At 49.4% G+C, this 141,190-nt stretch overlaps 6 protein-coding genes across 9 annotated transcripts; 4 read left to right on the plus strand and 2 right to left on the minus strand.

Annotated features, from left to right (window-relative positions):
* The first annotated feature begins 7,252 nt into the window (after nt 1-7,252).
* Nucleotides 7,253-27,349, plus strand: LZTS3 (leucine zipper tumor suppressor family member 3). The gene is made up of 4 exons (XM_082482715.1): nt 7,253-8,038; nt 20,542-21,030; nt 22,677-23,507; nt 26,459-27,349. The coding sequence occupies exons 2-4, from the start codon at nt 20,581-20,583 to the stop codon at nt 27,167-27,169; spliced, it is 1,992 nt and encodes a 663-aa protein (XP_082338841.1). The 5' UTR covers nt 7,253-8,038; nt 20,542-20,580; the 3' UTR covers nt 27,170-27,349.
* A 10,956-nt stretch (nt 27,350-38,305) lies between these two features.
* On the plus strand, nt 38,306-58,834 carry LOC309671159 (RING finger protein 37-like). 4 transcript variants are annotated; one of them, XM_082482348.1, is made up of 5 exons: nt 38,338-38,369; nt 50,089-50,185; nt 52,079-53,261; nt 56,266-56,427; nt 57,911-58,834. In XM_082482348.1, the coding sequence occupies exons 2-5, from the start codon at nt 50,132-50,134 to the stop codon at nt 58,120-58,122; spliced, it is 1,611 nt and encodes a 536-aa protein (XP_082338474.1). In that variant the 5' UTR covers nt 38,338-38,369; nt 50,089-50,131; the 3' UTR covers nt 58,123-58,834. The 4 variants fall into 4 exon arrangements, with proteins under 4 accessions (XP_082338473.1, XP_082338472.1, XP_082338474.1 ...); XM_082482349.1 differs by lacking the exon at nt 38,338-38,369 and adding an exon at nt 45,153-45,249; XM_082482347.1 differs by lacking the exons at nt 52,079-53,261; nt 56,266-56,427; nt 57,911-58,834 and adding an exon at nt 42,861-45,249 and having other exon boundaries at nt 38,306-38,369; nt 50,089-50,144.
* A 5,649-nt stretch (nt 58,835-64,483) lies between these two features.
* Nucleotides 64,484-66,192, plus strand: LOC309671539 (vasotocin-neurophysin VT; the record flags this gene model as incomplete). Its single annotated transcript, XM_082482798.1, has 3 exons — nt 64,484-64,603; nt 65,148-65,349; nt 66,020-66,192. The coding sequence occupies 3 exons, from the start codon at nt 64,484-64,486 to the stop codon at nt 66,190-66,192; spliced, it is 495 nt and encodes a 164-aa protein (XP_082338924.1).
* A 2,593-nt stretch (nt 66,193-68,785) lies between these two features.
* Nucleotides 68,786-69,853, plus strand: LOC309671540 (neurophysin 1; the record flags this gene model as incomplete). The annotated part of the gene is made up of 3 exons (XM_082482799.1): nt 68,786-68,905; nt 69,094-69,298; nt 69,804-69,853. 3 exons carry the CDS (start codon nt 68,786-68,788, stop codon nt 69,851-69,853), a joined length of 375 nt encoding a protein of 124 aa, XP_082338925.1.
* Nucleotides 69,854-70,948: 1,095 nt separating this feature from the next.
* Nucleotides 70,949-73,547, minus strand: MRPS26 (mitochondrial ribosomal protein S26). Its single transcript, XM_082481997.1, has 4 exons — nt 73,233-73,547; nt 72,512-72,649; nt 71,595-71,718; nt 70,949-71,191 (listed from the first exon to the last, which is right to left on the minus strand). Exons 1-4 carry the CDS (start codon nt 73,523-73,525, stop codon nt 71,060-71,062), a joined length of 687 nt encoding a protein of 228 aa, XP_082338123.1. The 5' UTR covers nt 73,526-73,547; the 3' UTR covers nt 70,949-71,059.
* Nucleotides 73,548-79,449: 5,902 nt separating this feature from the next.
* Nucleotides 79,450-108,776, minus strand: PTPRA (protein tyrosine phosphatase receptor type A; the record flags this gene model as incomplete). Its single annotated transcript, XM_082482534.1, has 21 exons — nt 79,450-80,432; nt 81,135-81,270; nt 81,588-81,739; nt 82,232-82,357; nt 82,742-82,876; nt 84,441-84,517; nt 85,920-86,013; nt 86,136-86,285; nt 87,061-87,196; nt 88,183-88,349; nt 89,275-89,394; nt 89,532-89,629; nt 90,916-90,952; nt 92,118-92,194; nt 92,688-92,778; nt 94,710-94,846; nt 97,359-97,432; nt 98,765-98,849; nt 105,616-105,633; nt 107,911-108,273; nt 108,704-108,776. 21 exons carry the CDS (start codon nt 108,774-108,776, stop codon nt 80,358-80,360), a joined length of 2,421 nt encoding a protein of 806 aa, XP_082338660.1. The 3' UTR covers nt 79,450-80,357.
* Between the last annotated feature and the right edge of the window lie 32,414 nt (nt 108,777-141,190).

The following is a 141,190-nucleotide window of genomic DNA, read 5'->3' on the forward strand; positions in this document are numbered from 1 at the left end:
GGTGCCTCCAGGACCTAGACTTCCTCAACCAGCTGTGCTAGTCAGAGGGGACACACTCCCCTGACATGACCAGTAAACCCCACCTTGACTGGAAATATTCAGGAGAAAAGGCCAATAAACATCCTGGAGGCATCACCCTGTACCTGCAGCACATATTATGGATGTGCACCCTTCTGCTCCTACCCTCTTCCATCCCACTTGCCTGGTCAAACCTGGGTCCTTTCTTCTGTGTTTTAGGACTAATACACGATTGGGAGAAGTGAATTCTAGCTCTTGGCCATCCTGCCACCAGTTGAGGTTGCAAAACTAGGTCATGAAGACCCTCATTTCCTCCTCATTTTCTCTGCACAGCATCCAACAACAAGCCTGGAGATGAAGCAAGCCTGAATCCTTTGGTAGCTGGGAAGCAGACCCCAGGCAGAGTTTAGAGAGCTGAGAAAGGGGAAATTGGCTATGTAAAGCCTAAAGAAAAGGAAGCAAGAGAGCTGGGAGCAGAGACAAAAGCACTGGTTCACCCACCAGAGAAACCTGTTTCCAGACACGGTCCAGTGCCAGCGACTGTAGAGGAATTTGTCTTCGGGGCAGGGAATATCCGTCTTTCTCTGAGGACAAGGAAGACATGGTGAAGGCAATATCTGGGGGATGTGTTTGTTGTACTCCTGGCATTTATTAACTACAAACTGTAAGCTCCCAGTGGAGCCCAGGGCCATTAGCTGGTCATGGATTTAAATTGCATGACAGCCCACACCCACCTTCAATCAGCCAAATCCCTCCCTGTGGTCTGTGGACTGTGTCGGCTAGAGCCCTGTGGATTGGAAAGGGAGAGTAGACCTTGGGTCCTATAGAGAGAGGCTTGGTAGGCACCACAGAAGTGTTCCGGGCTTCCTGCTTGGTCCTCCACCGCCCCTCCAGAAGCTCCTTTTTCCCAGGGCTAGAGCACTCTCTTGCTTCTGCTTTTGCTGAAGCCATTCAGCCATCTCATCTTGCCCAGAGAGGTTGGCCAGGATGGAGATGGAGCAGGTGGACAGGGACAGAATGGGTCGACTGAGCTTCATGCATACACACAACTGAGGGTCTAGCCCCAGTGTTTCTCCCTTGTAACGCTGAAAAAAACCTTCCACCCCAAGCCATGGGGGCTGTGCCAAATCCCTGAATCCTGGTGTGGACAGAAACAGCACTTTCAAACAGGATACATGCTGATCTGGTGATTTCAGTGGAAATTTAGCCCTCCCGGTGGCAATTTATTGTGCTCCAATTTATTTTTACCAGATCTGGCCTGCTGCTTTGGGACTGTGATTGGGACGTTTGCTTCCTTCATTCCGGTTAACCACCCAAGGATGTTTAAGCAAGATTTTCCAGTCTAGAACTAGTTGGGAAACCTGGTAGCGCCTGGCTTTCTTAAAGACTATTGGCCACGGCCTGTTGGAGACCAGGTCAGCATTGCCGCCATCTCTACATCTCCTGGGGTCATTCAGCCAAGGTGTGAAGGAAGAGCAGGGAAAAAGGACAACATTGCTCACTCGCCTACTTTTTTTTGCAGCTCATAAGTTTTAGATGAAGGTCTTGGCCAGCATTAATGGGGTTCAAGCTCCTGTGAGAGAAACAGACTTCCTTGTCCCCTGCAGAGGCTGTGTGGTTTGAAGGGTTGGTGAACAAAACCCTGCTCCGCTTGTTCCTCTCATTAGCGGCAGGAAGGAAGGTGGTCATTTAATATGCATTTCTTCAGTTACCATGAGCAGGCACAGGACAAGAGTGCCATATGGTTGAGACTAGCTTTTACAGAGCGTCACATGTTCCCCCCACGCAGCTCAGACGTGACCTACATAGCATGGCCAAGCCACCATGCTGGAGCATCCCAGCACACAAGCCGGGCTTTCAGCACCCGCAGCTGGAGATGCAGGAGCCTCCCCTGATTTATGGGAAGACCTGGGCGATGCACCAGGTTGTGGCTTGCCAGCGCTGCAGAGGCTTTGTCTGCTCTGTGTCAATACAGGAGGAGACAGCTTATACCAGCAGGGATGTTTTTGCCAAAATAGGAAACCACCTCTCTGGATGACATAAACCAGAGCCTTTTGGCTTGTTCGTGTCGCCTCAAACTGAGCAGGCAGATGTTGTCATGGATTGGAGATAGAACATGTCCCCTGTCATAGCAGATGGCATCAACCCAACTTTGCAGTGCCAACCCAGCTTCAGGACCCCCTGCCAGTCCCCTGTGGCAGTTTGGAGAAGGTCCTCTCCCATCCACAGCTCTGTGTGGGTATGAAGAGGCCTCACATGAGCTCAAATTATTCCACTTAATGAGCAGGAACCACCTCTCTCAGCATTTTAACTTCCAGACCAGTGCAATCATGGGATCGCATTGTGCAAGTACTGGTCCAGTACAGTGAACGTTTTTACATCACGTAAGCAGTCAACAGTTTCTTCTAGTGTAAGTGGGTGGTTTTAGTGGGTGTACACATGGCTCAGCCACAGATCTTACCCAGGTTGTTCAGACTGGTGGTGATTTTATCAGCTTATGTACCAGTAAGGCTGAATTTTCTGGCATGGCATAGTCATACCCCCCTTCCAGTAGCACACTGCCCATTTGGCTATGGTCTCTGTGATCCCTGCAAGACACTCACAACAACCAGGTAAAGCAGCATCTCTCCAGAAACACAGGGAAGCCCTTGGATGCTTGACACCCATTGACTGTCATAGAAAGCAGGTTCAGGTCCTTCCTCCCAAGATCAGATTGGAAATCTCTGCTCTAATAACAGATTCTGGGGAAAAGCTTCAAACAAAGGCTGATTTGGAGGTACCACACGAGATCTGCTTTCAGCGTGCAACCTGCTGGATGTCAAGCACTTATTACAAGTGCAATCACTTCACAGCTGAGGTCTGAAGTTGTTGTGATGCTGATTGGAAAGCTCTGGAAGTCTACAGCCCAACTCCACAGTCCGTGTGAGACCACCATCATCACTAGACCAGGCTGGCCTTGGCATTGCCCCACCAAGGCATGAAGACATCCCAGGATGGAGACACCTTCACCTCACTCATGACCTGAAAGTATGCGCAATAGCCAGAAGACCCTCATTTAGGAGGTTCTTCTGCTCCTCAAGGCTTTGAAAATTATCTTCCCTGTAAATAAAGGAGTCTGGGTGAAGGGAGGAGGAAGGCTCTTGCTCACATCAGGGTGTTTTGCACTAAGTATTTGCTCCCCAGAGCTTTTAAGGAAGAAATCCCAATGTACGGAACCAGGCACCTCTGCTCCCATTTCCATCTCTACCTCCTCCTCACCACATGCCTGAGCCCTTCGATGCTTTCTGCTGCCGTTCCCCAGGGAAAGTCCCGTTCCTTCAGCCCTCACTGCAGCTGACATTTTGCTTCTTCTCTGATCAATGCAGAAAACACTTAACCTGTTCTGCAGCTGCAGTCAAGGGACCTCAAAGAGCTTTGAGATCTTGAAATGAAATGGCTCCAACAGGAGTGAAATCACCCTGCCAGGGGAGCTGCTCAGAGGATGACACTTTTGTGAGAAAAAGGAAAAAGAAAACAAAGGATCTGGGGAACACAGTTTGCTTTTCGGTAGGGTTAATTTTTCCTTTCCTTGAGAGGAAGAAGGTTTTGGGGAAAAAACAAGGAAAAAAGCAGTATTTTTCTTTCTGGAAACTGAATTTTATTTTATTGAAGGGAAGGAGAGGATATTGAAAAAAAACAATTTCACTGAAAAAAAAAAAAAAAAACACCTCCAAAAAACCCCGCCCCAAAATCCCAGAACATGTCCACAGAAATAATTCTCAAACAGGAGAATTTCTCTGCAGAAGAGAAAAACTCATCAGGAGTCCCCAGGGTCCCATTTGACAGCAGCCAGTCTGAGGGATCCATTGAGTAGAGAAAGAGGATCTGCTTCTTTCCTTTTTTCTTTTCTTTTAGGTTTTCTTTTGGTTGTTTTTTTGTTGTTGTTGGTGGTTTTTTTAAGCTAGAGGTGGTTATTTTGTTATGGCTCCCACCTGAAGCTGCAAACCCCCATAACTTTAACCAGCTCTGCACTGCTAAACACTTTGCAGCCTCAGGACTTGTGCTGGAGATCCATCACCTTCTTGGCATACGTATTGTGGCCATGAAGAGCTTTGGCCTGGTGGGGAAAGGGAGGCTTGGAGAGGGGCTGCTGCCCTGCTGTGAGGTGCTGGAGCTGGGAAAGTCAGGGTAGACCTTCCTCCCAGCGAGGGAAGGGATGTGTACGAAGTGGGTGAGCCAGCCCCCTCCTCAGGATGGGGGAGCCTCTAATGCCTGGGGGCGAGGGCTGACTGGGGGCTGCTGTGTTTCTCTTGGTGGTTTGGGGCAAAGAGCTGCGTTGCTGCTATGGCCTCATGGGTGAAACCGGAGGGGGATGCATTGCATTTTGCTGGATACAGGGCTGACCCCAAACCATCTACCAGGGATGAACAGGGAAAACACAGCCATAATTTCTTATCTGAAAGGATTAAACTGGGAGTCGGGAGTGATGTTATGCTGTGCATGCTCCCAACATGAACCATGTGCAACAGCAGCCTTTACTGCTGAGCTGAGGGAGAAACAGGAAAGGACGTAACCAGCTTTGAGGGTCCTTTGAGGGATGTAGTTTTGAGTCCAGGTGGATGTTCAGAGCCTCTTTTCCCAGGCAGAAGGAGGCCAGTCTGTCGTGGCTGGGTAGGGAAGGCTTTTTAGGTGGCTAACCCCAAACCCTGTAATACAAGGCTGGAGGTTATCCTGTTTGAGTGTCTCTGTAGAGCGCTAGCTGTCCTTGAGTCTGAGTTCAGCCTCCACGTCCCGACTGGTTTCTGCTTCCCATCCATGGCTCCACGCAGCCTGAGGCTCCAGACTTCCCCCAAATGGGTGAGCCGGATGCTTTCAGCCAAACTTGCAGGTCCCCTCCATCTGGACAGCCTCTTTCATGAGGCTCAAAGACCAGCTGTCAGAGATGCTCTGATGGATACACCACTCCCCGTTAGCTACCCCGTGAGTAGGGTCCCCACGAGATAAGCCATGCAGCCAAATGTATCTTGGAAAGAAAATCTCTTGCGAGTTTTGTTGATAATGATGATCTTGTCTAATTTAAATGTCAATTAAGAACCCATCATTACACCTGTGGTTCTCTAGCCAGAGTTTGCTACGGTGAGGAATGGGGACTGCTACCTGGAGACACCACAGGTGATCGGGTCTGTGTACACAGGCCATGACTGCCCAAAAAGGGCAGGGCAGATATGGATCAAACCCCCAAAAGAGTCGAGACCAAGTCTTGGTGGTTCTGAGCCATGGGGAAAGAGAAACATAATGGCCTGGATGCAGCTGGCTGTGCAGGAGCCCTTGTATGACGGGGTGCTGGCTGCAAACCAGGGGGTCTCTGTTGGCTCTCAGGGGTGGTGGAGGGGCTTTGGTGGAGGTGAGCTTGGTGGGTAGGGAGGTTTATGTCTCAGCAACTGGAGACCTGGCTTAGAAATGGGAGTTCAGGGTTCAAAAGTTTATGACTTGTCTGAGAGCGCTAGGAACATGGGTTATCCCGGAGTTTCCAGCATTCTCCAAAGCCTCTTCCATCATGATTTATTCATCTGTGGGAAGCGCTAAGACATAACACAACTCCCAAAGAGAGAACTAGCACAGCCTTAACCGGCTGTAACGTCAGGAAACCGTCTGCCTTCTGCAAGATCTGCTGAGCCTGAGGGATGCTGCACCTCCATGCCATGTAGCCAAGGGTTCCTTTGCTTGGGCAGCTTCACCAAGGATGAAGGTCCGTGCCCTGATGAAGCTCCTGGATCAGCTCTAGTTATTGCAAGAGCCATCCCTGGAGTGGAAAGGCCTTTCTATGTATGTGGCTATTTCCAAGGTGTGTGCCATGCATCCTGCTGCTGGAAATCTCTTCTAGCAATGTATAAGCCACCCCGTTTCTTGGAATTCTTTGCTTCTGAAGTCAAAGGGCAAAATTAAGAGCTTGAGTTTCTGCAGGAATCCATTTTGGTATAATTTACACCTTCCCCATGCACCCCAGTGGTGCATTTAGCTGTAGTTTAAATGCATGCGTAACCCATATTTGATTATTGTTAGCATTATTGCTATTTTACTGTTCTTGCTGCTATTAGCCCGCTGATGACGATGCTATGTTTGCGAGGCTGCAACCGGCAACTCCTTTGATACGCAGACATCCTGCCAATAGAAAATTCACTTGAGCAAATAAGTCTAAATTAGTGGCAGCTTTGTGTAGCTTCATTTCCCTCGTTGCACTCCCTTCACGACTGCAAATAATCCAATATAAGTGCTGAGGCCGGCCAGCCCCTGATGGGAAGCCTGATTGCTCTCCTGCTGCAGCGCTGGCAGCCAGGGAGGGAGGAGAAGGAGCTCTGGACCATTCTGTATCACCAGGGCTCTACTCTGAAAGATGGGAGGGGTTGGATGGCAAATAATAATGGCAATGGAGGGAGGGCAGGATCCCAGTCCAGCTTCTGTGGGGTGATGGGCATCATCCCATTTGTCCAAACAGGCTGAAACCATCTGGAAAATGCCACAGTTAGGGAAGGACAGATGGATGGTTGGACTTGATGATCTTAAAGGTCTTTTCTAACCTAAATGATTCTATGACAGATGGACAATTTGATGCTTGCTTCCTCATCTGCAATAACCAGGGGAAAAAAATGACTGCCCCTTTCCATTTCCTCTGTGCTGAAACGTGCCGATGGGCTACAGAAGGATCAAATCCCTCCATAACTTTATTTTTTTTGTTGTTGTTTAATATGTGCACAGCTTTATTGGGGAGTTTGGGGTTGAGATGGGTCACTGGTGGCAGATAAAGAAAAATGTGATCTTTCTGGGTGTCGGACTCTTGTGTGCTTTGTGAGATTTAGGATCTCAACTAACCCAAATCACCTCGAAAAGAAAAGCTGAGGTTATTTCAAAGTTACCAGGCTGGAGTTGTGTTCTCTGCCCCTCTCTCAGCAGGGAATGGGCTCTCAGTTCAGCCATGCAGCTTGGAAGCATCCCAATTGGGATAGGAAAGTTGAGGAGCAGGGTCCTGTGCTGGCAAGAACCCAAAATAACCATTTGAGCAAAATGAAGCAGTTATACCCCCAAACCCCCATTTGAAAAAAGCAAGCAGTCAGACCCCCAAATCCCAATTTGAGCAAAACCTGGCTGTTGGATCCCCAGATCCTCATCTGAGCAAAAACAAGTCATCAGACTCAAAATCCCCATTTGAGCAAAAATAAACTGACAGACCCCAAAGTCTCGACTGGAAAAAAAAAAACAAACAAGTCATTGGACCCCAAAATCCCCATTTGAGAAAAACAAGCCAATGGACCCCCAAATCTCTATTTGAGCAAGACCAATCTATTGGGCTCCAAAATCCCTATTTGAGCAAAACCAAGCTGTCAGACCCCAAAATTCCCCTTTTGAAAAAAAAAAAAAAAAAAAACCAAAACCCAAAAGTAGTCAGACCCCAAATCCCCATTTAAAAAAAATAAGCTGTCAGACCTCAAAACCCCCATTTGAGCAAAACCAAGCCATCAGATCCCAAAGTCCCTATTTGAGCAAAAACATGCAGTCAGACCCCAAAATACCTATTTGAAAAAAACCCAGCTGTTGGACTCCAAAAGCCCTATTTGAGAAAAACAAAGCTGTTGGACCTGAAAATTCCCATTTGAAAAAAACAAACAAACAAAAAACAAAACAAAAAAAACCCCAAGCCTCAGACCCCAAAATCCCTATTTGAGCAAAAAGAAGTCATCAGACTCCAAAGTCCCTTATTTAAGCAAAACCAAGCCGTCGTACCCCAAAATCCCTGTTTGAGGACACAGGGCTCATCTCCGCCCCGACGGGAAGAAAGAGTTAAGATCCCGCGGGCGCGGGCCGGCAGTGGCCAATCACACCGAGCAAAGTGCGGCCCTTGGCCCCAACCCAGCAGCAGGTTGCTCTCTGCAGGTATTATTTTAGGGTTTTTCCTGGGGTATCAAGCAGGGAGATGATGAACTTCGAGACCTGCGGAGGAAGGGGAGCCGGAGGATGCACCCCTGGGCTGCCCAGGTAAATCCCGGTGGGTGCCAGCTTTTGGGGGGGGGGGGGGGGCTTTCCTTTCCTCTCCTTCCTCCTCTCGCTGGATGTCTTTGTTTGAGCCCAGAAAGGGGCCGGGCAGGGGAACGAAGGGTTTTCGGTGGATTAGTGTGGGGTTGTGCTTGCGGTACCCACTGGAGGTGTTTTTTTGGGGTGGGACGTAGCTGCTGAGCTGTGTTTGCACCGGGGGGTCGGAGCAAAGATGGGGTGCACAGATGTGGGTTCCTCAGGGTAGGGAGAGCTACTATTCCTCCCTCCTCCCCCTCTCCCCCCCCCAAACTCACCCTGGATCCAGCTGGCATCCACCAGCACCAGGACCTTGCACCCCAGTAGGTTTTGGAGCACCACTCTGATTAGTGGCGCTAACCCTGGCAGTGGGGACAAGCGACTGTGGGGAAAAGCCACCATGGGGGGTTGCTCCAAGCGCGGTGTCCGGGGAGGAGCGAGCACTTCCCGGGCTGGCTCCATGCCCTTGAAATTCCTCAGGGCGAGTTAATGATAAATCACGGCTGGGTCAGTGGCGTGGGCGGTGGGTGGGAGCCGTTGGTGGGTCTCCTCGTTGTCCTTCCTGCTGGGACGGAGTTTTGGGCAAGGTCTGGGGATGGCAGAGCCAGGCAAGGGCCATGGGGCCGGCTGCTTGGCACCTCTCCAGGGGTGATGGCTCACTCCAAAGGGCAGGATCAGGCCTCCCCCTGGCAACACAGACCAGGACAGGAGTCTAAATCATGCAGGGGGGGCAGATCTGGTGACAAAGGGGTTCCTCCTGCTCCCACCACGAGGCATTCGGGGACAAGGAGCAGGTCTGTAGCAGGGGGTCACATCGGGATCCCCAAGGTTTGGGAGGTGGGGACAGATGAGGATGCTCAGGCAGATGCTGGGGTGCCAAGCAAGGGATGTAGTTCCACGCTGACGGACTTCCAGGGGACAGCAGCACAGTGCCCAAATGCTGCAATGGGCCAGGAGCTCCCCTGTGCCCCCTACTGCAATAATTTGCATCAGGGAGCACCATGGGCTCAACCGGCAGCAGCTCATGTCCAGCCACCTTGCCTTTCCCCCTTAATAAGGGGAAACTGAGGCACGCAGGGATGAGATGACTTCAAGTGGTCCAGGCTGCAGCATGGAGCATCCCAGACCCTCAGCCCCACAACCAGTGCTGAGGCTGCTCCATCAAACTGCCCTTTCCCTACACCAAGTGAATTCAGGGAGTTTTTCCTGTGCCACCAAAGCTGGTGTTTTCCGAGCAGCAGTTGTCATCGGGACTTCACTGGGCATGATGACCAGCCCACAGCCAGCCCTGAGCATCTTCTAGGAACAGCCATGGGCATGGATGTGACCATGTCCAAACCCTTCCTGATGGACATAGAGGATTTGGGTTGGCAGTTTGGCCCGAGCTTGAAACCATCCTGTCCCACTGGCACTCTGCTCATTGGGATGATGGGGACAGACATGCCATGTAATGGAAAATCCCTCCTATCTGCCCTCGGGTGCATCCTGGAGGATGACAGCCTGGATCCAAACCCAGAGCTCTGATAGCAGCCTGGGAAGGGAGGGAAATGCCCCTGAGGATAAATGTGCCAGCAACGCAGCCCCATTGCCCTAGCTGGCCAGGGCAATGCTGACAGACAGCCCTGGGACGGCTTGCCAAAACCTCCACCCTCCATGGCAGGATAATTCACGGTGGAAAGGACCTTGGGGGTCTCCAGGCTACCTTGTCGCCTGAGGGAGGACCAGCTACGACACCAGACCCTCCTTGATCCATTCAGGGCTTGAAAACCTCCAAGGATGGAGACTGCAAACCTCCCTGGGGACCTCGTACAAATCACAGAACACCACATTACATCTCCATGTCACCCACCGAGGCTTCTCTGGAGCTTTACCAACCTTGCTGCAGCCTCCAAAGTAATTTTTATTTCTTACCTTATTGGAGCAGCTCAAGACTGGTGCAGCCTGCCAGGTGCTTGATCTTTTATTCCACACCTTTGTCTGCTCTTTTGCATCCAGAAAATACTGCGGATTATAATTGGGAATGCCCTGAGATGAGGAGCAGTGGTGAGATTGGGCTTGGGACAAGCAAAGCAGCTCTTCTGGATAAGCAATAGTAATGCTCAGACTGATTTCTTGATTTTTTTGCTGTCGATAAGGGGTTTTCAAGTAGCTGCCATGCTTGCAGAGGGATGCTCTGGGGCAGTGACATGGTCCACAAGCATGGACCCAGCACAAGCCTCTGGTGCTCTTCGTCATCCTCACCATCATCACTCCTGGGGAAGAGCACAGGTGCTGCAGCAAAGTGCAGTGAATTCAGATAGGGACTCTTGTGTCACTGCGTGTGTCAGAGGCACAGATCAGGTGTAGCATGTACGTGGGGAGGCTGTCCATGCCAGGAGCACCCCGCAGGAGCCGAGAGGGAAGGAGGACAGGCAGGAGGGCACGGAGCCAAGGTCACACGCTCCACGGTGCAGTGAAGGTTTCAGCTGTGCTTTGCCGTGATTCCTGCCCCGCCACTTCCTGGGGGACAGGCACAGGGAGGGGTGGCGGTGGAGCATGTCCCTTAAACACAGCGGCCAACCAAGGAGGAAAACTGATAGCAAACCGGGAGGATTATCTGGGGGAAGGTGGAGCAGGCTGCACTATTCAGGCTTTGTCGGGGGAGAACAATGAGGCCTTTATTGAGGAAGGGAGGTGTCGGGTTGGCAGGCTGGCGGGGACAATTTGGTACACAGAGTGTCCTTTGGCCAGCTGGGGGGAGTGGGCACTGGGATGTGGAATGGGACAGTTTGGTACCCCGTGTCTCCAAGCCAGCTGTGGGGGAAGGGAACTGGGACGTGGGATGGGACAGGTTGGTACCCACTGTGTCCCCTGGCCAGCTGGGAGGACAGGGAAATGGGACATGGGATGGGACAGGTTGGTACCCACCATGTCCCTTGGCCAGCTGGAGGGACAGGGAAACGGGACACAGGATGTGGGATGGGACAGGTTGGTACTCACTGTGTCCCTTGGCCAGCTCAGGGAAAGGGAACTGGGATGTGAGACATAGGATGGGATAGTCTGGTACCCAGTGTCCCCTGGCCAGCTGGGGGGATATGGGACATGGGATGGGACAGGTTGGTACTTGGCATGTCCCTTAGCCACATCTGGGGGCATGGGGAAACTGGGACGTGGGAGATGGGACATGGGATGGGCCAGTTTGTTACCCAACTGATCCTCAGGTGATGGACTCATCCCAAGGTGTCACTGCGAGCCCCATATATGCTGACCACATCAGGGCAGAGCTGACACAGCTCTCCCCACTGCCCGCACACAGGGTCCCTCCCGATCCAAGGCCACCCTTCCCAAATCCTTCGGCAATAGGAATCATGGCGGGTGGTTTATGAGAGCACGTTGTGCTGGTTCTGGGGACCCAGGGACCCTCGCAGCTGAGAGCAAGGAACATCCCATGCTGGGGACATCCCAGACCAAGTGCTGCTACCCAGTTCAGACCTTGGCAGAAGAACCTCAGGGATGGAGAAAGCCATCATCCCACGGGTTCAGCACAACAAGGGCTCTTCCCAAAGAGCCGCCTGGGTCTTTTCATCTTCTCTCTTTTGTTTCAGGCTTATTATGTAAATAGCTGATGCGGCCCTGTAATGAGAAAGTAGTTTCCCAGAATACAAAAGGCTGTAATTATCTCATTAGCAGGCGGAAAGGAAAAGGAAATGTTTCTAAGCTGCTTGCTTTTATTTCCCACAGAAGCCTAAGAAAGTGCAGCCCCTGAAATGGGGACCTCCCTGCCCCGAATCCTGTCACCCCCACCCAATACTGCTTCATTTGCAGGAGAAAAAAGCAAAGCATGGTCCTCACATCTCAGAAATATACTATGTACTGGGGGGGCTGATAGCATCCTCAGGATGACTGATGGGCCCAGTTATCCTGAGGATGCTGCAGGTCCCTGTACAGATTCCCAGTGCTGGGACAGGAGGTGTTGTTGGAAAGCAGGGGGTCACAGAGGGACAGGATGGTCTCTGTCTTCCTGAATTGGATGTCCCTCAGCAGGACTCACAAGCTGGGATCATAGCACAGAGCTTCAGAATGGATTTCTGCTGTTGCACGCCTGCAGCAGAATGTGATAGGAAATAGCCTTAGGACACATGGAGGTTGCTCCCAGTAGAAGGCATCTGGGATGGCTTTGGTGTTGCTTTGCTTTCTGAATTCATGCCTTTCTTGCTTCTAGCTAAACACCCAGTCCTTGGGGGGCAAAGCTACAAAGGTCTCTGCAAAGCACCCCGGGCTGCAGTCAGGAGCTGATCCTTGCTGAGGTCTCCAAAACCCCTTTCTGGTGGGGTTTGCTCCTGCCTACACTCTCTATTCCTCTATCTGGATCACGGCCCTTTGGTCCTGGCTGAGTCCTCAGTGAAGCTGCTGACACAGCAGTAAACTGCTTGCTGGTTTGGGTTGACTTTCTGCTACATTTGTGAGCTGGATCAGGCCACAGAGAGAGCCAACGAGCAGCAGATCCAGGCGGGATCCCTCCTACAGCAGGGACTACATGGAAAGCTGGTTACGGGCCACGATTCCTGCAGTGCTCCAGGGGATTCGCCTGGCTCGAAGGGAAAAACTGCAGGGCTTTCTCAAACCACAGGGTCTTGGGGAGAGAAAACAACTTTCCACTCATTTTTGTGTGCAAAGTCAGCGAGAGCTGAAGTATCATGTAGCTCTTAATCAACACCTCCCCACAAGCCCTGGGCAGAGATGCAGGACAGCTGAGCAGCATTGATGTATCCCGCTGGAGAGTGGCCCTAGCAAATCAGCCCTTCTTAACATTAACGTTAGCATTAACAAAAGCAAATATCTAATACCCCGAGCAGGACTGGTGCATTCACCACACGCCATCGCCCTGCTCATCACAGCCAGGAGCCTCTTTCAAAACCTCCTTAAAACATGATGATGGGACTTCTCCAACTGGGGTGTGTCTTACAGCAGATTTGCAGTGACTTGGTCCGACAGCCCTAGACCCCTCATGGTGTAAAAGGGGCCAAAGCTCAAAGCACAGCTCAGCTGTGCCCTAGGAGATGCTGGGCAATGTCCTGCTGGAGTTTGGAGCCCACCCTCGCACTTAGGGCTCAGGTGATGCTGGAGAGCTTGTCCCTCTCTTTGTAGCCTAGCAGTAATCATAAAGCCTTCGCACAGATGGATGCAAGGTGCGCAAACACACAGCAACCTCATGGCCAGAGGTGTCTGACGGCAGCTACAAGCATTTGGCACCTCTTGACCCTCCAACCTGCCTTCCCAAGTTTGCTTTTTGGCCCCAAATGGGGGGAAGGGCTTCTCATCGCAAAGCTCCTGTTTCCTTCAGCAGGGGAGGCAGTGGGAGTTGCTTGTCTGACATCGTCTGGATTTTGGTTGTGGAAAAAGCTTGTGGCTGAATAGCCTGAGATTTGCATGTTTGCGCAGACAGGTTCAAGTGCTTTCGTGCCGTATTTCAGTGGTGGAGGAAAACCTGGCAGCCACCAAGCCAGGATGTTGGGGGGGAAAGAGTTGGAGGAGGTGCAGAAAAGAGCCACAAGAATTACTTGAGGGCTGGAAAAAATGTCTGTGAGAGACAGGAAAAGCTCCTTCTGTTCCCCTCTTCAAACCGCAACTTGAGAAGGGTGTAGAAGAAAAGTAGGTGCTGACACACTGGGGCCAGGGCGGAGGGGAGCGGTGGTGTCACTGCCTCTTGAATCGAACCTTGTGGAGGTGGTCTCGGCCAGGTTTGGGTCATAAGGAGGTAACTCATGATGGCCCATGACACGGAGGAGGCAGAGAAGTAGCTGAATGGTCTTTTTGGAGGATGTGATGTGCACAGAGAGGCTGAGGGCTGTTTGCTCAGCCTGGAGAAGAAGAGGGATGTGACTGAAAATTGTGTCTGCAACTACCTGGTAGGAAGAGAAAAAAACTTTTTGAAGGTGTATGGTAGCACAACTAAGGCAAGCAACACATTTTGCAGGGCAAGATGGGAGCAATGAGAAGTGAGGCAGGTCCATCTGATCCCCACCAGCACAGCAGTAGTCCTCCCCTGGGCAGGTTGGCCCTCCCCAGCCCAGGCAGGGAACAGGAGGTGGGCTCCCATCTCACCATTGCTGCTAGAACTGCCTCATGGGAACACAGGATGTCCACACCAACCCAAGCAACAACCTCTGAGGTGCTGGTAGCATTGCTGAGACCCAGACTCAACCACCTCCCACGGATATATTGGCCCAGTCTGACTGCAGGTCTTGAATTTCAGTGGTGTTTTTTCTCCAGGGCTTGTTAATGCTTCACCTGACACAGGTGGTTTTGCTCCCTACAGGGTCTGCTGTCTTCTCACTGTTAACCCATTACTGGTCTTCCTTTCCCTCTCCATATATCTTTCTGGAAGAAGCTGGAAGAACCACAGCAAATTTTTTTACGCCCCTTTTTAACGCCATTTCTAACCTGCTCCACCACTCAGGATGCAACGACTTCTTTCCTCCGGCCATACCAGCTCTCTGGCAGCATTGCTAACAAACTGGAGAGCCACCAGGGCCCTAAACACAGTGCAGGTGTAGGTCCTACCCCCACAAACAAACAAAAAAAAAGGCATATTTTCATTGTATCAGTAATTGCTTGCTCATTAAAACAGACGCAAACAAACCCGACTATTGAAGGTCACGGGCACACCTGTTACCGTAATTGGTGGGGGGTGGAATTTTTGACCTTCAGATGCCTTTGCTGCCCGTCCTGCTGGGACCACATGCCTGGGATGGTGCGTGTGCCAAGGCACTGCCTTGCTCTCGGGCTGTTTGCTGGAGCTCTCTCTGCCCCAGACCAGTGATTGATTTCCTTCTCACATGGCACCGTGCCTAGGTATGTCTCCCAAAGGCCTTTGTTACTAGAGTGTTAACAATTAACCTACTCAGGCAGAAACAGAGCCAGGCCTTCATAATCTAGGCTTAGTTAACCATTCAGCTGCTTATCTGAAAGCAATTTTTCTTCTGTCTAATTGGAAGGCATTTGCTAACTCATTTGGGTAAAGCAAATGTGAAGATGCAGGAGTTGTTTTACAGATTATTATATTTACAATAGCATCTAGGGGTCCCCCAGAGCTGCAGGCATGGTAGGAAACCTTGGTAAGAGGTGGCTGTGAAGAGTTTACCCACCACAGCTCGGGAAATGGAAATCTCATCCCAGATTTTCTGCATCAGGCATAAAAATATTGCTGTCTCCAAGGCAGAGGTGCTGGGGGAAAGGCCAAGGGGCCGCCGCGGTTGGATGGGATGGGGAGGTCATGCAACAGGGAGAAGGTGGGGAGCTACACCATTGCATGAAGTCCTGGTATCCCCAGCCAGAGAGAAAGCTGGCTGTACTGATAAGACAGGACACCCTTCCCAGGTAAGGTGCTGGTGTGGAGATGCCTACCAGGAAGGGTGCATTGAATCAATCCAGGCAGACAAAGAAATCCTTTCCAGCTTTCATTAACACAGTAATGCTGGGAAATGGGAAATTGGCTCAGCATTTGTTCTGGGAGGGTTTCCTTCTCCTCCTTTGTGTCTGTAGAAAGTCCCTTCACTTGGGTTCCCACTGTAACCACATGGCTCTGGGGAACTGGAGCTCGGCAAAGGCTGAGTGTTGGCACTCAGAAGCGGTGCCTGCTGTGATAGATGGACAGATGGATGTCACTTGGGAGTGATTTGAGTAGAGCTGGTCCTTCCTGGGAGGTGAGGTGGACCTGATGTCTTTTTGAGAGCCTGCTGTGGCTCACCACTGCAGATGGGATGTAGCATCTAGGAAGCTAAAACATCTGGAAAGGGCAGTGGCTGGCAGGTTGCTTAAAATTCCTGCTTTGGTTTTCTGCCTGTCTGGAGCCTTTTTGCACCACCACAGTGCAGGGGAAGCTGCTTTCACCCCTCTGCTGTGGCTCGGGGGTCTCTTCCAAGTCCAGCCATGCTCAGAGGTGACTTCTCTTTCCTTCTAAAGGACAGACTTGAGAGTGAAATGCCGGTAAAGGCAAGCCAATTCAGCTTCCCTCAGCCCCCCTGTGTTCATGGACTGCCAGGCTCAGCATCCTTGTTCCTCTCATTGGGAATCACCTGTAAACCCAATTTTAGTTCATGTTCCCATGGGAGGGAGGTGGTTATGAGATTTAAGGAGGAGAAATGTCCCAGGAAAATTTTTAATCATGCATTCCTCCAAACCTGGAAGGAGAAAAAAAGATCCTCCAGCTCTGCGCTGGAGCCTGGCAGCGTTATTCCTTACCTCACTCTGCTCAAAACTTAATTTCACAGTTCACCTGAGGAATGACTCGGGTAAAACCTGACTGGGAACTGGAGCTAGCCAAAAGACACGGAAGCGAGAGCCGTTGTTCTCAAAAAAAATGGCCCTTTTTGGCAAACAAAGCTGTACTGTCAGGGATCTGTTGGCACTTCTGGAATCTCCTTAATAACATATGTGTAATGCTTGTCCGTATGCTCTGTTTATCAGATTCTGGGTTTACAGTAAACATACACTAATAACCATTTTTTTTCTAGAATATTTTCTTGGCTGATTCCCAGTTAGGAGGAAAATAAAAAAACCTCACAAAAAAGGTCCATTTTCAGAGTCTGGCCCTGTGGTGTAGCTTTGATCTCACATCCCAAGAAGACAGCTGAAGCCCCCCCTGCTTTTGGGTTGCTGGCACAGAGCGGAAACACCAGCTCAACATCCCAGTGGGCTTGGGACATGGCCTTGAGCAGAAGCCTGCCTGATGTGAAAACCACTGCCTGGGAGCCAGGAGGTCCTCAAGGGCAGAGAAAGGCTGCAATACTCTGCCGGTGAAGACCAATGACGGAGATGCCACAGCGCTGAGCAGCTCTCAGAGGTGTCCTGTCCCTGCCATGTCTCTGCCCAGGCTGTGGCTCTCACTGAGCTAAGGACACTTGCTTTCCCTGCTTCTTGTTGTGTTGGCTTTTTTTTTTTTTTTTGGAAGGATCAAACTTTCCAGTGACCTCATCCTGCCCTCACAAAGTCAACGTAAATGTGCAAATGTCACTGTGGAATTTACCCAGTGAGGAAAAGCTAACGTGGATTTCTCCTCGGCTGGCTGAATGGGGCCAGGGCAGACTGCATCGAGGCAATGCAGCCACTGCCCTTCCCTTATCTGGAGCTGAGACCTTCCAGCACATCCCTTTTGTGGTGGCTGGTGTCCCATAAAAAAAGACACATCATATCCCAAAGTCACTGAAACACAGGTTATTCCTAAATTAGCAGAATAAAAAAATCTTCCCTTGACTAATAAAATCCAAAGGCACTGTGGGTTGAGTGTGGCTTCAGACGGGCAGTTTCCATTCCTCCTCATTGCTCTGCAGCTCAATCGAGTCTCCAGGTGCCCAGCACACACCTAGATTAATCCCTGGGCATCGTGCACTTGTGAACTGTCTATCGTGTTGTTCTTTGAAAAGTGCCTTTAGGGTGCAATGGGGTTGGGAGCCTTTGAGTCCTCCTCAGTGCATTGAAGAGAGACATGTCCAAATGATGCATGCCAGTTGCGTTACCAGACCTGGACACTTCTGTCTGCTGGTGGAGGTTTTGTTACTTACGACTGATAAACATTTACATGTTTTGATTATCGTGGGTCCCCATGCCACACCGTGCGATGCTTGTGTGATATTCATTTGCTGCTTGGCCTTCAGACCTCAACCAGTGTGTGACATGAAGACATCTCTGTTGGGGGACAAAGGTGCAAGCTGCAGGAAGGTCATTACAAAGGACACTACATTTGAGACTACAAAATGTTCACCCAACACTCATCACTTCATATTGCTGGTGTTTCAGCAGGGCAAGTCCCCTGAGGACCCTCCTTAGGTGGGGTGATGTGCAAGGGCATGGGGAAGGTTACACCACCAGACATGTTCTCCTCTGCCTCACAGCTGCCTTATCCCCTGTCCGTGACGGGGCACACATGGTGTGTCTCAGACCAAAAAGGCTCCTTAACGCCTCAACAGGAGTTCAGCTGGGATGGTAGCTTTCACCAGAGCACCTCCTTAAACTACTTTTTCCCTCTGTGACCACCTCTATATCTTGCTCTGCCCCAGAGGAGCTCTGCCAGCTCTCTGTAGGCATCAGCTCTGTGTCCTCTCCCTCCGGCAGAGCAGTTTGCCACATCTGTCCACCAGCCCCATGACACTCAGGCCATATTTTGAACACGGCAGCTTTCTATGAGATCAAGACACCAAAAAAAGGGAGGAGGCTATGGGCAGTGCGCCTGGCAGAAGCCTCCAGAAGCGCAATTTAATAAAAGCCAAGTCGAGCAGCATAGACCCTGCTTTAACCTTTTTAATTTTTCTTTTCCATTCCATTATTAGTGCAAATAGCAAGACCTCGTGAGACACCACATCAGAGCCAAGCTCTAGACCTAAGCAAACTCTCCAGGGAAATAAACCCAATTCTCCTGCTTTACTTGGGAAGGGCTGATTTAACATCCCTACTCCAAGAACTGGAAAAATCCCACTGAAGTGGGGATTTTCTCCATCTCCCCTACCCGCTGGCCCTGCCCGAGCCCCCTCATCACTGAACCTCTCTCCAAAGGGCATCACTTTGGTTATCCCTCTCTTATCCAGGGGGAAACCTGCACCTCCCACTGCCCCTGAATTCTGCTTTAGTCCCCACACTGCCAGGATGGTTTATCTTGGGAAACCTGGAACTGAGGACTCCTGGGACAAAAGAAAAAACAAGCAGCCTTCCTGGCCCATGGGGACTGAGCTACTGAGCTCAGTAGGGTTGGGTGGACACTGCAGCTGTCCACATGCCTGCTCCTCCAGGCTTGGTTCAGCTATGTCCAGTCTAAAGGTATCAGACACATCTGCACAGGCTGGCAGATATGAGGCAGGACTCCAGGAAGACCCCAGCCTTTCCGGAGTGGCACTGGGAGGATATACAGGACTCCCTAGAGGCCTGGACGCTCATGCACCAGTGGCTAAATTGAGCTGTGAGAGTCTTTCCCCAAATACAGAGACCCCAGGATTCACTGCAATCACCCAAACTTTGCAACGCATCTTCTCCCTTCCCTCAGGTAATGAGATCCTTAGCTGGTATGGGTTCAAATTCACTGTTATTCAATGAAGCAACCAAAAAGAAATTTGTCGTGGGGCATTTTATTTCCTTAAATAAGATTTTACACTTTTGTGGGGCTGATTGCATTACAGAAGATCAAGTTAACACCTAAGCAGAGGGAACGGGAATCACGGGGAATGCAGTCACTTTCTGTAAGATCTCCATCTTCTGCTCCAGCTCAGTTCAACACAGAGCAGTTTCCCCAAAGCTCATATTTTATGGGCACACCCATCAGGGAAAACCCATGGGTTTCTGTAACTAAAGAAATTCTGTTGAGAGAAATAAATCCACGTTTTGCTTTTTTTTCCCTAGTCCTGGGGCATGACTGCAGAGGCTTTGCGACCCTCGGGGGGGTAGTGGGGCAGTGCAGACCAGATCCATTACTGCTGGGTCCAAGAGTGTAGAAACAGCTTGATTTTCAGCTGGGACTTTCAAACAGGACTTTCAAAAGGCCTTTTCGAAAGTTATAAATTGTCCCCATGTGAAACCTGTCTTAGCACCAGTAGATCTGGACCTTGACTGCCTCAGTTGATAATAAATTCAGCACCAATGCAACCACCAGCATTTGTAGAATTTCCCCCAAATATGGACATGAATAGGCCTGGGTGCCTATGAAGCCAGAGTAGAAATTGCAGGACTAGGGTTTGTGATGGTGATGGAGCTCAGGAAGAGCATCCAGACATGTGAGGACTGGTCCCAAGTCTTTGACCTGGTCAAAGACAACTTTTAAAATAATTGTCTGCATGTTATCCACTTCCCATGGCCTAGTTTTGGCCAATCCAATGTACAGCCTAGATAAGAATAAAATGGAGTAGGAATAAAGGTTTAAAAGAAAATTTAGGATGACACCTGGACAAAAGCAGCTTTTTAAAAGCTCAAGTCCGTGGCACAACAATCCCAAGGAAAGCGTGTTGCTTAAGCCCTGTTGAATTATCACTAAGGGATGTGCTTGAGGGACCAATAGTATGAGCCTACAGTCCCCACCAGGGCTGGAAACCTTCCATCCTCATGGACACACAAACTTGTCCAAACCTGGGAAAAGTGACAGAAATAATTCAAGCTTGGGAACTACAAATGTTTGTGTACAACCAATGCTGCAGAGCTACGCCCACTAAAACCATGCAACCCCATCCCTTGGGACCACCCAAACTTTGGACTGAGAGGCTTAAGAGCAGCTCTTTTGCATAGCAGTGAGTGGGATTTGGGGGACCAGTGCACACTGATCCTCCGAGGGGGGCTAGGGGTCCTGGAGAGGAGTACAGCCCGATCGTCTGCTACATACCATATACTGAGACATGACAGCTTCTGTCCTTGCATCACCCAGCCGAGAGATTTGCTCATCTCTGCACAATTGCTGATCTGCAAAGGGTATGGTACATAAAAGGCATCTCTTTAACGGTCCTTTCCTTTTCCTCCTTCTCCCAGTGCCACTGACCTGTGCCTCCACCTCACCTCTGTGCTGCCATGGCCACGCTAGAGACGCTGCCCGTTCTTAGTGACTCGACCTACCCTAGCCCGGAGAACTTCCACAATTTTGCTCCCCAGCCATCCCAACCCATCTCCCAGAGCACCATGGGGAGCGTGGGCAGCGGAGTCGCCAATGACCAAGAGTTCGCCATGAAGAGCGTGGGGACCCGGACGCAGAGCAGTGGACGGCAGACAGAGGGGTCTCGCAATGGGTACTCCACGCGGGAGATCTCCAACCGCTACTCGGGCGAGGAGAAGACATACAAGTCGGAGAAGGTCTCCAATTCTCTCTACATCAACGGTGACCTGCGCAAGAATGAGAAGGTGAAGATGGACATCTGTGGGAATGTGACCACCAACAACGAGAAGAACATGCCACCTCCCCCTCAATACCGAGAACCCAGTAACCCACCAAAGATATTGCCTATCTCCGGCAAACTAGACCAGGTGAGAATCCCCACCTCCTGGAACAGCGTGATGGCCATGGCACATCTCCAAAAACACAGATCAGGAAGCCTTGGGCAATGGTGCAATCCTGACAGATAGTCTAATTCTTACTTTGTAGATGGCACCATTTTTATGTACAGATAATACAATTCTTATTACTTTCTGGGTGTTGAGCAAAGGGGAATGTTAGTTCTTGAGGAACCCAACAGCATGATAACAAGTCTTCCACAGCGAAGTTTCCAGCTCATTTAAGCCTGTATTTAAGTCACTATCTGTTCCAACCTACCCAAGATGCTGTGCCTACCTCCCCAATTGATGGGAAGGGAGCTGGAGTTGGCTCTCATTTCAGTAGGTCCAGCATCTGAGTCCTGCTCTTATATTTTGTGCCATTTATAGGCAATCTCTAACATGCCACTTCCACCAAAAAGCGTTGCTTGAAAGATGCTATGAGCATCTGTTCAAAATCCCAGTGCCTCTTGTGAGGGACAAGTTGACCAGGCTTGAAAACTGCTCCTGTAAGTATTATTCCCCATCCAAGCCCAGTCCTAGTGGCTCATATTGGCTTAAGGGAGCAAACATCTCCCAGGCCTCCTCACAGCCAAGTGTTTTATATAGCCTGCTGCTCTGCTCCAGCGACTTCCATAATTTGTGTCCTGGGGACGCTGCCTTGTGCAGTATTATTTCTGCAGCGTTTGGTGGCCTTGTCTCCTGGATTGTTAATCCACCAGCCCCTGTAGTCCATCACAGTCCCGCATGCCAGGTGTCAGGTTTTTGGTCTCCAACCTTGTCTGCTCACCAGGGCTCATTCTCTTTCTCCTGGAAGGCATTTTAAAAATATCTTTGCTAATACAAGGTGGCTTTCTCTGGGTTAATTTTCACCTGAAGCCCAACCTGCAGAAGGGGAGACTCAATCCCATTTTTAGGATAGTTTTGTTTCTGTAGGTGCATTCATGGGCAAGGAATGTGCAAGGTTTTTAAATCCTTTCTAAATCCTTTACAGCTGTCGTTCATTCTCCCCGCTGCTTATAGCCGCAGGAAACACAAACATTCAAATGAAGAGCAGCTTCAGCATGTTCTTTGCCCAGTGTCACTGCTGGGGTCACAGTTCCCACCTATTTCTGTCTGAGCATGACCAGGACATGGTGTCCACACAGGCAAGTGATCACTGCCGGCAGGAGGGCAATGTGATGCTCTTGGGGCAGAACAGCTGCTAGTCCAAGGGCTCAATTCAGTTTTCAGCAAAAAGAAAATGCCCCCTCAACCCTAGAAGTCCTTCAAAATATAATCTGCCAAAATCAACGAGTTGTTTTGATCTGATCCGGTAGGCAGGTGGCAGCCCTCCTTCTTGCAAAGAACATCAAGAGGAACCAAGGAGTATTCTAGGGAAAAATCACAGATTTGGGGTGAGTCAAGGTTTGGGGTTTTTTTCAGCTGGGATGATGAAAGACAAAGCCTTGCCCTATGAGTGACCACAGGTCCCTCATGTTAAATGCCAGATGGCCCAGGGTGTAATAAGGCTGAGAAATATGGAGCTAGCCCAAGACATCTTAGCTCCATCAGCCCCAGCCTGTGCTGATGTGTCTCTTTTGTGTGTTGTTACAAAGCTTCCTGCTATGTTTGATGCGTGGTCCTTTTTCCTTTTGCAGAGCAATGAGCCCTTAGTTAGACCCTCAGCCTTTAAACCAGTAGTTCCTAAAAACTTCCATTCCATGCAGAACCTCTGCCCACCGCAGAGCAACGGGGTGACAGAGAACAGAAAGAGCTTGAACCATGCCAACAGCAATAGCCCGTCCGCACCCAAAAGTGGACTTGACAAGAGCAGCCTTAACAGGACTACAAACCAAGTGGGGGGTCTTTCGGATTCAGGCCGTAACTCGTTAACAAGCCTGCCCACATACGGGACAGGCTATAGCCAGCACGTGGGTCCGATGAGTGCCTCCACGAGCCACATCAACCGCATCGGTACAACCTATGTGGACAAGAACATTGTGGGATACAACGGGATATCTACCTCAGACAGCGGACGGTCTTCAAGCAAGAGCACCTCTTCGTTCAACAGACTGAACCATCTCAACGAAACGATGCCTTTCCACTCACCTTCAACAGACGACATCATCCAAGACCTGGAAGACCGGCTGTGGGAGAAGGAACAGGAGGTCCTCCAGATGCGAAGGAACTTGGACAAAAGTGAGGCAGCCATCTTCCAAGTGTTTGAGGAGAAGCAAAAGATCTGGGAGAGGGAAATGGAGGACCTGAGGCAAAACTACGCCAACAAATTGCAACAGGTCTCCAAAAAGGCACAGCGGGCTCAGCAGGCCTTGCAGCTCCAAATCTTCAAGCTCCAGCAAGAGAAAAAAAAACTCCAAGATGATATGGGACAACTCCTCCAGCAACGAGAGGAGCTGGAGAAGAAATTTGTGGCTTTCAAGAAGGAACAGGCTGAGTTTCTCCCAAAGATTGAAGAGACCAAATGGGAGGTAAGAGCCTTGTTGTAACAGACCCTGAGTGAGGTTTTCGTTGAGAGCTCTGATAGACCAAAATTCATCCCATTTGCCCTAAGTGGACCCCATAGACAATGACAATGGGTGGGTGGCCTCCAGGTAACAGAAGACACTTCAGTCACCTCTTCGTTTGTCTGAGTCCCAAGCCTGTAGTTTTGAATTAAACTAAAACAAGCACAAATGTCTATGCACACCTCCTGTGCTGGTTAATAATTTGGCTTCCCCGTCAGTTCACTCCAACATGTAACATTTTAATTCAGTTTCAGTGAATACAGGTCTTTCTGTACAGGTATTTATGCCTACCAAAAATGGGTTTAAGTCTATTTTAATTAAATTCTTCTAACATATGCATTTGGGCAAACCTTGAAACTGGTTTTCAAATATTTGATTTTCTTTTTTATTTAAGAAATAAAGCAAGTGAGCTAAGAATTATACCGATAGCCAAGTCTACCTCATGCTTTCCATTGTGACACACTGTTTTCAGTTGCTAATAAGTTTATCTCTCATAAAAGGCTGAAAGGCAAATTCCTCTTTCTAGTTCTCCTTTTGAGTCTTACATATTTTTTTCTACTGTTTCTATTTTTAGAACATTTTATCAAAGTCTGTTTGCATAGCCAGTACTAACATTTTTTTTTCAGCTTGATCATGTGAAGAATTTTAATCCTTCCACGGACTGGCTAGAAACTTTGAATTTGTTAAGAGTGCAGAGGCAACATGTAGCTCTAGAATCGAGAAGACCCTATTCTGCTAATCCTGATGGAAAGTCAATGAAGCTGGGATTAATTAGGCTCTGAAATGTGCTATTTGCAGATGTTCAGCAGAGCTTATTAAAGACTTGCTGTAAAATCTCTGCAAGTTGCATCCCAGAACAAGCAGCCTGCATTGTCCCACATGATGCCTCCTTTGGCCAGATGCTCTGCCCAGGTCTTTTGTTTCTTCCAACAAGTTAGGTCTGGAAAGTTCCCTGATTTTGCACCAGTAAAACCGCATATGGGCTTTTGGTTATTTGAGTCCCTGATATAGTTCTGTCTGCAACAGCCAACCCAGTGATATCGATGTAAAGATAGGGATTCAGCTTGTGGATCAACATACCTAAAATTTGTAGACACCTACACTTGTTGAGTTGCTGACTTGCTCTCCAGGCTCCACGGACTGTATTTCCTAGATCTCCACAGCACCCAAGTAGATGTCTAAATTTAACAATTTTAATTTGTAAGTTGATTCCTATCCAAATTGTTCATCATGTATTTCTCTGCCTTTTGGGAAGAGCTAGCCCACAGAGAGCACTTTCAGTAAATTGTGCAGTTTTTTAGCTAGGCAGTAACTACACCACTCTAACTACAGCTAAACCAGTGTGACACAGTTCTGCATCTGCTGGTGTGGATGTGAGTACTCACAGAGTTAGGTTTGCATGGGGAACCACCACAGCTGTCAGCTCCAGGGAAAGCTACTATCAGTAGGAAGTGACTCGGTACGTGTCCTAGCTCTTCAGCCATTGGTCGTGAGCACTGGATTATCCCAATAGCTGAGCTTCAAGGTCTTCCTCAACATTATGCATCAGACAAGTCCTCTAGAGCAGAGAAAAGTGGAAGTTGCAATGAAGGCACTGGAGAGGAGAGTTTGTGTGAGGAGCACTGACCCAGCTGGAGCAGAGCAGCAAGGGACTGTGCGGGCAAAGCAGGAGGGAGGAAAGGCCAAGCATTTTATGTGTGACAAGAGACAGGGGCTAATGAGGACAGGACACCCCAGTCTGGAGGTGACTACCAAGTCTATTTTTAATTACGCCTATCCTCTCTGATCACTAATGCTTCCTTGGTGCCGCTCCCCAGCCCAGACTCCTGCCAGCATAGGTAGCAACTGTGGTCTCTGCAATAATCCACAGTAGACAGATCAGATCGGTCAGTGCAGAACCCTGAGTTCTGCAGAACCATGGAGTTCACGGGAAAATGAGGCTCTGGTCATTTTTATGGTTCACTTCCAATACCCACAATTCAGTTATTCATACAACTATCACCTTTGGTGGACAACGCAGGTGCAGAGGAGTGTCATACTGAATTGTGACACTTACGTAATGCAAATACACACCAAAGCAAGGGTATTTCCACTGGGCTTGTGTACCCTACCACATGGGTGAGACTTGAGCCACTCAGTATGAAACCTGAAACTCCAGCACCCAAGGACAGTGCATGGTAGCCACATTTCAACAAGGGTGGTTTGCAGTTCTCTCCTTGATCTTTGGCAGAGGGGCTTTCACTCTTCACGCCTTGCCCCAAAAGAATTAAATAGCTACCAGTCCCTGGACTGTCCCCAGTGAAGTGAACCCTAAAATTTAATCAACTGGGTTCTTCAAGAGTCTTTGGGAAAGGAAAGTGTCATAGGACAACTCAGTAATATCTACAGCTGCATCCTGACCTACACTCCCAGTGCTCAGGGAGAACCTGGGTGGTCTCTGGGTCTGAGATATTTCTGTCTCAGCCTTGTTAAAGGTCCAGATCCCATTGAGGTCAGTGGAAAAACTCCTCCTGAGAGCAGAGGGTTTGGGGTCAAGCACCGCAGGCTTGTGGTTAGGTGAGTAAGTTGAATGCAGGGAGGGAAGCAGTGTCTGCTCACCACTGGTGAGGACCACAGCACTTAGCTTAGCTGTTTGGTCAACTCCAGTTGGCAACAGCATCAAGTCCCTCAGAGCCAGGAATAAACAACAAATGTCCCCCCCAAATTTGGCGACAACCTCTAGGTCTTTGGCATGGTCTGGGTCCTGGTGAAGGCTGGAGCTCAGTCCTTGAGCACTGTCTCTGGCTGTCCCCTCCATTACCTGAGCCTCCTGCCAACACGAGGCCATGAAGACGTTTCATGGGCAGTGTGGGGGACAAGCAGCTGTAGCAGCTCCTTGCTGCCTTCCTCCTGCCTCATGCATGCTCTCCTTGCAGGTGTGCCAGAAGGCAGGTGAGATCTCCCTGCTCAAGCAGCAGCTGAAGGACTCCCAAGCAGATGTATCCCAGAAGCTGAACGAGATCGTGGGACTGCGGACACAGCTCAAGGAAGGTAAGAACTTCCTACGGGAGAAGGAGGAGCAGATCCTCACCCTGAAGGACTCCTACAGCTCCAAGAGTGTCAACCTGGAGATCTGCGAGAGTGAGCTACAGCGGAAAATGAGTGAGGTCCAGGTGCTGAGGGAAAAACTGAACCACTGTGAGCTGGAGGTCTCTGGCCTGAAGCGGACACTTGCCACCATGGGACCTCCAGGGCCTTTTGCTGGGGACCTTGGTGAGAAGCTGCGGGACCCGCTGGCCTGTGAGAGCGATGAAGCCAAGATGCAACGGCAGAGCGAGGACAGTGTCAACACGCTGCGGAAGGAGGTAGAGCGGCTCCAAACGGAGCTGAAGCTGGAAAGGCAGCAGCGGGAGCAGCAGGTGATGGACTTTGAGGAGGAGCGGCGCACATGGCAAGAAGAGAAGGAGAAAGTCATCAAGTACCAGAAGCAGCTGCAACTAAACTACGTGGAGATGTACCAGAAGAACCAGCTCCTGGAGCACAAGGTGAATGAGATGAACACAAAGGCCACCAGCCCCCCGCACACTGAGGAGAAAAAAACATGGACTCCCTCCAGACTTGAGCGAATAGAGTCCACCGAGATCTGAGGTGGGACCAAGACAATACAACATAAGTTTTTTATTGCTGTGCATGTACTACCTACTCAAGCCAGTGATCTTCCGAAGGATAATACTCTACCACAGGAGCAGTGTGAGTCTGCTCGCACCAAGCTCCATCACCCTTACTCTATACTTCTGTGCTCTGTAGGTAAAATAACTGTGGATGTGCGTTGTTTTTCTATCAATAATGCGACATCTCTTTTGGGTTTTTTCCTAGTCAAGCTGGTGAGGGTCAATTGGCTCTTTTGTAATCTGCCGTGACTGTTACTTTGCTAGAGGCTGCCATCCCCTCTCCTACAATTCACCCCTCTTCGGTTGGTTGTTTTGGAGGGCTGTATTTGTTTTTTTTGGTTTTCCAAGCGTTTATGTGCAGCAGAACAGTTCAAAGTGGCAGGTTTTTTTCAGAGCATTTTTAGCCACATTGGCTAATGGAACAAAGCTCTCGGGATCATGAGTAAACTCACTGTTCTGCATTAAGTATCCTGTCTAGACGGTGGTCTTAGTGAACTCAGTGGAAGGTTGGCCACTGATTTCAGTGAAACCAAACATATCTCTACCAGGTGACTCCCTCTTGCCAGCCCATATCTACCATGGTTGCAAGAGGTTAGAACATCCTTGAGGAGCAGGATGAGCCTGTCCTGGTAACATAAGCCAACAAGGAATGACTGCCCAGCAGGAGCCTCTTTGGAGGCTCAGCAGAGCTGTGTCTTCATTTTGTTTTCATTTCCTTCTGCAGTTCCAATTCTCTCCTGGGTTGTGACCAACCCTAGGAGCAGAAATTCCCTCCCACCTCTGCCTTGATCCCCCTATTCTTACCATATACTCAAGCCAGCTACAGCAAGAAAAAAAACTTGGAAATCCAAGCTAGATTCCCTTCCCAAGAGCCCTCTTACTTCCCAAAGTCAATGGAATCAAGGTTTGGGGAAGCCTCCCAAACCTGTGGGATGTTTATGCAAACTGAAGCTTTAGCAATTTGCCCCAACAATGGGCACTTGTGCTACCCCATTCCCAAATGAATGATGCTTCGGTGCACTCTCTCAGTCCAGGGTCTGCTTAAAAAATGGCACCTGAGCCTCACTCAGGAGTTGCAGTGAGCACATATCAGTGTTACCGCTAGATTGCGAGGGGGCACACATTAGCCTTCAGTACAGCCATTTCAAACAGCACCCATATCGATCCCACGTGGCATCACGTATTCCAGGGACAACGATAATGCAGGCCTAGCTTAAGAAAATATTCAGCAACTAACTCAGAGCATGAAAGCAGTCATAAGAGGGGAAAATGCTTAAGATCACACAAGTGCTTACACCCTGGCAGAATAATAACCACATCCTACATGCACAGTCACTGAGAATGGTGCAGGCATCAAAAACCAGCATTCAGCTTTAGAAGGTGGACAAAGTGGGTCTGGCTCTCCCTTTCATGGACAATTTTTCACCATGATCCATAGCAAAGAGTAAAAAATGTTGCAAAGTGGAGTTTGCACTGACTGGGCAGTGGCCAAAGGGTCAACACAAGTGGGAATTTCAGCTCTTTGTCCTAGGGAGCAGCTAGAAGAACAAAGCTAGAATAAGCACTGGGATGTCTTGGAATGTCTGTGAGGTGACTTCAGGGAGAGTTTGGTCAGATCACATTTCACCTGCATACCAACGAAGAACCTCAGGGTGTTAAGGAGCTGAAGACCTTCCAAACAAAAGCCCTGAAACTATTCACTTTCCATGCTCGCTTCCCCAAAAGCTCCCTGCTTTCCATCACCAGGTCTGACCTTCAAGTTGGGGTCAAACATTGTTGTGGTGAGCTCCAGACTGAGTAAAGAGGCTCAGCAGGAGAGAGGAGACTCCAGTTAGTCCCACCAACCTCCAGCCAAGGTCAATAGACAGTATTACTGGGCAGGAACTGTTTGTTGGTGGCTGGCAACAATCCCTGGAGCCATAGGAAATAAAGATGTGTGATGAGACCAGAGCATTTCAAGACCCTAAGTGAGAGCATATAGCTTTTCCTACCGCTTCTGTTTGTGCCTTTGGAGCTGAAGGAAGACACAAGCCATCAGCCTGGAAAACACCAGGGCAGCTCAGGCTAAGCCCCTCTCCGAGGACCAGCCACAGAAGGGGGGACTAGGTCAGGTCTGACCCCTGAAGGGTGTGGACATGAGTCCCACTATGTATCCTGCAAATGCTCCAGTGCTCCAGTGCTCTTGGACATCTGCCCATGCAACCCACCGAGGAAGGAGTACAGCTGCCTGCAGTGTCACCCAGCAGCAGACTTTGCCATGCCAAGGGAAATACCCACATGTGCTGCGTAAACATACACTTGGCCAGGCAAATCCTAGAGCTTCCTCCATTTCATACACTGGGCCTTCAAGATGGAGTCAAACATCCCACAATGTCAGGGTTGGAGATTTGGTGTCTCATGTCATCATGTCTTTCTGTGCCTCTCTTTCCATATCAGATAAACCCACACTGTCTTCCTTCCCAAAGCAGTTGTGAGGCATCTGTGCTTGTGAAGGGCTTTGCAGTCCTTGAGCAAAACAGCAAAGCATAGAAAATTGCGAGAGACTTAATTTCAGATGGTTGTATGGTGTTTTTGAGGCCACAGCATGAAAAGCACGCCCAACAGGAAGTGCCCTCACCACAAGATGAGTCCAACAACCTGGAGAGTCATTTCTACCTTTGCTCCTCCTGGCCCCACTGACGTTCAGGTTGATTTCCCACTAACCATCACAGAAACCAGTGTTTCAGTCAGTGGCTCAAGAACACACAGACTGACTGAGTTTCAAGGATCTGCTGTTGAGGAGGTGTACACTGCAGTTCCCCGCTGCGTTAGCGCACAAGATGAATGGACACTGGCATCACCCTGTGGGACACCTTCTCACCGGAGCTCCTTGCTAATCCACAGCCAGGAGAAGCAAGGGCTTGTCTGGCCTCCCCACATACCTGGATCTAGTCAGAAGCAATCAGCCAAGCCCTTCAGCATGCCAGGTTTGCTCCGTCATCTTTTTCCTACATCTTGTTTGCAGTGGTGCCAGGAATGAGTGTGTCTTGACGGACCCAGTGAAACCTGGAGGCACACGGGTTTGTCTGACCGCTGGAGGGTGCTGGACTACCCAAGAACTCAATGGTCTCCCAGTGCATCCATCAAGTACTGCAGAGCTCCTCGGGATGGAGCAGGAGTGGCAAGGAGAGATTTTTCACCTTGGAGGAAGAAAGGTACACTCCCTTCACCACCTTGTTCACTGCATCACTTTGATCTAGAGTTTCAATCCAGATTTGAGCAACCTCGATTGTGGCCATTCCCTGGATGACAGAGAGCCTTGCAGACACCCATTAAGAGGTGGTGCTGATAATGGTGGTTTTCCCTCTCTTGGGATTCACCCAGCAACCCCCAAGCACTCAGCTGTCCTGCAGAAACCACCCCCCTATGCTACAGTGACATAAAAATACAGATGATTTTGGCAAGTGCCCCAGCCAAACTGCCATGAAGGATTCCTGTTCTTCAGGAATCCTCCCCACAACTGGATGCACTGCTTCCCATCATGTCTTCTGCCATGTGCTAACACTGTGGGGCCACACGCTCTTAACCAGTCTGTCTCGGAGGTGACTATCCTTTGCTCAGCACAGTTGGAGCAAAATGATGGTGGGACACCTGGGTTCCTGTTGTTTGTGCTCAGATCTGGCCCAGATGGGAGCTCACCTAGCTCTTTCCAGACCTGAACACTTTTACCCGCTGACTGGATGAAGTCTCCCATCACAAGCTTGATGTGTGTTGAGGCACCGGAGTCTTAGCCTTGGAGCGAGATAGCCAAGGGGTGCCAGACTGGCGTTTTGATTACATATCCTGGGAATGGCCAAGGAGGTTGACATCCTGTCTCTTGGAGGCTCAGGCAGGGCCAATAAAACATTTCTGTCCCATGAAACTCACCTCAGAGTTTGGGCTTGACCACAACCCAGCTGTCTCTTCCACCTTTGCTCAGCCAGCTGTTGAGCTGATGGGATTCCATGTGACGTACTGGCTCCAAGTACTGCCCTCAAAATCTTGCATGTGATTAGTCCCTCCACTGAAACAACAAGTCATCTCTAACTTGCCATTGGCCAACAGCAAAAGCTGTGGTGACAAGTGTCTCAGATCGGTTGCCCACATGTGAGGTCCAGGGACATTAGAGATGCTCTGGGATACCTGATACACAGGGCTGGCCAATATGATCCAAAACCTATGGGACAGCCAGGCCAGTGGAGGGAAGACCTGGAGCATCTCTAGTGGCACATCACCCACATACAGGCAACCGAGTCATGCTCCAGGGATGTCCATATGGTCATTATATGAGCAAACAGAGGACACTGACCTGCTCCAGCAATTTCCATCTTTGAAGATTCGGGCTAAGCAGGCTATCCTAGTGCCAGGGAAGGTCTAAGCAGCCCTTCTCACCACTTGCTGCGAGTGGGATTGCTTTGCTCTACCATCATTTCGAGGTTGGTAGCTGTTGCTGTAAGATGCTGACCCAGCTGGGCTAGTTCCCCTCATGCTGCCAGCACTCCTGTCTCGCCCCGGGTGTGAACACCGCAACCGTCGTGTGTTGTTGTGCTTCACACAGTCCCACTTAGCTTCTGCCACTGTCTCGTGGCAGCCGGCTGCACTGTTCTTGCTGTCACTGGCATCACGCCGGAGGGAGATCACCTCCAGGTTTCCGCACTCAAAATAGGAATCTAATTGTTGGTCTTATGCTGCTACGTTATATGGAGACAAGTGTACTTGGATGTAAATAACAGCCCAGTTCTGTATATACAATGATTAAATGAAGAGACAAGAAAGCTCTGTGGCTTCTATATTGGTAAGCGGGATCGATAGTAGCAGCCAATGCTGCGTTCCAGCGCTGAGCACTATGTGGAGAATGCTCAGCACCCCCTGAGCTTTTGCTGGCTGCAGTGGAAATGTCGGGGGGGATCAGTACCTCCAAGGAAGGCAATCTGCTTGGGACTGGCTCTGACAGAGCAGCATGGTGTCACTCTGTCCTGCTTCAATGCTTGCTGTCACCCTGAGCCAGGATTTGCAATTATTCCCTGCTTAAGGCTGAAGTCCCCTCTGCCCATCTTTGTGTCCCCCCAAACCCCTTACAGACAGCGGCTCCCAGTGGTGTACCCCTTCAGCTCTGCTGCCCATGGGTTCTCCCCATGGAAAGGACCAACCCACCCCACTCCTGCCCCTCGTAGTGGCACTTTATAGCTTGCTCAAGACAGTGAGCTCACAAGCAACATGACCAAAGATCTCCAGAGGGCTGAATGCTTGGAGCTGCCTTGCGGCTCTCCGGGGGAAGGATGAAGCCAGTGTGAGCTGGGAAGGGGGAATGAGAGCTGGAAGGGGACAGGAGAGGGCTTGGATTTCCCTGTGTCCCACCTGGGAATGTTTGCAAGGCCATGAGGGGCCTTTCCTGTGCTAGAGAGGACAGGGTAGAAAGGAGTTCCTAGGTGAGCTGTTTGTCCCCAGTTGGTTACACCAGTATCCTCCACAGCTGTGCCACCCAGCTCCATGCACTGGCAGAGTGTGGACCAGGAGCTGTTCCCAGGAGGCAGAATGGATGGATGCAACTCCTCTTTTTTTCTTGGGGAGAAGAGAGGATGCATGCCAAGCCATTCCACTTGTCTTCAGGGCTACAGGTCTCCTCTACTTTAGTAGCAGACATTGCTACAGGGTCTAGTCAAGGGCTTGTTCTGGCTCAGTGTGAACTGGCCAGAAAAAATGTGTATACTGAGAGCTGGTGGTCTTGCTGGCTGCCCCTTTGGTATTCTCTCCCCAGCTCACCACAGGGCATCCTCAGCACCCTCCTTACCAGGGAACCATCTTCCAAGGTGAAGGCACCGTGGTTTTTGCTTCTCCTGCCTGGGGTGCTGAAGGCATCTCTTCCCACCTTAGCTCCATGAAGGCTCCTGATCCTGGTCCCAGCCTTGGCAAGTGGAGCATGGGCCACTGGGAGATCTGTGCTCCCCTCCTCAAAGTGCTCCTGTGGACGGGTGCTCAGGTGGGTCTGGGCCTCAAGCACATAATGCCCCTTCACCATGCCTCTGCTTCCCAGCTGTGCTAAGCCTTCTCTGCTCCATTCCTACCATGACCATGAAATCCTGCTGATGTGCAGTGACAGCCCTCACCTCTGCCCTGAATGGGAGCAGGTCCAACTTGCCGGTATTCTAACTCAACCCTTCAGCCTAAGCCTTGAAAGCCACTTTCTAGAGTTACTTTTTATCAAGACCCCTTGCTAAAGATCTGCTCGTCACGTTGCCTGTGTCCTGCTACTCCTCTTCCCCAGATCTCCAGACATCCCTGCCTTCTTTTAGATCATCACCATCCCTGTTGTCCCAGGAGCAGTCAGTGCCTCTCCCAGTACTCTCACAGATACATCTGAACAAGTCAGAGCTGAAGCCCAAAGCCCCCACTGAGAGTGGCGTGTCCTGACTTTGCCCTCAGAGGAGCTTTCTAGACTACCGATTCTCACCTCTTCTCTCTGTCATTCCCATGGCAGCTAGATCAGCCCTGCTTCACCTCCAAGAGCAATCTTGCTTTTTGCTGAAGGACAACCCCATGGCATGCAATCAATTGAGATGACTGTATGGGGCTTCACACCATTGCAACACCACACCCAACCAGCTCTGGGGCTTCCTTGGTCCTTCCACCCTCTGGAAAGACAGGGATGTGAAGGGTGTATGAGTATCCCTGGTCTGTAGGGGCATGTAGCACCCACGCCACTTGGTTTCCAGTGTATCAATGGGTTGGGATCACACCCAGCTGTTTGCAGATATTGGCTTCCCGATAAGATGTTCCATACTGGCAGTGCAACTGCCGGAAACACCAGAAATGAGCCTCTGCATTTCCAGGATAAGCCTCCTCCCGGGTTCTCCCAGCGAAGGGGATCGTGTCAGGTCTGGAGCCTGGGACAACCCCTGACACGCAGTGTTGTGTTTTTTTGGCTCTTTTACAGATCAGTTTTCTCAGGCAGAAAGTCTTTTCTTTCTGTCTTAAAGCAATAGGTTTTTCTAGAGAGATTTAAAAGGGACTATTTCCTGCTCTGATACCTGCAGGCAAGCCAATGTTCCCTTGAATACCTTCATAGCTCCAGCCCTGGGCTCTCCTTCGGAAAGGGATGCAAGGTCCAGTCTGGCTCCAAATAATCACCAACAGTTTGAGCTTTGCAATCCCCATTCGCCCAGAGAGCCTGAAGCTGCCCATATCCAGCAGGCCACCAGTCTGGGTCCCCAGGAGGTGTGGTCCATCCCCCTCTGGTGCACATCCCATGACTGTTACCTGCAGCAGGTCTTCTCCATTAGCTTGCCCACATGGGAGCCGCTGGGTCCCCTGGGGCATCTGAGCTCACAGTCATGTTCAGTGACAGCCAGTGGGAGACCATGGAGTTGGTTCTGCCATTCCTGAAAGCCTGGCTGTCCTAGGAGCCCTCTCAGAGCAGAATGTCCCCTTTTCCCCATGGGTTGCACATGGGTTCCCTTCCAGTGGCCGAAGGGTGCAAAATGTGCGCAGGCAGAGCTCCACCACCGGTGCAAAAGTGTTCCACCACCGGTGCAAAAAAATGCTGCACAACCGGCCAATGTGTCTATGCAGTCCCCTTCCACACAGCGGTGTCCCCGCAGAGCCCAGCCCAGGGCTGGAGCTCCTCCAAGGCGTCTTCGTTTGCACTCACTCGGACCTGGTAAACGCTGTGAGCTGAGAGGAATCCCTCTTGGTCTTTGCCTTGCACCGGGCAGTACGCTTGTGAGGGTTTCCTCATGCTAAATCGATGCACGTTGCTTAGTTGCCTGTCTTCTGCGTCTGTTTTCCAGCAGATCAATAGGTGTCCCCCTAAAACCCAGCTCCCCTATGGGAGAACGTCAGGTTGGGCCAGCCGGCACCCCCAAGCAAGCCTGCTGTCTGATTTCACCAGCAATAAAAGCCCCGCGGAAGAGCGGCCAGAGCTCTCCACTGCCGCTCCACTGCCGGGTGAGCTGCAGGCTGTGTCTGTGTGTAGGACCTCTGCATTAGACCCTTTGTCCAACGTTTTGGACCTACCCAACTGTAAATTCAGTCCCAGCCTTGTGCTTTCTTTCCTCTTGTTTGTTTCTTGACGCCTCGGTCTCTCTCTGCTCTTACTGTGCATTCAAACCAGAAGTGTTCTGAACTCGACTGCGTTACTGTTTCGTTTCTGCGTTGACTGTTGCTGGTTCCCCGAACTGCGTTTAATGAGACTTTGCAAAAAAAAATAAAAAATAAAAAAATAAAAAAATTATATATATATATATATATATACTTAAAAAATAAAATATTTAAAAAATAATGCTGTAAGGTTGGGTGTCTCTCCTGTCCACCAATCACTTCCAAACACCGTTGTCTTGGCTTTGCCTCTGGTCAGTGTATTTAAACACATGAGGTTGAAAAAGAAAGAGATAAAACGCAGCATTCTGGGATTTTTGTACAGCAAAGGTGTATCCGTTTTGGAAATTCTCGTAAAAACTATACTGCACTTCCCAATTTACTGCTAGTCTGTTGTATGTTTCCATTGGGTTATCAAGATGTGAAGAGCTACTGCCTTTGCGATTTTCTACAGTGAATATATATATATCTGTACAGAGGTATGTATATATATAAATATATATGAAGATCTATATGTATACGTATCTCTCACTCTCCTATCTCTACCTGACTGTGAAGGATTTTTATTGGGCGAAATAAAATGGAGAAAGGCCCCGTTTTAAAAACCCGACTGTGTGGCTTGTCTGGTTGTCTGGTGGTGTTGCAGGTGGGAGAACTTGTAAGACCCACGTGGGATTTCGGGAGGGGCCCGCAGCTGGGATGGGGAACCGCAGGGAAATGGCTCCATGAGAACCACAAGGGGAAGAAGTGGATGTTGCCAGGAGAAGAGCAGGACATTGCACACGTCCACATCTGAAAGGGATGTTCCCAGTCCTGCTTTTCCAGGGCACATAGGCTGCTCAGGCTCTTCAAGCACTTGAGAACAAGTACCACAAGACCACTGTGGTGGCCACAGTGGTGGGACAGGGCTGGACAAGACGTCTGCATTTGAGGTCTCATCTCAGTCCATAGCTCAGATCCCCATGGATGTGTCTGAAGCTGCTGAGGATGTGCCAGGGCTAACTAAGGAAGACATAGGCTTTCCAACCATCCCACAGACATGGTGTCTCCCAGCCCCACATGAACGTCCGAGACCTCCCAACACTCATGTAGGTGACTGAATCGTTCCCAAGCCTACCACCACTGGCCCCCAAGACAAGCTCAGACCTGAGGAATTTCAAGGTGAGGACACACTGGGGAAGACAAGACCCAGGTGGAGATGCCAGGCATGGCCCTGGAGCCAGTTGTAGTGGTGGGAATGCAGCATGAACTAAGTCTCCTTCCCTCCTGTGCAAGTATCTCACTTTGAACGGCTACATCTCATGCTGCAGCACCTCTCTGGGGTTTCTCTGGTTCTGGGGCTCAGAGCCTATGATCCCCAAGAGAAACCTCTGCTGTGCTGAGGCTGCGAGGCTGGGAAGGGAGATGGTTTGAGGCAGCTGCTCTCTGGGCTGCAGGGGATAGGGCAGGGAGGTGTGGGATGTCCACTGATGGGCACTCTGACACTGGGTTGGAGAACAGAGCTGCTTCCCCGGCATGAGCCCTTCACATGGCTGAAGGAGTGGAAAACAAGCAATGGAAACACATCAAATTTGTGTTGGATCCCTAGACGGTTGGTGTGGGGAGGATGTTGCCAGGGAAGCTGTTTTGGAGGCTGATGCCGGGCTGAGGTCCATTTCACCTTCCCTCACAACCACAGAGTTAACACAATGTCCAAAAACTCCTGCCAAATTGCAAGTTTTTACTCAAATGAATCCCACCCCAGCTGCTTTGTCAACATCACATTAAAGCAAGATTCAGAACATTGTTTTTTCTAAAAAAACTCGCGACAAAGCTGATGCCTCCTAGGGTAAAGCAAGTGTGTCGCAGATTCAATGATTTCCCTCAGACCAGGTTTAGGGCCAAAGGTGCCATCAGCAATGCAAGGCTTTTATTACAGTTCACCGCAACCAGTGTGGCTTTCCTCCATTTGGTCTCCTAAAGATACAATTTCCTCAGTTGCCAGAGAATAAAAGGCTGACACAAAGGAAGAGGTGAAAAGAAAATTCACCTGGTAGAAAGATTAGGAAAGGATGCAAGTGCTAAGTAAGTCTATGTGCCAAGGCCTGCTTAATGCACTTCCATGCTCAAGGCCTTATTTAATTCCTGTTTGCCAATGCTTAAAGTCTGCAGTGGACAGGTGAGAGATGTCTCGGTGCAGCAGAGCTGTGAACATCTGAAACACTCAAAAGCTGTCTGGCCACAGCCCAGGCCAACTGGCTCCTGGTAGCCCTGCCTGAGCAAGGAGTTGGACCAGATGCCCTCCAGAAGGTACCTTCCCACCTCAACCACTCCAGATCTGTTGGGATGGCTGCAGTGAAAGGCGTCAGCCGAGACACGCGGCTCCACCACACTCCTTGGTTCACGACCCCAGTCCACACTGGCGTGGAGCTGCCTCCCAGAGGCCACGCTCTGGCCACCAGCCAGGATCCTCCCACTGCCCCCTGCACCCCAGGGCCAGCCGCTGCCTTGCTGCCCGCAACCAGCAGCCGCTCCCTGTGAGATTAAAGAACACCCCAGCACCTCCATCAGGCCACCGGGGAGACGGGGATGGCGGGCCCAGCCAGGCCGCAGCCGGTGGGGCCCGGAGATCGGCTGCTTAGGGGGCTGCTACAGCCCAGCTCCCCGCGGCAACCATGAGCCTCACGGCCGCTCCCTGAGGCACCCCCTGGGCCTGCAGCCGCCGCGCCTGGGGTCGGCTCGCAGGTGAGCGCACCCCAGGCCGACATCGAGGAGCCGAAAGGTCCCCGGTGGGGCCTGGACCCACCGCACAAACATGGCGACCCCTATGGCCAGCCACGTGATACATCCGTCACATGAGCCCCACTGCATCACGTGGGGCCGTGACGGGCCGCGCGCTGCTGTCGCCACCTGCCGGCCTCGCGTCGCTCCTGCTGCCCCCGCGGGCCTAGGCCCTGCTCGGCTGCCGTACGGCCGGAAGTACGTCACCGTCAGGTGGCCGGAAGCGGCAGGAGGCGACGGGGGTGGCTGGGCGTAGGGGCTGGCGGGCGGCAGGGCCAGAGTCGGCGGCGGGTGCCGGGCCCCGGTGAGTGCGAGCGGGCAGCGCGGGCCGCCAGGTCCCGGTCCCCGTCCCCGTCCCCGTCCTCTTCCCTGCCCCCTTCCCTGCCCCCTTCCCTCCCCCTCAGCCCGGGGGGGAGGGAGAGAGGGGCGGTGGGTGGTGCGGCACACACGCATGCGCGGAGCCCCCACTCTGGCCGGGGACAGCAGCGGCGGGGGCTGCGCTGCCCCATACGCGCGCGCGCGCGTCTGTGTGTGCTTATATGTACGATATATACGTAGGTACAGCTACATGGGTGAGTAGCGGGGCTCAGTTGTCCAGCGGTGCCCGCCGGGACTGGGCCTGCCCGGCCGCTCTGCTCCGGGGGTGGCTGAGCCCCTCGTCGTGCCTACTGCCGCCTGCTGCCGGCAGGGACTTAAAGGGGGGGGGAGGGGGAAGGCACAAACAAACATGAAAGTGACGGTTGTGAACTCTGATGTCGTAATCTGTTGGGGAAAAAAATTTCTTTCCTTTTTATTTTTCTCTTCAGCCTGGGCACAGTGTTAACTGTACGCTCTTGGCCAAAACGAGCTGGCTTACCCCCAACATTTCACTGCTCGGATCTGAAGTTCCTCCCACGTGCTAAGGATATGCCGTCTGACCTTTTTCTGTCGGTGGTGCTGGGTAGGGGGAAGCATGGGACAGGGTGGTGCACTGCAGCCGTGGGTGGTCACCTAGCATGGGTCCTGCAAGGGTTTTCCAGCGCTACTGAAAGCCCCTTCATGTGTTTCACAGGGACCAAAGCATGGACAGCATTTTAGAGTGCATCTATATCCCCTTTTACAGAGCTGATACTCTGAGGCAGGTGGCATTCCTCCAGGAATGTTGTTTTCCCTGGTGTTCAGCTAACAGCTGTGCAGTTGCACTTTTGGCTGAGAACTCAGTTGTAAGTGTGACACACAGATGTTTCCATTCCAAAGGACCTCCACAAAGTGCATTTGCAGCCTGTAAGGCTCAGCTCCAAAACTTGGTTTCTCACTGGCTTTTTGGAGTCACTGGAAGTGAATTTTCTGGAGAGACTTGCCCAGAGGTGGGAAGGAGTTTGGCTGTGTTTGAACAAGAAGAGAAGTGCAGTGGGAGGAGGAAGGAGGGCTGATTAATCAGGGTAAGCAGAAGAGAGGAAAATCAAGGAGAGGTGTAGGTTGAATTGGAAGAGAAACACTGTAGAAACTTAAAGATCACAAAGATTTAGGCTGGGGGTGGGTGAAAGTCATGGGCAAAAGGCCACTAGTGCCCAGCCTGTTTCTTTTGAAGCTGCTTGAATATCTCGACACAGCCTGACCTCACTCCCCTGCATGTGGTCTTTTATTTTTTTTACTGGATTTAGAGCAAGAGAGGAGAGAAATATTGTCTTCACTGAATAGCTTCCCAAAGGCATCACAGCATAATGCTAAACTACGTGGATGGTTTTCTTAGCAGCACACAATGTTCGCCTTTAGAGCCTTCGGTGTGAAAACACTGTGACTTTGGTTCTCTGTCTTGAAATGGGGCTGTCTTCACTGAGAGGGGTGTTACTGGTAACAACAGAGTGCTGAATTTCATAGGCAGCATCACCTTTCCACAGAAAATAGAACTTGTTTTAAATAAATGGCATTTTAAATAAATGGCCTGTTTCTCAATAAGAGAAAAATAAGTAGAGGACATACAAAATAGAGTCAATTGAGAAAGTCTCTTGGAAAGCCTAGGTAGGATAAACCTCCTCTTGTCCCAGATAATTTTTGCAGCTTGAACCAGCTCCTACGAGTGTCCTCCAGCACAAGCTCTATGAGGTGCTAGAAGAGATGATGCCAGAAGGGATGGGGTCTTCTTCCCCTAGCCATGGTGCAGATCTGAGCCTTGCCCATATGAGCTGCCTGTCTGCAGCCACCCAAAGATGGCATCTGTCACTTGCAGCCAGTTCAGGATGAACATCACAGTCAGCAGAGCCAGAAATATTTTTATCGAACGTTTCTATGTGCTAAACAGGAGAGCTTTGAAATCTAGCTCTTGCTTGCTGATGATGATGGTTTTGTGAGGCCTGGGCTGTGCTGCAGCATCACAGCTTTTGGCTTGGGTTTTGCAGTCCAGGTTCTGAGGGGGTTTTTCCTTTCCCTCACTCACAAGATGGTCAGTGGTAGGGAAGGGGTAGAGTGTCTCTCCTGCCTGTCATGATTTGACTTCTCTTGTGGGAAGGGGATGGTTACAGCCCTGTAGCTGCCTGGCTGGCAGGGAGTGGCATAGCTGTAAGGGTCAGCAGTGCCTGGGCTCTGCCTGGGGTCTGTGAAGCAGAGCCTCATCTGCACCAAGGGGCTGCCCTGTGGTGTGCCTTGAGATACAAATAAGGTGCCCAGCAAGCCTAGCTAATGAGAGTCTCACAGTATCAGCCATTTACCGGTCATCTTAAAAATGCATTGGCCTCTTTCTTGTACCCTCCTCCTTGCGTGGCTGTTTCCAGAAATCTTCATTTCAGCTTGCCTTCCCTCTTTTTCCCCCAGAGCCCTCAGTTCTCCACCTGGGTTGCTTTTTTTCACCTTTCTTGCTGGAGTGGCTGAGAGGTTTACTGCTCCAGCGGCTTCTCACCTGCCAGCTGGCAGTTTCTGCCCCCAAGCTCTGCCCGTGGAGCACAGGATGCGAGGTCTTCTTGGCTGCCTCAGTGCAAGTCAACATGGTTGATCCCAGAGGGCTGAATTGAGCCCTTTGTCTTTGCACTGGAGCAGATCAGGAGTGCTCCCATGCCAACTCTGTGCTGAGATGCTGTTCTCAGACAGAAGCCAAGCCCCAATAAGGCAGAGGTAAAGCTACCTGGTGTGAGAATGGCCTGCAGAGAGCAGTAGGCTGCTTGTGGCTGTGCCAGATCAGGGATGTCTTGCCTGCCTGCCTGCTCCTATTACCATGCTTGCTGCTGTGGGAAGGTTCAGGATGCACAAGAGACAGCCGACGGTGTTGCAGGGTATGATCCTCCCCCAGCAGGCAGCACCCCACATCTGGCACCAAGAGGGAGCAAAGACCATCACTTCAATTCTCCCCATCTTCCTTCCCTTTCCGTCTCACCCTTCCTTTGGTGGAGCTGATGCTTTGCCGTTGCGATGCAGGAATAGATCATCTAATGGGTAATGGGAGACATGGGTATTCTTGTACTCCAAAAAAAAAATCCAGCTTATGTTCAGCCAGAGCTGGTTGTGATGCCCCATCCTACTGCAGCCCTCTCCTACTCAGATAGCCCAAACCTAGAGCATTCTCCCCACCTCTTCTTCCCCCAAGGTATCCATTTTACTGCTGCAAAGCTGAGTTTTCCTGCACTGATTCAATGACTTGATCAAACCCTAATCAGGGAGCCACAGGTATAAGCAGAGCTCAGAGGGATGCCCATAAAGGTTTTATTTCCCCCATGTGGGGAGCACAGAAGCTAATGCGTATTGCTGTTGCAATGTCTCTGCCAGGCTTCGGATTTCCTGATTTCTCAGTGTCCTGTGGTAGTGAGAGCACAAAGATTTTAAAGAAGAAGATTTTAAAACACCTGGTCTAATGCATCTTTGGGGTTGGGCACACATGGTGGGATAAGGGTGTGTTACACAGAGTGCTGACCTGGTGCTTTTTTTTTAATCAGCGTCTGAATCATTGTAAACAGGCTCGTTTGGCAGCCTGTGCAGGCTGGCAGCACACAGCTTAACTCCTGACAGATTTCTCATCCTCACCCTCTGTGCTGTAGCTGGTTTAGGCAGGAGTTAGGAAGGCACCTGGCATTTTTAAGCCTTCTGTACCCTAAAATTATGGGAAACGCTCCCAGGTCTGAAGCATAAAACTCTGTTCCCTTTGATTCTCAACTCAAGATGTAGCATTTCATAATGATGTATGTTGTTTCTGCTGTACTTTTCCCTGGCTTTGTTCTGAGGCCCCATTTCTCCTTTCAGCTAATCTTCATCTGCAGGTTATGGGCCAGCTTTCACTCTGTGCATTGGTTTTGCAGAGGTTTTGCTCACAGCCTACACATACTGACTCCAGATGCAAAGAGCAGTGTGGCACCCTGAATATTTCGACAACTTCTTGGGTGGTGGTTGGTATTTCAGACTATGGTGACCAAAGTAGTGGAATGCTCCGTTTGAATACGTTCTGTTGAAGCTGCAGCTTTATTGCAAAAGTATGTTTTCATTGTTTAGAATGAAAGAAAAGCACTTTGGGTCTCTTAAAAAAGAAAAAGAAATTACTTTCTCCTTAACTCCCACAGTCTCTGCCAGGTTACTTGTAGCTGCTGAGTAGCAGGTAATACCTGACTGCCGTGTACCCCAACTTTGAGTATGTCAGGTCACCTGGGTGCTTGTCTTGGACTGCTTTTGCATGAGGTGATGTTCGATGGTGGCTGCCTTACGGCTTTTCAGGGAAACAACCACCCTGGCTAGGGGAAACACTGGCATCTCCTCACTTTCGGTAGCATAATGGATAGATTAAAAAGTGCTTCGTGTTAGGTGGAAGCCACTCATTCTTCGTCTGCCCTTTTTTCAGTACCTGGAAGCAATTCTGGCCCCAGTAGATTGTGATCCATGGCTACAGTGCTAATATGCCGAAGATTTCCAAGACTGAGCAGGGTGACTACATTTTCGACTACAGCCAAGTGGAAGGCCGAGAGTGGAAGCAACAAAAGTAAGCAGGAAAAGGAAGAGAACCCAGAAACAGCCAACACCGGAACCGAATCTGCGGCTACATTCCAGTTGCTGAATCCACTGGACTACAGAGTGTTGTATAATCCATCTGCCTATGCCAAAAGCAGAGCTGCCTCCCAGCAGCATGCTGCTAGGAACAGTGACCAGGCTATCGGTGACACTTTCACCAGCCCTGGCACCACACAGGTTCAGCATACATTTGGTACTGCCTCTTCTCAAGCTTTGCCACCAGTCAGAAATTCCCTGCCAAAGCCCAAGTCCAAACCACTGCTCGAGCAGACCATCTCAGCACAGCTCTCTGCAGCACAAACCAAGGAAGAAGCAGAAAAGGGAAAAACGGAGATGCATGACTCTAAGGAGGACCCTCGCATGTTTCAGAAGGGGAGGCCTGAATACAGATCTCTCAGCTATGACAAGTTTGAGCCGATAGAGACCCTTCCTTTAGAAGAAGGTGACTTGATTTTACACAATGTGGCCGTATGCAAGGGCAGCCAGAGCCCAGGAACTATCACAGATTATTTTCGCAAACTGAGTCGTTTGCCTGTGGAACAACACGCAGCGTTGGTGTCTGAACTCAGGTTTAATACACTGTGTCACTGTGCTGTCAAAAACATCAGGTTGTTCAGTACTTCAGATCTCATCGATATTTTAAAGGCTTGCGTTCGTTTGGTTGTTCCACCCACCCACCCTCTGCTGAACACGTGCGAGAACGAATTCTGCCGGCGGGTGTGGGACATGAACCTGGACCAGCTGCTGCTGGTGGCTGATTGCTGGCGCTGTCTGGAGCGTAGTGTGCCTTCCTACCTGAGCATTTTGTTCAGCTATGCCAACATGCACTGGAAAGACCTCACTTTGCCCCAGTTTGTTCAGCTCCTTTATATCATAGGTGAAGGCCGGAGGTCACCTGCAGACTTGACACAGAAGGTGGAGAGCATGATTTTGAAGTACTTGGACTCCTTCACCTTGGAGGAGATGGGTGCTATCTGCTTAGGGCTCTTCAAGTCCCTGAGTGGTATCTCTGACCACATCATGAGAAAAATTGCAGACAGAGTCTCCCTGCAGATGGAGGACATGAGCACTTACGCATTGGTGAACGTGCTTAAAATGCTCCGGTATGCTCGCATGGAGCACTTACCCCTCTTGAAGGAACTTGGGAAGGTTATTCCCGCTCGGATTCCTACAATAAACATCCAGGGCATCATGCACATCACTCTTACCTGTTCATCCCTACACTACTTTGATGAAGGCATTATGGCTGCTGTAGCCATGTCTTTGCCTTCTAAGGTGACTTACTGCCGAAGCAAAGATGCTGCCAAGTTCTTGTGGTCGTTTGGATGCCTGGACTATGAACCTCCAAATGAGGAAGAGTTTTACTGCAGCCTGATAGAGCAGATGTATAGAAAACTCCATGAATTTAGGAAGTTTCCAGAGCATCTCCTTACTGGTCTGCTTGGCCTGGCATTTGTCAAACGCTTCCCAGAGGAGCTGATAGACTATGCTTTGAGGGATGAATTTGTCCAGAAAACCAGAAGTAGTAAATATGAACTCAAGAAGGACCTGTTCACCCTTGGTAAGAGTGTTGAAATTGAGTGCCCAAGCTACCAAGGCAATCGCCTTCCACCTCAGCTTTATGAAGAGGTTACCGAGATGGTTTTGAATTTTGCAGAGCAAGAAATCTATGTCAGGCCTGAAATTGTGGAAGCCGCCTCTCTTCTCGAGAACATGTTAGGTGGCCCTGAGTATGTGAAGAACCACATGATCCTGCCTCACACAAGATCGAGTGATCTGGAGGTTCATTTGGCCATGGATGGACATCCCATCCCTTTCAACTTAAAAGACCCTATTGCAGATAAGAAACTAAAAGGCCTCGGAGTTAGTCTAACAGATGACTTAATGACTCAGCTTATAAAAGGGAGATCTAATAGCCAGTCTCCCGTGGAAGTGGAAAACAACGCCAGGACTCCTGGTCAGGAGAAAGAGGAAGAAGCAGGAACACCACGCGTGGGGGATCGTGCAATGCTTTCAGGTGGAGCTCTTATGGCAGATGCCAGATTGCAAGTTGAGCCTAAATTTGACCACTGTCTTGAAGCTCCCCTGTCTCTTACACAGAATCAACAGCCTCAGGGGGTGAAACTGGCTATTCAGGTGTCCAATCGGAACCACTACTGCTACTGCTCCAAGCGGCTCTTGGGGCTGCACTGTCTGAAGCGGCGGCAGCTGCGGCAACTGGGGTACGTGGTGGTTGAGCTTCCCTTCTGGGAATGGTTTCCTCTGCTCAAACGCACACGTTTGGAGAAACTGAGCTACCTCCATTACAAAGTGTTCAACCCAGCACTGCTTAGCAGGGCTGGATAGTCTGGTGCCTCACAGATGCGTCTGTCTTTCTGATTACCGATTAAAACAGCCGCTGAGTATTGGTTAAGTTTTTGGCACGTGCTTTGTGTGCTCAGGCTGCCTTGCTATGTTAGCCATTCTGCTCTGCTGACAGTCATATGTCCCGCGCTCTCCTTTTGTACGTAGATCCTCAAATGCTTCCATGACAAATAAAACTTCTGTCCTGTTCATTTTTCTCTATGATTACTTTTTTCTCCACCCTAAATGAAAGTGGATGGATTTGATGACTCTGTGAAGGCAGAACAGTAATATTTGGGAATGAATTGGGATGGTTTTTAGTCATGAAGCTGACCTGGTTGCCAGGAATACACGCAGATACTTCCTTACTGTTTCCATCACCATTGAGCTGGGGCAGGTGAGCATGCAGTCTGAGTTTCTCGTTTAGGACCTGTGAATAGGCAGGACAGATCGTGAAAGATGAGTGGTGAGATGAAAGCTGGGGCTGAGGGTTGGCGTGCTCTGACCCTGAGACATTAATTTTGTGCTTAGCTCTCAGCAATGCCTGGCAGAGAGGATTTGCATCCTGTTGATAATGTGTGCTGCCGAATGGGGGCGACAGATCCACCACGAGGTGATTCCCCTGCCTGAGTGACGAGTCTTGTGCAAACTAGAGTGCAAACTCTAGCTGTGTGGAGCATCTGCTCTGGAGGCTGTTGGTTCCATCCTCTGTCACATGGCTCACCCTGTTATTCTTGCTCAGGATGTGGCCTGAGGGCAGTTTCTGGCTTTTTCCTGAGCTTGCAGGTGGCGATTCTATCTGAGAAGAAGGGCATTTCCTGAGCTGCACAGGGCAGGCTCTGCATCTGACGAGAGCTGCGGGGATCATTTCACATGGAGCAGTAGGTGAAACTCCCATTCCCACTTGCAAAGGCAGCCAAGCTGTTCTGGCTATTTTGCAGTGTGGCATTTCAAAATGTACTGAGGTGGAGGATGAGGAGGAGTGGTGACAGTAAGCAGGTCGCTGTCCCAAGACAGGTAGTGTGTATTAGCTCATTTTGGCTGCTTAGTTTAAAATGTCTGGACTGTTTTCTTTCCTCTCCCTCAAATACTCAGCGTTATAGAGCACCATAGTTCAATGTCCACTACGCACGTTCCTTAGTGCAGCAGCTCCCTAGTCGTATGGAAGTCATAAGGAATGCACTTTGTGATTAGCTCCAGAAAGACTGGTTCTAAATGACTTGTCCAAGACCACGGAGGATCTTGCTGGCATAGAATCATAGAATTGCTGAGGTTGGAAGGGACCGTTAAGATCATCAAGTCCAACCATTAACCTACCCTGACAAAACCACTTCTAAACCATGTCCTCAAGTACCACATCTACCCTTTTTTTAAATGCCTTCAGGGATGGCGAATCCACCACCTCCTTGGGCAGCCTATTCCAATGTTTAATAACCCTTTCAGTGAAAAAAATTTTCCTAATATCAAATCTAAACCTTGTCTGACATAACTTGAACCCATTTCCTCTTGTCCTATCACTTGTCACCAGGGAGAAGAGGTCAGCCCCAACCTCTCTACAACCTCCTTTCAGGTAGTTGTAGAAAGTGAAGAGAGGGGCAATATAGAGGCATAGAGAAGTCCAGAGTACAGTCCTTCAGGTCTGTGTTTCACTGCCTCAGTCGAGAGATCTTCATTCACCTTAGGGAAAGCATGCACTCAGGAGAGATGGACACTTGTGTGACATCGTGATGGCACATCATAGTCTTTGAGTCCTTTGTGATCTTTGAGTAATTTTTTTTGACAAGTAATGACTTTAGTAGTGCAGTTTTGTGGGTTTGTATTTTTCAAGTGTTCGGAAATTCAGAACCTCCTTTGTGCTACAGCCACGTGAGTTGTCACTAGCACAGGAGACCTCCACGCAAGTTTGGGGTGTAATGGCAGCAGTAGCCTGCTGCCCTGTCCCATTCTCTTTCTAGAAATTTTTATAGTCTGGATTTCCCCAGCTCTTGCTTCAGCCCAGGCTCTTTGCTGGAGGGGTCCTGGGCTCACTGTCCCCATCTGATCCTCGCTGCTCCTCTGATCTGTTCCTCTTACCTGCTTTTGCCTGTCCCTGCTGATTCTTGTTCCCACCCTGCTTCTCTGACCCCAGCCAGACCCTTTACTTTCCTATCACAGTGTGTCCAGCCAGTTCTCACTTTCCTTCTTTACATGGAAGCGTAGTCGCAATCTCATTCCAGTTTCTCGTTTAATCTGTCCCTTCATACCTGCTGTCTCTCTTCTGAGTTGTGTTTTCATGGAAAGAGTAAAAAAAACACAGCTGTGGGTAAAAGCAACTCAGTAGCCAACTTTTGCTGTGAAGCAAGAATGTAGCATACCTTTTCAGAAGAAGGGAGAGCAGTGACTTGGACATGCAGAATAATGTATATTCTTACTGAGATGTCAAACCTTGAAAAATTAGCTTGAGCTGTTTAAGTCTGTCAGGGTCACAAACAGGTAGAAGAAAATCCTGTGAAATATACCAGTATGTACATACATAGCTCCTCATGTCACAGAACAAGGAGCAACTGATTTGAAAGACAGCAAGTTTAGTGAGAGAATAAATTGTTTGTAATTAACCAGAACTGCCACAGAGTATTAAAAGCATGGTAGAAAAGGATGAAGATTTAGGGCACAATCTCCATAACAGCCTTAGGCTTGGAAGAAGATGTGAGTCTGTCCTGAGGAGTGGCTTGCACCCATCCACGATTTGCCTAGCACGAGGCAGCACTATGAAAGAGGAGGTTGCACAACTGCAAGGTCCATGGGAGAATTTGGCATCTGTAGGCAGGATCTGAGTAGACAGCATCTCATGAGAAGTGAGTTCTTAAAGTGATGCGTTTGCAGGGATGCAGGGAGGTGAAGGTGCCTCACCGAGATTTGCTGAATGCAAATGCACCAGTCTGGTCTGATGGGAATGGGGAAGTCTTCAGCCCAGGAAAGAGATGCAAGGAGAAATAGATCAGAGGGCGAATCTTGAGTCATTGCAAGAAAAGGAGCAAAGAGAGTTGATCTGCCATTTTTTGTAATATCAGTGCTGAGGGCCAAGCTAAGTTACCAGGCAACAGGTTCAAAATGAACCAAAAAGAGTAGTTTTTGTCGCACAGCCTGTAGTTAAACCGACAATCTTAATCCCACAAGATGTAGGTGCCAGAAGTCAGACCGGTTCAAAAGCCTGTTTGAACAATTCCTTACTGGCAGCCCCATATTCAAAGCCTCTCAGGCTCAGAAAGCCAAGAAAGTAGTATTGGAGGAGCATTGGTTTGTGCTTGTCCTGTTCCTGTGTTCCCTGTTGAGGAGCAGGAATTGCTCCTGATGGCTATCAGACCAAATATTGGGCCAGAAGGGGTGCTTGTCTGGCCCAGTACAGCTCTTCTTAGATTCACACCTGCTTCGGTCGAGTATTGGCATTGTAACCTTCAAGCTCTGCTCTCTGCAGACTTGGCTTCTATCACGTTGATTTTTATATGTGGGATTTGTACCTCGAATACCACATTTCTCATTTCAGGCTGTTGCATTGGATTGCACGTAGACTGGACTGCACCCACATGCTTAGCAGGCAGACAAAACAAGCTTGTTAATGCTCTGCATTTCAACGGCAGGACTGACGTGCCCCCAGAAGGCCAATTTCATTTTGGCTGAACTAACAGCTTCAGTTGAAAATCATTAAAGGGCTCCTTGTTCCTGAAGGCAGCAGTGGGTTCCTGATTTGCAAGGTTGCCTAAGGCAGTGACATATTAAAATTAAGGTTAATGTAAGGTTAAAACTCTTACAGATAATTTCATTCTTAAAAGGGATCTGATATAACCAATTTGAGTCACATTTTTTTCAATGGAAAAGAAGGTGCATTCACTTGAGTTTCTTTAATGAGCATTGTCAGACGAATCAGCTGGGTCAGTGTTCAGAACACACATCATCTTCCCTTAGAGCTATTGAATGGCCTCTGCTCCCTTGGAGCTATTAAATACCGATTATTAATATTTGTGTTTAATCTTAGATTACATCTGAGGCTTCCGGGGCCATCCAGAAGCATTTCTCTTTGCAGCAGCGATGTGTTAGTGCTGACTGGTGTTACCCTTGTCCTGAGAGGCCCCATCTGAGCTTGTCATGTTGGGTGTTGTCCAAGAGCGTAGGCAGGTCCTGCTTCAAACTGCTGAAGGCAGCTGTGTCTCCAGGCACGGTGACAGAACAGGCAGTTTAAGGCCACACGGTGGGAACGGATACCGGCTCTTTCTGCCTCGCAGCGGTGAGGGTCTGCCGTGCTGAATGCCCCAGTCAGGTCACAGAGCATTCCCATGTCCTCCAGGTCCAACTGAGGCTGCTCAGAGCTCACACCGGTTCCTTTGACAACCTCATGTGATACTCTGATGCTTTATTGTATCTGCAAAACCTCCTGCATCTTTGATAAACTTTCAGATCTAATTGCTGGTCTATCCATAGGTAAGACTTTTTAGTTAAAATAGCCAGTTTCTCTTTGATGTTTCTCCAGGGATTCAGTAATTAATATTAACGCAATTTTTCTCTCAATCCCATCTGTCCACCACAGTCATTTGGGTTTGTATTGGCCTCACCTCCTGGCCTCAGATCTGAGCTACATTTTAGGAACTACTGAGCTGGTAATTCATACAGGCTCTGAAACACAAGATCCTTTCACTGTTCACTGGTGTTCACTTTCTTCATTTTGCTTTTTTTTTTTTTACAAGCTGAATCTGATGCTCAGAAAGTGAGCTCTCTCCAACTGCCAAGATGGTAATAAACGTCTGTCTCCCACAGTTCAAGCCCAGAATTCACTGCAACAAGGTAAAATAAGGGGGGGGGGGGGGGTAGGGAGCTGGAGGGATGGAGAGGTTAGGTGGAAGTGGTGTGCTGGACTTGTTGGGGCTGGGGAGGGCTTGTTTGCTGCTGCTGCTTATCTGTGAAAATCAGCAGTGCTTCTGGAAGACTAATTTTTACCTTGGCCATGCCAGACTTCCTGAGAAAACAAAGCAAGGCAACTCACAGCAAACTCCTGTTATTTTGTGTGGTCTGGCTGGTTGAGAGAGGGATTTTAACATGGGAGGTTGTGTATGTCCACTGGCAGCAGAAGCATTGAGGACAGGTGCAGGTAAAGTGTAGGTCTTTTTAGTCTGCAAAGCTGAGAGCGTTTTTGTCAATTAAAATAATTTTCCAGTGATGTGGGAGGGATGTGATTTGGGTGGGTTTGCTCACAGCTTTCTCTTCCAAGCTCACCGGTCTCCAGTCATTCCCAGCAAAGAGGTTTTGTGAACAGTACTTGGGAAACTGAGCTCCTGGATCCACTTCCCCTTTTGTGCTTTCATCTTGAGAGAGTCACTGATGTGCAAGTACTAAGAGAACCCGTGTCTGGGTGTTCAGGATCTGCAGCTCACATGAAGATAAAGCGGAGCTGAAGGCTCAGGACTTTGAAAAATCAGTATTGAGAGATTTCCCACAAGTTACGGTTCAAAATTTGGGTTGTCCTGTCTATGCTTTGGTCAATGTCTGCTAGATAGTGTTAGAACACTGTATAACCTGGTGACTGCTCTGATGTGGCACACACAAGCGCTGGAGGGAAAAAGCCCTAATTTTGCAGGATCTCATGACAAGACAATGTTATATGCTTAGAGGTATGCATACTTTGATTTGAGATACCTTTTTCCTTGGAATATTACAGCTTTTCCTTTGTCCAGTGGAATAAGCAGCTCTTGACAAGGCTTGCTGGTTACTCTGCTCTACAAGTAGTTACGTTTTCACTCAGCTTCATCAGAATCTCTTAGAAACTAACTCTGTTTTAATTCAAAGCCTTTTTTTTAATTGTAAGTCTCCCCACCAACTCACACGCCAAAATCCAAGACAGCCTTGGATTTTTCAGTATTGTTCTGTAAAAATAGCAATACAGGTGGTGTGTTGAGAGACCCAGCCATGCTACTGAGCTTTGATGTGATGTGGTCAGGAGGGTGTGGGGTGAACACAATAAGCAGGTGGAATAAATAGATATTCCTTGCTGTCATCTATTCACTTGGCCAGTGCTGCAGACTTTTTAGGCCTCAGGGCTTCCAGGAAAGGGAATGCGTGAGCCTCTCTGTCCAGGAGGAGACCACAGGGTGGGATGGCATGAACTAGGAGACAAGGGGTGGGACCCAGCCTGGTTAGATGGATCTTCCTCAGGGATGAGTAGGGTTGATCCTGGAGCAGGAGGAGGCAGTTGGCTAGCTGATCTCCAGAGATTTCTCTGGGATCCTTTTAACTGGGTGATTTGGACTATGTCTCCACATGGCAGAATGGGCTGATGTAATGTTTCACCACTGTTGAAAGAGGGAAGGCTCCTATCTTCCCCGCACATACATGCTCTGCTCCCAGCCGCACTCTCCCACTTGGTTTAGTTCACTGACCCAGCCAAAACCACAAACTGTCCATAATTTTCCACTCCTTTAGCAAGTTAAATCAGCTCTGCAAATGGCTGGCCAGGTAACAGGATGCAGGTAGGAATGGATGGGACTGCGTGGCTGGAGGAGGGTGGGAGTGGGTCTGTTCTGCCCCAGCAGCAGCAGTCTCCTGTGTTGTCTCAGCTGCATGTGAAACCACTGCCGTGGTTCCTAGTTGATGTCATCTTGCAAATCTACATAAGTGCTTGTGAAATTAGTTTACTTTTATTTTCTTGCATCAGTTTAAATCAATTTGTCTCTTGAAACACAGATTTCTGCTGATGGTTACGAAGTGGAGAATCTGATCTCCGAAGACCTTGCCAGGAGAAATCGTGGTTTCCGCAGCGAATACTTTATCAAACCTCCAGTCCATGTCACGATCTCTTTTCCCTTCAACATTGAGATCTGCAGGATTAATATCGACATCTCGTCTGGGGGATACCAAACCTTCTCTGGGCTCGAAGTTTACACCTCTACCTCATGTAATAAAACCTCTTGGCAGAGCCCTGAGGGTCAATTCTCAGGTCTGGCTGGTCAGCCTGTGTCAGACAAAGACACTTTCACACTGGTGGGCAAAGCTGTCTTAAAAAATCAAAGCAAAGTGACGTTCGGCCACAGAGGCTTCAAGCCGAGGCCTCCCTTCCATCAGATGGAAAATGTCTTCTCCTACCCTGGCTCTGCATCTCAAGACCTCTGGAACAAAGGGCCTGCCTCGCTGAGCAACGTTTCGCACTTAAAAATCTGCATCACACACGTGGCCGGAGGTGGCCTGCCTTGCATTAAGAGGCTGGAGGTGTGGGGACAGCCTGCCAAATCGTGCCCGCAGGAGGTGATTGAGGGTGTCTTTCAGGTGGCCTCCCAGTTCTTCACCCAGGACGTCAGCAGCCTCAAGCCAGAGCTCTGGACCCCAATGGAGAGTGACTGCATGCCCTTCAGCACCAATGACAGCGAGCAGCAGACCCTCCGCAAGCTGGTGGACATCGTCCAAGACATCCCCGAAGAATTTCTGGACCCCATCACTTTGGAGATCATGACCTTCCCCATGCTCCTGCCCTCTGGGAAGGTGATTGACCAGACTACCCTGGAAAAATGCAACCGGAGTGAGGCATCTTGGGGCAGGGTACCCAGCGATCCTTTCACTGGGGTGGCCTTCAGCCAGCACTCGCAGCCCCTACCTCACCCTACCCTCAAGGCCAGGATAGACCACTTCCTCTTACAGCACAGCATACCTGGCACCAACCTGCTCGGGAGGGCACATGCCTCAGAAATGCTTGTACCTTCTTCCATAACAATGTCTTCTCTGAAAAGGAAAATGGACTGTATGGATCAGAGTTCTGTGCAGCCACCCTATTTTTCTTCTACAAACTTACTTGTCACATCTACCTCAGAGAACAGTGCTAAAAAAATGAAAACTGACAATGACTCGCATTTGATCCAAATGGACTGTTCTACAGGTATCGTGGCTCCCTAAGTCACTTGTGTATCTTGAGTGTCTTGACAGCCTGGGGCCAAGTTTTCAAATCAGGAGGCTCTAGTACAGATTCCTATCCCACCTCTAGAAAGCTTTAAGGCCATTGTATTTTGCTGTTGAGAGATGTCATGGAAGTCAGGTCATCGTCTCATTCACCTCCCCTCTCCTCAGCACAACCTGCCCTCCTGGATGGCGTTTGTTCCCATTCTGTGTCACTTTTTCTCATCTCTAGGCTCATCCTTCTCATTGTGTTACCCGTGCAGTCAGTTTCACAGCCCTCTTGTTTGCTCAGGTTGCTGTGTTTCCCTTTTGGTTTGTATTTCTTTACTCCTCCTTGCTTTCAAGCCACTGTCAGTGTGGAGACAATGTTTTTCTCACAGTGTGCTGGTTTGAAGTTTCTTTATCACGGGTGACTTATTATCCCAGTGATCCAATATGTTCTTGCATCAGCATGAAAATATACAACAGCAGGAAAAGAAACGTCTGGTGGTGCAGTGGTGATGGCATGGGGAGTCCTGACTGGTGTGGATCTTATCACAAGGAATGAGGTGGGGAGGAAAGTGGGAATAAGATACTAATCCTGCTCCTGGATTTCCCTGGCCAGGCACTGCCAGCCTGGGCTCTTGGTGCAGCTGGTTCCCTGCACGCTCAGTGTTGTTGGACAGATTGTGTCCCTGGGACACACTGGCTCCTTATCTTCTAACTGTGCTGCTCTTTCTGTGGCAGAGGCTGAGCCTGGGCACCTTGTCGCTGCACAGCCTCCAGTCTACGGTAATCGTCGTGCAGCAGCGTGAGGGCATGGAACAAAACAGTAGGAAGGGAATTGCAGGCAGTGCTGCCTCAGAGCAGGAAGGAGAAGACAGCACAGGCTGGGAGAGACTTGCACTGGGTTTGCAGTTAGTTAAAGCAGAAAATTGGGTAGACACATTAGACAAGGGATGTGACTTCTGTCTACAGGGGAAGGAAATGGCCACTGCTTTCCTTTTATCCTTGGTTTTCTCAGCGACCTGGCAGCAGGATCAGTGGGCATATGCTCCAGGAGTCAGAAAAACGGTCCAGACCTGCAACCCTGAGATAAACTCCCTGAAAAGCTGAGTGCTTTCACCCACCTTGGTCCCTAGCCCTGCCACAGCTTGTCACCAAGCAGCCAAGGCAGAATTGTGGCAGTGCTGACAAACCTTTGGATCCACCGAGTGCTGGGAGCGGGAGTGTATGCTACTTTGTAGGTCTAGCAGCTCCCACCCAGCAGTATTCAAGTGCTGGGGTGGGCTAGACTGATGAGGAGGTGGCAGTCCTTAGAAAGCAAAGGTGATCTGTGCTTTAAATACCAAGGAGATTCACTCCTCTCTCCCAAAAATCTGTTCCCCTTGTGGTTTATTCTCTAATGACCAATACCTTCAGTTTCCAGGCTGTGTTGCAGAGCTTGGCTTGCAGGCAATTGCTCCTCTTGACTCCACACTAGATCTTTTGCCCACATCCACATCTATTTTGCCATGTTTGCTTTCTCCCTTCTTGGCACAGGAATTCCTGAAACATATTGGAGTTGCTGTCAGTGCAACTGTTACGTGGATATAACTGTACTTCTCACAGCAACACTTGTATTTTCTATCGGTAAACTAAATTACTGCTGTAGGTAATAGTTCTGCTGGAGGAGAAAGGTAAATGTAAGCTGGGAGAAGGGAGAGGGACATCTTTAGCAATCTCATATTTAGATGAGCTTGAAGAGAGCAGCGGTGTCTGTGTGACCTTCTGCTGCAAACAGGCTGGTCTGAGTGGGACGGTATAAATATGCGGTGCACAGGTGTCTTCTGGTCACGTAAGGGCTGTCTCTCTAGGCAGGTAAGTCGAGTTCTCCTGTGTTCTCTAAACTAGTGGTCTGTAACACGTCAAAATGTGGCTCACAGCTTGTGATTGCTCTTCATGTCTGCTGGTACCTGTCTCTCCCACCAGCTTTCTCCCAAAATTGCCCAAAAATGTTTTGAGAAAAAAGCTTAGGTGGTCGTTTTGATTTTAAACAAATTCTTTAAAGACTTGGTTGAAAATTATTGATGTTTGGCGGTACCAGAAAGAGTAGGAAGCAGTCAGACTGCACATTTCTGCTCTGATCTCTCAGTCTAGGGCTCATTCCAGGTTTTAGGAGGAATCACTAGTTATTTTTACTGCAGAGGCGTGTAACGGCTCCCTCTGGGGATGTGCCCCAGACCCACAGGAACAGGGACTGCCCTGTGGGGTCCTGGAGCTCCCAAGGGAGCCGTGCCCATACATAAATAAAAGCACAGTGCTGGGCCCCGGGAGCTCATGCTTCAGTATTTCATCAGCCTTGATTGCTGTAGCAAATGTGCAGCACTAATTCAAAGGTCTTCCTTTGGGAGATGGATTTAACAGAATTAGTGATGCAGACATCATTCTCTTAATGCATAGTCTTAATTAACACCTTCGGTATTACACAGAACAAAATGCTGCAGGGAACAGTCCAGCCCTGTGCTTTTGGCTTTATCCTTTGACTTAGAGCTGGGACAAAGAGAAAAAAAAGAGTGTCCAGATTTTGTTAGTGGCTTAAATGTTCCCAGTTAGCTGCACAAAGCAAGCCTGGGAGCACTGGGCTGGGACCCTCAGTCGAGCAGGCTGAGGGAGCTGCCTGAAGTTTCAGAGAGAAACGGGTTTCTGGGTCATTTGGCATTTTGGCCTTTTTTGGACCTGCAGGTAATAAGCCGGCACCTGAATGTTCGTTGGCAGTGGGGCATAGCATGAATGTCTGACAGTAATCCATAGGGCTTTTCACCTTTAGGACCCAAAGGAGATGAGGCACTACATCCCCATCCTGGAACCTTGGTGGGGAAAAGAGACCTCTCAAGAAGACAAGTTGCAGAGCTCCTAAAATCCCGAGTGTTGTCCCAAAGGTTCAGAGGCAAAGCAGCATTTCTGTTGTGCATGACAGCTTGCTCTGTCCCAGCATCTCCTTCTCAAGGTTGTGCTTTTCTTTGCAGATCTGGTCTCTCACGAACAAAAACTGTCAGAGAGTTTGGACACTGCCTTGAACTCAGCGCTCAGCTCGATGCCCTCGTTTACAGCCAAGCTGATGAAAAGCCAGCAGCAGGTGCAGAGCGAGGGAGGCTGCAGCAGTTCGTGGAGCGTGGGCGCCGTCCTCGGTAAGCAATGGGCACCTCTGGCTCACCGTTGGGAGCGAGAGAGGAGAGGAGAACTGGGACAGGGTTAACAGGGAGGGTTGCTCTGCCACTCAGCATCTTTCTATCTTCGGACTCCAAAATATTATATATTCAATATAAAAAAATTATATTGTCTTCCAGCAAGCTTTACTTAACAATCCCTGACTACTGCTTTTGTATCTCAGCAGTTTTAATAGTTTATTCTCCCAGTGAGGCAGATTAGACCTTGTTGACCCCCAGAAGGCGAGGTACGTTGTCCACTTCCACAGTCAGAGCAGACTTCAGGATGAGTCCTAGCATTTGCCTGTGTTGTTGGCTGTTGCTTGTCCGCGCTGCCCAGGGACAGTCCTGGATGCGTTGCGCTGAGACATAGTGCTCAGCCCAGCCTGCACCAGGTTAGTTCAGACTGAGAGCTCACCCCACTTCGAGGCTTTGGCTGTTCCCAGAGCTCTGCGGTTTGGGCTGAGTGGCTTAAATGCTGCCCATTGGCTGCACAGAGCAAGCTGGGGAGTTGCCATGTGGATGGAGAATGAGTCTTGTGCAGAGATGCAGCTGGAGAGGTGTAAATCTAGCAAATACTGCGTAGCACGCTGACCCCTGACAGGAACAGGTAACGGTAGTGATGTCACAGGCTGACCAGCCAAGTGTGTGTGCAGAATCCCTTCAGGTTTGATTATATATAGGCCAGGCTGTTGAGTCCTTGCAGTTTTCATCCCGCCTGCTAGCTAGACATGCTAATCCATCTGTGTATGCTTTCCCAAAATTATTTCTTTGGGGTGCAGGGAAGCATTGAACCTTCATATGTCCCTCCACAGATGCCCTAACTGGTGGTTTGCTCCTCTTCTTCCCCCGAGTGAGGATCTCCTGCTTGTGGCAGAGGACGGGGTTCAAAGAGGGACCAAGTGACCCTGAGAACGGGCCGGGGCTGTGCAGCTCCCAGTGGTGCTCTCTCTCTCTCTGAATAGCTTCTGCTGTTTCACAATCACATTAAGCTATTAAGCTTTTTCCTGTCCCCTTTAAAATTGCTGCTTTTTAAGAGTTGACTGAGTAGCCCTTGATAGGTAGCGTGTGACAGGAATGCAAAGTGATACATACAGCATTTCAGTTGGGAATCGGTGATTTTAATTCATTGGGAAAGCAGAAGGAAGGCCGATTTAGTCTCAGTAAAAGTGAAAAGCCCTTTGTAGTCATCTGTCCTCAATTAAAAGCCTGATGGTGCAAATGCTGACGTGATCCAACTCCTCCTGAGCACAGCTTGCCCCAGAAGACAGACCGTTCCTTTTCCTTACGGTAATGATAAAGGAGAAGGGCCACGGTCCTGAGCCGTGGGTGCCTACAGCTGTGCCATACATCCGTAGGAAGCGGGGCCTTCGGCTCGGAGGCAGGATTGGGCACATAAAGGGTGGCACAACGTGGTCTTGTCACCCCACCCTTGACCGAGCTGCTTCTTCTCTCACCTTTGCAGAGCACGGCAGGAGCAGCCAGACTCAAGGATGCGCTTCCTGTGGCAAAACCTTCTCCTCTTATTTCAAAACGGAGCCCGTTTACCAGCTTCCCTGCGGCCACCTCATGTGTCGTCCGTGCTTGGCCGAGAAGCAGAAGTCTCTGTCATCGGTACTCTGCGGGAGTTGTAAAAGGTCAGCTGCCACACACGACGTCAGGAGGGTTCACTTCTGAGCCCTCGGCTGCTGGAGCCTGCCAGGAGGACGAGAACATGGAGCCGTTGCTGTTCCCTGTGTCTGTATCGATCCGTAGGAAGACAAAGGCCTTTGGAGAGCTTGCCAGATGAGCACCCGTAATGGCAGAGAGGACTTGGTTTTCTTGTGCTTACAGAGTAGTGGGGGGTGGGGGGTTAGAGCATCGCGCCAGAGCAAAGTGATCTGAGGATAATAAAAGCCATAGCTTCTTTAACAAGGAATATGTATTTATACAGAACTGATTTCCACCTGTCGCACCCGCCCTCTTACCGCCATCCCAGTGGCTCAGTGGTTTAGCATAGGTGCCTTTTGGACTGTGAGTTTAGCTTCCCTGTGAGTTAAAACCATTTACATATTTGACAAGCAGCCATTCGGTCATGGACCAGGTGAAGTTCTTGTGATTGACAACTTGCAAGCTACCTGACTTCTCCCCTTCCCTGCCTCACTCCCCTCCTCCCTGCGGTGCCCTCGCTGTTCTGCAGGAGCACATCCATCGTTCATCCTGGAGTCCAGCAAGTCACGACGAGAGGTCGTGGTTAATGCGTGAGTAACCAGCAGTGATCTCATCCTGCTCATGCGAACTCTTGTAGAAAAGCCATCGCATTACACCAAACGTCACTCTCAGTTTATGTCGTGTGACTGGACCAGCTCCCGTCTGGCTGATAGACATTTAAGCCTTAATAAAATTATGTTTAAAGTCAGGTTCTCTTTCTGACTCGTAATTGGTCTCATTGTGCATCTTAATGATTTCGTGGAGTGAATCTCTCTGCAGAGTACTGAATAAATGGGCTGGAAAAAGCTAAGTCAACACAAAGGATGTGCAGACCTGTGGGTTTTAGGGGGGTTGTCACAGTAGCTGTGTGGACCATCACAGGATTGAGACTTGGATACCTAAACCCAAGGAGGTCTGGTCTTCAAAGAGCTGTTCAGAAAAAAGCCACGAGGAAAATCACTCGGATACTTTCTGTCTCCAGCGTGTCCTAGATGTGTTGAGGGTAAGGTGACAGCAGAGGGTTTTGTCACCTGTATAACCCCCTGCTGTTGCCGCTTAATTGGTAATTTCTCTCCTCGGAGCAGACATTCCTCGCTGATGTTCTTTGCCATTTCTCTGGGGTAATGAGCCTCCAGCTGACTCAACTCACCTTTGCATGTAATACCTTTATTCTCTCTTAAAAGGCACCTACTTGCTGAGCAACCCATAATGTTCATGGTCATGGGAAGTAGTCTCATCAAGCAACTGAAACAGCTTTGTATCAGCACTGAACTGATACTGCTCTTTGTCTGTGTCAGTGAGAGTTTATAATCCATCTCCATTTGGAGCAAAAATAGGAAGTCTGCCATCTTTAAATAATCAACGGTTAGAAAATAGGCAAAAAAAATCCTAAAAATCCCACAACTCAGAGGCAGCAAAAATCCTCTTAAATCCTGTGGTGGTGTCACGTTTGCAGTGAACCATCCCGGTGTGATTCAGTGCTCACACCTCCTCCGCCCCACATTTCTAGGGGGCGATGGCTGCTGCAGGAGCTCCCCAGCAGCACAACCATCTCATTCTTCTCTGGCGCTCGCGAAGCCCGGTTGCCTCTGACAAAACCCAAAGCCACCGGCTCAGTCAAGCGTCTCTCCTGGCCAAAAGAGTGAGCTCTCCCCCGAGGTTCCCTTTGTTCTCCAGAGAGGGACAGGGAGTGAGCGGGGAGCCTGAGGGATGGAAGGGAGGGCAGGGGGGGGCATCTGGTCCATGCCCTCTGTTCAGAGGAGAGCTCATCTCCGTGTATATCAGGTTTCTCAGAGCCTTCATCCACCCTGTTTCTCCTCCTCCTTAACCCTGTAGGACTCTTTGGCAGAAGTTTTGACCCCTGTGTCCCCTCTTGCTGAGACAGGGAGGGAGAAGGGATGAATTTCCCTCTGCGCCCACCTGTCATTGCTTTGGGAGGGACCACGTACCCCCAGCTGGGTGTGAGTCCTCCTGATCGCTCCCCTCGCAAACGAACAGGGCACTGAAACCCCTGTGGGCAGCAGAGACCCTCTCTGCACCCCAAGAAGATGGGTTTGGTGGTGAGTGACACGTAACCAGGACTTCTCGTGGGGGGTCTTCTGCCAGGACACAGAGCAGTTCCCCATAAGCTCCCATACAGAATGGGCAGATGCCACAAGCAAATTTATTTCCTGGCACTGAGCCTGTCTTCTCTTCAGGAGGTGGGGAACGGCCTTTGATTGAAGGCCTGAGCAATTTCCTCTAATGCTCTCCTTCAAGCGCCTTTAGGAGGACAAATACAGCCCTTGTTGGTCAGTGACCTCCCAACGTGACGTCTGCATCCCAGCGGGACGGGTTTGGACGGGCAATTGATAAAGGCAGTGCCCTGGCAAATCTTGAAGTTGGCTGCTCTGCCTTCTTTAAATGAGCATCAAAGCTATTTTTCCATCACGTCATGGGAGCAGAGGAGCATCTTTAGCCATGATATGAAAAAAGAAGGTGGTGTGCTCAGCCAGGAGGTGCAGGATCCCTCCCCGCTCCCCATCAGCCTCCAGCCATTAACCCCCGTCAGTTACAAGTTCACAGCGACTGGCTGAAAGGCTCGTGACAGGCGGGGAGAGAAGCGGTCACCGCTAAATGCTGCAAAGACAGACCCATTTGAGGAGCATTAGTTCACCCAGGCAGGAGATGGGAGCGCTCCTTTGCCAGCCTGACCTGCTTTCTCTCTCCAATACAGGAGCAACCTGTTTAAATAAAGTTTCTCCTTCTCTGCTGTGAGCTGCATCCCCCTCCAGCCACAGAAAAAGGCAGAAAAATGCACAAATTGGTGAAAATCCAGTTTTTCACATGGTACCCAATGTCCTCTCATTTATTCTGATTAAACTTTGTCGCTTGGACCTCTGCGTCGGGCAGCATGGGCTGCGGCAGAGCACCACGACCTCCATCCTCTCTCCTGCCTCTGAGGGGGCTCTTAGCAACCTCAGTGGAGGTTTCAAAGCTAATGAAGTGCCCGCTGTTAATGAAGGGTGGGGGAATACACTTGTGGTTTACCCTGACCATGTGCAAGGGTGTGATCACTCAAGGATTGGAAAAAAATCATCGTTTCTGTGCAGCAATGATGCTTTAAAGCTACAGGTGTAGCCAGAGGGTGTTTTACGTGCGAAACAGCGCAGGGCCGTTGCAGGTCCCTGCTGGACATCCCGTTTCCCACCATCCAGGTTATTCCCTGATGTGAAAAGTGATTGAGAATGGCACAAGCAGCGAAGCTCCGTGGCTGAGCCTCCCCAGCAGCCCCCCAGGCCCTTTGCTGATGTCTAGAAAGAGCTGGGGCTGTATTTCGGCTGAGCAGAAGGGCTGGAGGGGGTGGGTTTGAGGATGCTGCCCACTCCCCACACTGTGGCAGGCCTTTGGGGCTTTCCTCTGTGAGCTGAGGCAGGCTGGGTTATAGATAGCAGGCAGCTAACGCCGCTGATTAATGCCGCGGCGCCCGCATCACTCGCCTCGCATGTCGTTAGGAGATCAGCACTAACGAAGGGGGCTCCTCTGGGGCTCCGGGAAGAGCCTGGGGAAGAGCAGGGACGTGGCAGAGCAAATCCGGTGCCGGGGACACAAAGAAGAGACCCCGTGGCTGATATTGGGGGATTTGGAGCATGGATTCGAGTAGCTCCAAAGCATTGAGCAGGAGCCGGATGGAGGTTGGGGCACCCAGCGTCGCCCCAGGGCCATAGCCGGGTACCAGTGAGCATCACTGCCCAACAAGGATGCTCCCAGCTGGGTCTACGCAGCCCCATGAAACCCCATCATCCTGAGATCACTTCCCCCGTGACTCACCCCAGGTGACCCAAACATTTTCATCCTGCAACCCCCTTTTTTATGCTTTCTACACATTTTTTGCCTCCCCCTTGCCTCCTCCTTCCCACCTCATCCTCCCCTTGATTCCCGTAAGTGATTCTGCGTTGCAACTGCGGAGCCTCTGCAACTTGGAAAAACATTTTATTAACCTTCCTTGACTTTAAAGAGCATAATTACATTTTAATCTCATATTCCCACGTTATCATTCCAGACACAGAGTCATTTGAATGCAGATCATTCCTGGCTAATGTAATTTTACGATACAGTAATGAAGAGACGGAGCATGAGCGTGTAACACCCAATTTAGAGCTGACATTTGGGTTTCTTTTAAAGAAAAGTTTTCCCAGCCGAGGGCTTTTGCGTCCTCCTCAGTCCTACAACGCAAGTGGGTTTCGGCTCCCGCTGTGAAGGGATGGGTTTGAATGGGGAAACGTGGCCAATGCTAATAATATTGGTCATTAAAGCTGCCCACAGCTGCCCCACTTGGGTGATTCAGCGTCTCTGGTGGTGGGCACGGGGCAAATTTGGGAACTCGCTGCTCCCTTGGTCCCAGGGAGACCTGAGTCAGGGGCTGTGGTTACCTTCACCCCTCTTGGAAGGGGAATCACCCTCATTTTATCCATCAAAAAGACCAGGAGCCCCCCAAAACCCAGGACTGTCAGCCTCCCAGGCTGATGCATCCCTCCAAAATCACAGGGCAGGAGACAGGCATGGGCTGGGACCCCCAGCGTGGCAAGCATCACCCCAAAATAGATGCTTGCCCTTACCCCTGTGTGCCTCAGTTCTCCCGGGGCGACGAAGTGATACTCTTGGTTTCACCCCCCTCCAACATCCCTCAATGGTGCCTCTGAATCCCAGCACAGCTCTTGATTTGCTTTTAAAAGCATTTTGATTTTGTCAGGGTGGATCTCAGCAGGACCACGGCTCCCCCAAGGGATGCCTGAGCAGAGCAGCAACCCCTTCCCCACCCAGGGTACCACCATTCCCCTCGCTCCAACCAGGGCTGAGCCAGTGCAAGTCGCTGATCCGGCAGAAAAGGGATGCTAATGAGGGTGAGAAAATAAGGGACGCTAATCAGGGTGGGGGAAAGCCATGCTCCAGCCACCCCAAGTAAGCCCCAGGCTGATTTTTATGGGTCTCTGCCTCAATTCCCCATCTCTGATGAAGATGAGTTCACAGGGCTGAAAGGTAGAAAACCACCCCAGAGGCCGGGGCACAGCTGGTGGCACCCTCCCTCGTTGCCCACCTCCATCCCTCCCAGCACCCCCAAATGAGCCCCTCCTAATCACCATGAGCCAGCCCCAGCATTCTGAGGGAGCAGCAGATGCTCGTTAAGCACCTGATTTCCCTCTGCATATTAATTTCACCTTGCCAAGGTCACCCTCGGTATTGTTGGGAAGGGAATCTGGGACCAGCAGGAATATTCATGGCTGGATGGTATGGGAAGTTTGCCATTTGCCCTGTATCGATGTTTCTGACAGCCCATCAGTGATATGAGTGTGCTGGGTCTCAGCTGGGAACTGCTGGGTGCCAACAGGTGGGTCGAAGCCAGCCCCAAAGGTGCATTTTCCTTTTCCTCTCTCCCTCTGTTGTGGTTTCTCTGCCTTCTTGTTTCCTGTAGAAAAAGAGGTGGAAGAGGCAGGTGAGCAGTGGGTGGCAATGACCTTTGGGCCCAAGTTATGTCAGGGTCCGGCTCTACACCCTGGCACTCTGTGGTCTAGCTCTGCAGCTGAGCCCCTTGGCTTTGCGCACCCCAGGGTCCTCCCCCAGCCCTGATGCCACTGCTCCGCTCCAGCATCCCTTTCAGACCAGCATCATTCAAACCGGCATCCCTCCCAAGCTGGCATCCCTCCCTGAACCAGCATCCTCCAAACCATCAACCCTCCCCAAACCAGCATCTTCTGAATGAGCATCCCCCCCCCAAATCTGCATCCCCCCACACACCTGCATCCCACCCAAACCTGCATCCCTCCCCAAAGCAGCATCCTCCAAACCAACCTTCTCTGAATTGACACCTTCTGAATGAGCATCTCTCCAGTATCCCCCCCCCCCCCCCAGCACCTTCTGACTGGAGCACCCCTCCCCAAACTTGCACATCACCCCCCCACCCCCCCCCATCCCACACTCCTCCCCAGGATCTGGCCATCCCTGGGGTGGCCTGTGCCCCTCGGAGCAGCCAGAGCTTGGTGTGTGGGGAGGGGGGATTCACCAGCCCTGAGCGCTGCTGCTCGTGATCGTGCACTGAATCACCTCAATTACAGATTTGCTTGGATGCAATTTGGGGGGGGGGGGGGAGAAGAGACAGGAAAAAAAAAGAAAAACAAAAAACCAAAAAAACAACACAACAAAAAAACCCAACCCAGCCCTCGTCTTCTTCTTCCTCCTCCTCCTCCCCCCCTGGGAAGGGGTGACAGCAGCATAAATAGCAGCTGGCGCAGCACGGGGCCAGATGCAAAGCGCGCGGCAGGGCTAGTGGCTTCCCCCAGCACGCGTGGCACAGCTGTGAGCACCCTCCACCATGGCAGAGCCTTCGCTGCCCCTCTCCTTCCTCTGCCTCCTCGCCTTGTCCTCCGCCTGCTACATCCAGAACTGCCCCCGAGGTGGTAAGCGGGCCCTGGCCGACACAGCCCTCCGACAGGTACGGGATGGGATGGGATGGGATGGGATGGGAGCCTGGGGGGACAGGATGGAGCTTTTTGGGGAGATGTAGCAGCTTTGTGGCATGCAGAAGGTCCCCATCACCTGTGGGCACCCTTGGCTGTGCCACAGTCCCCCGAGTAGTGCAGTCCACCCCAGTTTTGGGAGTGCTGGGGGACATGCCCAAGGGCACGTGGTGGGGTAGTGGCAGAGGAATGAGTGACCCCAAAATGCTGTTGTCACCTCAAGGAGGCGACAGGGCTTGGCCACAGCCAAGCGCACCCATGGGGGGACAGGGGACCTCTACAGAGCAGAAATGGGGAGGACACGGGGGGCAACAGGGAGCCCCCAAAGCGGAGCCAGTGCCGCAGCACGAGGCCACCCTGCTGGTGGCAGGGAAAAGACAGGTCACCCCATGGCAGCGTGGCACCTCCAGGGCTGGCTAAGCAGGGCAGGGGGCAGCTCTCGAATACAAGAGGGTACAAGCAGGGTGCAGTCGACCTCCCTCGCCCTTTTTTGGGGACTCAAGCAGCTCCTTCCCCCAGTGCATGCCCTGTGGCCCCGGGAACAGAGGCAACTGCTTCGGCCCCGGCATCTGCTGCGGCACCGAGCTGGGCTGTTACCTGGGCACTGCTGAGACACGGCGCTGCGCCGAGGAAGACTACCTGCCTTCACCCTGCCAGGCCGGCGGGCAGCCCTGTGGCTCCAGCGGCCGCTGCGCCGCGCCCGGCATCTGCTGCACCGCCGGTAATATTGGGGGGGGGGGGGTGTCAGCGGGATGGGGGTCCGGAGAAGAGAGTTTGGGGTGTCTTGGGACCACGGGAGAATGGCAGTGGGAATGGGTCAGTCCTCCAGTTAGACCTCACTTTCCAAAGGGGAAACTGAGGCGCAGAGCAGCAGCAGCGTTGTCACTGTTTTGGGATAATTTGGGGATGGTCAGATTCAGGCTAGATAGAACAAGGAAATTTTTTTACAACGAGGTGGTGAAACACTGGACCAGGCTGCCCAGAGAGGTGGTAGATGCCCCATCTCTGGGAACATTCAAGGTCAGGTTGGATGGGGCTCTGAGCAAACTGATCTAGTGAAAGATCTCCCTGCTCATTGCAGGGGGGTTAGAATGGGTGACCTTTAAAGATCTCTTCCAACCCAAACCGCTCCATGATTCTATGATAAGAATTGGGCTCGGAGTTCCTTCCCAAACCACCACCATGAGCTATTTCCCAGCCAGGCACACGCAGCCTCCCGGATGTGCCAGAAAAAGCCCAGCCAGCCCCGCTCCCTGGTAAACAGGAGAGACAAAGCTAGAGCGAGCTGCGCTGGCACCCCTGGCTGCCACCAACCCCTTCCCCACCTGAAAATAAAGCACTCCTGGTCCTAAATAACCTGTCCCATCACAATGTTTTGCTTTCTGTTGAAGAAACGTGTGCGATGGATGCTGGCTGCCTGGACGAGGCTAGCGACGGGGCTCAGGAAGCAGCAGAGAAGAACCTGACAGTGCTGGACGGCTCAGCTGGAGATCTGCTCCTCAAGCTGATGCACTTGGCGAACCGGCAGCAGCAGCAGCAGCAGGGCAAGCATCCCCTCCTCTGAGCCAGGGCGCTGGGCGTCCCCCACACTGTCACCAATCCCCCCACCCCAGCCTTGTAAATACGAGACCCAATAAAAGTCCTCGTGCACTGTGGTGGCTTTGTCTGGGGTGCTGGGGATGGGTTATGGGGGGCTCTGGGGGACCCATCCAGGGCTCAGGGATGGTGGTGGCGGGGGGAGGTGGGTTGGCGAAGACCCAACACCCCTCCCCAGAATCCCCATCCAGCCCCATGTGGTTCATCCCCCATCCACAGCGGTTTTGCTGGGTGGGGTGCAGGATTTGGCCCTGTCCTTGCAGCAGTAAGGGCAGAGCTGAGGCTAGCAGAAGCCCAGGCAGAGTTGGCTTTTGGGATCTGTCCATTGGGTCCCACCCTGGGAGCCCCAGCAGCACCCATGGATGCTGAGCCTCCCAGAACCCCCAGCCCCTGGAGATTGGGGCATCACACCCCAGGAGGTGCCATCATCATGTTACCTCTTGACCAAGACCCCTCTTCCAGGCAGATTCAGGGCACCATGGCCTTCAGGAAGTGGCACAGGAGATGGCTTCAAGCCACATCTACTAAAAATGACAGTAAGGAAAACCACCCCAAAAAAAACCCCAAGAGCAGAAAGATTTGTGTTCCCAGCTTCATACAATCTACCGGGCTGATCTCGTCTTTCCCCACTATCGCTCACCAAATTGGTCCCCACCAGACAGCGATGGGCAAGATCAGCCCCTCCCACTTATTCCACCATCACCCCCTATATTTGGGGTACTGTTACCCCAACCCTCTTACTCCCTCCCTCACCTCTTACCCTGGTGGTGTCCCTGCTCCGGGCTCTCTCAGGGCTGGGATCTGGCCACAGCATGGGGGACAATTCATCCTTTATAATGTCCCTGAGGGAGGTGACACCTCCAGGGAGGTGGAGCTCCTCCGCGCCAGCAGGTCTCATCCTGCCTACGTCAGCTCCCCACACCTCAAGGGAGTGCAGGATTAACCCAGCACCCAGCTCATGCAATGAGCATCTTACCCCAGCCCTGGGGAGGTGGGGGACGCAAAATCACCCCAAAAATCATTGGGAAAGCGCAGATGAGTGACCCCAAACTTGGGCACCTGTGAGATAAAGAAACTGCACTGTTGAAGCCCAGTGTTGGGACTCTGCCTGTCCCGGGATGTAGGGTATGGACCCCAACATCTCCCGCAGCAATGGGGATGCACTGGGGAGCCAGGCTGATGGGAGCCTTGGCATCAGGGAGTTGAGGTCCCAAAAAGCACAAGGAGCTCATAACTGTTTTTTTTTTTCCACACTTGTCCACACAAGACACCTCCCAACCCTGTCCATGGGGGTCCCAGCACCCCCAGACCCACTGTAGGGGCTCCAGGATGGTGATTTTCCCCTCCATCCCGTGCTGCGGTGGGGTGGCAGCCGGGGCTGAGCCACTGGGACACCACACAGCAGATGCTGAGCCCCATTTCCAACCCATTAACATGGACTCCGGTGCCTGGCTTGTCCCCAGAGACCAAGACTCATCGGCTGCCTGACCCCGGGCGAGTGACGAGGACCTGGCTGCCCTCACTGCCGGTCACGGCGGCCACACTAAGTGGCAAATTTCAAAGCAAGCCTGAGGGGACAAGAAGAGGTCATAGCTCCCAAGCTCCAGGCTGCCTAATTCCCAATTAAGGAGGCGCAGGGAGGGACAGGGGTAATGGTCTCCATAGATGTAAGATTTGTCTGCAGCACAGGAATTTATTCAAGGCGGGAAGCTCTTAATTGCAGTAACGAAGGCGAGGGGTTGGGATGAGCAGGACCCTGTGTGACTGCATCAGCCTTTGACCCCACCCTCAGTCCTGTTTCTCCAGCGGGTCCTTTGCCTGCTGGCAATGTGGTTCAGAGCATCACATTCAAGCCTTGTGTGCAGCTCCAGGGCAGAAGCAATGTGGAAATTTGGGGGTTCGGGCCTTTGCCAATCAGGTTTGGTGTTTTCAGGCTGTCTCGGTGCCGTTAGATGAAAGCAGGCAGGGATGGGCTCAGCGTCACTGCCATCCCAGAGCAGAACAAGCCCAGTGTTGAGCATCCCCTAAGGGCCAGGCAGAGATGGGTGGAAAGGACCAACACCACATCTCCCACCCCAGATCACACACACAATCCCAGAGGAGAATACAGGTTTGGTTTCCCCCCACCAGAAGCACAACGCCCCTCTCACCCCGCTCCTGAGTGGATGCATCCCACCAGGCTATGGCCATGCCTTCCTCCATCCCTACCCAACCCATGCCAGAAGGGTCCCAAACAGGACATGGAGTGACAAGCCACAGCTCAACAGCCCTATGGGGTTGGCAGAGAAGGGACCCAAGCCCCAAACAGCATCCGCAGCCTCCACACGTTTTCCCCGCCACGGTCAGAGTCATCACCAAGGAGAAAACCAACACCTTGGCCTTGACCTCACGTCCTCGACCTCGGGCTATTAGCAGAGCCCTCCAGTGTGGGAAGCAATGCCTTGTGGTTTTTAAGAGAAACGGGTGACGCTTGTGCTGGCATGCGTAAGTAGGAGTCAGCACTATATATACATGGCCGCTCGTTGGGATGAGAAGCCAAAAATCTTCCTGACCCCACAGCCATGCCCTGCAAGGCGCTCGCCGTCTGCCTCCTGGGGCTCCTGGCTCTCTCCTCTGCTTGCTACATCCAGAACTGCCCTATCGGGGGCAAACGCGCCGTCCTGGACATGGACATCAGGAAGGTAAGTCCCGGTGGGCTGGGAGACCTCCTAACCCCCTCCTTTCCTTATCCCTACCTTCCCCAAGCCTCCCCAGGGCTCCTGCAGGGAAGATCCCGGCAGGAGGGAGGAAGAGACCAGGTGAGAGGCTCAAGCTGACCCCAGATGCTTTCAACTCTCCCCCACCTTTCTTCACCCCCTTCCCCAAGCAGTGCATGCCCTGCGGCCCCAGGAACAAGGGCCACTGCTTCGGTCCCAACATCTGCTGCGGAGAAGAGCTGGGTTGTTACATCGGCACCTCCGAAACCCTGAGGTGCCAGGAGGAAAACTTCTTGCCAACGCCCTGCGAGTCGGGACACAAACCCTGTGGTGGCAGCGGAGGGAGCTGTGCAGCCCCTGGCATCTGCTGCAGCAGCGGTGAGGGCAGCGCCGGGTTCACCTCCCTTCTGGGACCCTCATCACAGGGGGCCTCACACACGGGAGGTTACGATATAAAAGTGGGAGAGGGGATGTTGCCCAAAGGATCATCTTTGTCCCATCCATCTGCCCAACAGCCAGGGCCACCCCACTCAAGGCAGACTTGATCCTGACCCCGGGGAAGGTGGTAACAGCCTGTGAGGTTTTAAGGAAGGGGGAAAAACAAACAGGAAACAAATTTAGGGAGCTGAGCAAGCAGCAGGAGTCCTGCAGTGCACAGCAGCCCATGCCCCCTCCTGCTTTCATTGTGGTTTTCCAAAAATCCCAGCCTCCTCTTAAAGTCAGATGCTACCAGAGATCCTGCTACAAACCCTTGGGAGCTGCAGGGCACGAAGCGACCACCATCTCGCTCGATGTTATTAAAAACCAGCACCAGGGGGTCTCTGAAGGATGGTTTGTGCCGTCTCATTTTACATGGTGCTCTCCCCTTTCTCTCCCCGCATAGAGGGCTGCGTGCTTGACTCATCCTGTGACCAAGAAATGCTGATTGCATAGACCACCCGAGGGAGAAGAACCTGCAGGATCCCTTATCTCTTGAGCCGTACCAGCCCCGCATCAGGCCGAGAACAGATGAGCCAAGGTCTGTGACTCAGATTTAGGTGATGATCTTAATTAGAAATAAAACTTGTACAGGACAAAAAAAAAAAAAAAAGTAGTCTGTGTTTTTTGTGTGCTTGCCTGGTTTAGGTGCAGACTTGTGAGGGCTGGCTGGAGAGAAAAAGCCATTTTTAGAGAAGCGTAGATAAAAAGCAAGGATTTAAGGTCAATTCCCACAGCTGGTGATTTATCCGAGGCAGGGAGGGCAGAGGGACCTGTGGTCAGTCTGCCGGCGCTCTGGCTGAAGCGCAGCAAACTCCAGGCCAGCATTGGGCAGCCAAAAACCAGTGGTTCTGGGGCAAAGCTGAGAGAGCATCTCAGTCTGCAAGACCACAATAAGCTAGAACCGCCAGAGAGGACCCAGACTAATTAGAGCATTATCTACAAATTAAGCCCCAGCTGATGAGTAAATTAAGGCTGTAGGGGGGGGAAGAGAAAAGGAGACATGTAAAAGCCAGTATCATTTAGACATCCTCTGCACAGTTTTCTCATTTAGCCACACCAACAGGTGTGCAAAGGAGGGTTTAAAGGATAAGCAAGAACCACAGGTCCTTCCAACACAGCAGAAACCAGAGAACAATTAATTCTTTCCCCCAGCAACAACGAGTGAGGGGTCAGCGTTTCCTCCAAAGCCATTCCGACCTCTTTTTTTTTTTTTCCAAAAGGATCTAGAGGGGTCCACATGCAAACAGGGCCGGGGCTACACCGGGGAGCTCAGAGCTGGGATCTGCCTTGGGACCATTCCTGCTCTTCTCCCACTACATGCTTCGTATGAAAGCAGGAGGGATCCAAACATGTGGGAGGTAGAACAGCAGAGAGTCAGAGTGATGAGAATATGAACACTGGCAGCTTCTCCGCTGCCTTGCAGGGCTAAGACAGATTGCTGGTGGTGCCTTCGCCACTCATGGTAACTCACTGCAAGCCCAAGTTTCTCCCTCACCCTCCCTCCCACAGGCATTAACCCTTCAGAAGAACCACAGCCACACAGCCAGCTTTCTCCAACAATTCTGTAGTCGATTTATACACTAAAAGGAAGAAACCAGCTCATAAGCGGAGGCTCTGGGCAGAAGCCAGGCCAGCACCCCCTGTCCCAGTCTAGGGCCGCTAAGACAACACCGTCCGTTTGACGATCCGCCCGTCCTTGTCGATGGCGAAGTTGTAGTTGCGAGGGTTGTCCAGGCACTCCTCAATCCGCGCGTCCAGGTTTTCAGGGGTGATGAACGTTTTGGCTTCCTCCTGAACAAAGGACAAGTACCGGCTCTTAACGCACGTTAGCAGACGAGTCACTACTGGCAGTGCAAAAGCTGCTGGTGCCCACAGAGCTCATGGATCTCCAAGAGACCCTGAGACGCCACCAGCATCACCAGGATCTCAGCAGGAGCCAAGTCCAGAAGGAGGATACCTTTACTCTCTCACTTAGGATTATTCCACCCTGTTCTCAGAGCTCTCACTCAACCTCTCTCCCATCCACACACTGTCAACACTCCTGGAAGGTGACAACACTTGCATTCCCTGCTACCAACATAAAAATCTCTGGAAAATAAGCCTACTGCTTCCACACCACTCCCACAGGCTGCCGTCAAACCCCTGACAGGGACTGCTGGCAGCATTCTTTCCAGCAGGCACCAGCTGCTCTTACCTGCAGCTGGAGAACCTCCTTCTCCTTCTCCTTCAGGAAAGCTTCCATTACCCTGGCCTTGTTCTCTGCAGCCTGTAACTTCCGCCTCTTCTGTTCTTCCTCTTCTTTCCTAAGTCTTTCCTCTCTGCCATACGGAAAGGAAAATAAAACAACAAGGCTTTGGTGGATGCTCACGCCCTGCAGGGTGGCACTGTGGTGAGACACACTAATCCCTTGGGATACAAAGCCACCAAGTTTGAGCACAGCCAGAACAGAAGGGAAGGAGCAGAGCAGCCACACCAGGGAAGAGCATTCGTGCTGTCCCCAGTGTGGGGAGGGAATAGAATTCTCCTCCTCCTGCGAGAGAAAAACTAACACAAAACCTTAACACAAAAGCTTTCAAACAGAGCAGCACAGACACGCATGATGCAGCCCTGAGATCTCGCTGGGTTTGGCTCCATTCAGGAGCTTCAAGTAAGAGCATGAGATTCTTCCGGCAGGACCTGGATGGGGAAGCTCGAGTGCCTTGTAATGGGCCAAGGGACAACCAGCGGGGACAGGACAGACAGGCCTTTCCCTTTAACCTTCTACTGCTTTCAAGATTCAGCAGACGCTGATTTTCTTGGAAGCATAGACACATTTCCCATGCCTGACCAGAGGATGGCTCCCTGGGAGCAGCGCAGGAGGGAATGCAGAGAAATTTATCTTCCCAGTGAAACCCACCTCCATAGGAGAGCAGGAGGCTGTCTTGAGCTCAGTAACTTAAAGGACTGCTGCGTACGCAGATTTATTTTAAAAAGGTCAAAATTTAGGACTACTGTCTTTATAAAAATTAAGCCTGACTCTAACCAACCTGGGTGTTGTATTTAATTCTGCAGGAGCAAAAGTCAGAGCCACGAAGGGAGGTGGCCCCTGGTTTTGCGAGGGTTCAGGCTGACCTGCGTGCCCGCTGCCGGGCATTCTCCTCCTCATTCCATGCCATCAGGCGCCGGTGTTCCTCTGTCAGCTCCGCTGAGTCCTCCACAGACGCTAGTGCCTCCCGTTTCTTCTGCAGCACCTCGGCCCTGAACTCGGCCCTGCCAGGAGGAGAGGGGAAGCCACTGAGCTCCTGCCCAGGGCCAAGCACCCAGGAGGGTTCTCCCAAGCCTGCCCCACAGCAGTCCCTGTCCCAGCCCCACCACCCTGGCCCTTCCCTACCCCACAGTAACCTCGAGTCTAGCTGCCCCTGCTCCAAAGGGGCTCCAGACCCCCCAACCTTCCCTTGCTCCACAGCCCCACAACCACCTACCTGCCCCACAGCCAGCCCTCTCCCTCACAGCATCACCACAGCCCCACATCCAGCCCCAAAACCCACCTCTGCACCACAGCAATCCCTAAACGGCCACAGGCCCAACTCTCCCCTGCCCCACAGCAGCCTCACAGCCCTATACCCAGCTCCCTGCCCCATAACCAGCCACCTCCCCCACAGCAGCCCCATACCCAGAGCTACAGCCAGGCCCTCGAGCCTTCCCTGCTCCACAGCAGCCTCACAGCCCTATACCCAGGCCCCTGTCCCACATACAGCCCCATACAGCCACAGCCAGGCCCCCGACCGTCCCCCGCCCCACAGCGGGCCCAAGGCCCGGCCTCCGCCCACACCACCAGCCCCCGGGCGGGTACCGGAGGGCGCCGAGGACCAGCCGGTGCTGCCGGTACCGCTCGGTGACCACCAGCAGCTCCTCAGGGTCGACGGGCGGAGGCACCTTCAGCCGCGACGCCTTGGACTTCGCGGGAGGGTCGTGTCGCGTCTTGCGGCCCCGCGCTGGGACCAACCGCGGCCCCCAGGCGGGGAACGGGCCGGGGCAGAGGCCGAGGCCGAGGCCGAGGCCGAGGCCGGGTCCCGGTGGAGTGGCGGGGCCCAGCGCGGCCCCCAAGACCGGCCCCGGGCGGCAGCGCCTCAGCGCCGGCAGCATGGCGGGGCGGCCCGCCGGACCGGACGTGACGCACACGGACCGCCCCGCCCGCGGGGCACCATGGGAAAGGGGACGCGCAGCGCGGCCTGACGGGAAGTGTAGTGCAGGACACGGCACTGCCCACGAGACATAGCACCCCCCACGGGACACGGCAACTCCCACGGGACACGGCACCCCCCGGGGGACACAGCACTCCCGCGAGACACAGCACTCCCGCGAGACACAGCCACCCACGGGACACAGCCCCCCGGGGGACACAGACACCCGTGGGACACAGACACCCAACTGGAAACGACCCCACAGGGCAAAGCCCCACCAGAGACAGGCCCCCCACAGGAAACACGCCCCCTCCTCGGGACAGAGCCCCCCATGAAACACAGCCCCACAGGTCACAAATCCCCCCCCACCCGAGACACAGACCCCCACGGGACACAGCCCCGCGGGACACGGCAACCTGAACGGGACATCCCCCCCCACGGGACACGGCACCCCTCACGGAACTCAGACCCCCATGAGACACATTCCTCCCCACCCCGGCACACAGCCCCCCACTCCCCCCGACACTTCCACCACCCCCCCCCGAGACACACCACCCCCCAGCACACACCCACGCGGGACACCCTCCACCCGGGACGTCCCCGGCAGCCGCCACCACTCAGGACAGGGTCCCCCCGAGCCCCTTTATTGCCCGCGGGGACCCGCCGGTCGGTGGCGGGTGGGCTCGGTCGGTGCCGGTGCCGGTCCCGCGTGGGGTCGGTGGGTGGGTGCCGCTCAGCGGCGGAGCGGCGCAGCCTCCTGCGGGAGCGGGGCCGGGGTCGGTGTGGGCCGGGGCCGGTACCGGTCCCCCCCGCTGCCCCCCTCCCGCCCTCCCCCGGCCCCGCTCACCACCAGCGGCTCCTCCCGCCGCGGGACCGGCGGCTGCCGGGGGGAGCACGGCGGGGGGCGGCAGCGCCAGGGCCGGGCCGGGACCTGCGGGAGAGCGGCCGCCGCAGGAGTGGGGGGGAACGGGGATGGAGGGGGGGCACAGCCCCGAGGGGGGAGGGATGACCGGGGAGTGGAGATTAACCCGAGGGGGAGGGGAGTAATCCCGGAGGGGGGTAATCCAGAGGGGATAATCTGGGGAGGGTTACGCGGGGGGGTATAACTGGGGGGGGAATCCGAGGGGGATAACTCGGGGGGTGGGAGGAATAATCGCGGGGGGGGGGATCATGCAATGGGGGATAATCCAGGAGGATAATCTGGGATCTGGGGAGGGTAACCCCGAAGGGGGTATAATCCGGGGGGGGGATACATTTGAGGCGGGGGGTAAACCGGTGGGGGGGTGAGCGCAGGGGGGGATAATCTGGGGGGTTGTATAATTTCGGTACGGGGGGGGAACTCGGTGGGGAAGATAACCACCGTGGGGGTAACTGGGGGGGTGGGGAATAATTCGGGGAGGATAAACTGGGGAAGGGTAAACCCGGGGGAGGGAGGGGGGATTGTGGGGGTATAAACACAAGGGGGGGTAACTCGGGGAGGGGAGGGGGGGAGAATGACCACGGGGAGCGGATAATCCGTGGGGTTGGGGTAACTCGGTGCGGGAGGTAACCACGAGGGGGGATAATCCGGGTGGGTGTGATAACCCAGGGAAGGGGATAACCCAGGGGGATGATAACCCCGGAGGGGGGTAATGCTGGTGGGGAAAATTATAACCCCGGGAGTGGAAGGCTTTTACTCCGAGGGGGGGCTACAACCCGAGGGGCGGGTTGTCACCCCGGGGGGGGTATAAACCCTGGGGCAGGAGGGTAACCCCAGTGCAGGGGGACACGTCCTGGATGGGCATCACCCTGGGGGAGAACCCCGGGGTGGCGGGGGGATCACCCCGTGGGGGAAGGTCATGGCCCGTAGGGGTGCGGGGCCCTACCTGGAGGGCCGGGGGGAGCGGTTCAAGGTCCCGCTTGCCCCCCGGGTACCAGCCGTGGGACCAGTGCTGGCCGGGGCAGCGGGGCACGGCCGAGGCCAGCAGCAGCAGTGCCAGCAGCAACAGGGACCCGCGGGGTGCCATGGCCAGTGGGAGCTGCGGGGACAGAGGGGGCCCTGTCCCCACCGGAGCTCACCCCAGTGGGTGCCCTGGGGGGGCTGCTGGGGGCTTGGGGGAGGAGGTGCCGGAGGGGATGAGCACCAATGGGTGCTGCCTGGGGTGGTTTGGGTCCAGCAAAGGTGGGCACCCTGTTTGGGGCGGGTCCCATTTGGGGTGGATTTGGGGATGGGTACGTCGGAGAGGGTGAGCACCCATGGGTGCTGCATGGGGTGTGTTTGGGGATGGAGATGTTGGAGGGGTGAGCACCCATGGGTGCTACATGGGGTGGTTTTGGGGTTGGAGATGATGGAGGGATGAGCACCCTTTGGGGTGGGTTGGGGATGGAAATGCTGGAGGGTGTGAGCACCCCGGGGTGCTGCTGGGGTTTAGGTCCAGCAAGGACACACACCCCAGGGTGCCATTAGGGGTTGATTCGGGGTGAGCAGGACCACCCACCCCAGGGTCCCCACGTGCCGCCAGCACCCACCCACCCAGCACCCACCGCCGGGGCAGCCTCACCTGGCCGGGAGGACAGTGGTGGTGGTGGCCAGCTGGTGTGGTGGCCAGCTGCGCTGGGCACTGCTATTTGTAGGGCTGGGCGACAGTGACGTCGGCCCCGCTGCTGCTCCCACGGGAGACCGTGACCTCACCGATGGCGTCGGCCTCCTTGTGCCAGTGCCCATTGTCTCCTTCCCCCCAGATCCCCTTGGCACCGTGGGATAACACCCTGATACCTCTTTTTTTTGGGGGTGGGGTGTCTGCCCTGCTGACCCTGCCCTGGCTCATCACCATGGGCTCATTTCCCGCCATGGCTCCCAGCGGCTGGGAAAGGGCTGGATAGAGCCCAGACGGACCCCAGCCCCGTGGCCAACACACTCCGGAGCCGCTTTGCAGCCCCCGGGGATGTTCTTTGGGAAAGGAGGGGGAACAAACCCTCAGTGCCTCAGTTTCCCCACCCAGCACCAGCCCTGATTTCATCAGTTCTCCCCCCATTTCAGCTTCATCACCCCCAAATTGGGGCCAGATGCTGGCAACAGCCACGCAGCCCAAAGGCCCCAGCTTGGAGGATGCGACGGAGCCCAGGAAAGGGATTTAGGCAGGATCCGGCCCCGGATTATCTCCAGCAGCTGCTCGCGTCTCTGCTATTTGCAGTCAGATGTGGCAGCAGGATGGGGCCATGGCAGATGCTGTGGCGAAAGGTTGGGGCAGCTCCTCAGACCCTGAAATTCCTCCTTCCCTGCAGCAATCCCAGGAAGGAAGGAAAAAAGGGGAAAAAAAAATAGTATCACTGGGGAGCAGCCAGCGCCTAGCAGGCGGAGGGATGGAGGCACTTGGGGTGGTCTGTGTCCCCAAGGAGAGCATCCACAGTGGGCGAGCGTGCCCCCCCCCCTCCCCCCATCCCAGGAGGGTCCCCATTTCTTTTGTGGTCAACATTCATTTCCAAGCATGACTTACAGCTTTGGCCAAAAGCCCCCCCAAATTCAGGAGTCAAAAGTTTATTAACGAAGCGATGACATTGGGGTTCATGATGGGGTGCCAAGTGATGAAGCAGGGATGACAGCAGCAGCGAGGTAATTTTTGGGGGGTGTTTTGGGCTGCTGGTAGGGGTCCCTTTGCCTTTGTGCCCCCACCAAGCCACCCCCACCCTGGGAAATTTCCCCTGGATGGAAAAGCTGTGTTGGAAAACTCAGATACTGCGATTCATGGGGTGGCTTTTCCCGTGATTTCCTAGTTTTCAACCCCATGTCCCCAGAGTCCTCCCTTGGCTGGGCAGGGATGTCACCGTCCCCGAGCCCTGCTGCCCCCCCATGCTCCCGATCACCGCCCGGGGTGCCCAGCCCACTCCAATCTCAGTTCTCCCCATGCCTGCAGCAGGGGATGGAGCTCCCCCAGTTAACCAGGACATGGTCCCCCCTGACTGCAGGAGGAAAAAGGAAGGTATTTCATCAGACACCTCTTTATAACAACAAAAAAAAAGCTATTAAAATCAACCATATAACCTATTTTCTTTTAATATAGAAGTGCTGCACCCCTGGGTCTTCGGGACTTTTCTTTACCCTTAGGACTTTCCTTGGCCCTTAGGACTCTTCTCATGCCCTGGCCCATCACCAGTATTAGGGTTTCCTTAGATTTTTCTTCTTCTGGGAAGGGAATGATAAAAATCAGCATTATTTTGCCTCTTTCTCTGAGAACCCAAATTCACCTCCATGATGGAGCCTCCACTGAAAAAAAAAAAAAGCAAAGAGGAAAACCCCCTAAACTTGTCTGGAGGGTGGCAAAAGCATCCCCCAGGCTGGAGAAGGGTCTCCCTCAGCTTTAAAAAACTATGAATGCTTTAGCAGTGACCATATGGAGACCTTCTTGAGGTTTTAAACTGCAGGAGTGTAGGTTGAGATTGGACATAAGGAAGAAATTCTTTATGACAAGGGTGGTGAGACAGTGGAAGACGTTTCCCAGAGAAGTTGTGGATGTCCTCTCTCATTGGAAGTGTTCGAGGTCAGGTTGAAGAGGGCCTTGATCAACCTGATCTAGCGAAAGATGTTACTGCCCATGGCAGGGGGGTGGGAACTAGATGATCTTTGAAGATCCCTTCCATCCCAAACCATGCCACGGTTCTGTGATTCGCATTTGGAGGTGTTTTGGTGGAGCCTCATCCAACCAAGAGCAAGAAGTCACCTTGATTACTTTTAATTTCTGGCAGGAGGTCAGACCCCCTTGCCCCACTGATGGGCAAGTTGTTCAGGCTCTGCTCCTACCCTTCCCAGGTTTAGGACCATGCACACCCTTCCTGAGAAGCAGAAACACAGAAACATTATTGGCAGGGGCCTCTGAAGTCTTCAGTCCAACCTCCTGCAAGGAGCAGGACAAACACCAAAGTTAGATCAGGCTGCTTGAAGCAACCAGCTGAGTTTTGAAAATGTCCATGGACAGATCTTAGATCATATCCTGGGCTGCACCAAAAGCAGTGTGGCCAGCAGGTCGAAGGAGGTGATTCTGCCTCTCTACTCTGCTCTGGTGAGAGACCACACCTGGAGTGCTGCATCCAGCTCTGGGGCACCCAGCATAAAAAAGACATGGACCCGTTGGAGTGGGACCGGAGGATGCCACGAAGATGGTCAGGAGGCGGAAGCATCTCCCCTATGAGGACAGGCTGAGAGAATTTGGGGAGAAAGAGGAGGAGAGGAGAGGAGAGGAGAGGAGAGGAGAGGAGAGGAGAGGAGAGGAGAGGAGAGGAGAGGAGAGGAGAGGAGAGGAGAGGAGAGGAGAGGAGAGGAGAGGAGAGGAGAGGAGAGGAGAGGAGAGGAGAGGAGGCTCCAGGGAGACCTTACAGTGACCTTCCAGTACTTAAAGGGGACCTACAGGAAAGATGGGGAGGGCCTTTTTATCAGGGAGTGTAGTGACAGGACGAGGGGTAATGGTTTTAAACGGGAAGAGGGTAGATTTCGATTAGGTATTAGGAAGAAATTCTTTACTGTGAGGGTGGTAAGACACTGGAACAGGTTGCCCAGAGAAGTTGTGGATGCCCCATCCCTGGAAATGTTAATGGCCAGGCTGGATGGAGCTTTGAGCAACCTGGTCTCCTGCCCATGGCAGGGGTGGTTGGAACTAGATGATCTTAACAGTCTCTTCCAACCTAAACCATTCTATGATTCTATGGTCTCTTGAGATACTAGGAGAAATCTCCTCCAGCATCTAGGGATGGAGGTCCCCTGGTCCAAGGATGGAGGCAAAAACCTGCAGCACATTGTCAATTTGAGATGGCTACAAAATTTCTTTGGCTGTTGTTATAGACCAAGAAGGGGGAAGGGTGCAGATGGCACTTGGGAAGAGACACAAAGGGTGAGAACACAGAGCTCGGACAGTGTGGAGCCACTTTCTTCTCCAGCCAGAGCCCCCAAACCCCACACAGCAGCATCCCTCACTGCTGGGAGCCCATGTGTACTACTCCCTCCTGGAAGGGACCAGTGGGGATGGCAGGGCCATCACGAGCATCCATCATTATAACCCCTTTGGCAGGTCTAAAATCTGGCACCAAATACACAGATGTTTCCTTCAGGGAGAAAACCCCTTTCATTTTTCTGTTTTTTTTGTGTGATATTTTTTCCTGGGGTTGAAATCCCAACGGTTGCTGCTATGGTCATTACCGTTTCTAAACCAGCAGCACGTGGTGGCCTAACCCTGAAAGAGGAAACTTTTATGTTTTTTATACAAAAATTAAGATATTTATATATATACACACACACAGAATAAGCTTTTTTTTTTTCTCCTTTTTTTTTTAAAGAGCTGACCCACAGAAAAATGTGAAACCATCTCCCTGCAGGTTTGGAAAAGCTTGTGCTTGTGGGGTTGTAGTTTTGTGTTTTTTTTTTTTTTTTTCAGATGAGAGCCAGGATATCTTTTTCTTCTTCTTTTTTTTTTTTTTTTAAAAAGGCTTTACTCCCTCAAGAAAAAAAAAAAGAGATTTACAAACAAAATAACAGCCTGTATCAACTCTCCAGAAGAGAGATGGTATGACAGTATTAATCCAAACATCACGCTATTTAATTCCCCAATAAAACATTGGAAAAAAAAGGAGCCAACAGTATCTGCACTAACACTTTGCTACATATAAAATCTCCAGCTAATATGAAGCTTATGGTACCAACCTCTAAAACAGTTAAGATATATACACATATTTTTTTGGGGGGTATATTAACAAACAGAATATTACAAAATATTAAAGAAGGCAACTCTTCTGTCATTTGTTTCTGGGCGTGGAATTCTTTTTTTTCTTCACTTGAAGTTGGCGTAGTCTGAGAAGGCGTCGATATATTCCTGCACCACCTTGTAGCAGAATTCGTACTGTTCCTGCAGGATTCGGGGAGAGGACAGCGTTAGAGCAAGAAACACTTGAGACACAATTTGATGTTTCATGAACTGCTGCAAGCTGGGACCAAGCATAGTCAGGTGTCCTCAGCCCAGACCGAGGGCAGGAACCTGATTCCCACCTGTCATCAGGTACCACCTCTTTCATGCCCCCAAGAACCAGGCTACCCATGCTCCTTGCTGGGGTGCCACCAGCAAAAGAAACTCTGCTTTCCCCTTCCTCTCTGAGATCCTGTTTTGACCCCAAAATACCTTTTTTTAAATCCCTGAGCATCCTTGCAGACCCCTCTTGCAAGACCTCACCTAGTCTTGCCTGCTCTTCCCCTCTCTGCCACATTGCCTGCCCAAGCCTGTGTCACAGCTGCTCCAGGACAGGTTTCCAGCTCTTGGAGCCCATAAATATGTGGGCTGTGGCTGAAGATGTCTCCAAGGAGGCTCCTTATAGCTTGGGTCAGTGCTCAAAAGGTGCCTTCAGCCAACCTTCAGCCAGCCAAACTCCAGTCTTCCAGATGTCCTAACAGGAGGAAGGGGCGATAGCTCCTGACCCATCTCCATCCCTTACTCTTTTATGGAGAGAGAAAGCCTTCAACCAAGGAAGTTTTTGCTCAGCATTTTGTCCCCAGACCATTCCTGCTGAAGTCTGGGGTGGCAGGAGGAGCATAGGGTGTGCTCAGCTGCACTTACCAGTGTCTGCACCATATGCGGCCTCTGTAGTCTTAAACTCTTCACTGTCTGAAAGACGTCAAGAATCCCTTCTGCCTTCACCCTTTCCAGGACAGTGCTCAGCGCACAGAAGGTGCCTGTTCTTCCTGCTCCGGCACTGGCAAAGAGAAACCAGAAGGTAAAGGAAACCACCTGTCCTGACCATGTTGGCTTTGCTCAGGGGACAATCCACAGGGCAATCGCCCAAGAACTGGAGAAGCTGATGGTCCTGCCCCAATCTCTCCTAGTTTAGCTAGGATGTGATCTACAAGGCTGAAGCCTCATCGCTTAGCTGAGCAGGAAAACTCCGTACCACATCTGCCCAGGCTGCTCCTGCTCAGCCCAAGGCTTCTTTGGCCGAAGATGGACCTTTGACCACCTCCAGAGTAGGTCCCCTTGGAGGGGTGGCAAGCCCCTGCTCCACCCAGGCTTTACCTGCAGTGCACAGTGATTGGGTGGTTGCCAGACTGCTGCTGCTGCTTCTGCACAGCTGCGATGATATTGATCATTCCCTTCCCATCCCCGGGGATTCCAACTTCTGGCCAGCCGTGGAAATGAAACTGCCGAATCTGTCGGCTCTTGTTTTCCTGGTGGAAGAGCACAGCTTGAGGTCAGTAAGTTGGTGGGACACCTGTACCAAGAAACCCACCAGCTCAAGGCTTTGGGAAAACCATCTGCTTAGGAAAGCTGTCCACTTGTGGAGGGAAGGCATTCCTGCGGCATGGAGCAGGGCAGGATGTGGGGAACAGGGAGCAGGAGAGAGGCCAGGTGGTGGGCACAGGGACAAGGCAGAAGGAGGATGAGGGCTGCTGGGTGGCAGCAGGGCAGAGGGACTGGATGAGAAGCAATCAGCAGGACAGGAACCCCCACAGGTGGGAGGTAAGCGCAGGGAAGAAGGTGGGATAGCAGGGGATGGACACTACTTTGGGATGACAGAGAGATGATGGAGCTGAAGATGCAAGAGGGGAGGTCCAACACTTGAAGAGGAATCGCAAAGCGCCATGAACATCAGCGAGGGTTAATGACAGCCAACCCAACAGTGCCCAGAGCTCCCCGCAGGGAGAAGGCCAGACTCTTACCCTGGTGTTCGTTACCAGCAGGTCCCGCACCGTATAGCTCTCGCACTCCTCCTCTTTTTTCAGCTCCACAGTGATGTCTCCATAGGACACAGAGCTGTCAGACGGCCAGTACTGGGCACACTTCTCCTGAAAAAGCATTACAGGGTAAAAAAAATGTAATTTTCCCCACAGGCTTGAATGGAAGAAATCTTCTCCTGGGGCTGGCAGCTGCCCAAAGCCAGGTGGGATCCCATGAGCTCACTTTGGAGAGGAGCTGTCTGCTACACCCAAAGGTGCTTTGAGAACTGAGGGTCCAGAGATGGTTTATTGAACATCTCCCTACCCTCAGTCTACACATAACTGGATCCTTTGCATCAGAAGTAGAGGCTGAAATATATTTCCTGCCAGAGAAGGGGTGAAATAGCACCCAACGCTTGCGGCGCTGGCAGTGCCGGGGCCATTGGGAGATTTTAAGGCGTCACACTGATTTATTTTGCTGGTGTTCAAATGCAGCTATCTCCGGGCACCTACCTGGCCTCTCTCCTCCAGCTCTGTTAGCATCACTATGGAGCAGGATTTCCACTCCCAGATCATCCTCCAGAAGTCCTCTATCGTGTGCTGCAGCGGTCCTTGGCTGGCGATATAGGAGTCCTTCTGGCGATAACCCTGCAATTTGAAAACAGGGTTAGCAGTGAATCTGCAGTGCTTCGATGCCAAGGCGCCGAGGATTAGCAGCGGGAGGAAACACTCTTGGACACGGTCAGGTCACTGAGCTCAGTTAAATTTTGGGACCATCATGACTGTCCATGTGAATAACCACAGCCTGGACAGAGAAACCTGCTCTCACTATATCCTCATGCATGGTTATTATCACACCACGGCTTGGCAGCTGAAGTGCCATCGGCCAGCACTTTACCGTGGTAAGACCTTTGTTTTTAAAGAAATGCAGCTGGAGGGTGATTGTAACCCCTACACATGCAGTGGCCTTATCCATTTGATGAAGAAAGATTTGGGTTTCCAGCACTCCTGAGCAATGCTGCAAACTGTGAGTGTTGTAGCAGAGCCTTGCCCAAGCTCCAAGTGCTTTGGGTATGATTTTTACTGGGGATTTTTGGAAGAAGTAAGCAAAACTAGATGGAACCAGATGATCTTTAAGGTCCGTTCCAACCCAAACCATTCTATGATCTGTGAAAACCAGTAGTAAGTCTGGCTCACTCTGGCTCTTCCACAACCACAAAGCGCTTCTGTTTCCAAAATCCCTCCGATGTTCCCCTGTGCCCTCGCAGCAGACTGTGACTAAAGATGCTTCGTCATTTGGAGCTTGTCATTTAAGCAAAGTTCAGCAGAGGCAGGAAATTGAATCCTCAACAAAAATTGCTTATGTGACATTTAAGCTTTCTGATCTCGATGCAGAACAAGGCGGCTGCTTCCAGCTGCGTTGTGTTGGATGCTCACGCAGCCAGAGCAACCCGCAGGGACCCAGCAAAGGAGATTTCAGGGAGCAATTATTTGGGATGTTATAACTGGGAATATGCTGATTTTACTGGTTCAACCCATGGGGGGGAAAAAAAATCTCTGCCATTAGGAGATGAAAATAGAAATTGGGCTAGAAAAGAGCGAGGCTCTGTTACTCAGTCAGTGCTGGCATAACTGCATGAAGATAAATACTCATACGAGATGTCCCCCTGAAGTCAACAGTATTACTCACGAGAAAAGGATGTGCAATCACTTACCTCCTCCTCAAAGGGAGGAAAGCACTTAACCTCTCTGCCTCACCTCCTGCTGTCACCCAGACAGGTATAATGGGATTGACCTGTTTTTTCTCAAGGGTTTTGGGATCCGTGTATTGCTCCATTACCTAATCTAGTGGATGTTTTCTGACCAAATGAACAGTGCTGTATAGCAATCATTTCCACAGCTATATGCATCCGTTTCCCCAAAGCCCTCATCAGAGCCCAAAGTTGCAGTAGTGAGACCAGGATTTGGGGGCTCTGGTCAAGCTCCAGCTCTCCTCTCCCACCATCTGTGGGTCACAAGGAAACTGTATATACAGAGGGGTTTTTGGAGAAAGAAACTAATACCATCTGGTGACACAGAGCAAAGTCATGTGGAAAGAGCCTTACGAAACCCAGAGAAGGAACGTTTTGGGACAAATCCTTTCCACAGGAAGCAGCGTGAGGTAAAAAGTTTCCACTGGGAGAAGGTGGAAAGAGGATTAAAGAAGACTCACATCAATGAAGGAAGCGTTCACATAGTCCGTGTTCTCTTCACCTCTCTTCACTGGAATGATTACTCGGTTGAACTCATCTGAAACAGAAGCGAAATGATCTGAGTTTTGGGGAACACCTTCAAAGCATGATTCCTTGATAAACATGCATGGCCTTCAGATGGGAATTCACCAAGCCCTAGGTGAGAGGACAGAGATATGGAAAGGGGAGGCCTGTGTTTACAGCACCCGACTGGGACAGGAGACTTAGTTCTGCCTTCTTCCATGCTCTAGTTTGGGGAAGGAGAAGGGGATACCGATGACTCCAGGAGCAGGACCTGCACAACAAAAGGACTCCCTTCTCCCTTGGCAGCATAAATCTGCTGAGAAGAAAGTCATGGCAGGGACAGGGCAGAACGAAAGCAAGAAAGCCCTGGGGGTAATATTATATTTGGCCATGAAAAACTGCCTGCCCTTGACTCTGCCCCGTTGTGTTATCCCTGCTTGAGGAGTGGATTGGACCAGATGACCTCCAGAGGTCTCTTCCAACCTCAGCCAGTCTGAGTCCACTACTGTGGGCACAAATGGCTCTGTTTCAACAGCTCCTGAGCGCTCACAGAATCACAGAGTGGTTGAGGTTGGAAAGGACCTCTGGAGGTTATCTGGTCCAACCCCCCTGCTCAACCAGGGCCACCCAGAGCTGGTTGCCCAGGACTGTGTCCAGATGGCTTTTTAATACCTCCCAGGATGGAGACTCCACAACCTCCCTGGGTAACCCGTTCCAGTGCTCGGTCACCCTCACAGTCAAAAAGTGTTTCCTGATGTTCAGGGGGACCCTCCTGTGTCTCAGTTTGTGCCTATTGCCTCTGGACCTGTCACTGGGCTCCAACTGGAAAGAGCCTGACTCCATCCCCTTTGCACCCTCCCTCCAGGGATTTATAGACATTGATGAGACCCCCCCTGTGCCTTCTCTTCTCCAGGCTGAACAGTCCCAACTCTCTCAGCCTTTCCTCCAAGCAGAGATGCTCCAGTCCCTTCATCAGCTTTATGGCCCTTTGCTGGACTCTCTCCAGTCTGTCCATGTCTCTCTTGTACTGGGGAGCCCAACGCTGGACATAGTGCTCCAGGTGTAGCCTCACCAGCGCTGCATAGAGCAGAAGGATCAACTCCCTTGACCTGCTAGCAATGCTTTCTCTAATGCAGCCCAGGACACCACCAGCTGCCTTTGCCACAAGGGCCCAGTGCTGGCTCATGGTCAACATCGTGTCCAACAGCACCCCCAGGTCCTTTTCTGCCAAGTTGCTTTCCAGCTGGGCGGCCCCCAGCACATACTGGTGCCTGGGGTTGTTTCTGCCCAGGGGCAGGACTTTGCACTTCTCCTCGTCGAACATCATGAGGTTCCTGTTGGCCCATTTCTCCAGCCTGACTCCTGTCTCTACAACCACCTAAATGGTTCCGTCACCCACTGGGCATGCTTTCCCCAGGCAGACAAACAAGTCTTACATGGAATTATCTGAAGCACCCTGTTCTTCTTCATGTTTGCCGGCAAGTTGCCCGTTCTCATCTTGTCATTCTGAATTTTGATTGAAGTGAGCTTCTGCAGAAAAGGAATGAAAGCAGAGGCAGCTTTCAGAGCGGTTTCACGCCAGGGAAGCTCATGGTGGTCCCCACAGCTCAACACCATCCAAGCGGATGCAACAGGACAAGAATCATGCTCACCTTGAACTCCTCTTCCAGCCCGTTGCTGCTGGTCCCTGGCACTTTGTTGTAGATCTTCTGAAGGTGGATCTCTAATGAGGTCACCTCCAGCTCCGTGTCACCGTAGAGATAGTGCTCCAGAAGTGCTTGGTATATAAACACATACTGCATCTGCAAGGGTTGCAAGGAGAAGCCATCAGCCTCCACTCCATGCTCAGTGAGTACATCCCAGTGCCTGCGCATATGCTGGCAGCAAACCCACCACCCCACTGCCCACCCATGCTTGCTGAGCACGTGGCACCCCTCCGAGACCCCAGAAAAGTGGGTAACAACCTTTTGGTTGCTGTACGGGGACTGGGACCTCATTTGCTACATGACACAAAGCTGACATGACACAAGACTTTCTCCAAGTCTGGAGAAAAGGAGGCTGAGGGGAGACCTTATTGCTCTCTACAACTACCTGAAAGGAGGTTGTACCAAGGTGGGGGTCAGTGTCTTCTCCCAACTAACAAGTGACAGGATGAGAGGAAACGGCCTAAAGTTGTGCCCAGGGAGGTTTAGATTGGATATTAGGAAAAAAACTCTTCACTCAAAGGGTTATCAAGTACTGGAATAGGCTGCCCAGGCAAGCAATTGAGTCACTACCCCTGGAGGTATTTAAAAGACATGTGAATGTGGCACTGAGGATGTAGTTTAGTGGTGGACTTGGCAGTGCTAGGTTAACGGTTGGACTTGATGATCTTAAAGGTCTTTTCCAACCTGAATGATTCTATGATTCCATGGAGGGGATTAAAAAGAGCAGGACCCAGGGAAAGGCTCACTTGATGCAGCGTCCTTCCAAAATGAGGGATGATGATCAACCTGCATGTAGACTTTGCTGCAGGCTGGGTACTGAAACCTAACTCCAGTGAGCAAAGCCCAGACGAGACCGCAGTAGCACACTTACATCTGTCTGTACCATCTGGCAGCGCTGAGCCCGGATCCGGCTCACAAAGCCATAAACGTCCACCTTCCTCTCTGCGTGCATCATGTCCAGCATGGCATCGATGACGATAAAAGTGCCCGTGCGTCCTACCCCAGCGCTGAAAACACAGAAGGGACAAGTGGTCAGTGCAGCAGTGTTGGCATTGGGGCCCCTCATAGAGTGTCCGGGAGCAAGCCAGACATTTCCCAGCAGTGAGTAAATAGCAAAATCTGTTTTGGAGATGACAGAGATCCCCAGCCTGGTGTTCAATGTCACCTGGGTTTTGCAGAGAGATGCACACAGCATCTCCAGCAACTGCTGTGACCGTAATGTATGAAGGCACAGAGCAGGGTGAGCCAAAGTAAAATCTGAGCCAGCTATGGCTTCCAGAGTCCTACAGGCTGCCTGTTCCTACCAGCTGCCTGCTGCTCCTTCCAGTTAACCTCCATCAGGTGAAGGTGTGCCCACAGGGAAGCCTTGTTTCTGTGCTGGTAACTCAGCCATTGAGGAGGATAAGAAAGATGAGGCCAAGCAGATGCTATGGAAAGACAAATTTATTTTGTCAGCTGCCCCCTGAGAAGAAAGCTAGAAAAATGTACTTGTGAGGTTGCAAATGTGATCATCTCTGCCTTTAACTGTGGAGCTTTCCCTTATTGAAATGTGGAAAGTCTCTATGGCTTCCCCAGGCGTGCTCTTGTGCCTGAAACCACTCCACATGAGGTCAAACACCATGGTCCTTGCTCCCAGGCATGCTGAATACTGCCTTCTCGCAATAAGGGATGCTGCCCTCTTGTGCCTAGGGCAGTGGAGAGCCAAGGGAGACGCCACCAACGTCCAGTAGTGCTGTTTAGCTTGGCACACGTGGCATCCAGCTAACCCAAATGAAGACCACTCAACACCATCCCATCGTTGGTTCCAAGAAGTTCCTTCAATTCATATATGTTTTTTTGAATGTTTCCATGTGGAACATTCCCATTTAACACAGAAAAGTTAAATAAAAATAATAAAAAAGGCCTGACTGAAAGAAAATACCCTTAGTATTAAATATGAGACATTTTCCAAGTCTCTCAGGAGAGGCAGAGGTCATCCATGACCAGGACTTACCTGCAGTGCACTACTATTGCTCCTGCATATTGGGGATTACACATCTTCACCTTCTTCAGGAACTTCAGCATCCCGATAGGGGTGAAGGGGACCCCAAAGTCAGGCCAGCTGGTGAAGTGGAATTGAGTCACCAGGCGCTGAGGCTTTTTGTTCGTGACATCACCGACCTGAAGGAGAAACATGTTTTCAGGCTAATGGTAAATACTTAGATTTCCCTTCTTTCCCCAAAAGCAAGGGCAGAGAGGGAGCTACAGACCCAAGACTGAGCTGGACGGCTTAAGAAGCAGTAGCCTCTACAAGCCAAAAGTGCACGGACCCAGGCTCCGGGGCCACATTAGTCTCTAAAAGCATGACATTTTAATTGTCCAACATCATATCCCACATCCTAGGGGTGAGAGGTGCCAGCCCAGTCTCAGCTGTGGCTCTGACCTGGAAGCTGCCATATGTTGTCTCCAGCAGGCTCAAATAGAAGCCACCACTCTGTCCTTTCCCACATCTCTGCCCACAGCATCCTCAATTAAAGGCAAGGGAGGAAACCACCCATGTTCAGCCTATTGGACTGAAGGGTGAGGCTCAGGAGAACACCGCTTAGGGTCCAGACAGGTTTTCAATTGCCAGCTCTTCCTTGCCTGCCTCTGAGAGCAGCAGCAAAACAAACAGAGCAACTAAAGCATCCAGAGCCTCCTCTAGAGGACAAGAAAATGAAGCGACAGATGGGAAAGCAATCAAAACCAATGCATACGGCGCTGGATTTTGTCTCAGCTCATGGGATAAATCTGATTATTTGCAGGCATTAAGTATCTGTGGGTGAGAGCAGGAACTGATACTGGTAACAGCAAGTGTACTGAATTTCAGCCCTGGCATCCATCAGCTTCCCTGCTCTCAGTACAGCCATTCTGGTACCCACTGCGAACGGGCTCCCGGGTGTTTAAGATGAGTAAATTCTTAATAGCTCTGGTTAAAAATGGATGCTGGGGATCATTTAATCCACATTCTGCTCTCATGGCACCTCAGGAGAGTCGAGGAGCACACTGGTGTCCATTGGATGCCCAGTGTAGAGAGGGGAGGGAAGGGAGACGCAAGTCCCAGCACCTGCTGGATGCAGAATTTTCGCACAGTGTAATCCACCAGGACAGTCACATCCTCCACAGACACTCGGATGTTCCCGTACGTCCAGCAGCCCTGATCCGGCCAGTACTGAGCACACTTACACTGCGGAGAGAGAAAATGAGCGCAGGTGAGCTCTGGTCCCTCACAAGCCTGGGACCAGCTCCAAGACATGCATGAAATGTGCTGGATTTGGACGAAGTTGGGTTAGATACCAGCCCATGAAGCCTTCTGGCACCTACCTCTTTCCTCTCTTTCAGGTTGGTCACCATGACAATTGTCGCTGTGTTTTGCTCCCAAATCATCCTCCAAAAATCATTCACGGTTTCTTCCTTTGGTCCTAAGGGGAAGGTAAAAAGAAATATGGTCTTTGGGATCAACCCCTCAAGCACTGAGACCAAAACCCAGCGTGTGAAGTCACACATTGTGAATGATGCAAGACATTTTTTGCCAATAGATGTCAGCACAGGAGGTGTTTTGGTGTCTGGGAATGTCAGCTAACCCAAGGAACAATCCTATCACACAAGAGCTGGGGCTTTTTGGATATCTTTTATGATGAGGAATTCCATTTTTAGCCCAAGAAGGGGAAATTGGATAAATGGAGCACGGAAATGACTTGCCCAAGTTCACACAGGGATATTGTGGCCATTCCAAGTAGCTTGCAGAAGTCCTCTCCCCAAACCGTGTGTTTTAACCATGGGATCCCATTTCAATATAGGACAAGAATAGTTACCTGCTGCCTGCCAGACAAGGAGCTGACTCAACCTAGACCTCCCCTGCCAAGCCTGAGGCTAAGGGCGAGCCAAGAGAATAGCAGAGACAAAGCTTTACCACAGCCTGGTATCGCTGATAGACCTGATCGAGCCTTCCTTCTCCATCAAGAGCCAAGCAAACTGGCAGGTGATGTCCTAACCCACTTGCAAGTCAAGAGAGTAAATGCAAACCACCTCCCATGGTCAGACAACCTCCTTTTGATGACATGAACCTCCCTGCGAGAGGGCATCTTGGTTCTAGCGATGTGCTTGAACTGGTACAAGGAAAGCAAGAGAGCTGGAGGGCTATGGATGGTGCATGGAAGCTGGTGATATTCTGGCTTGGGGCAGCTAAGCTTGGGAAGACTCGTGATGCTTGTTGCTCTCAAAAGCTGATAGTCCTGCCTCTTGTCTGAAGACCACAGAGAAATTTCTCTCCAAGGGCACAAGCCCACATTCTTGTCTGCTGAGGTTTAAAAAGGAGCAGAAATGAAACCAGATCAGCGTGGTGCTCTCCATAATAACAGATTTGGGGAATTTAAATAAGCAGCTCACTGGCAATATTTCCAGAAATCATGACCACCTACAGCTGTGGGCTGGCGTGGAAGGACAAGGCTCAGGGAAGAATGGCTTTGACACCCTCCAGCAATCGGTATTGCACAGGTAGGGCTTCTCTTCCTCCCCCAACACATCCAGCACCGGTCTTTGACTGGGAAAACCATTTTGGGAACAAACTGGGGACCAGCCAAGCCTCCTTTTGACCAGGGGACATCTGCAAGGCACTGTGATGTGGTTAGACTGGCACAGCTTTGCAGAGCAGAAGGGCCCCAGCCCAACTTCCACAACAGGGTTACAGGAATAACCAAGAGCTTACCTTGTGCAGCAATGAATTTATTTTTCTCTTGGTACCCCTACAGAGAAAAGGAGAAAAAGGGAAGACAAATGAAAGATGAGCATTTGTCTAACATAGGAATAATGAAATGCATCTACATCATTAATAAACAGTGACATGACCTGCTCTGTTGCTCATTCCCCCTAAGCAGAAAAGGGGCTGCAGCTTCCGAGGAGAGAAACAGCACCGGCAGCGGGGCACAAATAATGGAAAATCCCTGTGCAAAGCTCCCTGCCCTGGAGCTACACTTCCCACACTCATGTAATGCAGGAATGACCCCACATGTTGTCACAGAGCACTAATGAAGTGGTAACCAACAACCCTTCTGCTGCGATCAGACCCCGCATCCTGAGCATCACATGAAAATCAGCATTAATCTTTAGCAGATTGGCCTGTTGAACTCATGGGAATTGATTTTGTGTATTTCCTAGCAGATATTTATTTATTGCTCAAGTAAGTAAAAAGCTTTTTTGGGTCTTGCTTTTCTTCACGTGCCTCCACCTCTCTCAAAGTCTACTTCTTCGTATTACCCTTCCAATTTATTTGAGCTATATGATGATAATCATATAGGACTCATCTCCTGGGAGCAGAGCAGGGCAATGTTGCTTCTATTTTAGCTGGGTTCTTTGACTTCTTTTTCATGCCCTTCCCATGTCCAGCCCAAGCGGGGAAGTACTGATGATTAACCAGCCACACCATCCATCAGTCATTAGTCAGAAATCCCCAATTCCTGCAGGAATTATTTCCAAAGCCCTTCCAAACCAGCCAGCTCAGCTTTGCAGCACCCCAAGGACTGCAAGTGCTTCTCATTATTTCAGAAGTGGGGAAAAGAGAGGTGGGAAAAGATAAGACTATGGCAAAACAGCTGAACAAGGGCAGAGCTACAGCTAGAATTTGAGTTCCAGCTCTCAGCTTCTTACTCCAACCACGCTCGTGTGGGCTTTAGGCGTGGAGTGAAGCACAGTGAGCTCTACCATGGCCACACAAAAGTTACAAGACCAAAACCTGGTGTAATTTATTGCTCCGGAGGAGCTGGGGAGATGTTAACATAGGAGGCAGTCTTTTAACTACCCTCTCCCAGGCACAAGTCACACCCCGTAAAGGTCCCATGCTCCTGGTGGGACCAAGCATCGCCGGCCGGGGTGCAGCCGGTGGGGATTTCCCCTTCAAATCACAGAACTCACATTAATGAAGGAGGCATTGATGTAGTCGGAGTCAGGAACTCCCTCAACAGGAGTCAGGTGAACCCTGGAATGATCATCTGGAGGAAAATTAAAACTTTGCATTAAAAACAACTCCCTCCACATAGCTGATATCTGGTGTAGTGAGAAAGCCAGGTGCTGGAGCGGAGCCCAGGATTGCTGGCTCCCCTGCACACACAAACACCTTCATGCCCCCAAATTTTTCTTGACTAAGCCTGGAGAGGTGCTAGACCTCATCCAAGGAAGTTTTTCTTCTGCAGAGTGCGCACATTTGAGGAAGTCCCTGAGGCAGCCCACCACCCCATGCCACTGGGCAAGAGCTGGCTGTTTTGGCATTTCCCACCCATTTAATTTTCCATGACTTCCTGGCTGCTGACAGCTTCACGGAGCTCCTCCTAGTAAGTACTTAAAGCTAAAGCAGACGCAGACACCTATCTGGGAGGTGAAATGAGCCCAACCATGTCCTTTCCCATCCCAAAAACAGGAAGAGGGAGCCCTGGCAGCAGCACTGCCCATGCCGCCCCCACGCGCCCAGTGTGCGCTGATACCTACAGGGCAGAATGTTCACGTATCTGTTCTTCTCCTTGTTCTCCTCCTTGGAAGCAGCTTCACACGTGGCCTGTATGGGACATGCTGGGAGAGCCTGCAATGGCAGAAAAGGGGAATTTCCACCATGTTCTTACTTACAGCACAGCAGTAACCACAATGCAACCGGCATGTCGGTGCATGCTGCATTCAAGCATCCCGTGGGGGAGGGTGGTCGCCCTTTGCTGGCCTCCAGGAGGTAGGTGAGCAGCAATCCCTTGTCCACCTGCCACTTCAGACATGTCCCCACCACCCACATCCCTCATCTACACTCCAGCATCAGCTCCCTGTTGCCTCTAAGCTCAAGGGGACCATGTAAACAGCCTGGGCTGGACCGGAGAGAGCAAATCTCTTATGAAACGTGGTATCTGGAATCTCGGGACAATGAACACGAGGTGGCAGCAAAGCCTCCGACACCAAACCCACCAGCCCAGCGATCAAGGAGCTCATTTCTGCCCACGGAGGCTCCTGCTGAGATTTCCTCCGCTAATAGTTATGCTAATGATGACCCGACTAAAGCCCCCATCACCGGAGCACACCCAGCGATGGGAAGGAGCACCCATGCAGGGAGTTATTCTTCATCCAGCAGCACCAGGGGCCTTTGGGTTGGGAGGTGCTGGGGTCACAGGCAGCTGGGTTTCACGCCTGAGCATGGGAGGTGCTTCCCCAGCATCGTTATTCCACATTCTCTTTGAATCGTGAAGAGGATGAGAACATATTGGAGGTATTCGCCATCTCTTCCTCCAGCTGGCAGGAGAGACACGCTTCGGGAACGGAAGCCTTCAGGGCAATTGAGTATTTATAACCCAAAAAATTCCCCTCCCTGGGCATTCATTGCACCTATTCAGTTTCATTGAAGCACAGCCAGGAAGGGTATCAAGTTGTGCAACAGCTGGAGAAAGTTGAGTGGCTTTTTATTTTTCTTCTCATCATCCTCATATTGCCATATTGCGCCTTGGACCTAAGGCTTAATGTATTTGCAAGTGACATCTTTGCAGTGGGGACAACTGATCAACAGTGGGTTTTCTTTTGTTAATTAGGCTGATGGAGAGTCCAGGTAGTTCAGCAACTCCTACATTACATGCTGTAATACTCCAGCCAGTTATTTAACTTTGTCTTCTACCTCATTACTGCTCTGTCTATTTTTGTATTGCTGAGTTGAAACAGGTCTATTGTCACAAGAACGCGCAGAGCTCAGGATTGTCAGGAAGAGGTTGTAGCCATCTCAGAAGAGATGCTCTGGCATCGTCGGTTAAGCACAATACTGGAAATATTACTCACTGCTGAAGGCCAACTGTTGTCCTATAAACTGCCATCGTTCTGTTTCAGGGTTAACAGCTCATTGAAATAGATGGAGTAATTTCTATTTCTCTGTCAGAGCTCTTGTTTTGGCTGTTTGTGGATTTAAGACAATGACATGTCACACCTTGACACGCCATTCATTTTGGCAATGCTTCCCTTGTAGCCATGAGGACCGGGAAGAGGGAGGCAGTGCCTGGGAGGAAAGTAGCAGGCAGGGAAGCTCTGGAAGACCCCAGGGCATCCAGGACACCTCCTGAACCCAGAAAAATGTAACCCTGTAGCGCCGCTTGCTAAAAAACCTCTGCTTTCTGTAGTGAGTATGAAGGGTAGTGGCTTGGCCACCATCACAGCATATTTAGGGCCAGAATCAGTCCTCCCACCTTGCATCCCTTTGAGAAACCCCTGAGGACTGGGCAGACCATCATTCCCTCCACGAAGCTCCCAAATAAGTTCTTCTGAAGCATGGCATCCAGCACCAGCACTGTTATTTTATTGACTCAATTACCCCCCGGGGTTGATGTGCCATCCCTAAGCTGGGTACCACTGCACACTGCAGTTCCTCTCTGATGCACCTGCCGTTTTGTCTCTGCTCTACAAAGGGAGACCAGTTTTTTCCCCACTGTGTGTCGGAAGCTCGATGCTGACAGCAGCCTGTGGGATTTAAGGGCAAGAAGCAAATGGACTCACGTTGAACTCCTCCCGAAAGAGCTTGTTGTCATCTGCCATCCGGCGGTTGATCTCCTCTTCCAGCTTATCAACAGGCAGAGGTGGATATTTACGGTTGGTGCTGGGGGATCGGGCAAGCAGTGGCATGCTCTGAGGCTCTGCAACGACACCCATGCATCAGAAGTGCCCACCCAGCTGCTCCTCGTGCCCAGCATTCATCCATGCCCAGGTGGGCACAGGGACCTCACACACCCTGGGCTGTCTGCTTTTAGGGTCACCTCGCAACTTCACTGTCCAACAACCCCATGCAACGTGACAGGCTTGGGGAAGAGTGGCTGGAAAGCTGCCCAGCAGAAAAGGACCTGGGGGTGTTGGTTGACAGCTGGTTGAATGTGCCAGCAGTGTGCCCAGGTGACCAAGAAGGCCAATAGCATCCTGGCCTGTATCAGGAACAGTGTGGCCAGCAGGACTAGGTAAATGATCATCCCCCTGTACTCGGCACTGGTGAGGCTGCACTTCGAATACTGTGTTCAGTTTTGGGACCCTCACTAAAAGGAAGACATTGAGGTGCTGCAGCGTGTCCAAAGAAGAGCAATGAAGCTGGTGAAGGGTCTAGAACACAAGTCTTACAAGGAGCAGCTGAGGGAACTGGGGTTGTTTAGCCTGGAGAAAAGGAGGCTCAGGGGAGACCTTATTGCTTTCTACAACTACCTGAAAGGAGGTTGTAGTGAGGTTGGCTGATGTCCAGTCTCTTTTCTCAAGTAACAAGTGACAGGACGAGAGGAAATGGCCTCAAGTTGTGCCAGAGGAGGTTTAGATTGGATATTTGGAAAAATTTCTTCACCGAAAGGGTTGTCAAGCATTGGAACAGGCTGCCCAGGGAAGTGGTTGGGTCACCATCCCTGGAGATATTCAAAAGACGTGTAGATGTGGTGCTTAGGCACATGGTTTAGTGGTGGACTTGGCAGTGTTACGTTAATGGTTGGACTCAATGATCTTAAAGGTCTTTTCCAACCTAAATGATTCTATGATTCTAAGTCATCAATGTTGGGGGGTGAAGACCACCTCGCTTTGAATTCGGACTTCACCCTCACTCACATAGAAAGTTTGGCACCATCACCATGATATAACTCCCAGGTGGACACAGCAAAGGTAGCTGTTGCTTGTGGTTCCTCAGTGAAGCCAAGAAAGGCCATGTGAGGGTTATACCAATACAACCAACAGTTTATGAAGCTTACACCTTCGCTTACAGCAATGTAAAACTTGGGCAGGGAAGGTCTTAGCTGCCAACGTTAAAAAAAAAGGTGCTGATTTTAAGTTAGCACTTGCTCTGAAGGTGTTTGTGAACTGAGTCTAAGAGGTGGTGGTTTCTCTTCAGCTCTTATTTTGGTGCCTACGTATGGACAGAGATGCCCAACTTCAGACCCTCAATGGCCAGCTCTGGCTCAAAGTCAGAAAATTAGACAAGCTCAGAGACAGAAGAGTTTACACATTACACCAGGCTTGCACAAGACTTTAAAATTGCATTTATGCATCTTTAAGAGGTTCAAGAAGGTTTTTATAAAGAAAAACCAGTGTATTCCCTGCTTTATCTCAGAAATATTAGTTCAGTGCCTACAGTTAGCATGAAGATTTGCATGAGAGTTTTAATCAGTCATCATCGTAATTTGAAAGGGTAGATGGATATTTAATTATTCCTCAAAGATGTGTTTTTTCAAAAAAGGTTCTTATTTGAGTCAAAGAGATATTGTGAAAATTCAAGAGGAATGTGAGTAGTTTGGTGTTGGAAGTGATCGCACATTTTAATATTAACCACTTGAGGGCAAACATTTGTCACTGGAATGAACGTTGGGAAATAAATTTTCATTCTATAAAAGTTTGTCAAAATCATGGAAAACAGAGAAAGTTCAGAACAAGAAACAAATAAAAATGTAGATGAAAAAATACTTTCCTACAAAAATATGAGGTGGGAGAATAAAGCCATGGCCTCCAGACCACTGAGTCCTCAGGTACTGTCATTGCACTGGGCTCAGACTGTATGAGTGCCACATCCATGGGCTTTCCTGGACTTTTACAGGTCTGTCTTCTGACGTATAATATCTATATTATTCTGGTGTATTTATATTTATTCTGGTGTATAACATTTATTTTATTCCCACCAGGAATAATATAAATATACACTCAGGAGTCGCCTTCATATGCTGTTCCAAGACCATACTTAAAGAGAACACCATCTTCATTTTCCTTTTTATACATTTCCAGCAAACCACCTCTGCAAAACAGTATTCAGTGAGCTTGTTCCCCTTTCCATTCAAGTTGGCCAGTAAAAGATGCCACTGGGTATGGCACTGGCCACATGCCCAACAAGTTGCACGCGTTTCATTGCCATGTTGGAAGGAATGGGAAAGGCAGAATGGTTAGCAAACCAAGCTGGGTAGCTGCCCAGTGAGCTGCCCTGGAGGGCATTAACTAAACCTGCTTTTGCCACTTCAAGGGTTTTATGACATTTTTAACAATTTTTAGGAGAATTGCTGGCTGATTCCAAGCAGGGGAAAAAATAAAAACCTAAAATATTCTGAACATTTGCATTGACCTGTTTTGATCTGAGCAAAGCTTATTCCTTCTGTAAATGCATTTTTGCTCCACATGTCATACCGATGTGGGCCTTACCTGCATCATCTGTCCGGCCATTGGACAATCGAAAGGAGTTGGAGTGACTCCCAGCTTGCTTGTATTTCTTGAACCTACCGAAGAAAAGAGAGTGGAGAATGTCACTAGCTACCCACCAAGAAGCCCAGGTTACCTTCTGGATGAGGGATGCATCCACAAAGGGCTTTCCTCACTTTCTTATGGCTTGATGAGCTAGCTGGTGGGTCCAAGAGGCTACGGGACCTCTAAACTCCTGCCTACGGGTGTAACTTTTAACTGACCACGTCTGGAAAGGCTGCAGGAGACCAGAGCAAGTTGAAAGCCAGGAGGAGAAGCTTTAAGGCTGCTTTTATGAAGGACACCCCAAGGAGTTCCTGCTCCACAGGCTGATTCAGCAAAGCACATAAACCTGAGGTTGATCCGTTCTTCTGCAGCAAAGCCCTTCTCCATGTGCTTTTAACTTGAAGCAGATGCTTGTGCTCTGTTTGCCTGAAGTTGAGGGTTTTGCTGAATCACCGGGCAGGCGGCGGTGAACAGAAACCGTTTTTTTAAGGGCTGGAAGCCAGGTGGGGAGGACTTAAACTCTGCTGCTGCTGCTGAACTCCTGAGGCAAAACTCTCCATCAGGTTCACCATGGAGAGGGCAGGCCTGGAGCCAGGAGACAAAGGGAATTTTTCCACTGCTAAGGAGAGAGCTTTTTCTTTTTTTTTTTCTACTTATTTAATCAACAAATTGTTGAGTAAATTAAGAAGTTTACTGCAGGTGAATAAACACTCTCTTCTAGCTGAGCAGATATGCACTCAGGAGCTAGGAATGCTACATTTGAGCAGCCCAGATGCTTGGATTTTTTTGAAAATGGACCTAAAAAAGGCTTTGTTATGTTATAGTTTCAGCTACAGCATCACCTAACACTCCTAACACGATCCGGTCATATGCCACCTTGCAGTGGAAGATGCACAGGTATGACGTGCAGGTTTAGTACCCAAGGCTGAGCTTGGCTCTGGATGCTGGACCATGTTCGATATCAAGATGGGAATGCAGGAAGAACACCCCTGGTTATACATGCAAAGGACTTTCCGGCTCAAGAGGTGTGTTCAGCTTCATTGAACTCAATCCAACACCCTCAGCCTTGCAAGTAAACCTTACCTGCTTTTTAACTGCACTGATATGACTTTATCCCACTAAATATGACATTTTCAGTAGCAGAACAGGCATTACCCCACACAAGGATCAACTTTATAGAGAAAGGAGTAAGCATCATTTACTAGATAACCACAAACATAATTTTCATTATCCTTACAGGTTTCCTTTTAAAACACTGTCTGTATTGGCCTTTAGCTTAGGAAACAGCACAAAAGGCATATTCCTGCTCATTCAGTAATTAATTTCTGTCAAACAAGGGAAGTCAGCGTTAAAGTATCTCTTACCTCAACATATACAGCACAATAATAATAAATACTATGACTAGAAGGGAAGACAGGGCCACCATCACAGCTATAATTGGAGTCTCATCTGCAATAGGAAAAGAAAAATGTGGTTATTAACAGCGGAAAATATCCAGTGCCATCATTTAAAAGGGCAGAGCTCTTAAAATTTCTGCTTACAAAATAATAAAATAGTAATAGTAATAATGATGATGATGATAATAGTAGTAGTAGTAGTAGTAGTAGTAATAATAATAATAATAATAATAATAATAATAATAATAGTAAGGTTACATTTCTCCAGTCTGACAGTGAAGACATACATGACCTGAGTGAGCACCATTTATCTCAGACACTCTGAGGATAGATTAAAACCTGTAACCACGATGCAAGGCACCTCAATCTTCTTTAAGAGTTGTTCACTGTGAAATTGTGACCTTGCAGATGAAAATAATGACTGAGAAAGTTGTGAGAGGGATATTTTAGGGGTTTCTTCTGCACAATTGAACATGCGCGTGGTGGTTCACCAGCCACTGGTAGAAGTTTGCTCTGTCCCTTGGAGATCCACAAAGTCTTCTGCCTGAGATGTAAGGATCCACATGAGAAGTTTCTAACAGGTCCATGAGTTTGGTATAACGTGATAAGGAACCTTACATTAAAATAGGTGAAAATAGTGGCCTTTGTAAGATCACACAGATAATACGTTTGTAAAACTGCCATGATTTTGCTTCCATTTCCTTGTCAAATAGGACAACAGGACAATGCTTCACAGTGCACCTGAGCTCTGAACACCTTCAGGCTGATGTTTGCTGTAGAGGTTCAGGGCTACTGAGCTATTTATCGTCTGCTGGGCTCATCACAGAGAGGTGGCTCCTGCTGGGACTCCTTTCATAGAATCATAGAATAGTTTGGGTTGGAAGGGACCTCCAAAGATCATCTAGTCCAATCTCCATTCTTTCTTCCCTTGAAATACCAAGTTTAGAGAGGAGGTGCTGTTAGACAAGCCATCATGCACGCTCTGCACCACAAAGCCACCAAGTATGAACTAATTTGTCTCATTTCATTGTTTACTCCCTTGCAGATGCTTCTCAAGGGCAGGCACCACACAATTCCCTTACAAATACATTTAGATTAGGCATGTCTGAAACGTTCCCATCTCCTGGGACCCACAACAGCTTTTTTTTTTTAAATAAGCTATTTGTAACTTGGCCTGGAGGTCAGTGAAACAGTGGTTGGCGCAAGCAAATTACCCAGATGGGGTTAGAAGCCAAGCAACGCTAACCAGGTAGGAAAATAGCCCTGAAGGGCAATTTTTCAGATAAATGTGGATGCCAGCGATGCCAGCTGGGGATATTTTCATTTTCCATCAGCTTGCTCAATCTGCACGGGCCACTGCACCGTGTCTACAGGCCTTGATCCCCCGAGACTGCAGGGCATGACCCCCTTCCTACCTTCTGCGTATCCATTTCCTTGCCAGGGCGGATTCCTGCTCTACGAGTCTCAGCAATTTCAGCCAGCAGATTTTCTTATGTGGGATTTATTCTATCTGTCTCTGACTACTGAGCTACCAAGGGACACTCTGGTTACACCTTTGCATTTGCCCCTCTGTGGTTGTGAGGTCTAGAAATGCTATTCCGACCAAATGATATGATTTTTGTGTAATAATTTGAAGTCAATGATGTGGTATGGCAAATAAAACCATGAAATCCTCCCAGCCTTGCATGTCTTTGTTCTTTCCATCTACTGTCCTCATGTACTGGCATCTCCCTCAGCCAAGCACCAAAAAGCCAAGGAATTTATTGGGAGGAATTTCTGCCTCCAGCCTGCTTGGTAGCTGCTTGAGCCTTTAGCATTACCTACCATGAGGCTTTCCAAAAGCAAGACCAGGAAGGCAAAGCAACCACAGACCATCTTAGCCCAACCACAGCCAGCCCTTGCCTCTCCTCTAACATGCTTCTCGTTGAGACCTCTGACTGTAACCCTCATCGCCATCCTGGCTGCAGGAGGGTGTCCTGGTTTGAACAACACAGGACTAATTTATCTTCTAATGCTTGGGAAAATTGCACTTTTAGAAGACTTCAGTGTTTGAATTTGTGAAAATATTTACTGTATATCCAGCTATAGTAGGTGGGTTTCAAGGTCTCAGTGTTTTTGAGTTAGCCAGGTGCAGGGATGAGGAGGAGCGAGACCCGGGCACTTGACCCAAGCTGGCCAACAGGGTTATTTCATACCATGAAGTTCACATTCAATATAAATTAGAAAGTTTGCTGCAAAGTTTTCTCTCCCTTGATGGCTGTGATACTGAGAACTTCTTGCCCTGGTGCCAGACCCCTGAGGTCTTCCCTTCCTCCTGAAGCCGTAGTGCTTGCAGTGTCTGATATTTGCTGTCCACTGCTGGGAGTGCACAGCTTCCTACCAATAGAATTGGCTGAGAATAATTCTTGTATACTTTATATTGGTATTGGGATTAATATTGGTTCTTTAGTATTATTAACATTATTAATTATCTAGTCTTATTCTATTAAATCTGTTTATATTTCAACCCTCAGGTTTCCTTGGTTTTTTTCTGATTCTCCTTTCTGGGTGGGCAGTGGTCATTGGGTGAGAGAATAATTGCCTAAACAGCAATAAATTGTTGTGGGTTTCTCAAACCATAACAGAGTGGAAGGTGATAAAACCTGCAGCACTATGCCCCCACTATGCATCGTTGGATCATTTCCCCTGCCTTGGCTAGATCTAAGCTCAGCCTAACTGGTGCTGAGCCAGGCAGGGGCCGCTGCGGCAGTGCCGGTTGGCAGGAAACGTGATTTACGGCAGGGGTTTCGGCAGGGGTGCCACTGGCAGCAGGATGCAGGGAGCCTGGGGGGTTGTTTGGGGTTTTTGGTTTTTTTTTTTTTTTTTTTGCAGTCATTCTTTCAACACATCTGGCTGGATGAGTTAGAGCTTTTCCACTGCGGCCGCTAACTGCCGGCGTGCTGCCTGGCCCACCCAGCAAAGCCAAGGCAGGAAACAAGCTGGAGGGTCCCCAGCCGGTCCCTCCTTCCCCAGCCAGCCCTGGTGAGCGATATGACCCCTGCCTCCATAGCTCCCATCCTGCTCGAGCCTCAGCCTCGGGGGTTTCATGCATGCCATTTGCATGGAGAAGGGACAAGAACTCAACCCTCTGCTTCCACAGACCTGCAGTGTTGGAGCACCCATCTCGGTCCACAGTCTGGAAGGCATCGGGATCCTTAAATCTTGTCCTATGTGCTATATAGGGCTCTGTAGGCTGTCCCCTATACATCACACAGATCTGGGCACAGCCACACGACAGAGAGGGACCGGGCTGAGCAGCTCTTCTTGCTCATTGCTGTCAACACCTGCCCACAAAACTTGAGTCAAATCAAGCAGACAAAAAATTATGGGATCATAAGCAAAAAAAATGGGGGTAAAAGAAATGTAAGCAAAGATGTAGGGTCAATATTTCTTAAATAAAACACCCAGCATACAAGATACGGAGCTCCTGTAAAAGCAAATCCTGCATAAGTGGTTGCAGAGAGGGAGCAGAGCAGAAGCAAGAGTTTAAATCCTATCTCTTAGATCCCAAGCGGCATTTAAATCACAGGTCAGCTATGTTTCCTGCAAACATCACAAAGAGCCTGCAGGAGCAGATCTGTGATGCAACCTCTATTTGTTTTCCTGCAATATATCCTTCCTGGTCATACTTGGGAGGTGGAAGAAGCCACACCAGACATTGCAGCTCAGGATAAACCAGTGAGTGTATTCACAGAACACCTCAAATTAATCCCTCAGGATCGCGTTGTACACATGCACATGCTTTGCTCAGGGCAAGGCCAGACTGTCATTGTATGCCACTTGGCAGAGGGTCCTCTGGCCCTATCTCCTACAAGGTGCTACCGTGGCAGTCAGGAGCTTTGGGAGAGGTAAGCAATGAGGCAGAGGATCCTCCTGAGCTCCAGGTCTCTGCTGCTTTCTGTCCATCTGGTGGGATACAGTTGCATTATTTCAATCCGTCCATAGGGAAGCTGGAAAGGGTTTGTTGCCTTCTTCAAACCATGCCTAGATGACTTTCTGGAAAGTAGGCATGGCCCTTTCTGTGTCCATGTGAACCTCATGAAGTTCAGCAAGGCCAAGCGTAAGCTCCTGCACCTGGGTTGGGGCAATCCCCAGGATCAGTGCAGGGGCTGAAGGGACTGAGAGCAGCCCCGCAAAGAAGGACTTGGGATCCTGGTGGGTGAAAAATTGGACATGAGTGAGCAACGTGTCCTCACAGCCAAGAAAGCCAACCGTATCCTGGGCTGCATCAAAAGAAGTGTGGCCAGCAGGACAAGGGAGGTGATTCTGTCCCTCTACGCCACTCTGGCAAGACCCCACCTGGAGTACTGCGTGCAACTCTGAAGCCCTCAGCACAAGAAAGACATGGACCTGTTGGAGTGGGTCCAGAGGAAGGCCACAATAATGATCAGAGGGCTGAAGCACCTCTCCTGTGACGACAGGCTGAGAGAGTTGGGTTTGTTCAGCCTGGAGAAGAGAATGCTCCAGGGAGACCTTATTGGGCTTTCACTAAAGGGGCCTTATAAGAAAGATGGGGACAGGCTTTTTAGCAGGGCCTGTTGCGATAGGACAAGGGACAACAGTTTTAAATTGAAAGAGGGTAGATTCAGACTGGAGATAGGAAGAAGTTTTTTACAATGAGGGTGGTGAAACACTGGAACAGGTCACCCAGAGAGGTGGGGATGCCCCATCCCTGGAAACATTCAAGGTCAGGTTGGATGGGGCTTTGAGCAACCTGATCTAGTTGAAGATGTCCCTGCTCATGGCAGAGGGGTTGGACTACATGATCTTTGAAGGTTCCTTCCAACCCATCCTGTGATTCTATGGTGCAACCATCAGGCAATCCCTTCAGGAGGTGGCACACCAGGAGGCATTAGCGTCTCTCCAGCAAAGGATCAGGGTCTTCTGCTTACTGAAATGACTGCTTTATCCATCATACCAACTCTTGGCACGGAGCAGGAGAAGGCAGGGCAGTTCTCATCCACACTGCCCCACCGGGAAGGGATCTGTCTTGCTGATACATCCCCATGGTGATCTTAGGTGTGGAGCTTGAGCCTGGAGCATGGCATCACCCCTTGCACAGGTAAAGTCATAAACATATGTGCAGTTTTAGTCTCTTCCCCCTGCCAAAAGCAGGCAAGATTTTTTAGAGACCCTGCCAAGGACGCCTGAGTTAGCCTCTCCCTTCCAGACCTGTGAATGGATTAAACTGTCTTGTTAGCAGCTGAAGCACAAAAAGAACTTATGGATGCCCTAAAATGCCACAGTCGCTAAAAGAGGATGGGGAAGAACTTGCAGACACTGTGAGAGCTGGGTGCTGCTGGGAAAAGCAAACCACTAATTTCCATCTCACTTCAGGAAAACTCCCCTTCTGACCCCAAATCAGAATACCAGGGTGAGCAGAACCACCTGCAAATATCCTTCCACTCTGCCCTGCTTGGCACCAACACTGCAACATGGGCAACTCCATCACCCAATAACCCCAAAGCTTGCAGAGATCTCTTCTGCCAGCGCTGATTTGGGAGGGGGATGAAAATAAAAGGGCTACTTATTTCCTGCAAGGTTATAAATAATCAATTGTCAAAGTGTACTTGGTGGTTGAGCTACACCATGGTGGGTGGTTTCACATGATAGTACGAGTGCCAGCAATAAGAGACAGAAGATTGTCACTAATTTAGATAAAAGTACTTTTCTGCTCCTTATCTTCAAAATAACCCGCAACCAACATTTTTAACTTTGCAATATCATTTCAAATATGCCCCCAGAATAATCTTCCAAGTCACAGGACTTGGAAAACTTTAATTAATTAATTAATACCAACACTAATATTAATGTTAGCAATATTAATATCATTAGGAAGTCAGATTTTTTCCCACTTTTTCTTTCTGTGCTCTCAGGAGCAGGGATGGACAACGGCAGAGAGCACAAAACAACAGCTAAGCCATGCCAGATCCAAGGGAACTATGCAGAATAGTTCTACACCTTAACCATTACTTCAAATTCATTCCCTTGGACCTGCGTCCCTTTTATTTCCTCGGTGCAAATGGGTACTGACAGTAACTGTCTGTCTTTTAATCTATACCATCAGTGGGATGGTGCGGGTTTGGCAGACCAAGCAGCACAAAGCAGATTGCCATGGAGTTTACAAAGCTGAAACACCCATCAGAGCGATGATGAAAACACACAGAGGAAGTGTGTTTCTATGGGTAGCAACCAGACTGGCTGTACCTCCGCTCTACCCGCTCCTATACTGCTACAGCAATGCATAATTGCAAATATTCTGGTAGCGATGCCAGTTCTCAGAACTAAGAGATGGAAAAATGCACCTAAGTGCTGTATTATATTACTAGAAATGGATTTGTGCTACTGCTTGCCAACAGAATTAAGGAGTATAATAATTATTCACATAATTTGCAGAATGGGTCCAGATCAAATAGGGTAAGTCACAGTCAATAAAGACAATTCATAAGCAAAAAAAAGAAGGAAATTTCTTGAATGGCTTCTTAGACTTTGGTCATCCAACCCTAGGGATGGTAATGCTGATATTTTCAGTGTTCAGCAAGAATTCTTTGTATGTAATAGGACATGTACAGATCGGTACAGGATTGTTTATTTCTAAAAAGAAGAGCCCAACACAAACTAAGGTATCAGTCGTCACCAGCTCTTCTGAAGAGCTTGATAGGCTTTGTAAAAGCAATTTTGGAAGTGTGTCATAAGGAGAGCTATCTAATAGCAGAATACTTCTGGAAATATTTTTACTGAAGGCTTGACTAAAGAGAAATGAAATATAAAATTCTTACCTCTTCTGTCAGAGTTACCTGCAGAAAAAGAAAACAAAAGTCTCTTAGCGACAAAGAAATATACATTTTAATAAGTCAGGAAGGATCAAAGACCAAGACAGTAACAAATTTAGTAACTCTCATAATCTTCTTGTAAATTTTTCCGTTAAAACACCAGCTACAAAGCCAGGATGTTAAAAACAATTTCAGCCTTCACTTAGTAACAAGGAAAAAGGAACAAATCCCAACTTTTTATCAGCAGAGCAGGGAGCTGAATCCGAGCTATAACATTGATAAACACAACTTATTGCTCTTAATTGATAACACAGTCTGTTTAACCCTATAACCAGCAAGTCACTGGTGTAATTCATTAGCACTTAAATATTAAGAGATAACACTCGTGTATAATTTTAAAAGAGTGGCTGAGCCAAAAGTTCAATTAAGAGCAGTTCGGCTCAGGGATGGGGATAATGAGCACCCAAGGAAAGCCTCCACCTGCTGTTTTGGATGTCTCATCCAGAGCAAACCAGAATAAACCTATGCTGATGAGAGCACAGACCAGCTCTTCTGCTGTAACACTGCTTGCACAGGCACCCCACGCCCCTGTTTGACGAGCTGCAGCATGGGGTTGAGGACAATCTTAGTAGGTTTGGAGAAGCAGGAATTGCCTGTACAACACATAATTCATACAGCACCTTCTGCCCCTGTCCCTGTCTTGAGCACCACTTAATTCTTCCATGACTGATATCCGAATTTCCCATTAAGATTAATGGCAAGGGCAGCCCTAAAACTAATTTTGCTCCTCAACAAATTACTTGAAATAAAGAAAGAATAAGGTTTGGTCATTTTTTCTTGGGACTGACATCAAATGAGAAGCCACATCTGGCCTTGATGGTGCAGTGGCCAATGTGTAAGAGTACACCAAGGCAGTTCACCAAAGACATTAAACCAAGTCATAAAAAAAATAGCAAAGACACAAAAATGATAAATTCAGTCCCCTGCTATCAGACATTGTACTACAAAATCCAGACCTCAGCAGTACTTAAGGCTTTTGCCTTCATCATTCCCATTCAAAGGCTATGTTTATTCTAAACTTGCACTGTGCATGTATCTAAGGTTACTCTGGACTCCTTCACTGCAAAAAAGCCTTGAGGATTTGTGTTTGAAAAGAAGCTGGATGAGCTCAAGGATGGCAGTGGCTGTACTCAATGATCTTAAAGGTCCCTTTCAACCTACACGATTCTATGATTCTCTCACACTAAGAAAGCTGGGTTGCAAACTTCCTTCAGCCACATCCTTTCCTACGTTAGTAGCAAAAACAACTTCACTGCAGCTTCACAGCCTATATTTCCAAAGATGCACAGAGGAAGAGGGCACGCACACACATCTCACTAATGTGACGAGGGTTTTAGATACCCAACACCCAATATCCCTTGAGAAATTTGACCTTGAACACTTCCAGGGATGGGGCATCCACCCCATCATCGGATGTACCAGCAAATGCAAGACAGACATCCAGTGCATGGAATACTCTGCTCAATAAGGTCTCACCATGTTCCTCCTGGTGCTCATCGCAGTGGAGAGAACATCTTCAGATGGTTTATCAAATCATGTGTAGCTCGTGTCTGCAAGCAGTTTAACAACCATTGGGTGGAGCATACAGATTACCCTACTTGTTGGACCAGCACCATCCTACCACATCATCCTTCATCCCCAGCTTGGCTAATTTTGGATAATGGGCCAATTCACCATCTTTCCCAAGGAGCTAGATCTCACCCCTGGTGGCCACCTCTAGTCTAAGCTTTAAAACCTTTGGGACACGTACTGCCTTGTGTGTGTGCTTGTACAGTGCCAAAAAGCATGGCTTGAGCCCATGGTGGCTACCAAAATACAAATAAATGCAGAACCACTCTGGATAACCCAAGCTCTGCAGCTGAGCGGCAATCCGGAGTGATTTATTGCTGCTGCCTATACAGACCTGTTATGGATCAACTTTTCAGCCAGCACCTGGGAGCTGTGCAGCAGTAGCCCCATTTCACACTCTGGAAACCACAAAAAGTGATGAAATTCATCTGTGACAAAAGTGGAACGAGATCCTAGGGTTTCTGGTGCCCCAGCATATTGGCAAGAAGCCCAAATCTTCAGTAGGAAAATCTCTTCTGATCTGGTCACTTTAGAGAGTTATATTTTTCATATCACTGTGGAATTCGCCCCGAAGCGTCTTCTCATTCCCTTTTGTTCAGCAAAACAAAAGAAGAGCAAAGAAACAAACCCGGAGGCAGGGTGGCGCGGAGAAGAGGTGAAGGAGATGCCTACCATTGTGGGCAGCAGAAGAGGTCTCTTGCGTTGTCACTGTCGCACTGAAATTCCTGTCTGTCGTCTCTGCTTCTGTGCTGGGGAGAGCAGTGCGTGGAGCAGACGGCGTCACGCTGGGTAGCAGGGAGGTGGCTGGAGGCATGGGCACGGTTGTCCCCAGGGTGGAGGTGTTGAGGCTGACAGTGGTGGCGTTAGGGAAGATCCTGGTGGCTGTGGTTGTAGGTGGCTTTGATGCCATGGTAGAAACAGTCACTGGAGTGCTAATGGTGAGGCTGTTTGCTCTCATCGTAGTCCCATCCTCAGGACCTGCTGTAGGAGCTTTTGTGGGACTCCTGGGGGAGGTGGGCACTGTCACGGGTGGCACTGCGAGAGGACAAAGCACAAGGGAACCTCCATGAGATACCTTTCTGCAACACTAGACGATTTAGATGCTGCAGATTCATGTGACTGTAACTACAAGGATAAAAGAACCAAAGAAATCCAAGTCCAGGACAGGAAATGCTTTGCACAGCATGGTGATGCACACCTTATAAAAGGAGGTAACTTGAATATGTATTATGACATCAAGGAGGTACAAAGGTTAGAGTCCCTGTAAGACAGGATCAATATTTGCTAGAGGTAAAACCTGAAGGTCCCATTTATGAGCACCTGCAGCCCATCACTCCCTTTTTGACACTTAATATTACAGTTAAGTGGAGGGCAGAAGGGGTAAGTCACCAAGCATGTGAGCAATTACTCCTTTGATCCTAAAGATGGTTTAGGAACAAGAGAGGAGACAATGAGTATAGTTTACCTGTCGTAATGTTGTTAGCACCTACACTTATCAGGCCACTTCCGAGCAAAAGGAGAAAGAACCACGAATCCATGTTGACCTGGGGAAGAGAGCAAAGAAAATTTATTAAAATTGTCATACAACATCATCCCAAAGTAATTCAAACTGTGGACGCCGCTGTGCATCTTGCATGTGTAGAGCTGGAAGGGAGAAGTGAACGTGTAGCTGGAGTCCCTACAGGCATGTGGATGGGAAGGATTTACTGATATGTTCATAGGTTCCCAGAGGGAGGGCGCATGGAGAGATCCCAGTTTGGAGGATGAGCAAAGGATACCAGAGACGAAGCAGGGATTGTGTGAACTGTGGGAGAGCGTGACAGGAATAAACTATGAAGCTGACCACCTAAGATAAGTACCTGGTCTTAAAAAAAATTAATAATGCGTTCATATAACAGTCTACAAATGAGCATACTTTGAGCAAACCAAAATGCAATACACGTGAAGACCACAGCAACAAGCCTTGATCCAAAATGCCCAGGAACTGGAGGCAGGGAAAGACAGGTTAGCTCCTCCTGTGGGCAGTGCCCAGCAGATCCCTGCCGGCTCACTGAAGCCCCTGCATGTTACTGGGTGCGGGTAGAACACCCACACAAGGCCAGGCTCAGCTCCATTCAAACCCCATCAGATTCCCTGCAAGTGCAGACGAAACAAATATCCGTAAATAATAATCCAAGGTAATTTGCAAGTGCAGGCTGCACATGCGTTGTACTGCAAGTTTCTTCCCAGGAAACGTCCTGCAAAATTACAGGACGATGACCTCAGTAGAGTTGTTTCCCCCAGGCTTTCTCCCTCAGCCCTTTTAAATACAATGTTTTTTATGGTGATTTCTTTCCTCTGTAGACCTCAAAAATCTGCTGAGAAATGGGTATAGTTATCTCCTCCCGAACAGATGCGGGTCCAGAGGCTGAGGCAAATGACAGTAAGCTGTGAGACGTCATTGTCCTGGCTAGAAGAGAGCCCAAAGCTGCCAAGCCCCAGAGCCTGGGGCCTTGCAAGGTTGGGCCAGCATCTCGCATCTGCTACAAGCCCAGAGAGGGCTTGGAGACGGCTCTGCTACATGTTATTGTCCCGCAGCTGCCATACGACTCTCTTGTCCTTCAGGCTTTTGTCATGTGTCCAGTTGCATCTTCAGCATCTCCTGGGAGAAGGCTGCGAGATCTCACTGCCAAGTCAACTCGACACACTGCCAAGAAAAGGTTTTATTCCCAATACACAGTCTAAGCCTCCCCCTCTTAAATACATCTTGTGTTGTTTGTTCTTATTCTATTTATTTAAATCTGCTTCAATCTAGACCCATCCCAAACTCCGGGCAAAAGGACAACACTGAAGTCATCAACGTGCTGGAAACGATATCAGAAATACAAGATCCTTCCCACCCGGGAGTATCCTCCCACCAGCACCACCCACTTACATGTTTTTCCTCCCCCCCAGAAGAAAACCTGGCAAAAATCGAACTTACTCAGTGACCAAAAGGTCAGACAAACCCTGAACCAGAAGGAAACCAAGCTCCAGAGATAAGAGCTTTCCTTCAGCTCTCTCGACAGCCAGCCCTGCTGCTGCGAGCCGGACAGGGCTTTCTCCGAGGGGTCCCACTGGTGCAAGCAGCCAACTTTCCAGTGGATTTCATTACCAGTTAAAATATCTGTCTGGATGAATTTGAACCGACTCCCATCGCTGGTGAGAGCGGGGTTGGTCCTGCAATGCCTCCCTGAGGCTCTGCTCCAGGGTGGGATGTCTGTAAAACCTGCAACTGTTAGGGTTTCGATGGCATGCTCCACTCTTGGTGCTTGTTGACACCACTCGACAAGTAATCACACTCTGGAGCTGAGACGGACCTAAGCCAAAGAGGTTTTCTGCCCCTGCAGTGTGTTGTTCCCAGGGAGTTCATGTCCTCCCCATGTTTAATTGCAACTGGGAAGCACGTGAAGCTGCACCGCTGGCAAGAACGAAAGCAGCTCTCTGCAGGAGACAGATCCTTTGAGCATCCCATTGTGGAAACCCATAGAAACAGGGCGCTCATCGCAATCAGACCCATATGCAAAGGCAGAAGTACCCTAAGCCCATGCAGAATCTCCAAACAAATGTAACAGCAGCATTGAGATACTCCTGAAACCTTGCAGGGACTGACGAAGGCACCAAAGGCTTGCCATTGCAACTGCTTCCCTCACCGGGAACCCATCACTACTGCAACAAGAAAACAATAACAAGGTAAACAGAAAGAGCTTCTGCAAACACTGCTAGGAAAAAAGTGACTGTTTGCTGTGTTTTGATGAATATTTGTATAGAAAAGCCAGTTTCACAGGGGGATGTGGCTCCTTTCCTCTTCCTGCTGCCCCATTTATCAAAACGGGAGTTCCCGTTCATTTGGGATTCCTGTTTATTTGGGATCCCTGTTAATTTCAGATTCCCATTCATTTGGGATCCTGTTCATTTGGGATTCCACTCATTTGGGATCCTGTTAATTTGGGATTACCACAGCTATACCAGTGCTAGCTCCACAGCAGCAGTTTGCCCCAAGAGCAGACAAACCAGTGGCTAATGGTGACACTCCCACTGTGCAGCATCCTACTGGATCCTCACACTGAGATCTTGCTCCTCACTGCATGGCCCATAATTAACCAATCATTGGAAAAACATATATATCTTAATCTCTTCTATGCCTTTTGTAATGGCTTCAAGGATCTTTTGAGCTGGCTGCTCCAGCTCTTGCAGCACACCTCAGATACCAGGGGAATGACAATTTGTTCATGGTCAGTCAGCAAAGGGGTGGTAGACCTGGGACTGGACCTCAGGGGACCCGGTTCCTTTCCCATCTGTGGTCCCTGGAGTCCTTTTGAGCAAGTTAAGGAAGGAAAGATCAACGGGTTAGCCCATACCAACTCTGCATGCTCTCCCTAACACCAATAGCTGAATGTCCTGTTGGCGTCCGAAGCTCTTCTGCCCCATCCTCAACACATTTTCCCTTGGTATCAAAAGCAGGACGTGGAGGGTAGGCGGAAGGAAGTAAAAGCTGTGAATTCCCTCTTCTTTCTGCTGTTACGGGGAAGTAACCCACAAACAATAAAAGAACTTGGATTTATTTCCATGACAGTGATGGCCATATGAATGCGAACTGAAGGTGACTCCTGGACCAGCCACAGGTACCTGCTTGCAAAACCCCTTCAGGACTGTGGAATGATGCAGGTCCCTCCTTCGCTGAGCCAGCAGTGCAGCTCTGATGCCCTGGGATTACATCAGTGGGCAGGCAGCTGCCTGCCTTTAAACCCCCCTTGATATTGTGTTTAATAAGTTAATTGATCTTTGAGTGGATTGCATTAGGAGGAAAGGGTCGGCAAGGGGAAAGAATACTGAATTTCCCCGAGCCTTCCCTTGTTTTTGTGAAGAAAGCTCGATGCAGGCAGTCCGTGTGGATTTTTTGGCTTTATTACTGTGAGTGTCAAAAGAAACAGGACACCGGGCAGCCCTGAGAGCATCACAGCTTGCTGTGCAGATCATTACACAAAAATCCCGGGAGCTGCTCCTGTGACCTGCAATCAGCTGCCAGCACTGGTTTATCACCTCAAAACCGGATCCAGAGCAGAGAGCAAGCAAAAGAGCCCTGTGTAAGGGGAGAGCTGTGCCAGCCCAGCTCCCAGCTCCCAGCCCCTGCTATTAAACACTCCCTATTCCCAAATGCAGTATAAATAAATGCCAGCGGTACGCCGTTACCCGCTTCTTAACATAAAAGGCCTCAAGAGTCCTACCCCAAAGCTGGAGAAACCCGAGTCTCCCTTCCCCCTCGGCTCCCTCCCTGCTGGTTTCGGAAACGGAGAGGAAATACTTGTAATGTTATCAACATAAACACAGCTCTTGGCCGGCTGCAACATCCTGCGAGCTCTGCAGAAAAACACCCTGACGTCACGGCGCCGGCTCTGCTGAGGAGAAAGGAGCCGGCTTCGGCACCGCTGACCCAGAGGGTTGGGATGCTCAGCATTGCATCTTCATTTTAAACCTTTCTTTTCAAAAATCGGGGTTAGAAACCTGAATAATTGCTGCTGGTGTTTCCAGCAATGTTTTTTTATATATGTATATATATAGGGTGTACATGCATTACACTCTCCCATACACTGCTCAGGAACTTCCTATAGGAAAGGCTGGGTTTTAGGCTGCAGGACCTGTGTTTTAAAATAAGCTGATCTTGTCAAGATGACTGATGCTGGGGGTCGTGGGGGGGAAGGAAATAATATCTTTATAAAGTAATGAGTGGCTGAAAACTGGTCCTTGTGTGTGCTGCTGCTGCAGGGGGATTTGGCTGCAGGACCACCTCCCCGTGCTTCCAGAGAGCAAAGAATTAGTATTTAGTGCTGCAGAAACTGCCCAGATCCTACCCGGATACAGCCGTCCACAATCAAAGGCAGGATTTACCCCCACCTCTGACATATTCCTAATTCCTGGAAAATGAGGCAATCTTTTTCTATGTACAAGGAGGAGACACAACTCGAATTCCACCCGGCTTTCTGGGATCCCAGAAACCACTGTTGCTATAAGGAAGATGCTAAAATGTAGTGGCTCAACCAAGACCACCTGATTGCCTTGTGCTGGCCCCAACCACAGTGAAAAATAAAAAAAATGTTCACTTTTCTTCTTTTTTTTTGGCAGGGAAGAGGGAAAAACTAAGAGCAAGGTTAGCGTTTGCACTGGTTAGCTCTTTGAAGCAGCTCACAGTAGGACGAGAGCAAGCATAAGCATAAAGAAAGGGGAAAAAGGTCTTTTTTTTTCTTTTCGGTGGCAGCAAGCCATCAGCATGGCTCAGCCGCCCTGGAAAACAAACCTGCTGTTCCCTCTCCCCCTCCCTGCTCCTTTTAAATCCTGCTTGTGGTTTTCCAGCCTCTTGCTGGAGCTGTGATCTGTGGCAGAGGAGAGCTATGCACACACTCATCCGATGGCAGAACCATTTTGCCAGCACCAGGTTCCCCTTTCCCATAGCCCCAAACCTCTTGAGTTGGATGAGATGCAAAGGATGTAAAAATAATGATCAGGATGAGCCCTGCTGCTGGGAGCTCTGCACTGAAAAGCAAAGCCTGGTCCCCTATGGGAAATCACCTGGGGGCCAAGTGTTTTGCAAGGGAGCTCCTTACACCATACACTGAATTATTTTCATCTTTAACATCATGCAAGGAGCTGCTTTGGCTCCAAATCACGTTGGGATGGCTAATGCAGGGTTGTTTCCTGCACCAGAGCTGCGACGAGCTGGCCATCGCAGGGAGAGGAGCTGATGAGTTGAGGGAGGAAAAAGGGTATTCTTGCACTAAGACAGTGACTAATTCCTTGTATGTGTCTCTGAAGCTGCAATGAGGCCTTTGATGTGTCACTGAACATTATTGCCCCACCCTCTGTTTTCCACTCTTCAACAGAAAAGATGAATCACAGCAACCATTCACCCTTTCTGAAAATCCACTTCATTTTCTTATTATTTTTTTCTTTAAATAAACAGGCTGCTTCAACATGAGTGACAGCTGCTGTAACGAACGGCACATGAGGAGGAGGATGAGCCTGTGGTAAGGGATTGGGGTTTTGCTTTCTCCACCTGCCCAACCTTCAACAAATCACCACTTTCCTGCACTTCGATATTTACTCATGGCATGGTTTGGGTCGCAAGAGACCTTCAAAGATTATCTAGTCCAACCCCCCCCGCCATGGGCAGGGATGTCTTTCACCAGACCAGGTTGCTCAAAGCCTCATCCAACCTGATCTTGAACACTTCCAGGAATGGGGCATCCACAACTTCTCTGGGCAACCTGGTCCAGTATCTCACCACCCTCATCATAAAATAATTCTTCCTTATATCCAACCTCAACCTACCCTCTTTCAGTCTAAAACTATTACTCTTTGTCCTGTCACTAAAGGCCCTTGTAAGAAGTCTCTCTCCTTCTTTCTTATAAACACCCTTTATATATTGAAAGGCCATAATAATGTCTCCCGGGAGCCTTCTCTTCTCCAGGTTGAAAGCCCCAAAGCCCTTCCTCATAGCAGAGGGGTTTCAGCCCTCTGACCACTTTTGTGGCCCTCTGTCCAACAGAGGAACGCACTGTCATCTTTCAAAGAGCAAGATCCTAGGAACCTGATCCTACTCCCACCTGGCATTCTGGGTGTCCAGAAATAGCTGGCACGGTTAGGATGATGTTAAAAACTGCTGGTCTGAATCAGGATCAGTCTTTCTCATGGAGGTTATCTTTACTGAGATGTCAGTCTATCCCATGCCAATCATACAGGATCTCAAAGCACGCACTGGGAGCAGTAATGTGCATCAGCAGCCAGACCTTGGAAGAAGGTTTCCCATGCTCCCTTCCTACTTCTACCACCAAAAACTGGAAATCCCTGTGCTCCAGCCTAACTGACCATAAAAAAGCTCCCAAATTGGCTGTTTTACTCCCTAAGTGAATGACAGGTTTAATTCATTCAGAAATATTTGCAATGACCTTTGAGACCACAGTTAAGAATAACTTACTGGGTCCAGTACTGTTTCACATCCTCATTCAATGATCTGTATGATGGGGCTGAGTGCAATGTCAGCAAGCTTGCTGATGACAGCAAACTGGCAGGATTTGTTGAGATGCCAGATGGTCTTGCTGCCATCCAGAGGGGCATCACCAGGCTGGAGAAATGGGCCAACAGGAACCTCATGATGTTTGACGAGGAGAAGTGCAAAGTCCTGCCCCTGGGCAGAAACAACTCCAGGCACCAGTATGTGCTGGGGGCCGCCCAGCTGGAAAGCAACTTGGCAGAAAAGGACCTGGGGGTGCTGTTGGACACGATGTTGACCATGAGCCAGCACTGGGCCCTTGTGGCAAAGGCAGCTGGTGGTGTCCTGGGCTGCATTAGAGAAAGCATTGCTAGCAGGTCAAGGGAGTTGATCCTTCTGCTCTATGCAGCGCTGGTGAGGCTACACCTGGAGCACTATGTCCAGCGTTGGGCTCCCCAGTACAAGAGAGACATGGACAGACTGGAGAGAGTCCAGCAAAGGGCCATAAAGCTGATGAAGGGACTGGAGCATCTCTGCTTGGAGGAAAGGCTGAGAGAGTTGGGACTGTTCAGCCTGGAGAAGAGAAGGCACAGGGGGGGTCTCATCAATGTCTATAAATCCCTGGAGGGAGGGTGCAAAGGGGATGGAGTCAGGCTCTTTCCAGTTGGAGCCCAGTGACAGGTCCAGAGGCAATAGGCACAAACTGAGACACAGGAGGGTCCCCCTGAACATCAGGAAACACTTTTTGACTGTGAGGGTGACCGAGCACTGGAACGGGTTACCCAGGGAGGTTGTGGAGTCTCCATCCTGGGAGGTATTAAAAAGCCATCTGGACACAGTCCTGGGCAACCAGCTCTGGGTGGCCCTGGTTGAGCAGGGGGGTTGGACCAGATGACCTCCAGAGGTCCCTTCCAACCTCAACCACTCTGGGTTTCTGTGACTCTGTAACTTACTGTCCTGCAAACTTTTCAGTAGGCAAACCTGCTAGGATTTAAGGTCATAGTAGAGTAAGAAAAGATCCAGCACCGAGAAGGAGACCCCTACACTATTCAGGATGTATCTTGGGATCCCACCAGTGTCCCTCCAGTTCTACACTGTTGTTCAGTGAACCAGCACCAGTTACTGCACACCATGACAGCCCTTTGCCATGTATGAGACACCTCCTAGCAGCCACTAACAGAGTCAAAAAGCTGCTCAGAGGAAATGAACTCATTCTAATAGCTTCCTCTAAAGGAGCTTGGAGCATCTCAAGACTGACAAATGAGAGTCCTAGAAGAGCCCTGAGACTATGGAATCATTGTCCCAGTTAGGAGATAGAAAAACTAAACTGATGAGGATTTAAGCAAAAAAAAACAAAACAAAACAAAAAAAAAAAAACACCAGAGAAAACCACCAATGAATGTGGATGCTTAAATAATGCAAACATTAAATAGTTTAGGTTCCTAAAGAGCTGCAGAAATGTTGACTGTGGGTATCTGTCCTCTGCAACTGTGGTATACCAGAATCTTAGTTTTCTGTATTGCCTTGCTTTTAGGAAGGAAATCTCTCTCTGTATGTTTAAAAGCAGGCGAATACTAACAAAGAGCCTAGAGACTCGATGGTCTCATGCTAAAAATACAGAAGTAAAAGCCAGGAGATATAGGCTCCATCCCCAGCTATGCCGGGGCAGATCAGTGGCATGGCTAAGAGCAAGGTGCTTGATGATCTCTAGTCCTCGCCCATTGAGCTGCATGGATGGCCACTCCTAGCCACACTGCTGGCACAGTGAGCAGAGTCACCGTCTGGAAGCTGCCCCGAGTGCCTCGTAGGAGAAGAGCTAAAATATGTCCAATCATTTTCCTAATAATAATTTTCTGAACAATCCTCATAATTAGGACGGGTTTAATTTGCCCTCAGCCACTCTTTTTGCCGGCACTGCAGCTGTCTGATCAGGGGAGCACATGCCAGTTGCTCTTGCACCCCTTGAAGAATAAATCAGGATGGGTCAGGGAATAAATTGTGGAGGGAGATAAAAGGGGATGAAGAGCTTCTTGGACCTGTAGCAATGTAGAACGACCAGCTGTAGAGGGTTTCCTAAAGGACACAGCATCAAGGAGCAACAAGGTGGGACAGGCACAAAGCTGAGAGAAGGTGAAGTCCTAATAAAAAGGGGAGTGGTGAGCTAAGCCCAAGGGAGCCGTCAGGTCAGGGATAATGAAGACAAAGGACTGTGAGCCAAAACCAGGGGGAAGATGCTGGGGAAGCAGGGTTTCACTGCAGGCCAGGCTGGTGAGGGTCAATAGAGTGGCAGAAGCTGTGTTGCAAAAGAGAGAGGGAGGTGAAACCTCCCCCGGGGTAATTAAAATGGATCTGCTGGAGCAACACCCCCAGGACTTGTAAAAACCCCTGGCTAGTACAAGACCAAAAAATATGGTCTCCTGGTGTGCTTTCCCCCACAAGATGGGTATTGCAGCTGCACTGTGGTGCTGGGAAGCGGAAAGTGATGCCCAAAAGGCTCGAGTGAAGCTGGTTCATCTCATTATTCAAAATAATTAATTAACAAATATTTTTTTTAAAAAAGGAAAGTCATACAGGAATATATTTTTTTAAGTATTCCATTTTAGAGTCTCCCCTTCTTTGTCCAAGGCATTGTTTGTAACATGTACAAAGAAAACATGAGTGCAGTTCACATACCAGCTATGAAAAAGACAGGTTGCATTTGACTAAGGAGTCAGGATGAAGCATTATTTAGCATAATAATATCCCTATCTAGTAAGATGCCTTTCAGAGAGTGAGCAAATGGTACATGGGGAGGAGAAACAAGGTTTTAAAATAAAAACAAAACCCACAAAACACAAAGCCCAGCTTTTGGGCTCAGCCCTTTCTGCAGGACCGTGATGAACTCCCAGCTCCAAGCCGAGACCGAACCAGGGAGCCAGAGTGTTCGGGTGGCGAGCAGTCAGAGCATCCTACTTAAAACAAAGGTGTCAGAGGGGATCATTCACATGACAGCCTTAAAATCTCATTACAGAGGCTAAGCTCCAATTAAAACGCATGCGTTCGGTCATGCAGCTTAATCGCTGGTTGTGCTTACCATGAAATCCGCCCGGGACACCTGTAGGGTGCGGGGAGCAGCCAGCCCGTCCCACGAAGCAGCCCTTGGGCTAAGAAAGTGCCGTGGATCTGTAAAATCACCAATTTACCTGCGGTAATTCTGCACCGCTGCTCAGTTCAGCCCTGTTGCCACAGTAACACTTCTGGTGTAGCCAAGATCACTGATTATGAAACTAGAAAAAAAATCAGAGGCTGCTAATTAGGATATACTCCAGTTCTCAAAAAGCTCCATATTAATGACATTATGACTGTGAGCACAGGGAAAATAAAGATGCCAGAAAGCAATGCCTTGGTCAGCATCAGTGGCCACCGCCAGCCACTTTTTATATGTGGGTCTTAAAATTCCACTAGCAAATTCCCTACAAATTCAGCTTTTTTCCTTCTTTTTAAACAAATGTGCAAGACTTGGTGGAACAGTCTTTACTCTTTACATATATTTGCATGTATTAGACTGCGAAGAAAGGGTCAAGGATGATGTACAAATGGCGATAGCCATAGCAGGGCCAGGGATGCATCCCCTGCATCTCGCATTAACTGTGATTCTGCCGCAGTTTGCCAGAGAAAGAAACCAAAAGCCTAATTTTACCAGTGGCTGTGAGGGTCTAGAAACAAGGTTTGCAAACAAGGAGAACTGGAGTTGCAAACGTTTTCCTCTCTGACTTTGATTCGAGTGCCAAAAGCATTTTGAGGCATGTCTTCTGCTGAAGGCTTCAAGCTGAAAAACGTGACTGGGAGCAGTTATACTGCCAGACAGAAGTGTTTTTCAACAAAACCCACTAATACGATACACCTGAGCGCATTTCCAGGCAAAAGGAAAATGGCCTGACAGGTATTTCTGGAGTTGCAAACCCAGAGCAATGCTGCTTTAAAAAGTCAGCTCACCAAAATGCCTTAATTTTTCTATTCTCACTGGATGGCAAATCTACCGAGAGGATGAAACGGTGATAAACAACTAGGGCCAGGGATGAAAACTGTGTTAATAGCTGATGATATTCTTTACCACAACGGCAGACTCTGTATTTCTCCATCATCCAGGGCCACTGCATGATGCACAGCCCAGTTGCTTGACTTCAACCAGCACTGCTGATGAGGACCAGGAGCCACCACCTCCAAAGGGGATGCAGAAGCTGAAAATTAAATTGCTGGCAAAAGCCATGGCCTGAGCTCAGGCACACCCTCAGGTTTGTCCTGGGGAAGGGCAGGAGTCAAGCAGTGCCAGCATCTTCCAGTGCAAGACCTGTGATGCCCTAAACCCAGACATGTAGCAGAGCTTCTGGGCTATGACTTTATGCCTTTCCGTGTCAGCATATGGGGTTTTAGAAACTTGCGCTAAAACCTTTGTTCCAAGAAAGACAGAGAGAAGAGCTCTCACCTGAAAGCAGCAAGGGAGCTTTAGGCAAGTAAAATGTAAGTGTCCAAAGTAGGAAACACAGAATAATCAGCTGGGGGTGACCTAGAGAATTCAGCTACCACATGGCTGATAGCAAGGATGCTGTTTCTACAAGTAGCTTTTGCCCAGCTGAAGGTCATCATGAAAACAAGCTGCAGCTTAAATGCAAATGGATGCTGAAGCTCTCATCCAGGTTGCACGTGAAATTTGGATCAAAATGCAACACTGCAAGCCCTGAGACAGTTGCTGGAGGTATTAAAAGCTGGAGCAATGGAAGATCATATGTGACCCACCAGAAAATAAAAAAAGGAACAACCAATCTCTGGCCATCCCAATTTATAGAAAGTATCCCAGCCCCTACTTCTTAAATTTGTAGAAATAACTGGGGAAAAAAAACCAACTGTATATATAAAAAGCCTCTGAATGCTTCAGGGCTGTGCTCTCCCTGTGGTACAGGCAAGGGGGACTTCACATCCACAGCAAGAGCTGATGGCACCCACCAGCAAAGGACAGCCCAAGAGCATTAAGGGGCTTTCCAAAAGGCAATGCTACCCCAACTGCTGGATGGACCTCCTAGCAATTACCCTCCCACAGCCTAATTACTCCTCCTCAGCTCCTGGTTCAAGTAGTGCAGGGGACTAATGCTGGCAATTAAGCTGACAACTTGGGTAAGGGCTGTTCCCCAGGCTGCTCCAGGGTTGGTGCCACACCACTGTCTATTACCCTTTTCCTATGAAGGGTGAAAAGGAAAGTGCACTTGGAGAAGAATCGGGCACCCACTTTTCCCCCCCTTTGAGGCAGGAAAATACGTATGATAGTACAATTAATTTTTTTTGTTTAGCAGCATCACCTAAAACCTTGAAAGCACAGTTCTCCTGCTCACAATTGCATGAACTGGTCTCTTCTCCCGTTCACCAGTAATACTGCGGATAATGTCAGATGTAGTGATGTGATTTATTAGCTGGGAACAATGCAAAGGGCAAAGACATTTACTGACCACAACAGAAGATCAACTGGCCAAGCACGAGGGCATCCCAGTCCTGAGCAGATGGGCGTTGCCACGTTACAAATAACAAGCTAATAAAACCAGTGGGATCCAGCTGCCATTGATGGTTTAGTTGGAGGCATTACTTCTAACCTTTTAATAGGCTTATTTACAGGAATTAGTTGTTTAATGCCATGTGCTTGTGTATATAGTACAGTATAAGCTGGTTTGATGCGAACACAGAGAGAACATCTGCTTTTGTGAGCAATTAGGGAAATTATTGCCAATTATGGGGACTGCAGGTAAGAGCGGCTGGGGAGAAAGGCCATCTATGAGGAGGGATGTGAAGCTTTTAAACATGCTGATGTGAGCGGGAAGTTCACTGGGAACATAAAGAACTTGGCAGAAAGGAGCCTGCGCCTAGAGAGCAGCCAAAATATCCTCAGCAAGGAAAAGACTTCGGGTCAGCAGAGTTTTGGGGTGATCCCCGTTATCATTCACACTGTCAGCATTTCGAGCAGATCAGTCTTCCAAACATTTATTCCCATCAGGCACACTCCTGAAAAAAATGACCACACTGTATTTGCCTCCAGTGGCTCTATTTCCACTTTCCATCTTTTTGTTTCCATCTATTTTCCATCTATTTTTTCCATTTGTCTTTTTTTCACCTATTTTCCTTTCCATCTTCCACACCCAAGAGGGGCGTCCTTGTTCAAGACAAAGCAATGCTGTAGGCATAGGTCTCAGACCCACACCAACAAACCAGGCATCTTCTATCATTTCTATTGCTATAAACCTACTATACGTATATTTATATATTTTACATATATATAGCTATAAACCTATTATAAACCTAATATCTTAAAACTATTATATATTTTATATATACTGCTATAAACCTATCATAAACCTAAGATCATTGCTATAAATCTATTTCCTGCAAACTGAAATAATCCTAATCTTAAACAACAGGGTGGGTACAAGGCCCTGCAGCCCCCAGAGATACCAACACAAAACCTAATGCTCAGTAGTTCCGAAAATAATCAAAATGCAGTTCAGTACCCTTAAAGTGATTAAACAACATCCTGGGACGACTAAATTTTAGCCCTCCCATGTTATTCACAATTCATTCTCTATTTTAATCTCCCCAACAAAAGGCTGAACTCAACCGTATTATTGTCAGCAAGGGCTTTTATCATCAGCCTTCAAAATGGTCAAGGCATGGGAGAGAACAATGACTCTCACAGGACAATAAATACAATCTAAACAAAAATACCCTGTTGCTAAGGTTTAAATCAGCCCTTTTTTTGGGGGCACAGCCAGGTAGCTGGGAATCCTGGTGCCACCCTATATAAAAAACAGGGAAGAATTAGGACTTGGATAGGGGAAAATAACCTGACACTCAGCACTGAAACTCAGTATGAATATCACATAGCAGACTTCAAACCAAAGCCAACAGCTGGAGCACGCTGCTGTTTGTAGCAGGCGATGATCTACCTAAGCCCATGTGTTGCTCCAATCTCTTCAGTCCTGTGCTTCATGTCTTGCTCCAGCAAGGGCAGGAGGTGAACCATGACCGAAGACTTCTGTGGTGAAACCTCAAGGTTATTGCAGCGCAGATGGCTAAGATGTTCACAAGCTCGGCAGATGGCTGCTGGAAGTGGTCTGTGCTGCAGGGCTGGACGGCACTATTGTCAGCACGGCAAGAGGAAAGCTGAAGTTGTAGGAGCAAGCTCTGCTAGAGCAAAGAGGTCCATGGAGATGATGGCCACTTTGCCCGTACAGCTATGGTGCAACTGTTGGAACATCCAGCTGGGACCTCCTCTCAAGGAAAGCCCCAGCCCAAGGCGCAACGATTTCTCTTGTGAAATAAACCCTAAAAGCAACCGCAGAGCACCGTGCGGTTTCTACATCCTTAGCCAAGGGAGCAGCACCTGCTTTTGGGGTTTAGAGAGAAATCCCCTTCCCCAGTGGTGGTAAGGAAAGGAACTGGGTTGGGCCGTGGTGTCCCTCCTGCTAAACACAGCTGCTGCCTTTGCAGCAAGGGTTTCCAGCAGCAAAGTGGCTCCAAAGTCAAGAGTGACCACAGGGCTAGGAAAGCCACAGCTGACAGCCCTGACAAGGTGCCACAGGGTGGAAGGTTGGGTAAGGTTATACCAAAGCCATGGTGGTCCAGAAAGGCCAACAGCCTCCACGACCAGCCCATCTTCCTCCCCATTAGATGGAGCTCCAGGAGAAGCCTAAGGTTCCTCCCCAAAGTGAAGATGGACACATCCCATCATCTCCAAGAATCATTTCCTAACCCACAGCTTGGTGCTAGAAAAGACGACAAGTTTGCAAATGCAATTTCATGAAAACCAACAAACCATCAGCCTAATTATTCCTTCCTGCAATATGGCAGTAAAACTCCCGTTGTGGCAAATTGCAGTTGAAGTACAAAGACCCCCAAAATAATTTACCCCTTCTTTGGTGGGAAATTCCCAGCCCAAAACCAGCTCAAAAGCCTGGAAGGGCTGCTGCGACTGGGCACAACAGGGTTCTGCACCAGTGGCAGCTGCCAGAAGGAATGACTTCTCTGAAACGTTTGGAGATTTTATTTGCACTGGGACCATAAATACTTTTGCAAGCACATAAGCAGCGGTTAAGCGATGTATCTTGACTATTTTGCCTGAAAAAAAAAAAAACAACACAAAGAGGGAATTTCAAGTGTCCTTGATGACAGGAGCCTGGACGTGTATGAAAGAGAAAACAGAGACAAAGTAATGCTAGAATTCAGTTTTTATGGCCCATTCTGTTGGTTTGTTTTTTTTTTTTTTTTTTTGCTAATAAACAAGGTCTCCCTGACAAGGCATTAAATATCATCTTGTGTCACTTAGATTTTAGTGATATTAAAATAAACATTAAGAGGCTATGACAGAGCTCAAATTCCCTTGTATAGACACCCAGGCCAAACAGTTACCAAAGTTATGCTAAATTAAATTCATTTCAAACCTATCTGAAACAATGGAGCACTCCACTTAAGTATTTTAATTTCTGTAGCAATGCAGTGGATGGCAACCGAGACATCCCCATCTTAGAAAGTCTTTGCTGTACCAGCCTTTTCAAAAGGCTTTGAAAAGCAGCTTTCCTACAAAAACACCCATTTCCATCATGCCCTGGCTAGGAGCATAATACACAGAAGGCTCCTCAGTATCACAGTTAAATAAGAGATTCCCCTAACCAGGCATTAAATGGTACAGGAGCTCACACACAACAACAGAGAGCGCTTTCTGTATCAGCTTGTCGCTGCACAAATAGAAGACAAAGTCTGCTGCTCATGACCAAAACTATATTGGGCAGTGTGGTGGCCCAGCCTAACAAACTCATCTTGTTTTCATTTGGGTTGGAAGGGACCTTCAAAGATCATCTAGTTCAACCCCCCTGCCATGGGCAGGGACACCTTTCACTAGATCAGGTTGCTCAGAGCCCTGTCCAACCTGACCATGAACACTTCCAATGACCAAGCATCCCCAACTTCTCTGGGCAACCTGGTCCAGTATCTTACCACTCTCATCACAGAAAATTTCTTCCTTAAGTCCAACCTTTCAGTTTAAAACTGTTACCCCTTGTCCTGTCACTACACGCCTTGGTAAAAAGCCTTTCTCCATCTTTCTTATAAGCACTCTTTAAGTATTGAAAGGCTGCAATAAAGTCTTCCTGGAGCTTTCTCTTGTCCAGGCTGAAAAACCCCAATTCTCAGCCTGTCCTCATAGGAGAGATGCTCCATCCCTCTGATCATTTCTGTGGCACTCCTCTGGACACGCTCCAACATGTCCATGTCTTTCCTGTGCTGGGGATCCCAGAGCTGGATGCAGTACTGCAGGTGGGGTCTCACCAGAGCGGAGTACTGGGGCAGAATCGACTCCCTTGACCTGCTGGCCACACTTCCTTTGATGCAGCCCAGGGTGTGAATGGCTTTCGGGGCTGCGAGTGCACACTGCCAGCTCATTTTTCGTCCACCAGTACCCCGAAGTCCTTCTCTGCAGGGCTACTCTCAATCCCTTCATCCACTGTACTGATGCTGAGGATTGCCCCAACCCAGGTGCAGGACCTTGCACCTGGCTTTGTTGAACCTCATGAGGTTCCCAAGAGCCTTCTAAAGTCTTTCAAGGTCCCTCCGGATGGCATCCCTTCCTTCAAGTGAATCACCTGCACCACTCAGCTTGGTGTCATCACTTTTTACTCCATGAAATGCAGCCTGCTGAAGATGGGGGGACAACCTGGTTCAATTCCACCCTGTTCCCCCTAGTCCAAACCAAATCCAGTCCAATGAAGTCCAATCCAGCGACACGCATCCATCTCTGAGATGTGCCCTGCCCAAAATCAGACACTTGCATTTCTAGATGATTTATCTATGGGTTTGGTTTATCCCAAGTGAGCGATGTTGCGCCCCAAGCCATCCCGTGCTTGTAAACAGCTGGGTGAGAGGAGGAGAGTGTTCAGTTGAAGACCTGCCTTGCTCCCCAGCACTGCCACAAACGAATGGAAGGATGCACCAAACAGGAGGGAGAAGAGTAGGAGATGTCATTTTGGGAGTTGCACAAGAGTTGAAAATAGAGTCCTGCTGATGGAAAAGGGCAACACCTAAGATGTACACAAAGCAAGAGGGGTCTTACAAGTAGTCAGTTAATTACAGGGTTCTTTTTGGTCATTTTTACCTTAATAATCCCTTCATGTAAGGGCACCATTCTCTAAAGCACTGTCTCCAAATAATCTAGATGTCATTTCCGGAAGTGCCTTAACATCAATGTGAATCACATGATGCAATGCTTGCATGAGGTCTCCAACCAGCCTCTACTCCTTTCCCCCCACAGCTTTACAGGCATCCTACGGGTTCTGGGTGTGATTTAGCTGGCTTTAAAAAACAAGTTCTCTAGATGTTATGGGATCTCTTTATATCCCTGGTGCTCCAATATATGGATGCTTGTATGGTTATAAGGTTGGATGCTGATTCCTCCCCATCTTGAACTTCGGTGTAGAGCATGAGCTATAGGAAAGGCAGACTTGGAGGCTTTAAAAAATGTGGTGGCATCTTCATTCTCAGTTAATTTATTATCCCATGAGCAGCACAAGAAAGGGTTTAGCCTTTAAGTGCCTGCTGGTTGCTTCGCTGAAGGAAACCCCCTGTATCTCAACCACTACTTTGCAGAGGCTGGCAGCATGCTCGTGAGTGCAATTTTGACCATCTCCCAGCTCCAACACTGGTGGTGAAGACAACAGGCGCAGCTCAACATCTAAAGCAGATTTTGCACCATTTGAAAAGACATGCTCTGGAAAGGGAGAGCACAGGCAATAGTAGGGCAGCCTTTCCTTTTTCTAGGCAGCTTTTTGTAGCAGCAGAAGGGCATTTCAGGTGTGGGATGCTCTTAAACCAGCTGGAGGAATCAGTTATAAATGACAGATGCTGAGATATTTATTAAGAGTCAAGCAGGGAACAGCAGCAGCGGGGTTACTTGTAATCCTTGCTGGTGTGGACTGGAATTAAAATTAATGAGTTAGAAATAAATGTCTAGCCATCCTGACTTGCACCCCAACATGTCTCTGACTGTAAGATTTACGTATAGACAGAATTAATCCAATACCATTTTCCCCCTGGCCTACATGGGCATGGAGATAAGACCCATGAAAACTATTTCCCAAGATCTGACACGCCATCGTCCGGTTTACACTTCCACCAATACTTCTCCCCCTGCCCCAGAGGATAGTTTGAGGGACAGAAGAAGCATTAACATCTCTGAAAGGTGCTTTAGTACAAAGTGAAAGACCCCTTCACCTGAAGGGAAGAGAAGGAAAGTTACGGGTGACCCGGTTCAAGGATATAGCTATTGCTGAGCAGTTTTAACTCCTCTCATCCCAGATTAGCTCCTCTGAACTCACCAGCAGCAAAACTGTTTCACTTGCTGGAAAGATGCCATGTTTGTGTGTTAGACTAAACATCTGTGCTTTTAAGCCCTGGATTTTCAGATCAGAACTGTGTTTGGAGGGGGAAAAAACAACACAAACTGTCTGTTCGGGGAGTTTCATTGAAAAGACACACCATTATTTCTTCCTCCCCACCCCCCATCTCATCACATCCTCCGCTATCTCCCTCTACAGGCAAAGCAGTTCAACAGATTTCAGGAAAACGCAGTGAAAAAAAAATTACATTTTCTGCTGTCAGTGCTTTCCTATTAAGCCAGAGAGGAGCTACCAGGAACACAGCATGCAGTTGGCATCTGCCCCTCCTGCCTCACTGTTGCAGGGAAGTACCCAACTTGGTATCTCGGGTTTGAGGACCAGGTGGATGGTCCCACCCCCATACAGCTTTCTGGGATAGGTACTTGTGCAGCCAGCCCTGGGATCAACCGTCATCCTTAAACCACATCAGACACGGTGCCAAAAGCACGCAAACCCAACTGGACCTTTACTTCCAACCATGGATGCACTGAGACATTGGTCATTGGGAAGGCCAGTGGGAAGGCCAGTAGAAAGGCTGACAACAGAAAGGTCACCTTCAGTGAAGACCCCAAAAACTAGTTGTGCCAGTAGGGTGTGGAGCAGACAGATGGAGCCATTCAACAAGATTGGTGGCCCAAGATAATTTCATTTTTGAGCTATGGCTGATTAGTTCATCTCACCAGCAGGAAACTCTTTGAGAAAGTAGCAAAGAAATCCCTCAAAACCACGTGTCCTCACACAATTGTTATGTTGACATTGTATGAAAAGAAGGGAACATTTCTGCATCTGATTTACTCCATCACACCAGGGTATGTTGCTCCTTTGGTAGGTGCAGGTGTGAGGGTGGAACCAGCTCAGCAGTGATGGAGGACTTGAAGGAGGACTTGTGGGGACCTCCTGTCAGGGTGTGCCCAACCCTGACACCACAGCCAGGATGCCCCACCATTGCCCTGGCACACATGACACAGAGACAGCTGCAGCCTTCCATCCACACTGCTAAAATACACATGGTTTCCGTCAGCAAATCTCCACGTGCGCCAGAGCCTTCCCATGTCCTACTGCCCTACAGAGCACCCCTCCCCATTGCTCTCCTTCACCTGCAGATCTCGGTATAAGACAAGTAGCAGCTATAAAGTAAAAATAAGCAATAGTTCACCAACGAAGGGATGCACTGATCCGTGGCCCTGCCACATTCATGGCACTGTGCAATGGGACTACTCTGAATGTATCAGCTCTTCAGGGCAGGGACCATACTTCGGCTCAGCACATACTCCTGTAGTTCTCCATGTAGGACCTGGCTCCGTGGTTGTCACAAATAACATGAATCACGCTTAATGACTGCAGTGTTCCCCACCTCTGTCAAAATGGTAATGCTTTAGGTATGAAACTGAGTATGAAACTGGGAAAGGATCTTGGATTATCCTGTGAAGATTGTAGGTGTGTGCACTCATGCGTTTCCATTCCTGCTCTTACAGGGTACTTCAAAGGAGACCCCACCGTAAGAGACGACAGAATCCCTCTGGTTTGGTTTCTGATGCTCCACATCAGCTCCTTCACCACCCTCACAGCTCTCTGTCAGCCCTTGTTGCAGTGGCAGACTTTTGCTGACACTTGTCCCCACCCTGACTCTGAAGACAAGAGCTAAATATTTCTTTTTTGACAGCAGGTTTAATGCATCTCAGACAATCAGTACAACTGCACAGACCACAGTCTGTGCTTCTGGTCTGATTCCCCACCAAAGGGGCACCCAATGTCCCACCCTCAGGGTCACCTCATGTGTCTCAGCATCTTTGTTTCTCTTCTTTAGTTTTCCCATTTAGGTGTCACTGCAGTGCTGGGGACATTTTGATGTAGACAGAAGCCATGTAATGAGTCTCCATCCTTGAAGATCTTCAAAAGCCATCTGGACATGGTCCTGGGCAACTGGCTCTGGGTGGCCCTGCTTGAGCAAGGGGATTGGACTAGATGTCCCTTCTCACCTCAACTACTCTGGGATTCTGTGAATTTGCACCACAAAACCTTCATGTTGCTTTTCTAGCATATAGCCTCTCCAGGATGACTCTCACTGGCTCCAACATCAAGCAGCAGAAGTTAGCTCTAAGGCTCGTGGTGGGCTTAGGCACCATTTCCAGCTATTTTGGATCTCTCTGATGAAGGTGTGGTAATGATCAGCACTTGCAATCCAAGTAGAGAAGGTAAGTCAAATCTTCACTATTTTCCTTTAAAGACGCCACACTCAGCTACAAAAACATCAATCAACTTGTCAAGAGGTTCTGCTAGCTATATCAACCCAACAAAGGCATCTACCAGGGAATGATCCCCAGCCCCTCAAAGCAACTCCACTGCTCAGCATCAGCCCACCTGGAGCAGGCTCTGTCCCTGCTGCCCAGCACTGTGCCTGGCTTGTCTCTGAGTCCCACAAGGTTCTCATGCCCTTGTGTGGGGCATTTTTTGCTTCTTTTCCATTTCAAAAGACCTGAGATATTATAAGTTGTGATGCAGAAAACACCGAAATTGAGGGTTCAACAGCTTGGCAGGTAAAAAGATGAGTCACAGAAGTGCAGGAGTATATGAGGCCATTTAATTGCCCAAGCCCTGCAGCAACCAGAGGACTTGGACGGGGAGGAGAAGGGAAATCCGGCGCCTCTTGGTCACACTGAATGGGTCCCTGGAGCAAAGTATTCCCCAAACCACACCTATGGTATGAGGAACTGCTCCTTCTTTGTGACGGGGAGCCAGGGAGCCTGCTGGGAAGCAGGTGAAAAGCTGGGCAGCCAAGGACAGCAAGGCGTCCCGAGTCCCAGCCTTTGGTCTTTACCATCATCTACATCCTTCCTTGCTGTCCAGAAGCTTTGGATTCAGGGAGCCAGCTATTGTTTCCACTTTTTTTTTTTTTGTGTGTGTCTTGCTGCATACCCACCTCCTTCCCCCAGCCCAAGGGAGTTGCCATTCAGCCTCTTTCCACCCATTTTATAGAGGAAATCAGCGCAAGGATCACAGGAAGCTCCTGAGAGCGAGTGGCAAGTGTCTGATGAGAAAGAGCAGTAACCAGAGAGGTGGCAGCAAGGAGGCGCATTAATGGGTATGGGGGCTGAGCAAATCAAAGGGTTGCTTCCTTTGTGCTGGAGGCTCTGGCCATGTAAACTGAGTGCCAGCGCAGAAGATGCCAAGAAGCAGAGGAAGGAGAGAAAAAAAGGCCTAAGTCTGGATTAATGAAAGAGTTGGGTGACAAAATAAAAGAGTGAGCTCCTTCTTCTGCTTCTACTTAGTGTCGTTGCACTGGGTCATCCTCAAATGACCCTCATGTTTTACTGGAAGAGGAAAATTTGATTTTAAGTCTTACCCTGGAAGTCCTTTGGTTGTGCTAGATGAAAGAAGCTCTACTCAGGAAGTGAAGCAACCACAACCCTGCTGAGCAGAGCTCCAGCATTCCCGCAAAATGGACTAACAGAGTGGCCTTTTTTCCTTCCTTTTCCCCAGCAAGACTGCAAAATGAAAAGCATCTCCAGTATTTGGCTATCCCATGCCCAGCAGCAACATCTGTGGTTTGGGTGGAAGAACTGAAGGTTTCCAATGCAACTTCTTACCCTCCCCACACGTCCATCTACCTCCCGTGTGGTTTTTGGAGCAAAACCCACGTTAATACAGACAGAAGTGGATTTTTATTTTCTTTTTTATGGATCCGTTGTACTGCTCTGATCCTAAGTGCTCTTTAGCAGCTCTGGGAGGACAGGTCCCAGCCTGCTGGTTGCTCGTATACAGAGGGAGAGAAGAATGCTCCCAGGGTTTTGCATCGCTTCACTTGTGGATGTTGAAAGCTGTCTGTTAACCTCAGGCCATATCATCCTAGCTGTTTTCAAGCAGGATTCCCCGTGTAATCATGATGGCCTTGAGTCGGTTAAAGGCAGGGCCCAGGCTATATTTACTTTGGCATCTGATTGCCAACGCTCTGTCTTCCAGAATCCTCCTATTTCCTCCTTGAGTAATTAGTAGCCTGCCAGTGGGGAAAGGAGGAATGAGGAACTTCACCCCATTATTGCTGTGTCTTTTCCCGCTGTTGCCAAGCCCTTGACCGTGCCCAACACCTGTAGTTTGTTGCAGTATCAGAAAACACAGAAGTTATCAAAGAAAACTGAGATTCTTTTTGCATGTCATGGGGATTAAGCTGCTTCCAAAAATGAGATTGAAGGTCACCCAGAAGTGCTGGAGCCAATAAATAGCCCTACAATCCATTTATAAATCATGCCAAATAAGCCCAGTATATTGCAATAATGTTCAGAAAGGTAAAACACCTGCTATACATTATTTCAGAAGAAGTTCCTGTTGGGGGGCAAAACAGACATCACTCCTTGCTGCTGCTGCTGAAGAATGCGTTAATCCCAGGCTCTGTGAACCTTCCCATCCCAAATGCAGCACACTGAAACATGCTGCTGGCACGAGCCGTTGTCCAACTGACCCAGTTTTGGGTTTTTTTTACAAACTGGGTGAATAAGGACAAACCCATCTTATTTTCTTTGAGAAAAAAAAATTTACATTAAGCAAGGTAGGATTCTGGCATCGCTCTCCACACAGTACAACACACCGTCCTCTCCCGACCTATTTACAGAAGCACTGCAGTGTGTGTTCCTGCAGGGGGGCCAGCGTTATCCGCTGTGTAAAAGCCTAAAATTACACTGCCCCACAAAGAGCTGGGATAAATTGACCCCTCTAAGCAAACGGGTTGCCAAGCTTTTATCTTCTCTTCATTGTGAACTTACACTGAAGCGGAATAATTAGACGATACGGGGCTATACAAGGCACTATTGGAAAGCCCTGCCTTAGCAACTCAATTGTATCTGTAATGCCTGTGTTAGCTATTATATATACCTACTGATTTGGAAAGCTGCTTCTGATTTCACACTCACTCAATATAGGTACATTTATGATTTTTGTCCAATTTCCATTTCCTAATATCATGGCAAAGGGAATTAGTTGTGAATTTTGGATTAGGAAGGCAAAACAACTTAAAAAAGGCTAATGGGTGATTGCTCTGGCTGCTTTATCTTGCCCTTCATCCAGTCTAGATGTAAAAGTCTCAGGACACAGATGATTTCCGCTCCTCTGCAGAGGTTTTGCCATGGTATTAAAAAAGCACAATGAAGGGAACAATAAACATCAAGATGTGTCTAAAATTAGCAGTTTACAAAATAATCTAAGTTTATAATATCCCGAGTACAATAAAAGCAAAGAGCCAGTGGGCCAATTATTTAAGTTACAGGATAAAAGGAAACCTTGGTCAAAACTGGTATCAGGAAAGAAAAATTATCTTCATTGCGTTGCAGTTTTGATACTAACTGAACTAACTTTAATGAAATTCTCATTATGCTGCTAAGAATTGGCTAAATTGAAGCAATACACCAAAATCATACTGCCTTGCCCAAGCAATCAATGTGAGAGCAGCCCACAACTGGCTTCATTGTTTTCTGCCAAGTTTTAAATTCCAGTATATTTGCCAACGGTTTTCCCTTTCTACACCTTTGCCCCTCACACAGAAGAGCAGAAAATGGTTGGGTTGATTTCCACGTGATCTTCAGTTACATTCACATTTTGGGTCTCAAGTGGTAGCAAAGCTGCAGCTCCTGGACTGTAAGTGAACGAGTAATTTAAGATGAAAACACCAAAGCTGCATTTCCACTGGTATTATTATTATTTTCAATATAAATCTTAAACAACGAGCAAAATTTGATACAACAGTAGTCCCAGAAAAATACTCCTCCTTCTGCCAGGGAAGATGAAAATGTCCTTTAAAATACTGGGGGGAAATAATATTCATAAATCAATGCCAGGAGGAGGAATGCAAAACTGGCAGAGGATTGGTGATTACACAGCATCCAACTACTGCTGTTCCTCACAACTGGGAGAATTCAGAAGGAATTAAAGTTTTTAGGGAAATAAAATCGCTGTCAAGGAGAAAGGACCTTTCCTCCTGAAAAGCCAGCTCCTCTTGCAAGAGAAAAAACACAGATCCACCAGAAACATGACCTTGCACCTGTGTAAGGGGATGAATGTGCTCTTAGCATGTCCTGCTCATGAGCAGGGATCTGAGGGAGGTTTCTGAAGGCTTTTGCTTAGGAGAGGACACCAGAGATGGACATGCCCACTATCTGTGGTTCAATGTCTCAGACGAAATGAGGAACTATGAGCCTTATAGCACAGAACCAAATAAAGATGGACATTAAAGTTCACATGGCCTTAAAAACAGACACGTGTAAATTGTGTTTATATGCATCAATGTTTCAAGGACAAGTATAACCATGAAGTCAGGAACTGCAGCGAGATAGTGCTACTCTTCAGAGATGTAATGAATAATCTTTCTTCTACTGGGAATAAAATACAAGGTTTTGTTGTACGGGTTTTCCATAAGAGCCCTGCTGGGCTTAGGTTCAATGCCCAAATCCAGCATCACACTGATTGACCCCACTGCAGATCCAAGCTATTTAAGTTGCTCCTCTATCTGACACCCTACAGTCCTCATCTTCCCTGCTCCAACCTTCACATTTAGCACTAAACCAAACTTTAATCCACCTTCTTCCCAAATACTGGGCACAGCCCACCCCTCCATCTTTTCTCTCCTCCCAGGTCCTACAACCATTTCCTCCATCATAAAATTTTTAGCTTGACTGCAAAGCCACCCCTCCTAGGTAAGAAATTATTCTCAGATCTCTCCATTCCTCCTCAGAAACCTATACACAGTCACATATCCTTACTTTTCTTCCCATATATAGAAACATCAAACACCTTGGTAGGTAAATAAGACTGGTGATAGACCACTTGCAACCTTCAAGCCATCATTCAGCCACAACATATCACAGAATCACAGAATTTTCAGAGTTGGAAGGGACCTCTAGAGATCATCTAGTCCAACTCCCCTACCAAAGCAGGATTGCCTACAGCACATTACTCAGGACTGCATCCAGGTGGGTCTTGAAAATCTCCAGGGAAGGGGACTCCACAACCTCCCTGGGCAGCCTGTGCCACTGCTCTGTCACCCTCACCGTAAAGAAGTTTTTCCGTGTATTTGAATGGAACTTCCTGTGTTCTAACTTGTGCCCGTTACCCCTCGTCCTGTTACTTGGAACCATTGAAAAGAGCCTGGCTCCATCCTCCTTCAACCCACCCTTTAGATACTTGTACGCCATAATAAGGTCTCCCCTCAGCCTTCTCTTCTCCAGGCTAAAGAGTCCCAGCTCTCTCAGCCTTTCCTCATAAGGCAGATGCTCCAATCCCTTAATCATGCTCCAGCAGTTCCCTGTCCCTCTTGAACTGGGGAGCCCAAAACTGGACACAGTATTCCAGTTGTGGCCTCACCAGTGCAGAGTCGAGGGGGAGAATGACCTCCCTCGACCTACTGGCCACACTCTTCCCTATGCAGCCCAGGATTCCATTGGCCTTTTTGGCGACAAGGGCACATTGCTGGGCCATGGATAATTTACTGTCTACCACAACCCCCAGATCCTTCTCCTCCAAGCTACTTCCCAGCAGGTCCGCCCCTAACCTGTACTGGTGCCTAGCATTCTTCCTCCCCAGGTGCAGGACCTTGCATTTGGTTTTGTTGAACCTCATTAGGTTCTTCTCTGCCCAGCTCTCCAGCCTGTCCAGGTCACGCTGGATGGCAGCACAGCCCTCTGGGGTGTCAGCCACCCCACCCAGTTTGGTATCAGCAAACTTTCTGAGGATACACTCTGTCCCCTCATCCAGGTCAAGAGCCATTAACCACATAATTCAGTGTTATGAGCAGGTCAAATCCTAACACACTTCTAAAGGTTTTCTTAACACCAACCTCCATGATGACCAAGGTCAGAAGAGAGGGGAAATAAAACATTCATGGCCAGCTACATCCTGACCCATTCTCAGAGCTCTGTACTGTAGAGCAAAGAGGATACAGGATTTTGTTTGTGTGAAAGCAAAGAAAAAGCTGTTCAAATCTCAGTGAAACTGTATTCAGTTATTAAGCTCCAGAGTTGACACCCTACTGACACAACACAGTTTTGGGAGATGCCTCAACTGTGGTTTCAGGAAAGCTGAAGAGCAATAATTGCTAAGGTGGTTACACCCTTCTACGTCTAGAAATAGTCAGAGCAAGGGCTAAAAAGTTCTTTTTAATTGGAAATATTTTGAAGTAGCAGAATAAAAGCCCAGAAAAACATTAACCTTGAACAAATGACCAATCCCTAATACCACCAGACTCCTCACCAGTCCACCTCCCTTCCCCCCCTCTCAGCAGAAGGAAATGAAAACCGTATGAACTGGACAGGGAAGAGACCGATTAGATCATCTTGTCCTACCCACCACGCAGCAAAAGGCTGTTCCCTACAAGGAACTTCACAAATTACTCCATCCAGTCTCTCTCATAAAAGTCCAAAGCGATGGAGTTTCCACCTCTTCTCTTGGGATGTTATTTCTCCTTGCAGCCTAAAACATCTCACTGCCAGGAAGCCTTTCCTATCAAGACTTTCCTTTTGAAAATTTCTTCATTTCAATTTGCAGTTCCCTTCTCTCCCCTGCATATGTGCATTTATGAACTATACTAATTAAACCAATTAATATCAAAAAGGAATTAAAATTTAGGAATAAATTAGTTTATTTTCCTTTTATCCTCTATGAAAAAGCCCAACATGTCAAAGAAAGTCTAAGTCTCTCTGAAATCTTCCATTTTTAAATTGGTCCCACTGCTCATAATTACACCTCCCCTCTATCCATACAAGCTACTTTGCTTTCCTTTCCCCCCTCCTTTTTTGGTAGGAGGGAAGGAAGGCAGAGAAAAAAAGGAGAAAGGGTGGGATAAGGGGAAAGAGGAGAGGGATCCATCCCATCAGACTAGTCTAATTGCTTGCAACACTCCCCAGGCATATGAAAATGCAGGCTAGGATACCGGCTTTGCCTGATGAATATTCCTAACTCCATTTCAGATGCAGGATCTCGGTTTATTCAACGATTGGCTTCTCCGTGGCCAGCAGTAACTTCCACTTCACATAAATCCACTGAATATGCACCGAGGAAGAGACAGGCGGACTGCTGGCCAGATTGCAGGCAGCAGCTTGGAAAAAGAAGGACCCAGGTCTGAAATGCTGCTCCAGAAAAATATTATTTTTCACAAAAATTGGAACAGCTGCAACAGCCAAATTAACCCCCAGATATCCAGCAGGCTAGTGGTTACGGCACGTACCAGTAAAGAGCCTCACATATGCAACAGCTTTGACTGAAAACAGCTTAAAGAAAGTCTTGATTGGAAAAGTCAACTCCAATCTGCCAGTTCCTTTCCCCAGCAATTTTCAATACAGAATTTTACACTCAGATCCACCTATTTGATGGCTTGCGCTGTTGGTACTAACTATTCTAAGTTATTCAAAAAGATGGTGCTTTTGGACTTAATCATAATGGAAATTCTCAAACTTTAACAAAATAATTACCCATTTGATCTAAGAGGTCTCCTGCTACTTCAGGGTCCTGCCTCTGAAGACAAAAAGGAACATAAATGACAATTAAGACTCGATACCATCTCAGCCTACACTTTTAAAGTTGCTCTTCATTACCAACTTTAACTTAAATGCAAGTTCTCCATTTCCAGGTAAGTCTGGAAAGCATATAAAAAAAAAGAAGTTACAGGGAAAGATTATGGCAAATGGCTGGAACTGCCCTCTTGGACTTGATGTGCTAATATTTGTATGTTAACAGGCAACAGACCCTCTTTAAAGGTTATGGATTCAGCTCGGTCATATTACAAGTAATTAAAGGCTGTTCCCATCACACGAGTGTTCCTGCTGCTTCCATTATCATTGCAGCTGGTGTCCAGCTCAGCTCCACTTCAAGTTTCAAAGGTCTATGCTCAGGTTCGGGAGTTTTGCTGGCTGGCTATCTTCATTCCTTCTTGTTTAAAACATTTAACTATGTGCATAAGTCCTCTTAGCACTTTGCCAAATAAAAAATCTTGCTATACAAGGGTCTAAAAGCCAAAAGGAGAGTTTCTGCTGCTCCTGTCAGAAGGGATGGGAGGGAAGCTTGCACTGTTGAGGGACTATCTGCTTGCATTAGCAGCAAGGGTTATTTCCCACCCTTGTACAGCATGGTCTAATATTTAAAAATATTCATCTGACTTCGGCGTGTCTGCATCTCCTGTCCCCTTTATTTTTCTCATGGCTTTTCCTGGATGGGAAGTACGGGAACATCCAAATTGCAGCAACTGAGCTAAGAGCCAGCAACCACTGCAGTCACTGGCCTGGGGCCAACTTCAGGGTTTTTGTTTAAAAAGCAACTTACAGACAGCTATAAGAATAAATATATGTTTTAAATGCTCTAACACTTATTAGAGGTCTAAAAGAAAGCAGTCTTGGAAATAGGAAATGCAAATCCAAAGGGAAAGCCAGAGCACGAGCAGGCAGCCTGTCTTTCCTTCGCTGCATGTCTCCCTTTCTTGGCTGAGAGGCGCAGCAAGGAAGTGATTATAAAGCATTTATTTGCAAAATCACAGCCAATAAATCCAATAGCAACAATACCCTCCCTCGCATCGCTTGTTCATTGGGGGGGGGGGAATGAAGGAGAGGCATAGGTCCAACAAGCAGGCCAGGTGCATGGCAGCACATCTCCTTTCTGAAGCTTTTCGTGAAGCGTTCAAGCCAGTAAGGTGCAATTTCATCCAGGTTGTCCCCTAACTCTGTGCATGCTGTTTTGAAGCCCTAGAAATTAAAAAGCCCTGGACAGGCTATGAAGGTTGCAATATGAAAACCTCTGAAAAGGTTAAAAAAAGGACTGGACTGTCAAATGAGGAAATGAGTAAGGGAGAGCATTAGAGAAAATAAAACGGTACAGAAAAAGCCATCTAAATTCTCCTCCCCTTTCCTGGATACAAATACCATCACAAGAAAACCATAGGAAGCAAATCTGACTGCTTTGAAAATCACTGAGGTCAAAAGCATGACAGAAGAAAGGAAAAAGGATTAAACAAAGGGATGATATAATCTACACAGCTATAATTCAAACCTTCGAGGTATAAATAGCTACACTTCAGTGCTCAAGTCAACCACTAATTTACAGCGCAATCAGGAGGAGGGAGGTAGATACCCATTCTCTCAAGCAGATTAATTCTCAATTGCTCATTTTTGCATTTCTGACACCTTTCTTTGAAGTACTAAAGCTGGTACCATCTCACAAAAGGCACTGGCTAGCCTGAAAATTGCAGAGATGGGCCTTACTGCTGCTTGTTCAGGGCTGTGACAGCCAGTGCACAGTCCCAGATGCTTTGGTGGGTCCTCTATGCAAAGAAAAAAGGAGATGGCTCTAATCAATAGGAACAAGAGACAATCAAAGCTCAGTATTTGCCAGTTTGACAGAAATGAAAGCAGGACTCAGATGATGGCTCATGTTTCACAATGTTTTCAGAAGACCTTAATTGCAGATAAATACTTACTAGGATATTGAAATACTTCTGAGCACTTATATCACTTCAGTGGCTTTGTAAATCCTTCTAGAAATACTCATAAGGACAGTGTGTACGATGCCGAGATAAGAGGAGCAGGATCGTCAAGGCTGTCAGCTGGTGGAGATTGTGGCTTTCACAATGGTTCACCCAACCACTCACCCAGTTTTCTGTCCTTCCCCCCTCAACTCATCTTGATTCATGTAAGCAAGGTGATGACAGTGACGGAAACATAACTGTATGGGTGTTTCTTCAGTCCCTGCATACATCCCCGCTCCTATTATATTAATTTTTAGGGGAGAAATCACTTCACTCTTCAGTGCATTGCTAACTTCCTCGCTTTGGTTCAAGAGCACATCCCTGGATGCAGGGGTAATGGCTGTTAGTTTGGTGCCTTCCTAGTCATGCCAGCTGCATCCAGACATCCCTTGCACATCCTCACGAATCTAACAGGTTAATTAACCACCAGCACCCTGCCCCTGCTAACATGGGTCCTTGTTGCATCTCAGCATATTTAAATCAAACAAAAATATCCCTAGCATTGTACAAGATGAAAATTATTATCCAGTAACAAGTCAGACTTCATTTAGCCAACAGTATTCTTCAAATACCATCTGATCAGGCACTAACCTTTCAATGGCACCCAATCTCTGCTGCACAATACCTTGCTCATTGCTTTTGGGGAGCACCCAGCTTGGTCCCACTATCAGCAGGTGGAGGGAGGTGATTCTGCCCCGGTACTCTGCTCTGGTGAGACCCCACCTGCAGTACTGCGTCCAGCTGAGATCCCCAGCACAGGAAAGACATGGACCTGTTGGAGCATGTCCAGAGGAGGGCCACAAAAATGATCAGAGGGATGGAGCACCTCTCCTATGAGGACTGGCTGAGAGAGTTGGGTTTTTTCAGCCTGGAGAAGAGAAGGCTCCAGGGAGACCGTATTGTGGCTTTTTAATGGGGGCTTATAAGAAAAATGGGGACAAACTTTTTAGCAGAGACTGTTGCAACAGGATAAGGGGTAATAGTTTTAAACCGAAAGAGGGTAGATTAACATTAGATAGAAGGAAGACATTTTTTATGATGTGAGTGGTGAAACACTAGAACAGGTTGCCCAGAGAGGTGGTAGATGCCCCATCTCTGTGAACATTCAAGGTCAGGTTGGACGGGGCTCTGAGCAACCTGATCTAGTTGAACATGTCCCTGCTCATTGCAGGGGGGTTGGACTAGACGATCTTTAAATATCCCTTCCAACCCGAACTGTTCTATGAATCTCTGATTGGGGTGGCTGCTTTGTGCCCTCAGTGGGTTATTTCATAAGACGTCCCTCTGTAAACTGTGCGTACTCTGAGGTGAGTGCAGCTAGTGGGAAGAAACACTTCTTGATGATGCATACTTTCCTACCAAAATAGAAGCAGCACCTTTAAACACAAACAACTTTTAGCTTACAGCATGGGAGTCCTTGGACCAGAGATTCGAGCCAACATCTTCAACCAGCTTTAACTACTGAAGTCACGCAGGGAGGAATTTGTCAAAGACAGAGTGTTGTTTTCTGTATAACAGTGGCCACGTGCTCCAGCCAGATGAAATACTCTGTGGGCTGGTGAGAAAAAATAACTTTGTCTTCCCCAAACCCAGAAGTTGGACAATTCACATCAAACCTGGTTTAGTCACAAAATAAAAGTCACCAATATAAATGCTTTAAAAGTAGCACATTTTACCAAATACAGATGTTAAAGCATGATTAGAAAAAAAATATTAAAACTTGTGGTATGAAACCCTCCAAATATATGTTAAAAAAATTGTGTATGAGAAAATTCTTCCATAATTTTGCTGCCACTAATAAAGACCATGGCAGATCAACAGCTGAAAGGGTCTGAAAGCTGTCTTGCTGTGAGCCTTGCACTTCCCAGTTACCACCCTATCCTGTGCCGTGCACGTCCCTGGTACCCTGAAGACAGGCACAGCCAGTGACCTTGTTTCTTGTGGCCAGTAACCATGGCTCCCTGTCACCCTCACACACATAATTAGTGTTAACAGTCTGTTATCCACCATGAACATCTAAAAGATCTATTTGGCTCTCATCAAGGAAAAGGGCTGGGACAACAGTTGGATGGAAGGGAGCATATAATTTTTAAAAATCCTGGTTTGTTTAAGATTGAACAGTTTAAAGCATATTCAGAATCTCAATTAAAGAATCTGATTTAAAGAAATCATAATCACCAACATTTAGGCATAAATCTACCCAAACTCTTCAGTGAGTCCTTTTTAACAGCTCTACTTTTTAATTAAAAGCAGAATCATGGCAAAGGGGAATTCATGTTGACGTCAGGTTTTGTAGATGTCTATCGAAGCCAGATGGAGCCATCCCCACCCCTCTCACTCCAAGGCAGTACTAACGCCACATTTCCATTTTCCAGAAGTCAGTTTGTTTTCCTATCCTGTAGAAAGGCTTTTGCCTTGGTTACTTTTGCTTTCTGTTTAGCTTGCACAGAAGATATTTTGCACTTGGGATGAGCTCAGAGTGAAGAAAGTACCTAAGGAAAAGTGCTTGGTTTTCTTTCCTGACCTGTTAATAAAAACAGGTGTATGGATGAAACAACTCAATCGGAGATGCTGAAAGGCAGAGGGCAGGTGTTAAATAGTACTTTTCCTTTTAAAAGGAAAAATCTGGCTTATGGCGAGGAGAACCAGCAAATCAGTTCACGACATTTCTTCCCTTCTGTGACTGAGAAAAGTTTATTAAAATTATCATGATTGCTGTACAAGAAAATAAAGTAATTTAACTACAAGCAACATTGTGAACCACTAAAGAAGAGCTTCTCCTCCTGCTAATGCTCAAAATATAGGGCTGCTTTTGTTATATTTATAAAGCAGGGATACTCAAAGCACAGTATGTGGACCAGAGGTGATTCTGAGTGTCCTGGTGATGATCTGTCCCACATCACTTTAACAGCATTTTCAATTAAGCACTTGATAAAGATTAATTATTGTCTTCAGCAAGCTCACAGCCATTCAAAAAGCACAGAAACAGCCACTTTAAAAACAATGAAAACT

This window comes from Vanellus vanellus (assembly GCF_965231255.1).
Source record: "Vanellus vanellus genome assembly, chromosome: 4".
NCBI classification, from domain to species: domain Eukaryota; kingdom Metazoa; phylum Chordata; class Aves; order Charadriiformes; family Charadriidae; genus Vanellus; species Vanellus vanellus.

Excerpts from the sequence above, each read along its gene's own strand:
- LZTS3 (XM_082482715.1), top strand. The coding sequence starts at position 20,581 with ATGGCCACGCTAGAGACGCTGCCCGTTCTTAGTGACTCGACCTACCCT. Across the intron at positions 21,031-22,676 it reads TCTCCGGCAAACTAGACCAG|AGCAATGAGCCCTTAGTTAG; the intron begins GTGAGAATCCCC and ends TTCCTTTTGCAG. Across the intron at positions 23,508-26,458 it reads TTGAAGAGACCAAATGGGAG|GTGTGCCAGAAGGCAGGTGA; the intron begins GTAAGAGCCTTG and ends CTCTCCTTGCAG.
- LOC309671159 (XM_082482346.1), top strand. The coding sequence starts at position 42,899 with ATGGCTACAGTGCTAATATGCCGAAGATTTCCAAGACTGAGCAGGGTG.
- MRPS26 (XM_082481997.1), bottom strand. The coding sequence starts at position 73,525 with ATGCTGCCGGCGCTGAGGCGCTGCCGCCCGGGGCCGGTCTTGGGGGCC. Across the intron at positions 72,650-73,232 it reads CTGGTCCTCGGCGCCCTCCG|GGCCGAGTTCAGGGCCGAGG; the intron begins GTACCCGCCCGG and ends TCCTCCTGGCAG. Across the intron at positions 71,192-71,594 it reads AGGAGGTTCTCCAGCTGCAG|GAGGAAGCCAAAACGTTCAT; the intron begins GTAAGAGCAGCT and ends TCCTTTGTTCAG.